This window comes from Dermacentor andersoni, chromosome 7 (genome assembly GCF_023375885.2).
Source record: "Dermacentor andersoni chromosome 7, qqDerAnde1_hic_scaffold, whole genome shotgun sequence".
Classification (NCBI taxonomy): Eukaryota; Metazoa; Arthropoda; class Arachnida; order Ixodida; family Ixodidae; genus Dermacentor; species Dermacentor andersoni.
This window is the reverse complement of record NC_092820.1, coordinates 161,969,380-162,102,452: the sequence shown is the minus strand read 5'-3', so window position 1 is coordinate 162,102,452 and position 133,073 is coordinate 161,969,380. Positions and strand designations below refer to the sequence as shown.

The 133,073-nt window shown below is 45.6% G+C and overlaps 5 protein-coding genes across 7 annotated transcripts; 3 read left to right on the top strand and 2 right to left on the bottom strand.

Moving 5' to 3' along the window:
* The first annotated feature begins 16,673 nt into the window (after positions 1-16,673).
* Positions 16,674-34,323, top strand: LOC126533139 (U5 small nuclear ribonucleoprotein 40 kDa protein-like). The gene is made up of 9 exons (XM_050180413.3): positions 16,674-16,948; positions 17,747-17,876; positions 17,950-18,043; positions 19,081-19,246; positions 21,604-21,726; positions 27,601-27,721; positions 30,566-30,648; positions 31,734-31,899; positions 34,240-34,323. The coding sequence occupies exons 1-9, from the start codon at positions 16,829-16,831 to the stop codon at positions 34,290-34,292; spliced, it is 1,056 nt and encodes a 351-aa protein (XP_050036370.1). The 5' UTR covers positions 16,674-16,828; the 3' UTR covers positions 34,293-34,323.
* On the bottom strand, positions 34,298-36,172 carry CysRS-m (cysteine--tRNA ligase-like protein, mitochondrial). The gene has a single exon (XM_050180411.3). The coding sequence runs from the start codon at positions 36,034-36,036 to the stop codon at positions 34,321-34,323; it is 1,716 nt and encodes a 571-aa protein (XP_050036368.1). The 5' UTR covers positions 36,037-36,172; the 3' UTR covers positions 34,298-34,320.
* Positions 36,173-36,621: 449 nt separating this feature from the next.
* Positions 36,622-42,525, top strand: LOC126533159 (uncharacterized). Of its 3 annotated transcripts, none has more exons than XM_055071873.2 (8): positions 36,622-36,735; positions 37,187-37,225; positions 38,531-38,650; positions 38,751-38,834; positions 39,888-39,949; positions 40,506-40,814; positions 41,328-41,418; positions 42,066-42,525. In XM_055071873.2, exons 2-7 carry the CDS (start codon positions 37,217-37,219, stop codon positions 41,392-41,394), a joined length of 651 nt encoding a protein of 216 aa, XP_054927848.1. In that variant the 5' UTR covers positions 36,622-36,735; positions 37,187-37,216; the 3' UTR covers positions 41,395-41,418; positions 42,066-42,525. The 3 variants fall into 3 exon arrangements, with proteins under 3 accessions (XP_054927848.1, XP_054927849.1, XP_054927847.1); XM_055071874.2 differs by lacking the exon at positions 42,066-42,525 and adding an exon at positions 41,565-41,916 and having other exon boundaries at positions 36,624-36,735; positions 40,506-40,748; XM_055071872.2 differs by lacking the exon at positions 42,066-42,525 and adding an exon at positions 41,565-41,916 and having other exon boundaries at positions 36,624-36,735.
* A 91-nt stretch (positions 42,526-42,616) lies between these two features.
* Positions 42,617-66,123, top strand: LOC126533160 (zinc transporter 6-like). The gene is made up of 13 exons (XM_050180430.3): positions 42,617-44,967; positions 45,241-45,327; positions 46,217-46,301; positions 46,406-46,448; positions 47,970-48,035; positions 48,827-48,907; positions 49,678-49,713; positions 50,861-51,004; positions 52,291-52,410; positions 53,551-53,653; positions 55,140-55,256; positions 59,335-59,439; positions 64,037-66,123. Exons 1-13 carry the CDS (start codon positions 44,899-44,901, stop codon positions 64,172-64,174), a joined length of 1,194 nt encoding a protein of 397 aa, XP_050036387.1. The 5' UTR covers positions 42,617-44,898; the 3' UTR covers positions 64,175-66,123.
* Positions 64,248-74,434, bottom strand: LOC126533317 (long-chain-fatty-acid--CoA ligase 4-like). The gene is made up of 2 exons (XM_050180571.3): positions 72,616-74,434; positions 64,248-72,066 (listed from the first exon to the last, which is right to left on the bottom strand). The coding sequence occupies exons 1-2, from the start codon at positions 73,417-73,419 to the stop codon at positions 70,657-70,659; spliced, it is 2,214 nt and encodes a 737-aa protein (XP_050036528.2). The 5' UTR covers positions 73,420-74,434; the 3' UTR covers positions 64,248-70,656.
* Between the last annotated feature and the right edge of the window lie 58,639 nt (positions 74,435-133,073).

Below are 133,073 nucleotides of genomic sequence, written 5' to 3'. Positions count from 1 at the left end.
TCCTGCGTGCGTCACGATGATGACGCAACCTTCGATCTCTCGCTTGCGCGCGCTCAATGTGAGAGCCCCCTCCCACGGTGTACGACGCGCCCGTGTCCTTTTCCACGTAACTCCCAGCACTTAGTTGAACGTGAGCATTTCGCGATAATCACGAATGTAAAATTCGGGTGAATCAATTTAATGTTTAAACAAGTTTCACGCCGAAATTTCAGATCTTATCATTGACACCGTGGTATGAGAACCACCCTGCGTCAAAAAAGAAAGTAATATTAAAAATTTAAAAAGAAAATGAAAGGCCTAATGGAAAGATACTGACGCTCAACTCTTAACTTGATATTCTAAAGGGCGGGGTCTATATTGATAAAGCTTCCCTTTGCTTACGAAGCGTCGCGTCGTCCACAACCGGCCCTATACACGGCGACGAATTTATTATCACGCATATCGCTATCTGCAATGGCGGGTGCCCGAATTCCCGCCTATGAAGAAACGTTGTTACGTATAAGATAATTTTTTTGAATTCGGGACTGGATTCGCCGTCATTTGACAAACAGGTTTAGGCACTTTCGCTCGCGGGTCTGTTTCGATTTTTTTTCTTTCATTCTTTTTTTTTTAACCGTAACGGACTCGACAATGATATTAGCGACTACATTCTTTTTTTCCGGAGGCACAACTTACTCTGAGCGTCGCTGAGCAAAAAAAGTAAAAAACTTGAACAGGCGAAGGAAAGCGGGTTTGCTTGCGAAGAGATCGTATTAAACAAATTTGGAGCTTGTGAAAGGACGGAGTATTTCGCTCGCCGATCTAGGTCACGGGGCAACTAACCAGGTCTCATTTTTTAATAAACGTATTGTAGCATTCTTTTTATTCAGCTTCATAAACTGCCGCCCAAAATGAATAAATAAGCCACTAAAATGCCCCAATTCACACGCGGTCTCGGAGACACATTTTTAGCCCGGGGTGAGGAGTGTGGAGGCGTTGTCTCCGATTTCATTTTTACCTCATATCATGACCGACCTCGCATTGCGCCCCCGTTGCGATGTGACCTCGGCGACCAGGATTCGCACCAGCGACATTGCGCTTAGCGCCACACCGCGATAGCCACTGGACTAGTGTAGTGGGTGACGTAAGCGTGGTAAGCTCTTACTCCTCATTAACATTGCCAGTAACGAAAGGATCCACATTTCATCGCGTCACATAAAACGAACTTTCGTCGATCGCCCCGCTGTAAACACTTTGAGTGTTGCGAAAGCTCTTTCGCAGGTGCCGTTCTTCGCGTAGTGTTACGGCGACAGCTGCTGGTGATACAGCACCCAATTTTCGAGGTTTATCATTTTCACGCTCCTAACGATAAGTTTTTCATGGCGGAAGCAGCTGGGAAAAGCCTACACTTATGAGCTTAGAGGAATCGACTCCAGCCAGTTCTGCGACGTTTGAGGCGTTGTGACATCTTTGGAATTGTCGTCGTACAGTGGTCGTCATTGACCGCCATTGTTTTTACCTTCGACGTTGTGTAACTAAAATTGATTTTTCAATTGGGAGATTTGTGGCCGCATTTTTTTTTTTCAAATACTGTCAATCCCAGTGGAATTTTTACAGGTTGGGCATATATTATATACCCACAAATAGCGATAAAAACAGGTTTACATAATTTCAACAATGATATTTGCAATCGACACGAAGCAGATATACACATATGGCAGGAAATAAAACATGAATGATACAGTGCATTTGGCAAAAAGGGGTGAGATCGCATAGGCAAATACAATGCTTATACCGATTTTATCTTGTACAACGACGGTGAGTGGCGTGTTATTTTCAGCTAACATAACCTAATTATTGCGCAACAGTTCTTCTACAAGGGTTACAAATTTTGGCAACGATGTGGTAGTCGTTATGCAGGGGTCCAGGCTATTCCATTCTCTTATTGCAAGAGGAAAGAACGAATATCTAAAACAGCCAGTGCGAAATGCATACTCTTTAAGTGTTAGTGAGTGCTTATGGCGGGAAGGTCTGGTGTCAGCTAGGCATATACACAACGAATTATTTATTCGTAATGCATTGTGTTTTAATTGGAACAATAATTTTAGTCTTGCTAGTTTGGCGCGGTTTCGCAGAGTAGGAATACAAGCTTGTTTTAGCAGTTAGGTAGGTGAATCGCTCCCTTGTATTTGTTAAAGATAAATCTAACTGCCTTTCGCTGCACTCCTTCTAGTTTGTTAATAAGCTGTTGTGTATAACGAAACCAAATTGGGCTACCATGTTCGAGAACTGGGCGAATAAATGCGTTGTATGATAGCAGTTTAATTTCCGGTGGCGCAGCTCGAAGTCTTCTTCTGAGGAAGAACAGTCGTTTTAAAGCAGATGGTATGATACTGCTAATATGCGATTCCCATCTTAGGTCATGTGAAATGATCAAGCCAAGATACTTATGCTCATGAACTCGGGTGAGTGGTATGTTATTGATAGTGTATTCTAAGTCCAACCTATGTTTTTTGCGGGTTATTGATAAAAAGGCAGTTTCTTTAATGTTCAGTTCCATCTGCCACTTTCTACACCACATCACTACATCATGATGGGCGCTGTTTAAATCAACGTGATCATTCATAGAGTTAATTTCATTATAAAGGATGCAGTCGTCGGCAAGAAGTTTCATTTTAACTCGGATGTTAGAGGGCCAATCATTAATAAAAATAAGGAATAAAGCGGGAGCAAGGACGCACCCTTGAGGCACCCCCGATGTAACTGTTGCAATGGAAGAAATTTCATTGTTAACAACATACTAAAACCGGTTGGTTAAGTAATCTTCAATCCAATCGCCAATAGAACCGTTGCAAAAAAAAAAACAAGTTCTTTTCAGTTTGCTGATTAGTTTTTGATGAGTTACTCTATCAAACGCCTTCGAAAAATCTAATGCTATTAGGTCAACTTGTTTTTGATTATCAATGCTTTCGGATAAGTCATGCGTTAATTCAAGTAATTGGGTTATGGTTGAAAGTCCCCGCCGGAAACCATGTTGGATAGGCGATAATATTTGTGCTTGCTCTAGATAGCTCGTGATATGCTTTAGTATATGCTCTAATAATTTTCCTACTGTGGACGTTAGCGATATTGGTCTGTAATTACCAACATCACTTTTGCTTCCTGCTTTATGAACGGGGATTACTTTCGCTATTTTCCATTCTTTTGCAAGGTTACATGTTGATAAGGATTTGTTAAATATTAGATGTAGATATTTCGCGTTGACTTCGGCATATCTTTGAAGAAAAGTCTTGGGAATATTGTCCGAGCCGTTTCCTTTTTTTTTGTCTCTATTGATAGTAATAAGTTTAGCACTCCTGACTCAGTTATCGTTGGCATGTCTAGCGGTCTCTGGTTGTAGTGATTCACCTCCGGAGTGCGACCATCGTCAGCAGTGAACACAGACTGGAAGTATGTAATTAAGGAATTTGCAAAATTTAAATTTTGCCACACTTCATTAAAGCGACATTCTACAATAATTTTGCTTGAAAGGGCTTGGCTACGTTACGGCAACTGATACTAGCAGAAGACACAGGTGTAGAGCTTTCCTGGTTTTCTTGGATTATTGTCTCAGCGATAGTAATATGCTTGCAGTGGGCTTTAATCCATAGGTGGTTTGTAAAAGTCGAGGAAATTTGTTGCAATAATTCATCAGTGTAGCGCTTCTACTGGTTTCTGTGGCTTAGCTCGCCTCCCTTGCCGACAAAATCAATGAGGTGCCACTGCGGGAACTATGATGACAAAAAAAAGTAGCCATGCGGAACTATTTGCCTCTTTCGCACGCACTCTCCTGAGCAAAAATATACGTGGACCAGGGATTTCGCGATAAAGTCGTTTTCCTTCTCCGCCTATGGATGCAACTTGACATAGAGGACTCCATGCAGTCCACAATTGGCACTGCAAACTTTCTATAGTGCACTCGTCAATTTATATTTGTGCTCCTGAATTATGAATAAACTCACTTTGCTCTGCGAGTCTGTGATACGTACACTTCTGCGAACGGATGTACGTGCATGTACTAATGACGCACCACATAGTCTTCTCTAGCCAGAGCCCAGCGGTAAACTAAAACATTTAGACAGATGAATTGCGCCAACCGGTTCAGCCTTACATGCGTTCGTGTCTGTCTTGCCATGTTGTCTCGGTGCAGGGTTTATCGTGTAGATCGGCGATGGCAACTCTGGGAACGAGCAGCAGCCTTAGAGACTTGTTGGGAGTTTCCCGCGGTGTCGGGGATTTTTGATGGTGGGCACTCAGGATGTAGGCTCTCTTTACCACTGCCCGCTAACACAGCTGCTGTACACGCCACCTTGCGGTCATGTGTGCACCCGAACCATGCGAAACGAATGGAAACGTAAGGCCTGGTGTTGACACGCGACTGCTTTGATGGGCGATCTCAGGCAACTGATGCAGCGCGTTGCACGGAAGGTGGATGCATTATTGATAAAGTGTGCGAGTACATTCTGCCTTATAATATTTCACGTTAGATAGTTGTTAGAATAGATCAATGTGTTACGTATATATATATATATATATATATATATATATATATATATATATATATATATATATATATATATATATATATATATAAAGAACTTGAGTGGTGCTACAAGGTAAACAGAACAAGTATTTAATTTCGACAGTTTCGATCGGTGGACCGATCTTCATCAGGGTTTTTTTTGTAAACCCTGATGAAGATCGGTCCACCGATCGAAACTGTCGAAATTAAATACTTGTTCTGTTTACCTTGTAGCACCACTCAAGTTCTTTACGTTTGAAAGGTAGCCTGAAGAATCCCTCTTTGCCTACTATATATATATATATATATATATATATATATATATATATATATATATATATATATATATATGTGTGTGTGTGTGTGTGTGTGTGTGTGTGTGTGTGTGTGTGTGTGTGTGTGTGTGTGTGTGTGTGTGTGTGTGTGTGTTGTCGTAGGTTGGCTTCGCCGCATAATGTATCTATATGAGGCAAAGCTAGATTGCCGGTTGGTGTGTCGTGGTCGCTGTTGCTAAATGGGCAGCATCGCTACTTCACTTCACTTCACTTTATTACCTTAAAGGCCCCCAGGATTGGGGGTCTTTAAGGTAATATGGCAGACGGGGAACACAGATTCACTATGGCAGTCGGTAGGTCTGCACAGCGACTACGCATGCGCAGTGGTTGACTACCAGTGGGTAGTTGCTGCTCGGCATCGGCATGCACAGTGTTCTGCAACTGTCTCCCACCTTTTACAGACGGGATAACAAGTGTAAGCTCGGATACCCCGTGTTTCATACAGCGACGAAAACACGGGCAAAAAGGAAAATGATAAATGAAGCCCCAGGAGAAACTCAGGGAATAAAAACGCAGATCAAACGAACGCTACAACAAACAAAAAAATGCACCAAAAGTGCAGCAATACCACCATACAGCTTCAGAAATTAAAACGTTCAATGATTTCTTTGAAACGCTACCAATACAGCACATGAATTATGCAGACTACTAACAAATGACCAGAATGTTGCGAAACAAAATAGTCGAATGCCAACACTAAGAAAAAAGAAAGAGAGAAAAATTGAGCAAGGCAACAAGTGCTACATCATCTAAGGTGTAGCTCGACATCGTTTTACGAAAAACCGCCCAACCCCTAACCGGCGGAATAGACTTCTGGACTCGACGCCGAGGAATATCCTTCCGAAGCAGTTTTGTTTTTATCTTCTTAAACAACTTTGCCGAGTGTTGATCGTGTTGCTCCTAAAAACAGGACTACGTGTGCGCAGATGGGGAGAGAGCCGAAGTTGCCGACGCAAGCGTTCTGGCATCCGGCTAGAGATCGCGCGCGGTTTCGCGATGCGCGATTTACAATTCGCCCGGAAATCGCCGACGTTGTAAGGGCGCTGCTACGGCAGCGTCGGTGACTGGAGTCCAACGCCGTGTTCGCGGCCGGAATGCATTGTTTATCGCTGCCTCGAAAAAGCTGCCGTGGTGCATCGCGATCGACGTGTTGCGTCTGGAAATAAGGGGAAAAAAACAGAAGAAAACGATACTATTAAAAAGAAAGACGTCGAAAGCAACACGCGAAGAAGCACGTAGCATACAAAGCAGACCTCCAGCGGAGAGCCCGAGAGAACCCGGCGTGCGCGAGGAGATGAAAGCGTCGACGCAGGCGCCCCGAGAGGTCGGCGCCGAGTTATACTCCCCCGCGGCCAAAGGAAAAAAAAAAAACACTGTGCGTTTCAGCTGTCTCCAGTTAAAGCATCGATCGCGTTCCGAGGATGAAGAGGACGAGACGGGGATACACCCTGCGGAATGGGAAAAGAAAGAGCGGGAGGGCGGAATCGGGCTCGGGCGAACAGGCTCCGCCTCCTCGGAGCCCACCCTCGTGGCGGCTCCGGCCAATGAGGCGCCGAGGTGGGGAGACCCATCTAAGCGAACGCGAGCGCGATCTCAATTTGCGCGCTCTAACGAAGCGGTAATTGAAAGAGGGGTTCGCTGAGTCACGCTTCGCAGGAGAGTCGCGGCTGCGGCTGGTTGTCAGAATGGAAGAGGGAGGAGGAAGGGGGGGGGGGGGAGTCAGAGCCTTTACTCGACTGTGTAGTCTGGCGCTTCCCCCCTCCCCTTCCTCCTCTCCTCTTTCTCTCCTCTTCGGCACTTTCGCAGCGGCAGCGGGTCCAGGAACCACCGGCGTGAGCGAGCGAGCGACCGCGCGAGCTCTCTGGCTCCGGCATCGGCTACGGCTCCGGCTCCGGCCGCTGGAAACCTCGCGGGGGCGCAAATCGCATTTGTGCGCAGCGTGCTGCCGAGGCACCCCCTCGGGCTGTGCTCCAGACCGGTGGCTCTCCCACCCACCCCTCCCCCACCTCCTCCCGCGCAGACCGTATAGTGGAGAAGGAAAGGGGGGAGGGGGGCAGGAGCCGGGGCTGATTGCGTTGGCATGCCAGGAGGAGCTGGCTGGCGCTCGCTTCTTCTTGCTTGCCTCCCCCGCAATCCGCTTAATGCCACACCGCACGCTTGCGTTTTTTCCATTAACGGAGATCGGCACGTGCCTCCATAAGAGAGCGCGTGCCGACTGGCGCGCGCGAGATATGGAAGACGGGTGTATAGCTGCCGCGGAGGCTTTGGCGTGCCGAAGGTAGTGTGCCCAGTTGCGCGAGCTCTTCAACATTTAGTTGCGATAAACGAGGCAAGGGCCAACAACTGCGTGTTTTCACGCAATTGAGATACGTGAAAGGAACGGTGCAGGATGGAGAACGCAGTGGAGTAAACTTGTTGCAATCGAGGCCCGACGGGTGCACGGGCGTATGTGCAATGAAATTGTGGAAGTAACTTGTAGACGACGTTCGCCGATTATAAATATTCGAGGTTTGCCCACCATCTCTGAATTCTTTCGTTGAATAGAAATAAGTATACGAAAAATAGGAAGAAGAAAAAGGAAGGCAGTGCATATGTGAACGACAACGTTTGTTGCGCAATCACATCCCATAATTGAGGCACGACCGAACTCGTTATTGGGAACATTGTCAAATTATGCCACATTGTCAGTGCTGGTTGGCCCACGGGACTGTTGCTGCTTTTCCGATTGGCTCAAAAAACGCCAACATGGCAGAATTTGACTGCGTATACAGAAGAGCATCTCCCGTACAAATAAATGGGAATACCTTTTTTTTTTACGCGCCATTACTTGAGGGTGCATGCTGATATCGATGTGTATATAGTTGCTGAATATTCTGCAGCCGAATTTCTGTGTGTGCAGTAGACCTCGGGGAAGCCGTTCGTCAATGCAGGAGTATGCGCAGGTGCCTTCTGCTTCGCATAAACTTTCTCTCTCTTCTGTTCGTGCCAGTGACGCTAGCATACCAGCAAGCGCAAGCGCACGCTCAAATGATGGTCGTCTGCCTGTTGACTCAATGCCACGCGGTTGCGACTCAAGAGCGCACAGCTATATAGACGACCGAGAAGCGTCTTGCAAACGAGCCCACTAAAACCGATATGCGAGCAATATCAGAGTGTTCTATTAACGCGCGGCAACGGTAATAAAGGCGGCACCCGCGAACGGGTCCTGGCCCTTCGATCACGGTCCGAGCAAGACGCCGGAGACCGCCGCGCCCAACTCTTGCTCTGGTCAATTCGTCAGAGCGGCCGCGTTGACTCCACGCCTTCATGCAGGAAAGAAGGAAGAAGAAAAGAAGTCTTCTCCCCGCAGGAACGGTGTCCAAGGAAACTCCTAATGTCGCCGAGGCGAGCAACAGAGAAAACAAACAAGCCATGCTGGCTCGCTGCAGCAAAGCGTCGCGGAAAACACGGGGATCCTCGCTAAACAGGGAGCAACGCGGTGTTCCGACGGCGAGGGGGGACTCGTGCTGATTCTCCCGAGCAATTGGTCGCTCGGAGAACACGCACGTACGCGCGCAGAACAACAACACAGCAACGAGACGCGTAAAGCATCTGGGACGAGACGCTGGAAAGGAGGAACGTACACCGCGCGAGGGAAGGTGTTGCCTTCACTACGAGGCTTCGAGGCGCGTCTTGCACCGTTGTATATTATGGATTGCGTTATGGCTACGCGGAGGTAGCGTTCGTCCGAGTATACTGTTATACGCCGGGCGAACTTCTGGTTTAGTTGATCTAAAGGGCGGAAGCTATCTCGCGTATATATATATATATATATATATATATATATATATATATAAGAGCACCCAAAGCACGGAACACGAGCTTTCTTGCATTCTGGATCCCTATCAGAATCTCGCATTCGCGAACGGGAGTCGAACGGGCGACCTCGTGTTCAGCACCGCAGTATTAACATGAAAATATTATTTAAAAAACACACACAAAAGGGAAGTGGCCTCTTAAGAGAGCTTTTCTTTTTCCTGTTTAGTGCGCTGGCGCCGCGGGCGAGGCTTATAACGCGTATTGCAGTGCTTCTCCGCTCACGAACGCAGGAGGCGCAGCTCACAATTCCTCATTTCGAAACGATAATTAAGAAGCACATTGCACCTCGCCGCCTCCTTCGCTTTCCCCAGAATATTATGACACTCTCGATAAAGAAAAAAAGCTTTTATGCACGAACGTTTCTTTAAATGAGCATGTTGTCATGTTTATTCGGCCATGATGACCAACGTTGCAGGTTGGTGACGCATGCCGCGATATGCACACCGCGGAGCATGCGGCGCTCAATTATCCGGCCTGACGAACGCCCCGACCGACCTTCCGTTTCATCGAGAAGCTAATCGGTTCTCGTGAGATGCACCTAAACAGACGCATTTTCCCGTCCGTTTCCAACGTTACTCGCTCAGGTGTACATATAGCCGTCGCAACGAGGGAATTGCCGCGTGCGCTGTTAATTTCCAGTTCATAATTACAGCGAGATTGCATCTGCATGCACGCGTATATGCAGTCGCCGCAGAATCGTTGCCACGTATTCGCGAGAGATTTCTATGCCGCGCGTTCGCCATCTGTCGACCGCGTGGCGCGATTAAGCGGAAGTCGTAACCAATTACTCGTTAGGGTGTCTTCGATTATACCGGCGGTCGAAGCTCCTGCGGTCGCCGAAATTAGTTTGCGGATTTGATCCGCGAAGAAGCCCGTTGTTCGCGGACACGGTGATTACCGCTGCTGCAAACAAAAAAGAAAAAAAAGCGAGCGTTAATGGCGCTCCAGATATTTTTTGGAAGCGAGCGATTTCCTTGGAAAATATTGAGTACTGCACATATCTATGCCGCATTCACACCAATTCACGTGACAAGACTTTAATGGATGTTTCACTTATTGATATAAGTTGACTTCTAGTTTAAGTGTGACATTGTGTGATTCTTTTCTGTCTGTGGCCTTCATTATTTGCGCATGTATACCCTGTATCTGAAAATGAGCAGCCGGCGCCTAATAAGTGCGCTAACATCTCCTAAGTTTCATATATAAAAAGAAAGAATAAAATGTGCCTGCATGTGTTTGGTGTTGAATACTTTATCTCCTGAGACCTGAAGACAGCTGAAAAGCCTAATCGGTTTTCAAGTCGTTTCTTATTACCAAGTGGTATATATAAAAACCTAAAAACAACTTTTTATTTAATTTTTCTTTCTTTAACACCATGGTTACTTGTCTGAAGCAGCATCTACATAAATTCTAGGTGATCAACACGACCTTCTCGCCATGCTTGTTATATAAAACCGGTTTGTATTAAAAAAAAAGAACATTTAGATACTTTCAGGCTGTTGCGTTTCGGCGACGTTATGTGAGCTGAACAGTCTTGGTGTTTACACATCTGTTATTTTTCTTCTTTCTTTTATTTGCCCTAAAAGCCCATCGAACATTACATAAAGAAGGGAGGCAGAGGGGACAAGGGGGACACCAGAGGAATTTTTGGCACAATGGACACCAGAAATATAATCAGTGCAACAAAGCTTACAGAGATGCTAAACAAGTTTGTGCAGTAGAAAAGATTACATCAGACAAAGTAAAAAAAAAGTTCGTGTTCCTTCATCTACATTGGTTGAAAACATCACGGAGAAATGCTTACATTGGAAAGCACAGGTACACATTTTTTTCCTCAGCCCGAAGCGTTCCTGTGCTCCAAAAAAGAAAGCGCGATCAGAGAAACCCTTGAAGCACTTTCCAAAACTTTCAAGAAGCGAGAGTGGAAATACTTGCGTGCGAAATATAAGGTGTACCCAACTGTAAGGAGCATTATTATAAGGCCACGAAAGTTATTTAAGGTAATTTAGGCATGAGCATTTCCAGGATTACGGCTGCGTACCGGTTTCTTTTTAAAAAAAGAAAATAACATTTTTAATCGGCCCCTAAGCAGAGAGGCTAATGAAATTCTCGAGGCTTATGAAATTGTCGAAAAAGATGAAAGAAAAGTGCATGAGTATGCCTTTGACGGCGTTATTGGAAAAACAGATTCGGTTTCTCGAGTTACCGAGATAGCCGTTTACCTATCAAACTGAGATTACTCGGTTTGACACGGGTCAATTTCTTGGTGTGGGACTTCAAGTGTTGACATTCTTGCTTTTGTGTTCAACTGCCCCGTTACGTATCTATCGTACGCGCGCGAAAATAAAGCTTATAGCTGGAAGTTAGCGCTGTGTGTGTGTCACGTTCTTCTCTTTCCTCGGTCAGTCGCACTGCAATGTGTTATCGTGAAAGGTGCGAGATTTTGCCTAACCGGTTTCAAACTATATATGGCAGTACCATGGTGCATGTCAGATGTAACATCGTGAGTTGCGTTGAAAGAAAGAGCTTAATGGAAACTGAAGTTGTAAGCCCTGCCACATGCAGGGCCTACTACAGCACATTAATTAAATTAAATTATGGGGTTTTACGTGCCAAAACCGCTTTCTGATTATGAGGCACGCCGTAGTGGAGGACTCCGGAAATTTTGACCATCCGGGGTTCTTTAACGTGCTCCTAAATGTAAGTACACGGGTGTTTTCGCATTTCGCCCCCATCGAAATGCGGCCGCCGTGGCCGGGATTCGATCCCGCGACCTCGTGCACAGCAGCCAAACACCATAACCACTGAGCAACCACGGCGGGTACTACTGCACGTGAGGTGTTCGAGATGACATGATGAGCAAAATAATGCAGGATTCTGATTTTTTCATCTCAACTCGCGGTATATACTCGAAACGCACTTCACGGTTTCTTCTCGTCTTTTGTGGCGAAGCAACGGTCTATACATCAAACTAACGCAAGTTTCTCTTGAAAGCTGACACGAAAAAAAAAAGGGGGGGGGGGGATTAAAGCAGCTAGATGCAGCACCGCATGCATCTGATTTCATATCAGGGACGAATTTTTTGTGCTTACTCGTTTGCAAATGATTTATCAACAGACTTCGAAGCAACGTTGAGCAAAACGAGAACAAGGTAAAAGCAGGAGCCAACGTTTCGACAAGTGAACTTGTCTTTTTCGAGTCCACTTGTCGAAACGTTGGCTCCTGCTTTTACCTTGTTCCCGTTTTGCTCATCGTCTTGAATTTCCATCTCCCACCTTCCCCGTGCTTTCCCTTCAAAGCAACGTGAAAAATAAAATTATATGATGTACCAGGCGTCTCGAGGAGGTTAACGAGAAGCGCCTACATTATTCCGCCCTGGGTGTCGCGACCCGTCAGTAAGATTCATTGCGCGTTATCGATCTGATATCGGCAAAACTATTTTGTAAATTTGAGTTGCTGTGCAAGTGATACACGATAAGGAATACGTAAACATGGCGCTTAGTAATGTGCTTCTTTTGTCCGCCATAATTATCATAATTATTAGGCAACACTTGGCGTAGCATGGAAGGCAATCATCCAGGCTAACATCGCCAGCAAATTAATAACGTTTGTGTCTGTCTCTCGTTCGTCGGCTGTCATTCGCGAATTCACTTCTGTTGCAATAGTCCCAAGTATTTTCCAAGTATCCCAACACTAATTTCGTGTCCAGAGAACTATAGTGTGCTTGAGTATGCACAAACAATAACATTGAAATAATTTTTATCTGCCTTTAACATCACCAACAAACTTAGCGATTTACTATTGCGTGAGTATAGTTTGATTTCTGTTTCGGAATAATGGACACAAGGGAGCCCCTGCTATTCGTCTCGATGCCTAATCTTAATATTCCTTCAACAAATAGCAAAATTCAAACGCTCCTCTTTGTTTTTTATGACAATATATCCGAACTTTCTCGACCGAGAAGCAACTGCAGTGATTTCATCCTAAAGCCGATACGAATGGTTGTACTGAAGTTTACCTAGTACACGCTTGTTATTATTGTCACCTAATTATTTACTTTGTATTTCAGTCCTGTCGTATTGCAATACTTAGCATGAACAGTTTGTCGTCCTGAAGATGTTTTCGTCTGGAAAAGTGTGTGCGGACGCACTACTTGGTTCACAAGACTGTGGCAGATGCTTTATCACGGCTTTAACGTCCTTTTATGAGGCGGCGTTTTCTTTGTCACCACAGCTTCTCCAAAAATAAGTATTGCATAAAAAAAGTAATGCGTTTATTTGCGAGTTTCTGCACATGTGTGTGACGTCAGGGCGCGCTAAACTCGTCACGAAGAGGGGCGTGGCTATGGTGTTTGGCTGCTGAGCACGAGGTCGCGGTATCGAATCCCGGCCACGGTGGCCGCATTTCGATGGGGGAGAAATGCGAAAACACCTGTGTATTTAGATTTAGGTGCACGTTAAAGAAACCCAGGTGGTCGAAATTTCCGGAGTCCTCCACTACGGCGTGCCTCATAATCAGAAAGTGGTTTTGGCACATAAAACCCCATAATTTAATTCAATTCAACGAAGAGGGGCGGGCACTAATGGTGATGATGTACTCACACGACAAAGAAATCCGTCTTTCATCCGGATACGATGACCTCTTGTCAAACTACGATGCTTATTCTTTTTTTTTTTGTCCTTACAGGCCAAAGTAGAGTTAGCACTGCCTATAACGTGTGGTATTAAGATACTAACTCGATTAAGATACTAACTAGAATTTTGTGACGCCGCGGTGTATCCTGCAATCTCGTCGGCTCTATTATTCGGGTGATTGGATTTGAATCCGTAGTCGCTGTTACATAACGCGCCCTGTATCTCGCTTCGTGAATCAGTTACGAGGTCGCAGCTTCCCTGCCATGATGAAAATGCCGGAAAAACTAAAGCTAGCTGAAAGATAAAGCCGTGCCGGAAACCTGTCTTGGTGCATGGACGTGCGAGCACTTGTGACGCATCTTTCTGGAGGGCTCACCATTTTCAATGTTCAACCGCCATTCCACTCACCATGAATGAAACGGGCCGTTGGTAATTGCAGAAGAAAAATCGAGAGGTTGTGGAGTCGGTATACATGTTTGGGGGGAAACAATGGTGACAGCGCACAAAAGGGCGGAATACGATGCGCTGTTAGTATAGTTTTTCGTTAGTTACATTTTCATTTAACGTTGTTTACTAGAACCCGACCACGTGCGGAATGATTTTCACTAGGCAGGAGCGTTGTGTTAACGCCGGAATAATATAGGTAAGCATAAAGGGTCGCTATGTTACCCCTTTTCCTCTTTGCGTTTCTTGCTTGTACGCTGTGGCCAATTTTTCTGTATACAGGCCTAGATGTCCGGGGGAAAACATTGTGTGGGAGTAAGATGAACCATGTACTATATCTCCTCTGGCCACGCCATGCGCGAGTGTATTCTTTTCTTTTTCTTTTTGGCAATAACGCCCCGCATTCCACGAAATAGCAGCTGTAAACATTCATTTTCCTTTCAAATTATAGTTAAATGAAGGGACCTGAGTGAAATCACCAATTACGCCTTAGCATAATGCTTGTGGTAGGTGCTTGAAGCACACCTTGTGCTGTGTTCTTGATTTTTCTGAGTGACATGTAATAACGTATTATAGCCTCGCATGCAGAGGACAATGATGTGAAATAAATGTGGAATAACAGTGTAAACCACACTTCGTGCCTCCATCAGACGCTTTGTATCATCGTTCGCCCACCACATGCTACGGCTCGCACGTTCACAGGCAAGCCAAGAGAAGTAGCAAATTGTGTATTCGCCCTAAACACCTAAGGCAAGCGTGCTATTGTCGCATCAAATGAAAATACCGGTGAGGAGATAAGTTTTCCGTGCTTGAACCTGCAGGCGACAGCGATCCTTGCCTTTCCTGTAAAGCATGCACCGCCACTAGCATTATCGTTGTGCGGAGAAGCGCACATTGCGTCGCTTATTTTTGCTCTCGTTGTTGGCCTTCGGAAAAAAAAAAATCAATAAAGAGACATTAATAAGTTACAGTTTTCGAAAGAGGGATACGATCCTACTAAAATAAACATTAATTCAGCTCTTGGTTGGGGCAGAAATTTTAGCAGACGCCCTTTAGCCCTTGCATTTTTATTTCTCGCGCTACCCTTACAGCCAATGAGACATCGCGGAGGGTCGATATGCAGATGCGCCACGTGCACGTTGCATATGGCTACTCACTTGGTGTTGCACAAGGAAGACGAACTTTGGGCAAGGTACGTACGGGGACTGCTTACGCAACATTGACTCCGGTTTCGCGCTGTTTAGTTCTCGCTGCTTGTACGTGACGCTGCCCGCATGCCACCCAGTTCCAGACAGGAAGCTTAGCGCTGCATCGCCTTCTACCGCCATTCTGGTCGGGGCCCTTTTATTCCGAATAATTTATGTGCCGTGTTTTAGCAGAGTCCCACAATGAGAGGCGGGTCCGCGCCACATGGGGGGTAAAATAACGTTAACGAGACAGACAGGAGGACAGACAGCATATTATCTTTACTCGTGCCATTCGTTTGCCCCACGCACTCGCCCGCTCTAAATTATATTGCATTTTTCAAACATTGTTCCCTGTCCTCGCTTCACGTACCTTTACTTTTTTTTTCTTCATTGGCTCTACCAGCTTTGCCTAGCGCATTAGCCAACACCGTGGCCTTAGCAACCAGCCCTGACAACAGGAACAAGCGAAACTGCTTGTAAGGAGGCCGTGAGACACAAAAAACAGCCGTAGATGGCGGCTCACAGCGGCGTCGACGCAGGCAATCGCATCGTGAACAGGTGAATCTGCACCTCTCTGAAGAGTTGGTTAATTGCGTTTTGAGCTGGCATTCGCACGCTAAAATATCTAAAATATAAATATTGCCGTGCCACCCGGACTTTTTGTAAGATATTGTGAATAACAATAATTAAAAAAGAACACTCCAATGACTTTTATTCTCTAATGACGATCACCACTTAGAAAAGCCACCGGCTCGTCGCTATGTCTCCTCCGTCGTCGATATCATTTTGTCGACATCGTGCCGCTGCTTTGTTGAAGAGCAGCATTTGTTGAAAGCATAAAATCTTGAAAACTGCCGCCCTTTTTACGGTTTGACGATGTACAGGGTCCTGCATATTTCAGGGAGGGTTGCCGCGTGCATAGAGTTTCATACGCCGCGTGTTTCTCGCTCCTCGAACACGCGGAAGACTTCTCTGAAGCGCTACTTTCTGCAGCTGCCGGCAGGCGGCGACACAAGCTTATGCTTGTGCCGTCGCGGCAGCAGCTCGTATCAGCACAACCGAAGGTACATTTGCACGTCCTTCAAAACCAAGCCATTATCTGCGACAAGTGTTACAGTGAACGACGTGGCCTCCAAAACGCGATCCTTCCACAAAGTTTCACTAAGAACAGTGCAGTGGTAAGCGCAATATCTTTTTTCCAACACGTTAAGCGAAATATGCCGGACCTTGTACATTGAAGAATAGAGCAGTAGGTGTTTGTCCAGGCAGACCGTGTCCAGTGTGTAAACACCAGTTTGGATGAATTTCAAAATTTCTTTCGAATAGTTAGCTTCTGTCACTTTAGCTAAATGAGTACACTTGCTGAGGGGGCAACCTACTTACCACCCATCATTCTGCTATGCTAGCCGTAATGGAAAACTTGAACTATGCCGGGCAGCAGACGACAAAACACCGATTCGTGACGTCATGTAAATGGCGCTCGCAGCACGACTACGGGCCGCGTTTGAAGCTCTCTCTATATTCATATGATTCCCAATATGAGGGAGTAAAATATGCGACAATGTTAATATTTAGTAAAATTACCTTTTAAATATTTGATCTAATCACTCAAACTGCAACATTATCATCATCATCATTGCAGTTAACACTAGCCACTAATAGCCTATAAGCGATCCAAAGTCGCGCGTCGTCGGCTTACTTGAAGCACAGAGCGCGATTGTAGCCGGTGTCACTGTTCTTTAATGTGATTTCGCAAATAACTGTTTTATAGAGCAGTTACGTATGGTAAAACGACTGGGTCAAGTTCGCGAGACCACCTCATAGGCAGACATGGCTTATTACTCGGCCCAGGAAAAGCGGAAGGCGACTGAAGGAGCCTTGGTTCCTGTAAAGAAGCCTCGACATGATCTCGTTTCTGCCTCTGATCACAATAAGCGACTGCAGCTGGCTGTAAGTGACAGATTTTGGGACTCCTAGCTTACTTTTCTAAAGTGTTGCACGTTGTAAAAACAAATATATTGAGATCCTGATGCAAAGAGTAAGCGCACCCGGTGTTTGTCGTTCAGTAACTAGTGCCACGACCGGCTATAGGTGCATACATACATACATTATACATACACACACATACATACATACATACATACATACATACATACACGCACGTACGCGCTCATACAGATACATTCATACCTACATACAGACATGCAACATTCTTAGACTGATATCAACAGAACCACGTTTCATTGTTGTTCTTCTGCCGTTCTCAGTAAAAGCAGTTCTTCGTTTTCTTTGGTTCTTTGGATCATATATATATATATCTATATATATATGTATATATATATATACACACACATGCATGCATGCATACATACAGCATAATTCCTATTTCTGTATTATAGAACATTAGTGTAAGAGCCCCCCAAGCCTATCTGCTTTCTTTACTGCAGGACTGGGCAGCCGAAGCTAAATACGAGCAGCACAAAAAATGAAAAGCATTATAAAAAGAAAGTTAGTACTCAACTCCATGACGTAGTAAAACATACAAAAATAGTGCGAGCATATGTTTGAACACGAATAGATAGCATGAGAGAGGAAAAGAACATATTTTATGCATGAAAATGTAACTATGCAACATAGCATTGGAGCAAAGTCAGTTGTCAAACATCATGTGGCTTCGGAGGGTGCGCTAAGGCATTTTCTAGTTTATTTTTGCTTCATGTTCTAGCGTTGACTGCTGCCTTCTTGCAGGACATCAACCGCACTTCCAGTTTGGAGGCCCCCATTATGCTTCTTACAGGACACCAGGGTGAAATCTACTGTGGCAAGTTCCATGCAGATGGAACATATGTGGCGACGTCCGGCTTTGACAGACAGATCTGTATGTATGGCAGCGCATGTGATCAGGCTGGAATCATATTTCGAAATGCCGCTTCCTTCTTGCACTGGCGCAGTTTTCTGGAACACATTAGGCGAATGCGAAAACTTTGGCGTCCTTACTGGCCACACGGGTGCTATATTGGACATGCACTTCTCCACAGACGGCAGGTGAGGAACCAGTGCTTTTTAATCTCAGTGCTAAATTGTATATGGCATTTAATCTAGATTGTTGTGCCATCACACATGATGAAAGACACTTGTGACATGCATTTCAAATACTGTGAGTTTTCATATATATCTAAGATATACTAAAAATTAAAAAAAGAGTTTTTAATACTTGTAACGTGCAGTCGGTAATGAAAACGAACTTTATATGTGATGATATGCCCGGTACATCTATGGGTTTGAGGAAGATATGTGTAGAAAACAGAATGTGGTATATATGCTATGGCACTTCGTCAAGTCTTCTATCCGCTCGGTGTTTTAATGCGATTAGCATTCTTCGAGTACCAACCCCAATTCGGTGTGCTGCCATCTAACCGCTATTGCATGACAAAATGAGCCACTTGTTGTATGCTTATTCTTGGGCAATGCCCCATAATGGGCAGGTACCCGAATAGGCAAGTAGGACAATAGGCAAGGAGGCAAGACTACAACAGAAGCAGCTGAGTGTGGAGAAAGAATTGAATTGAACAAACTTGGATTTGAGCATGCAAGGAGCAAGGTTGGTGCTTCGCGCCTCTTGTCCTGCTCGAGCGATGAGCTACAGGGAAGCGAAGAAGTCGGCAATAGAAAATTCAAGAAGGCGACTACAGAGAAGTTCATAAAAGTACATTCCATATGTGTCATTTTGTGCAAATATTCCTGTCATTAGCATTACGTTTTGCATAACATTTGCATTTAACCTTTTCGCAAACATTAACGAAAGCTTCTCTTAACATTAATAGTCATGCATAATTGTGGAATCCATGCAAGTGGTAACGAACCTGAAGCAGTGGAAATCTCAGCATGACCACTAAAGATTATAATTAAAGGTGTCTTCAGCAATACAGTGTATCACTACATTGCTTGAATGGTAATAGCATTAATGTTGACAGTCTTAGCGAGGTGAGTGCTGCCAGAATTTTCAAGGTTTCACATTGCATTGTGGTGCTCGTGTCTCTGTGTCATGATAGAATGATGTCTAACTTTCCTTGTCATTGCAGCCTGCTGTTCACAGCATCCACAGACAAGACACTTGGTGTATGGGACACACATGTTGGCGTGAGAATCAAGCGCCTCAGGGGTCACACCCTCTACGTCAATGCCTGTCACCCTGCTCGGAGGGGCCCACAGCTCATCTGCAGCGGCAGTGACGACAGCACCCTCAAGGTACAGCTAGAGTATCCATGTGCGCAAAAGGTGGAAGTCTGCCTGCCTTGGTAGCTTTCCAGCCAGGTGCGGATGGTGTCCAGTTGCTGTGTTTGGTTCCTGTGGATCCATGCAGCTCACATGCAGCAATTGGAATTAGCTTGTGGTTGCAAGTGCTAGGTGAATGACTCCAGCATATCCTGCAGTAAATTTGTGTCACTTTGGTTTCAATGCAAGCATGGCGAGGATACGAGTGTGCTGCATGGCAGAGCCCAGCAGAAAGTTACCTACTTTATATTAGCATCTGATACAGATACCCACTAACAGAGTGTGGCTTCATCAATCTTTTGTTTCAAAATTTACCTTTTCTCACCTTCATCAAGTCATTGCTGGTTGAAAACTAAGTACCTACGACTCTGCCACTTGTAGCGAGCTAGCTGGGCACCGTGTCAGCGCACATTTCAGCCTGTGTTGTCAAAGCAATACTGGTAGCCAAATGTTACCATAGAAATGGTGCGCCCCATAAAAATGGGGCGTCATGTATCAGCTACACGTCAGTTACCCTTTTTCCTTTGGAGAATCGTTTTATATTAAGAGAAGGATGTGGGTGCTGTAATGCATGTTCTTAATGCGCATTTGAAGTTAGTTTTTTTTTTTTCGAATACTACACATTCAATGTACCTGTGTGCACAATAAAAAGTCTAGAGTTAGCACTCACCTTGTCCCTTCCTCCCCTTATTTTTATGTTGATTTGTGTTAAGCGGCCATAGTTCTTGTGGTCCGTAATACTGAGAGAGGAGGGTATGGCCACATCACACAAAGTCCAGTTCTCTGCACCATGGCCGGTGATTACAGCTGATTGTGCTCACAGTATCTTGGTAGCTTCACTGCGACACGGTCATGGCTCGCCTTTCCCTTACTGAGTCGGTGGCAGCACGGGCATTTGCCGCCGCATCGCATTAACCAGACTTTACTTATGGAAGCACTGGCAATGGTGGCTTGCTTGGCTGACGCTGCGCCATTGTATGCTTAGAAAGCTGCCGAAAGTTCAAGTATCAAAGAGGAATTTAGTAGTTTAAATCAGGACGATATACAACATTTTTCATACTGAAAGCAGGACCTTCAGATCCCCAAGCAATTTGGCAAGTTCAAAGATCAGGAGTGAAAATACCTTGCCTGCGCCACAGCTAATGCTTAAACGTTTGCATCATGTTTTTTTTTCTTAGCAGTGTGTGTGGCAGATTTTGTTAGGCACAAACAACGCCATCAAAATGTGTGTAGTGTACATGGCATAGGTACAGTGCATAGCAACTGCCACCGCAAAATATGCTTGAAATCTAAAACTTGTTACGATATTTCAGAACTAAGGGATCTTTGTTTTTTTCTAGAACAAGATGAACTGCAGGCACACCTATGCAAAGAACATTTGCGTCAGCTTGACGAAGACTAGGGTCTATTAAATGGTCATGGCACTCACGGATACATAAGGTTTTCGGCATGAAACAAAGAAAAAAAATAATATTAAAAATATATCTCCAACAATAGTGTTGACTTTAGATATGTAAATTAACATCATACAATAAAGGACTAGCATACTACAATGACATACAAGGTTTCTTCGGAAAGTAATAAGACTGCTGCCTGGAAACAAATTTATGTGAACATGCCAATACGAAAACTTAAAAAACTTTAAATAGCCTCAGTGAGTGTTGATACAGCCTTGCCAGCATTTATGCCAAGATTGGTATGCCTCCTTTAGAGACTGTGTAGAGAATGCTTCGACTTTGTTTACAGCCTCAAAATCATGCCCTTTTAAGCTGTGTTTAATCAGGGGGGACAAAAAAAGAAAGGTCGGCTGGGGCCAGATCAGGACTGTAGGGGGGCTGTATCAGCATTGCCGTGTTATGCTTGGGTAAAAGCTCTCTCACTTCCCGCGATGTCTGACTTGGCACATTTAATGAGGGAGGATCCAAGTAGTGGCAGTCTCATTTCAGACGTTGAGAACCTTCTTTCTCGAGTGATTGAGAGCGCCTGTGTAAAATGTCGCGTCAACAGTTTGCTCAACTGGTAGAAATTCTATTGCTCAATGGCATGCTCCATTTCGAAATCCGGCCGAGTTACAAAAAAAAAATTACTTTGTTCAGCAATAAATTTTTCCCCTCTATTGCCTCACCAACATGTGCCGTGACGTACATGCCTGGCTTAGACTCCCCTTTACCCATTTTGCCTGCCCATGCCACCGTGCAGCTGTTCTGCTTAGCGGGGAAAACAGTCTTGTATATCCTGAAGGAAAAGAAGGGCTTGATGTACTTAGCATATATAAATAGCGATGCATATGTAGTTGTGTCTTTACGTGTGCCGTCTTTTTCTTGTTCTAGCTCTGGGACACACGGAAGCGTACTCCGGCTCATAGCTTCCAGGAGAGCTACCAGATCACAGCAGTCTCCTTTAATGACACAGCGGAGCAGATCTTCTCTGGTGGCATTGACAACCAGATCAAGGTAAAGAATGTACCGAGCTGCAGTCGTCTGTGTGGGATGTGCATGTGATTATGTGCTGTGCGCACATTACTTGGTTATTGCGCATTTGATCTCAGCATTAAGTGGCAGGGCACCCATGTGCACTGGGGCCCAAACTGCACATATCACTGCTCTCATTTTTTAAAAGTAATTTAGGGCTAGTGCTTTTATTTCTTTTCAAATTGGTTCACAGCAAGGAACTAAAATTCTTAGTGCAACAAATGATGAGGGCAAAGACAAAGTGTGCAGGGCAGGCATTATTACCTGTTCTGTACCTTGTCTTTGCCGTTTGCCATGAATACATTTTTTTTCTTGTGGTGTGATTAGGGAGGGTGTAAGACGCCAGCATGATGGACATTTATTGGTGGCATATTTACCATCAAACATGTCCAGGCTCCCAAAACCCAATAAATTGAAAGTCATGCCTTCTCAAACAAATTATGCTGTCCAGTTTTGATTTCTAACCATGTTTCACGGCTCAATTAATAGGTTTGGCGAACATTGTTATGTAACCGGGGTGGTCCAGTTATGGCAGACACTGAATAATGACTCAGACTTGTGATGATTCAGCAACTATTATGTGTGTTCCTCCCTCTCCTTTTTAAACGAAAATGAGAAAGGACAAATAACAAATTTCACATTTCTGTTTTCTTATCGAAAGACATCTGGTAACAAATGCCTTTTGAGTAAAGAAGTTGCTTCGGGTACTTTTGAAACAGCTCGTCTCCAAAGACAGGGAAGCTGCTCTTAAGAAGGAACCCGGTGTTGTATTTCTTAATGATCTATTTCTAAAGCAACAGCCATTTCATTATTCCTTCTTTTCGCCTTTCTTTATTGGCTCCGATGTTGCTTGGACGCTGTTTGCTGAGAGGCCGATTTCAGCAATGACAGCGTCCAAGCCAGTAAGAAAATGCAATAAGAATGGATAATGACCAAAAGCAAAAATGTGACAGTAAGTGCCAAAGATCCTCTTGTGGAAGAAAAGTGTTGCCCATTGACTGGATGTCTTGGTAAAAGGCATTTCTGTTTCTTCTTCCATAGCACCGAAAAGAAGGAATTTCTTTGCCTTGAAAGAAAAATGTGCACGTTTTCATCTAAAGTGCAAAGCAGTGCCAGCTTAGTGCTTGTGGTAGCAGTACAGCTAGTACTACCACATCGATGAAACAGCACGAAAGACATTCATGAAGGGAACAAATGATAAGCTGGAGTGCTGGTCTCGTGGTATCTAGCTAGTTTCCTCCCCTTTTTGTTTGTCTTTTGCGCTGTTTCATTATATCGCCACAGAAACTTTCCCAGTTGTGTTTACTAAAATAGTGCATGCAGCAAAATTTGCCGTGTTTCATGCAATATCGGTTTCAATAAGAACCCTGCAGCAGTACACATAAATATAACCTGCGCACCACTGGATTCATGTTGTCATGATAATCAGCAGCCTACTAGATACACTGGCAAACGCTACACTGGCGCTCCTTGCACCATAAGGGTGGCAGCTTGAGTGAGTTTAGCACAACTCAGAATGAGTGAAAGAAAATTGAAAAACAAAAAGAGACAGAAGTTGTCTTCTGTTTCTTCTTGTTTTTAAGTGTGGTAGCATTATAAGCAGACTGCACCCACTTTGTAGGCATCTGTCTGATGAAACGTAAGGGCCAATCCCAGAGGCAGTGCAATTTAACAGCATCTCAAAGTGCCAGCTGTCATTAGGGAAGAGTGTGAGAAATTGACTCATGACGCGTGCACCAGATGTTTCAAAGAGCGACTTTGGCACAAGAGAACCATGTGTGTGATCATCACCTAATGGTTAAAGCATTGGGCTGCCATGCTGGAAAACAGTTTCAATCCCACAGTCATTCATGCAAGCTTTATAACATTATATGTGGACTTCATATGCCTTGGAGGCATCTAACCAAAAACTGTAGGTGTGTTGAGTGTACACGATTGTGTCACAGTGTGCAAGAAATCACAAAATAGGTATGAGAGATAGAAACCACACTTTGATAAGTGGGACTGTGAAAGTTCGCCCCGGACGCATAGCGTGCACAGATATCGAGTCAACACGCAGCTATCACAGTCAACCACATTCAAAGTATTCTTTAACATATGATAGCGGTGCTAAATTCGTGTCCGTTTTTTTGTTCTTCATTCATTCTGATTTGCCCAAACGTCAAGGATATGTCATTGCACCAATCTCTGACCTATTTAGCAAAGCTTAATCTTAAGCTAGATGGTGCACATAGAAAAACAAACAATTGTAACATGAAAAGACTAGTGTGAAAAGATGGTGGACAGAACGACTGTTACTGTTTGTATATGCTCCTTTTGGAGGAGGAGAATGTGGCAAGCTGTATGTGGACCTAGCCTTGCATGTACTGCTGGCAATTGCTCTAACTCAAACCTTGATATAACGAACACATATACAATTAAATATGAGATCCAATAGACTTCCGATAATTTGATTCTGGTTAATTCAATTTTTTTGTTATTTTGATCCCGACCCAAGGTTCCAGCCGATACCCATGCAATTCTACGGGCCCAAAGTTCCTTTATTTCGATCCTAAAATTGGCCTTCGCCAGATCATTTGAACTTGTCCTATCAGCACGCACGTGCCTGACTCTATGGTGACCCCAGTAACGACCCCTTTAGTGGCAGCGTCTGTCTCGACGGAGCTTTGGGAAGAGTGAACGTGTTGAACACGCGTCAATTCCCGTCGAAAACGCCTATTTTTGGCCTGCCCTTGGAAAATTTTCAAGCAATAACTGTAGCTCATGATGTCTGATTATGGTGTTCCCCCTATTATAATGCACATCTCCTTTTGCAAGAAAATTAGGTGGAGTATTGCTAGCACAATGCAGTCAACCACCTTTGCGGGGTTTGTATGTTTTACTGCAACGAAGGTGACTTTAGCAAACTGGCTGCCGTTGTGCAAAACATATCAAACCCTTGCCCATTTTTTGTGCTAAAATATAGAGTGCGCATTAGATTTCTACATTATTTAGTAGCTTTGACACCATTTATACGTTATTTTTCCGCTTTGGACACATGGAAAGTGGGCGTGCATGGGATTCAAGGACGTGTTAGACTTGGGCAAATAATGCCAAATGAATGCGCGGTATTGCGACCCGGGGACGGGGATGAGAGACAATGTCTTGGAGCAGACGAATAGGAGACAAAAAGCTTTATACAATATGTACATATTGCAAGTAACAATATACAAGTAGCGGTAATGAGGAGCGCACTAGACTGACGGGGTGGCTGGTGGCAACTCTCTCACTAACAATGGGCCAGTTTTGCTTCAAATCCCTTTGGCAGGAACAAGTCAGGACCGGTGCTGATGTCGACCATGCCGTTTTCCTTTTCCGTCACGGCAGAAGTCCATGCTGCATACCACCAGTTTCCACGGCAAGGGGTCAGCAGTTCTGTGGAATTCTGAAGGCTGTCAGTAGATTCGTCGAGGTACTCTGTGCCTCCGAACTCATCAGTTCGACCCACAGAAAAAAGGCCGGCAGTTTCTAGGAGCTTTGCAGGTTGTGACAAGGGCAACCACTTCAGAAGAACGGGGGGTGTAGTGCCGTTGCCTCGATGATAGGCACGCAGTCTGGCACTACAGCGCCCCCCCCCCCCCCCCCCTACCGCCAGACAGTGCATCGAGAAATTAATCTCCAACACAGCTCGGACGATTGGCTGTGCTAGTTGAGCGACGTCATTGATTAATTGGAGGGATAGGCTTTGCCGCTTTTTTCTGCCGGTGGTCTTCCCTGCTGCTCAGCCCTGAGAAAGTCCTTTGGAATGACTGAGAATCAACAACGCCAGACCGCTCCGGCCAAAGCAAGCACTCTGACATCTGGCTATGCTAAATGAAAAAAAAAAAAAGAAATTCCGAACAACACGAGACGTGTATCCAAGAGAAAGGTCGAGATATGGACCTTTCCTTAATTCTCAACCACTGACAGAGTTAATCAGATAGAATTGTCTCGTAAGCGATTCTCGACTGTAATGCCGACATGTTTTTAAAGACCAAGGTTGCCGTAGATTACCTAATTTTCTCTCCAAAAGCCATGACGCAAAGGCTGAGCACTGCTAATCTGTGCCTTGGGGCTCTGCTTCGCAAAAGTACACAATGACATCCGACAACTGTAACCGCCATCCGAAATAACCCTCCGTTTAGTGCCATCTAATTGCACTCGGCAAAACGAGTACCAAATTTAAAAGCCCAGAAGTGGTCCTACCGAACTAAGAAACAGTATACTCAAACTCATGCGAACGACCAAAAAATAAAGGTCAATCAAAATTATACACCAACACGACTAAAGCATATGATACATAAATCAAGTCATAATCAAAATGAAGCATTTAGGCTCTTCCTGGCCTACATATGTGTAAGTACAACAAACAAACGGAAATACTGATGCTTTCTTTACTCGAGCGTTCAGCAATCAGGTTTTATAGTAGAAAATTAACAACAGGCAAACAAAATTTCTGTTTATTGCGAAAGGAAGAGACTAACAGCCTCCTAAAACAATGTGCTCTTTACATCTCAACCATTTCAGACGCGCTCGAGTGGGTCGACCATTCATGAGTGTGTCGACTGTCCAATAGCGAGACAAGAACAAAACTGAGTTGCCCGAAGCACCTGCGACTTTCGACTCATGGCCTTCCAACACTGCGAGAGCGGCGCATTCACGGACCCGCGTGCACGCTGTCCCTTTGTTCACTACGCAGCCACCTTTCTTTCTTGACGCGCATCACACCTATTCTAGATTTCGACAACTACCTAAGCTTCGGATTTAGCCCACTCAACTTTTTCCTAATGTCTTGGTGGTTGGTGTGCTTGACCCAGCTTGTATTGCCGCCCGAGTTTGACTTTCTCAGCTTGCGCTTTCGTTGTTTACCCTCGGTGCCGCTGGCAAAGCTTGCTGTCTCAGCACTCATACTCCCAGCTATGCTGCCTTCTCGTCTCAACGATACCACTTCAGGCCGCAAAACCAAGCTATGCTCATGGTCATCGCTAGATGTCTGTGTCTGACAGAACATGACTACATCCGACGCCATCTGAGCTAGCCGGCTCACCCTGCGGTCTTTCCTCAACAGGCTCGGCCTTGTCGCTATCATCTCAGCCTTCGCAGTCGGCCTGACTTACAGCATCAAAATGACTCTACAAAACCATTTTTGCTTCATTGTAGTCGCAATTCTCCTCATCAAGCAGGTGTTCCAAAAGACACGTGAAATTACAAGGGAGCAACAGGATCAACCGCTTGGACAAGAGGTCCCGGTTGACACCTTCTTCCTCGCAAACTTCTTTAAACTCCACAAGGAAAGTAGCCGAACTCTAGCATGCCTTGAACTTGTGGAGATGGTAGAACACTTTGCGCCATATCCATAGTTGAATTTCTAGGCTGCTCTCTCACCCTGCCTTTTGCTCAGGAATTTCGTGCTCCTTTCCCTCTAGCGCACGCCTCTTGCGCACACCCACTATGGTGTGCTTCATGTTCATATCGCAGTTTTGGTGTCCCAGGATTGTAAGGCATTTCTGTGCTGGAGGAAACTTTGTTAAACTAAGGTTCAGCTTATACTACTTGCCATGTCTGTTAGACACTGAACTCTCAAAGCACTCGGTAAATATAATGTAAGATCACAAGTGAGTGCAAACTGTACCGGTTTCATAATCACATCACAAAGCATACAGACACGACCAAAGGTTGCAGTGGTTGCTAGTATTGCTGTCATGCTGTTATTTGCAGCTACAGAGAACTGCTGCTTATTCTTGGCATTAAATGCGACAGTGGTGCCTGCATTCCCACTCACTTATTTATTCACTTATGTATTTGAGATGATAATTTCTCAATGTTCATCTTTTTCAGGTGTGGGACATGAGGAAGAATGCTGTGCTGTACAAGATGGTGGGCCACCTTGACACCATCACTGGCCTCTGCCTCAGCCCTGACGGCTCCTACCTTCTTTCCAACTCAATGGACAACACATGTTAGTATTGCACAAATTATGGCAAGTTTGCCCCTAGAATCAGTGTTGGAATGGGCAGGCGAGGCTGCGTTGAAGTTGCTTAGCTATGTGCAGCAGCATTTAAAAATGTTCAATCTGCAGGCTAAAAGCAGCTTGAATACGAAACTACAGGAATTCCTCATGACAAAAGAGTGGAGTTGTTGCTGTCTGTCTCATTTTAGTCTTGTAATATTCGCTCCCTTTTATGCTTATTCATTTTCAATATGTGTAGTTGTCATTCATGGTACTGATGAAAAAAAATTCAGTGCTGTGACTAAGTTATGGTGCTGTTTAGTACGTAAGAAGAATCTTTAGCTTGAGACCCAACTCCGATAGTGCCTATTCAAATAATGTAAAATGCAGAAATAATTTTATGAGATAACCATTGGACTGAGCTGAATGAAATTTTTTGTATTTTAAAGAAAGGTTAAATTCTGGCGACTGCAGTAGCAAAATTCTTAAATTTTCTTCATGAAAATTTCTGAAACTTGGTAAGATTTAAAAAAATTGAAGCCCGAAAGTTACAAATTCACACCTCTGCACCTAAAACAGATGTCACAGTTCGGTAAACTGCACCGAATAGTGAATTTAAAGCAGAAAAATTTGATATACATGTATTAATTTTCAGCTTCCTTGCACTTGTGACAATGTTTATGAGGGTATTGCAAAAATCCTACTAATAAATTATTGGTATATTTCAAAGCATTGTATAATACATATATTTTATTTGTTTTAGATTAATATTAGGTGCTGTTTAAAGGGACACTAAAGGCAAATACGAAGTCGACATGCACTGCTTAAATACCATTCCAGGAGTCGAGCGAAAACAAAACCTTTCTTTCGCCTGCGTCATTGTCAGGGTTATTTCAGTGAGTTCCTTTTTCTGAAAGTAAAATAGAACTGGACAAGCAGTATTTTATTTCGCCTTATAATACAATAGAAGGATGTTTTTTGTAACAAGTGGTTGAGTACTAGTGTAGTGGCCGGATTTAACTGAGGAATGCTTTCGTCATCGGGTAAGTACTTGAATGTCCCGGGGGAGTCTCTAATCATGGCCTGTATTTACCTCAATTTCTCCATTCTCGATAATATTGAGAAGGCTCTGCTCTCGATAATATTGACGCCTTAGAGATTCTCAAGTACTAATCTATCAACTTTAGCTTGACTTAATATTTGCCTTTGGTGCCTTTTTAAAGTATTGTGATATTGTCTTTTATTACTGAGTTACAGAGTTGTAAACTTTATAGTTTCGTATTTTGAAATTTTAGACATTTTCTATAAAAACATTGACAACCTATATAGAGACTGCACTTTCAACAGTCATTAGGTTTTAATTTTTTCTTTTAAATGCAACAAACCGCATGAAATTTGGTGCAGCGGTTGCTGAGAGAAACAATTTCTCCATTCCCATGTGTTTAGACAAAAGCCTCCAAGCTAAAGCTTCTTTTGAAATACAGTAGTAATAGAATGCTATGATTATATCAGTGTGTTATGGTCGCTTGATTATGTGACACTACAACTGTGAAGTGCACAGCACGCCTGAGGACAAGCGATAGACTTCAACCTCGCCATTTAAATGTTGAAAGGGCAACATGTGGCTGAACTTTGAACTATAAGCTGTATTGTTCCATGGAAATCTTGTGTGTGGCAGGATACCATGCGAATTCCACACTCATCTTGAAATGTTAATCAGTGCAACCTTCTCAAATCATTATACAGAAGCTAGCTCTGCAAAGGAAGTGATGGATTGCTGCCTCTTGAAACCGGCACATATGTGTTCATCTTCATGACTGTTGTCTGTGTGCTGAAAGACGTGACGCATCTGGCCCGCCAAAATGCCCATGTGTGTGCTTATGCCAAGCTTTAGAAAGATCACACCAGATGCATTTCTTTCTCCCAGCAGCACCCAAGTGCATTTTTTGCAGAGCTAGCACTCCCAGTTTGACACCTTTCTTGACTCGTGTATGAGATCTTTGGGTAGCTGCAAAATGGTGCAGTGAGCCCTTTTTGATGTTTATATTTAGTAATACAATACATTAATTTGTGTGTTTTAATTAGATTGTACAAGGTTTGTTCAAGGCTGGCCAGTATTTGCACCTATATATAGCTTTCGTGTGATGGTCATGCAGGCAGCTTCTCACCATGCTAGTTCGCCAGCATGGTGGCCACAGTGACATCAGGGTAGCGCATTCACTGCTGCAGGTGACATGCTTTTGTGACAGAGACGCGGCCAGAATGCTGCTGGCATCTGCCAGAACCATGGTAGAATCTCCATGAATTTTAGTTGCCTCACTAGGAATGCATGCTGTTGTGCTCTTGCATTTCTTGTTGTTTACACTGTAGTCTTTTACACTGTTGTTTCTCCCTGTCCTGGTACACCAACATGGCAACTATGATGACGTCAATGCAAACGATTTGTAGAATATGCACGAACAGGAGCTATAAACTTTTCAAACATTACTTCATTATCATTCTTTAGTATTCACCATTTGGAACCGTGCATTAGATGCACACGCAGCAGTTGCAGCTCTAGTTTGTAAAGCAGTAATGTGTCATCTGACATCTGAAGGACAAGAATGTCAATCCAGTTAGTGATTCAGATGTGGAGCAGCAAACAAGTAGTGTCACAGATGCTAGTGTGTACCTGTTCTTAGCAGTTGTTGATTGTAAAGAGGGGGTGATAGATGAAAAGGATAAAAAGATGAAAAGACTCATGCATCCACGTTCCTCTCATCTTGTGCCCTTAGTTGATTTTTGCACTGTTTACATCACGAGACCCACCAACTTGCCCCATTCACCAATCTTCCCAATATCTTTTTTTTGCAGTACGGATTTGGGATGTTCGTCCTTTTGCCCCACAAGAGCGATGTGTCAAGATCCTTCAAGGACATATGCACAACTTTGAAAAGGTAAATTTTTCTTCCTACTTATGTGTGTTCATCTGTGGCAGAGCACGCCTATATACACAAGGCAGAAACCAGGGGCTCTTTCCACAGTCAAATAGGCCAAACAGCTGTTGCTGATATGTACTGCTGATGCAGTTGAGCTCACAAGAAATGTATGACTGAAATTTTTGTGAGTGCTTCAGCTTAGTCCTTGAACTTCAGAACTTGAACAGAAGTATTTTGGATAGAAATATATTACGTGTGTCATCCGTCAAGCATCACAGTGGAAATTTCATGTTTAATTATTGCTTCTTCAAAGTACAGGCTCTCCAAGCTTTTAAATGAGAGCACTGACCAACTTGACAGTCATTGCAGTGTTACGGAATATATCTGCAAAAGTTGAGAGGATACATGCATGTGCGCAGAGCATCTCTCTATTTGAATATTGTCTGTTAGGCTATTCCTTTCAGGCCACCATAGCCCCTGCTGTTTAATAGCTCCTCTACAGCTTGCAGCTGCTTATTGTAATCATTGTGTGCACACAATAGCCACAAGAGACAATGGTCGAACACAGCAAATGGGATTTATGTGGCTTTCGCTCAAAAGCACACATGCGCGTTTCTGTGTGCTTTGGAAGTGGATAAGCAGCAGGGGCTATGTCGAGTTGAATGGAATAGCCTAGCAGATGGTGTTCATAGAGGAGGACACTTAGTGCTCCGTGATGCAGCGCTGACTGTCGTGTCCATCGATGCTCCCTTGTGATAATTAATAACTTGGACAGCTGTAACTAGATGATGCGAGGCAAATAGACGTGAATCTAATGTGATGAGAATGAGTGCAACGTTACTTCCAATATTTTCTCGCATACCTAATTACTGTGAGAAGAGTTACGGCCCTATCCCAATTGTCGGCGCGCCTCTCCACCTTTGTAGATAAGAGTTAATTGCTGCAGTAAAACCTGCATTTAGGCCACAGCTGTCTGTGGTTGCATTTTATGACAGCCGGCACAAAATATACACCCAAACTCGCAAATTGATCCAGTAAAATAGCAAGCAAGGTTATTGCATGAAGTGATTGTTGTTTCCCTAATACATAATACATTTTTGCAGAACCTGCTGCGGTGTTCCTGGTCTCCAGATGGCAGCAAAGTTACGGCTGGCTCGGCTGACCGCTACGTGCACATCTGGGACACCACGAGCCGTCGTCTGCTTTACAAGCTGCCCGGCCACAATGGCTCAGTCAATGATGTTCAATTTCATCCCAAAGAGCCAATTGGTTAGTGGCCTCTCTGAATGCTGCATTTGGCAGCACCCTGCACATTGTGAAAATCATACTTGCCTGATACAGTCAAACTTGACTTCTATAGCGAAATCGTATCAGATACCAAAATTCTTATTTTGAATATTCGTTATAAAGATGCACACTAATATCAACAGGAAAAAGATTTCATGATCAAATTTATGCAATAGAAATGCAACCATACGTAACGCCTCCAACAGGCAGGCAAAAAGTCATCTGTCAGTTTTTATGGCCCATCAGTTGGTGGCTTTATGTGTCAATGCAAGATGTGTGGACAACACTAAAGTATAAACCTACTTTTTTTTTCGTACAATCAATCCACAACTGTGAAATCATACTGGATTGGCATATTGGTATGCTGGCTGCAAGCTAGCTTAGCCAGGTCATTTGTCAGCATGTGCTGTTTCACGTTGTTCTTGTCGAGTATTTGACAATATTGCTATTAGAATGCAAATACTTTGGTCTACCGAGCAGACACAAATTCGCTTCGCTATGGTTCTGATCTTGTATTTTGGTTTCATTATTAGTAGTAGAATAATCATTCAAATAAAGCGTGACCAACAAAATTTTAGATTTACTTTGTTTTACATTTACTATATCCATGACCATTATATCAAGGTTTGACTAATCCTATGGTGAATCATAAATTTAGGTGTAGGTTCTAAGCGTGCTTAAAAATATGACAGGAAGACTGTGTCACTTCTTTCTTTTGGGGGGCAGGTAGGGGAGTAGTATTCACGTAACGCAACCAAATCAATTAATTCCTGAAGCACTGTTCAAGAGACTGGCAATCAGTTAGATAATAAATTTTAGTTGACAGTGAGCCCTTGCGTGGTGCTTCATTCTCAGTAGAGTGCAAGCTAAAGGGGAGTAGATTATCAGGGTCAATTGGCGGTGAAGAAATTTCCATTCACCAAATGCATAGGTATAAGCTAGCCATTCCGATAGCAAAGAATGATGCCACCTGTTTTACAAGATGTAATGTCTGCACAAAAGAGGTTTTGTTTATGGTGTAGTTGTCATAAGAGAAAGAGTCGCCAACATAACATGACCATCTTTAAATGTAGTAGCATGTACTGGGTTTACAAAGCATTAGGTTGATGTCCTAGGCCTTCTCCGAGCTCCTGCTGGTGGTTGCTGTTGTTGGTGCAGGAGCCATAATATCACTTCTCTGGTATCGCTGCAATGGGAAGATTTGGACCAGTGTTGGTAACCTCATTTTTGACAAGGTCGTGAGGTCACAACCTAGAACATTCCACAGCTAGCAAGAACTTGCTAAGCAGTCATGTTGAATACTTGCTTGGAAGAGTCTTTCTTGCATTTAAGTTGTTCCTTGACGTCTTCCTCATAATTATTTTTTTAACTGTCCCTTTAAACTACCTGCTGTTGCTGCAAGTCAGTAGTCGGAATGTTAAAGGGGAAAACAAACCCCAGTTTTCTAGAACGGTATCAGATCTAAAGATTGTGTCTTGCCTATAAAAGCTGCTTTGATGCCACTCACGCTGCTCACCAATAAGATCTTCAGTACGTCTGAAGTAGCAATAAATGGAAGTGAATGCATCCTGCTTGGGATGACATGAGAGCAAGGCACTTAGCCAATGCACATAATAAAATTTTACCAGGGCAATTTGCTGGCTATCGGCCAAGTTTCGTGGGTAAGTTTTTGTTAGATTGACTAAAATCTTGCTAAATTTATCCACTTTATCGCTAAGTTACCAGCAGTGATTTAGAGCATGTTTAGGCACTCGACATGTATCGAAGAGCCAGGCATGCCTACCAACAAACCATTGGCCATGTGCTGTGCTTTACGAATGGAGTGGAACACGCGATGCACACCTGGAAGTAAGAGCTTGCATTTACGAGGCAAAAGTGCTTCATATTGCCATAAAATCAATGCACCCAACAAGAAACTACTGCGACGACCACACTCGCTTCTCTTTTTCACAATACTGGCAAAATAGTCGGTGTAGATGAAAAATTGCATAAGCACACCCTCCACGTTGCGGAACATGAATACAGGAAATGCCTTCCCCTGCAGGGTTATAATGTGCCCAGGGAAGTGCAAAGGTCATTTAACTAAGCATATACTGTGATAGTGAAAGAAAAGTCAAGCATGACAAAAATTGGGAAAAGAGAAAGTTGAAATAAACTTTGCATGATATGTGTGAATTTTGAGGGAGTTTGTTTGCAGCTTGCTAGTGCAAAAACAAAATATGTTCTAAGAATGGCCTAGCTTTTAATTTGTGTTACAAAGGATTTGCGATAGCATGCTCGGTGATGGTGATTATAACATGCCTTTCATCTTTGTTCTTGCAGTGCTGTCCGTTGCAAGTGACAAGCAGGTGTACCTTGGAGAGATTGACAAGTGAACCAATTAATAAAGTTGTTCAGCCTACATCATTTGCCTCCAGTCTTTATTGTTGTCTCATTAACAAACTCCCATGTTGAATTTGTTTTCCTATCTTTAATTTTGACCCCTTCACTTTCTAGCTGACCCCTAAGCACATCACAAGCTTGCAGGAGCACCTTGTCCTTAATTTCCAAGGCATGGTTTCGTACGGATGTCCTAAACGCCACTGCATCACCCAGCACTCGAACCAAGGTTGATGAGGAACTTGCAACACTATGCGTCTGAGCAGTAGCTAACTCCAATCCTAGATTATGGAAGAAGTCAGTGATGAATTCAAGGCATGCTGCTACTGCAGCCCTTCCCACATCATTGTGACTGCAATTAGTACTTATGTCTTTTGACGGTGCCTGAAGCCTTGCATTGATGTACGAGGTTAAGTTTAACACAGATGACACCGCCGCTGGGTAGTCCAGGTCGTCGGCAAAAGCAACCCCAAGCCCAGACCTCGTTTGTTCCAAAAGACTGTACAGGTCGCTTGCCACTATGCTAGCTGTGGGAACCTGACCACGGATGTAGGCATTGGCATTGCCGCAAAAATCGTTCAACGCGTTTATAGAGCTCTCAGCACCTCGAAGCACATCTGGAGTAAGGAGTATGTCTGCTTTGTAAGCCTTCTGCAAGCAGAACATTCGAAACACATTCGCTGAGTGGGTCTTGAGGAACTCTCGAAGAGGCATGGCATTACCCAGTGACTTGGCCATCTTTGTTGGCTTGCCGTCGGGGCCACTTACATGCACTTGCCCAGTGTGAAGCCAGTGATTCACCCATTTGGACACGCCGTGATAGCAGCGGCTCTGCGCGAGTTCGTTTTCGTGGTGCGGGAACGCAAGGTCCCTGCCACCGGTATGAAGGTCGAACGAAGAGCCGAAGATGGTGCTCGCCATTGCTGAGCATTCAACGTGCCAACCGGGTCTTCCGCTGCCCCACGGCGCTTCCCAGCAGGGCTCTCCCGGTTTCGCACCCTTCCAGAGGGCAAAGTCCTTGACGTCCTTCTTCCCGCTCGCTTTCGCGGCTTCGGCGTCATCGCTAACGCTTCCCGGCGTGCGAAACACGGCGTACTCGGGGCATTTCGCCAGCTCGAAGTAAAGTGAGCCGTCTGGTGCCGCGTAGGCGAATCCTTTCTCCTTGAGGACGGAGCAGAACGCCACAACCGCTTCAATGTGCTCGCTGACACGCATGAAGAGCGTGGGAGGCAGAACGCCTAGGTTTTCCAGATCCTCACAGAACTCACGTTCGTACTTTCGCGCGTGGGCTTCGTACGTGACGCCTACGTCGCGGGCGCGATTGATGATTTTGTCGTCTACATCCGTGATCCCCATCAGCAAGACTACATCCAGATTGCAGAATCTACTCAGGATTCGTCTCACAATGTCCATGCGGACGTACGAACATGCGTGCCCTACGTGCGTCGAGTCGTACACCGTAGGACCGCACGAGTACCATTTCACCACCCGTCCAGACTCGAGCACGAACGGCTTCTTGCCCCGAGTAATGGGATCGTAAAGCAATATCCCCGTGTCGAAGACTCCAGATGCCGTCACAGCTGGATTGGTTGCATGGCAGGCCTTGAACGGTATTAAGCAAGCAAATGAACCGGGCTTGAGTGAGTGACCACAGAAAAGGCGTCTGCAAGCAACCGCCATGCCTTGTCCCAACGGTGCCACACGCTTACGAAAACGCACCGAGCTTCTAGCTGCGCTCATCGATACTGTAGAAGCAACGTAAGATTACTTAATCAACATGTGACGAAGTTATGCGATTTCACCGATTTTACTTTCACACTCTGTGCAGGGAAAGTGCACCGGCGATCCAGCAATATAAAAATAATAAAAAGAAACGTAATCGCACGCTGATGTAATGTGAACACAAAAATAAACACATAAAAAAACAATATATAAGCATACTTCATAAAATTAAATAAAAATGCGTAATATATAAGAAGTGCAATCTACAAAGTGATAAAGATATCTTTATATTTTACTACGCAGTAGTAACGTTCCTGCAGAGGGCGATAGTGAACATATCAACTTCAGCAAACCAGTTCGAAGGACCAGAACATTTTTACTAAAACCAGGTAATTGTGAATCAAAAGATAATGTAACTGCCTCAATTCAACAAGAGATTATTGTCATATTTGCAGGAGTAGGCGAAAGTATTGCTTAACGTGGGTAAATAACTGCGTAAAACAAGAAGCGTTGCAGTGAGTCACTGCCCTCGTCACTCCACTTCTCTACATAGAAAAGTTCCACGGACAGAGTGCATTGTGGGATAGAACATTTTTAGTTAGGAAGGTAGCCCGGAAAACAACGCCATTTTTCGCGCCAAGCCCGTACGTGGTTGTTGCGTCGTTGCGAGGCTCGTGCCGTTGATTTTGCCATTGACTAGAACCTTGCTTTGAGCAGGTGAGTAATGGTCTTTCAAACCTACTGACTCTTACTATGCGAAGGATTGTAGTGTTAAGCGGCAGGACATTTAGTAAACGCACGTATTCTGCACCGGCGAACTTCACTTCAACGCAATCCATTGTTGCTAAGCCTAAGCGAGGTGTGCTGACGCCGGGTGACTGACGGAAGAGGAAGAAAATAGTGATTTTAACTTTTCTTTTTGTTGAAGTCTGTGCGCCGCCCACGCTGTTGCGGACCGCGCGTTATCGTTCGGCACCACTTCTGTGCTACCGTTGGCTTCTAGCCGGCGTGGCGCTTGCGCGGTTGCTAAGCCTTGTTACTCCCGGCGTGCTCCTCACGCTCGCTCAAATTTAGTGCTACTGCTGTCTTCACCTAGGCACATCGCCTTGCCGTGTGCGGCAGCCCGTGGCATCAGTGCATATTTCATCAACTCGACTTTGTTCCGCAGGTTTTGCCGCCCTTCAGCGGTTCGTCCAGCATGGCGCCGGTAAGTGCCTTGATCGAGGCATTTTTGTTCTCCTTTGTGTTAGTTGCGCTAGCCCTGAACCAGTTCGGTTCACCCCAAGTCCGTTGGGAGTAGTTGGACTGGCGTGCTGTCGCTATTTCCGAGTGCGCCGTACACTTCAGTTTGGCACTCCGTGTGTTTTCCTTGGCTTCGCGCGCCTAGGCGCAACTGTATGCGCTGGACGCTGCCGTTGTCTCCCTTTGCCAAGATATCGTATGGACATTCATTGGCCAGTGATGACCTTGCGTGGACTTAGCACGACACGTTCGTTGTACTAGCAGTATTGCCAAACAGTCGGACGTAGTTTTTATAAAACTAGCACTAATAGCCGAGGTATCCTTCGAACAGCTTGCGCTCAGCATTAGTAGTGATCCACGCTTATTGTGCTTTCAATTGAAAGTTACTCTGGTTACGGTTGTATTTGTTGCCAAATTTTGCTAGTTTCGATCAGGTTTGGTTTAGAACTGCCGAAATTCGCGTAAGTTGTGCATGCTAGCAATACAACCCGGATTTCGGAGTACCAGTTTGAAAAGTAACACTTGATTCGTCTTCCTAACGGTTAAAATTTAAAAATGCAGCGTTTTCTAACAGGCGGGAACAGAATTTAGCGGTATCTGCGAACACGTGCCAAGCTGCTTCCCCTCCCCCTTTTTTTTTCGTGCTTCCGGAGCAAATGCTGTGTCGGCACTGCGCATGCGCGTCCCGTAAAGAACTCAATAGGTCAGTAGGCGGTACGCAGAACTCGCATAAGTTACCAGCCACCTGCACAATCCTTTCAACAACCGTGCAGTGTGCCTCATATACCATCCCGAGTGAGCAGTGCAGCAGCGACTCCATCAATGTGCCTTGTTTTGCACTGTTCATGTGATGGTGTGGTATGTTCTCACCTCCAAGGCATTTTTGTTAACATAGTCTCGAACTTGTGCCTTCCGAGTTCAGCAAACACACTTGTCTATTCCTTTAACTTCATAAACGTTTCTCCTTGTCTGCCAGAGATGTTGCTGCGTCGAAGAGCAAATCGCAAGTTTATAGCATCCCTACAGAACAGTCCATGATAATGAATGTCAGACATGGAATACATGGATAACTCGAAGTATTCACTTTTTTTTTTTTTTGCATTCCATTGTAGTGCTTAAATTCTAAGGTTGGCAGGTCTGCATGTGTTCAATATCCACGTTATAGGCAGACTTCGGAAGTAATGTCCCATTTTGGCTTTTATTACTTGCCTAATTGCAATGTGTGTGGCATCGGCAGTGTTGCTAAGGGGTTTTGCCTTTTTCTTTGCAGAGGACAAAGCTTTTTGTAGGCCACCTGCCAGACGGCCTTCGCACAGAGGAACTTTCAGAGCTCTTCGCCAAGTATGGCACAGTGACTGAGTGCGATGTCATCAATAAGTATGGCTTTGTGGTGAGTGTACTTGCATATACTAGACTTTTGGCACTCATCTCCGAGCAATTGATGCATGGGCAACATTGTGTAACACTGAGGTACCCTGTGCATTTTGCAGCACATGGCCACAGAGGAGCAGGCAGAAGAAGCTCTCAAGAATTTGAACAACTACAACTTCATGGGTTCCACACTCTCTGTTGAGGTGAGTGGTAGCTTTTGAGAAGCTATTGAAAGTAGCACGCTTGCTGCAAGCATTTGGGTTTCAGAACTAAACTGTTTCCCCAATGTTTAGAAGGGTGCCACTCTTCCTGGTGGTCTGCAGCTTTAACTGTTGGCAATGTAATGTAGCTGCCAAACAGTCGCATGGACCCTTACTTTTTGCTTTATATGGTCCTGGCCCATTAGTCTGGCTACTGCTTACTAGTTTTTTATATATGTGTATATATATATATATATATATATATATATATATATATATATATATATATATATACTTGCCAGATTTTTAGCTTGTTTAAGTTTCTTTGTTGACACCCATGTATTACTATTTTTCATTTGTGTCTACCATAGGCCAATAATGTTCATAAAGAATAGAAATGCTAATCTAGTAAGACTAACCTACGCAAGCAGTAGAAACAGCAATTTATAGCCAATGTGTAGCTGCACTCAAGATTAAGGGTGCCATGGTGAATATCTCGGGAATATACACCTGAAGACTTGTAGTGCTGGTTGTTGCTGTGACTATTAAAATAGCACAGTGCCTTCAGAACAAAGCCTGTAAATCTAAAACTAAACATTACATGTAATCATTCTTTCAGTACTACTTAAATGTTGCACAATCGAAGCCCCAATATGCTATACCAACAGGCCCAGTCTTCAACCTTGACTACTACAGTATTTTCGAAGTTAAAGTTAGCAGGCTTGCTGCTGATATGTGTGTGCACACATGGTTTTTCTTTGTTGAACCCAAAAAGACAACTGCCAAGCCAGAGGGGTTGCGTTTGTTTACATCCTGAAGACGCGGTTAAAATTTCTGGTATGTGTGCCGCATCCTGCGGATGGCTGCTGATTTGTGGCAGCCATCCTTCAATTTGTGGCTATATAATGGTGGTCTCTAAACAAGTAACGTAACCCTCTAATAGGCTTACACAATTTTTTAGAGATCCCACAGCTGTGCACTTCGATTGGCAAAAGAAAGCCTTCGTCTTTTGTTCTCGGGACTTGATGCCAAAAAAAATTTTTTTTTTTCTGCCAGCGTTCCACAAGCAAGTTTCACCAAGAGCCTGGAGCACCTGGCAGAGCCAAGGGAGGACCAAGGTGAGCAGCACTGGTTTTTCTTAATTGTGTGCTGATATGTAAAAATAACATAACTAGCTTACCAGCAGAGGAAGGAAAGATTGCTGCAGGCATTTGCGTTGACCAGTCATGTCGGCAACTCTCTATATTTGTGTGCTAGTTACTGTGCCAGTACAGTCTTCAAACGAAATGCCGTCATTCATGCTTACAGCTTGTAGTACATTATCTTGTACTGTGAGAGTGCTTAGGAAACTTTCATATAAATTATGGAGAGTGCAATTAATTGCATATGCTGCTTCTTGCCTGTAGCACATATGCATACTACGACCCGGGCTACACAGAGTGCCTGTAAGTGTACTTGTTTGTTTAGAACTGTACTTCAAATATATGCTAGCACTGCAGCATTATATAGCCTGCTTTGCAGCTTGAATTTGGTTACCGCTAACATAGACTATACAGCACCAATTTTCTTCCTAGCACATTGTTTATGCAGTAAGTATGCAAGCTATTTTCTGTTCATCAGTACTTTTCATAGCTCTTGCAAGGAGAATTAAAGCTTGCCCTTTATGGTTTTCAGTCGACCACCCTACGGCCAGGGCATGCAGAGGAACGGCTATGACGGAAGGCCTTCTGGAGGCTACTACAACGGCGGACCAGGTGGTTATGCTGACTACCGCCGGGGCGGTGACTTCTATGACCGGGCCCCATACAGGGCCATGGTAGACAGGCCACGTCCCTACCCAGCCCCGTACGAGCGCCGGGACGACCCCTACGCACCACGACGCCCACCCCCGGGACCCCCCTCCATGGGACCTGACATGTACGAGCGGAGGCCGGCTCCAGACTATGCCCTCTACAGCCGCCGGTCGCCTCCCCCTGCCTCAGGGTCAGCGGGCACTGTCGTTTAGCCTGTCTTGAGGCAGGCAGTGCCTTTGTAAAAAATAGTGGGAGGCTTAACTGAGGCATTACTTTAAAGCAACTCTGGAGGCTTGCTTATCTAAATTACAGCTGAGGCGGTGTACTCATTTGGCCCTTTTGCTGCTGGTTTCATACGATGGAACTAGCAACTCTAATGTGCTTCGAAATTGTAGTCCAGGGGGGGTATTCTGTAAAGGTCCACCTAGTGGACTGTCCATTTTGGGCGCTGCTGATTGGATGCACCTGTATGAGAGGAGGAGACGAGCGGCCCTTGCCAATCAGCAGCAGCCAAAATGGACAGTCCACTAGGTGGACTCTTACAGAATACCCTCCACCTGAGCGTGTAGCCCCAGTTTGCTAGGTGTTAATGCACATGAGGAATATTCAAAGGGACAGGTGTTGCTTTGGCTTGCATGCGCAGTTTTTGTAATGCCTGTAGTGCAATGCTGTTCCTTTGCCTACAAGTCTCGCTCTTTTACAGGTACAGTTGGGGTGCCGGCTATGGGTCATCCGACCGCATGGGCGGCTACTCCTATGGCGGCTACTAGGCGCCACTGGTCTCCCCCAAACAGGTGAGTGAAGTGCCCGCTGCACTGTGGCAGTTTGGCAGGCGCGTATAGTATGCTGCGCGCATGCTGTGTCGCGTCGACTAGCCGCAGTGGCGCGTGACTTCGCTTGCGCAGCGCGTGACTTGTCGCCTTTGCCTCCTCCCCCGCAGCGACGACCCGTGGGACGGTTACGCTAGCGCTCGGTCGGAGGTAGCGTGCGGCGGCTAGCGCCCCCTCGCCGCGTGATGACCGCCCGACCCTTTGCGAAGCCCGACCGCTGGACCGCCTGCGTGTACCGGGGCACCTGAGCCCTCCGCCTCCTCACGTCACCCATACTTAACCTGGCCACACACCGTCGCCAGCGTCTCACTCTGTTCCATTATTTTTGTTTGTTGTGTACACCACCTCCACCACCACCTCATGTCTCGTCCGAATGCAGTCGCTGCCCGAGGGGAGCGGGCCAGTTTTACTAAAGAGTCGTCGTCTCTTCTCTCAATAAATGTCCATGGTCGCCAACAGGCACCCCGTCTCGAGAGTTACTGCTGCTGAGTGCGCTCGTGTGACAGACCCGCCGAACTCCGTACGCCGCTCTCGAGGCATTTGTACGCTGTCGGTTGCTTCGGGTAGTGCCCCGGCCACTCACAGAATGTTCCCCTCCCACCTTTTTGCAGCCTGCCTTACAGGTGTCTCCTACACACACACACTACTGCCACCACTGGGTGTTTTGGTAAGTTTTTGCAAGGCCCTCTCTTGGCCCAACCCCACCTCCTGTTCCAGGATTGTTCGGTGCGGTGGCTCAACGGCTATGGCGTTCTGCTGCCAAGCTCGACACACGATTCCCGGCAGCTGCAGTTCCATCAGCTAATACAGAAAATGCCCGTGTGCTGGCATTGCAGTGCACGTCAAAACATCAGCTAGTTAATGTGGAGCCTACCGCCGAGAGTTTAAGGAAGGTTGGTAATTGGCAACTTCAAAGGAGGTGCAGTGGCAAAGGTGAATACAGTAGTGCAGGGATAAGTGACAGGAATACTGTTAATGTGTGCAGAAGTGGATGGTTGCTTTGCTAAAGAGTAAGATCTCTGTCTTTGGAGGGAATGTTTGTGAATAAAAGGTTTTTGAAGGTATTCTGTGCATGTGTGTCTGGCTGAATACTCTCCTGGGGATTAAGTACTACTTCTGAAGGCTGGCATCGTCAAGGTGGAATACTGAAATAGCCCTGCGAAATTCCAGTCGCCATACTCTACCTGAGCAGTTGCAAGTAATACTGTGTAGCGTGCTGGAGCCCAAGCTGCAGCAAGTAACGTGTGAGCTGTGGAGCATCGTGCAAGGTCGAATACTACTGTAATGCGGAGCCGTGCGAGCCTGGAGCATCGGACTGCAAATTCCGTGAGCTATCCCACCCTGCACCGAGGGATGTTACTTCAGGTAGGATGGTGGGCAAGTGCTGGAGTAAGTAACTGTTAGGTCCAGGGGAGAGCGCCAAGCAGTGTGCGATCCGACACTGAAGGCTGCAATCGGGCGGACATTACCTTCAGAAAATGCGGGTTCGCGTGGAAGACCACAAAGCATCGGACAAGCAATGTGATTCGGGTAATGCAATGGCCACGATTGTGTAGTCTGAGGTGGTCGAATCACATTTGGTATCGTACTAAAATACTGGTTCTCTATACGTGCCACTTTCGCACTGCAGGGCAGAAAGTTTCGTTGGGGGAGAGGGCAACTTAACCGAAGAGTTGCTGTTAATCGAACTAACGTTGAATTAAAAAAAAAAAAAATACAGGAGTGGACGAAAAAGGTGATTGAAACTAGTTGCGATTAACTTGCGCAACACTTAGCGACAGGTTTTCCCAAGATTCGCTGCGGTACCGTAGATTATCTATCTTTCACTTATGGTAATTAACGGTCGGTTGCTGTGAAACGCGCGGTGTTGCCGGTAGGGCTACTCGGCCGTGATTGTTTCCCTGCGCCAAGGAGCCACCAGTGTAGATATTTGGGCTTCATGTAACATTTTGCAGTTTCTCTGTAGCGCAAATAGCACAGGGACGTGCAAGAGAACAGCGGCGGTGTGTGTGTTTATTTTTGTTTTCCTCTACTACGTCCTTGTGATATTTGCGCTACAGGGGAAAATGCAAAGGGGCCAATCGCAATCTAAAGTGCGCCGTGTGACAACCATTTAATACCAGATTACTATTCGAAGCGTCGAATGAGATCGCGGTTCCTGCGAAAATGTCATGTAGCAGTCGACAGGTCGCTTAGAGGCGACCGATTTACTGCAAATTCGGCAGTACTTCGTGCGACTGCGCGGCAGTGATGTCGTTGATGGCTCATAGGCTTATTAAGGATATGGAGTTGGGGAATTGGGAGATGAGGACAGGCCCAACAATGCCTTTCTCCATGGCCCTGTTACCGAGGAATGCTTCCCCGCACGGTTATACCATGCGGAGAATGCCAGATTCCGTAGCAATCCACGAAGCTGGCTACTAGCCCCTATGCTTTCGTCGGAGCACTGCATCCTATTAGATTTGGGCAGTCCCACAGAAATTGTCGGATGGTCGGCACAGCTGCCGTTTGCATCCTGGGCAACCTGTTAGTATGGGCAATGGTATGGGCGGCAGCTCTTCCACCGTGTTGTCAGGAACACTGCTTTCCTTGAGAGCTGCAGTACGCCCCCATTTCCGTCATCTTGCAGGGGCACACAAGTTGCTACGCCGCTGCGGCGGTTAGTTACTATGTATGCTTTAGTACCATATACATTTTATGTTAAAGGTTCGTACAGCGCTCGCAGCGGCGTGAGCCGCTTCGTTCCCTGGTACGCCACAACGGCCGGGAACCTACCACACCCAAGGTTCAACCGTGCGCCGCCTCTTGCTACCTCGACGATCTTCCTTGCGATGGGGTAGGATGGGGTCACTGTGGGGGGCGCGTAATATGCGCACCTAGGCGGTAAGGTTACATCTTTACTCGGATCACACTGGTACGACAGGTGTTGCGACTCCCGAATTTCATTGTGCGACACGATCGAAGGAACGGTCCTTATTAACATGGCTACATGTGACGCGTCATGGTGGTTGCGTAGTTACCATGACGGTTAAAAGCGGTTGGGACATCCTTGTGGCTAGATGGCTCAACGATAATATTTGTTTGCGGTAACTTTGCACTCTATAGTTTGATTTTAGATTAAAATAACAAGCGCAGACTTGGAGACGCTGAGTCGTCCCAGGACGTAGAGCGCGGTGCAAGTAAATGTGCGAGGGGAGCCATGGGGAAGCGCGCTGCGAGGACTGATAGGTGCTCTGTGCTGCTCCATCCCGCCTCGACTCGCAACCTAGTGCAGTGAAATCGAAGGTGTTCTGTGCCACAACACCGCAAGGGGACCGTTACGTTCGTTTTGAGAACTACGCTGGTTTTCGTCCTCGTGCGATTGGCTTGGCAGCGCTGCAAAAATGAAAACGCCGTGAGCCGCTCGGACCTTGCCGACACCTGCGCTTGTGCATCACAGTCGCAATGCAGAACGAGCTGCCGGATCTGAGGCAACGTGTTGCGCCGATGAACTCCAAGGATGAGCACCCTACGGTAAGTTGCAACTAGATGAAACCTGCGCGTGATGATGAAGCGTGCCGGCGATTGCGCGTGCTTAGTCAAGTGTCGCGGGAATCTAGATTTGACTGCTCGAGCGTCCTAGAAATCGCGGACGCCACAAGACCAAAAATGAAAGTAGTGGATACGTGGAGACTATACTTGCGCTGCCGCCATTCACTGCTGTAGTAATAAAGATATAGATCGTGCGTGAGTGAGCATGTCTTCGGTCAGTATTTACTCAACGCGCCCACATCTTTTTTTTTTCAGGGCCTATTCCAACCCTTCAGGAAGCCCGCTCTCGGCTTGGTTGGCACCCTCCTGACTGAATTGCGGCCTGTCATGAAGGAACCTTCAGTAAGTTTTGCGGCGTGTTGTCAAACGCTCGCGTGAACGCATGACGCGATATAAGTGCTCGTCACAAATGTTGCACTTGTTCGGTCCTGGCCGCGGCGGCCGCATTTTGGTGGGGGCGAAATGCAGAAACGCTTGTGTACTTAGATTTTTAGTTGCACACGTTAAAGAACCCCAGCTGTTCAAAATTAATACGGAGTCTCCCGCTACGGCGTGCCTTTCGTGGTTTTGGGAAGGAAAACCACTCAATTTAATTAATAATTAATTTAATCAATCTTACATACCTTCTAGTTTTCAGTATATTTAATTTTATTTGTTTACTCTCGGGGCCGTACAGCTAGCTGCTAAAGAGAGGAGTGAAAATACACAAAATAAACAAGACTGACAAAGCAGCAGATAGGCACAGAAAGGCTTGAATGCGTCGTGATCGGGGAACACCAGAAGGTGATTCCAGCCTTGACTTGTCTTAGGAATGAAATCTTCAAAGTACACCTTGCTGTTATCTGTGCAACATGTTACACTGCAACTTTAACTCATAACTAATTTCTGCAGAATATAATTGCCTCAGTGACAGTACCTACCACTGATATGCCGTCAGTAGTAATGACAACTCAATGACACTACTTGCGTGGTTTCATGCATAGAAACTCATTGATGAAAATGGCATGTTAGCAGAAAGCGTGCAGAGATATGCAAGGGCTGTGGTCTAGCTGAGATTCTCTCTATGGCATCAGTGGCAGAAATATGTGTTGGTTTTCCTTTCATGTTCATTTCTGTGCTGATGGTGCATGTAATTAGTTATGTGCCTTGCTTATGTGCACGCTACCTGCACCCTAACCCAGAGCTCTGGCAAATAAAATGCACTGAAAAATTCAATGTGTCTTCTGTGTAGGCAAAGAAGGTCATGTGGCTGATGGTAGGAAACATTATGTGTAGCTCCGTTCTATCATACTGGAGCCGGTCGTCTGGGAGTCTAGGTGAGATGTATTGATCATAGCGCTTCTCCATGCTTAAAAATTTGTTTCTCTTAATTTTTCAATTTTCCTATGCATTAGAGCCTAATTCTGCGTTTTTGTTGCAGCGCTTGGTGCTTTTACCCAGCTGACACTCTTTGACCTGCTCTGGTGAGCATTACATGGTGATTTTGTCTAATAGCCTTTGCCGTCCTGAAAGGAATAAGTATGTTTGCATAAAAATTGTCAAAATAATTTTAGTAGCAGTGTAGGGTATTTCTTGCTTTACAGAACAGCATCAGTGCCTCAGCTTGGAAATCAAGCAAGGCTTAGTAGGAACAGGGTAGTTAATAATCCATGATAACCAGAGATGCAGCACGAAAGCAAGACGAAGCCAACCATTAGGACTGATGTCTTTCACACACAAATTCACAATGTGATTTCCATAAATGAGAATGTCACAGCGCAGTTTCACATGCACCGATTGTGGTGGCTGCGATTTTCACATTTGTGAGCACCTAGGGAAAAACTGAATTATTCATGGCACCCTGTGTTGGTGAAACCAAAGTAAATCAATCTAGAAACTGTTGTCATGTGTGCCATTTCTTCTCTGACCTCAATGATGCGTCTGACTGTACGCATGCTTATTGGCTCCCCGTCCATGCCGCATGTGTGATTTCACAAGGAAGCTCAGCACCTCTGAATGTCGAAAAAATTACATGAACAAAGGGGCCACCCGATTTTCCCACAATTTCAAAATTGTACCCACTAAAATGGGCTTGTTGCAGACAGGTGCTTGTCTATAGTAGAACTCTAGCTTGAGCCAGTTGGTCAGACATGCTGGAACACTGAATACGGAAAAAAAAAAATGCTAAAAATAAGCGGAGCAAGAAACACGCATTGACAGAACAAGCATTGACTACCAATTGATTTGATCACGCTAATAACCCCATTCTTCACAAGGTAGCAAGTACTGCACCAACAGGAGCAGAAGAACCTTAACAGACCAACAGCAGAAGCTTTAGCACACAAACTAAATAATGTGGACAGCAATGGCTTACTGACAGGTACAGGGCCTGACATTAAGTGGGGCCAATATTACAGGTAAAGCACAGTCAATGTTGGCCCAACGTAGCACCTGTGTGTGTGACACCCGCTGTGGTTGCTTAGTGGCTATGGTGTTGGGCTGCTAAGCATGAGGTCGTGGGATCGAATCCCGGCCATGGCAGCTGCATTTCGATGGGGGCAAAATGTGAAAACACCCATGTACTTAGATTTAAGTGCACGTTAAAGAATCCTAAGTGGTCCAAATTTCCGGAGTCCCCTGCTGCGGCATGCCTCATAATCAGATCGTGGTTTTGGCACGTAAAAGCCCATAATTTTTTTTTTAGCACCAGTGCATCCTAATGTGTGGTCAGTCTGGCCCCATATGTTGGGTTTACATTGGCTCTGCTTCTTGTGCTCGCAGGGTGTCTTCAGTTGGGTTCAACTGCCTACAGAGTTAAAACTTGAATAAACTAAAAGCAAATTGATGCAATAATTTTTGTCAGCTGCTCTCATTGAGATGCAACTTAGTGCTCACGGCAAGCGTTGAACATTTTGCCTACTGTGTTGGCTGCATATTCTGCATGTGAATGTTTGCAACAGTAGCAGTTCTCTGAAAGAATATTTCTTTTTCTCCACTCTCTATAGTTTAGGGAATTGCTTGCTGGGCATGTGGGTGTCTCAGCAAAAGCCGGGACCAACCTACAGCTTTGGGTAAGTCTTGCCATTGAAATGTGTATTTGTTTACGTGGTGTGAAGCCGATTTCCTTGTATGTGATGAGCCTTGTTCAAGAAGTCATTGCTGCTAATTAGCATCCCTGTCTTCCCATCAGCTAACTAGTTGGAAAGCAGCACAACCTTTTGACATGTGTTATAGTTATCTATCGCTTGCATAGTGTTTGATATTTTCCCTTCTTATTTATTTGTTTACCTTATTTGCATGTAAATAATGTGGCCACGAACACAATGCGAAGGTAGACTTTTGGTAGATTCTAAAAAAAAAGTATGTGCTACAGTAATAATGCGTAGGGATGCCACAAACAAACAGGAAGCGTGCATAAAGCGGATGCTTGCTGAGTGCTTTATTCATCCTTTCTGTGAACTTCTGTTGCAAAATACAGTAAAAAAAACGGGTGCATGAACATTTTACTTGTCACGACTGGCATATTTGTCGGTGAGAACGGAGTCGTTTATACCAGCAATGTTATTGGACAGGCTCGAAGTGCCCGTGGCATAATCAAAAATGTTGAAGCAGTCTTCAGTTGCTTGTGTTCGAACACACATTTAGTAATTGGTGAAGGGTCAAACAGGCAGTTGGTAGAGGTCAACATCTCGTGGTGCAAAAATTAAGGGCGAATGAACTCGTCATTGAAAATGTGACCAAGAAAAGCATTAGCAGCACTAGTCTGAAGTTATGATCTATTTTGGTTCAGTTCACATTATTTTAGGACATCTGTTGTTGGGTGTTTAGAGAATGTGTGACACACTTCCTTCTCTCAATCCAGGTACAGAAGATGGGAAGTCTTAGCCATCTTGGCCAGCACAATATTGTCGCAACTTGGCTCGTTTTTAGTGTTGAAGGAAAGGTAAGCACTGTGCAACCAAATTTTTACATAAGTTGCCACTAGCAACTGTTTGTGCTGTACATCACAATTGCTAGAATGTACAGGGGCCGACAAAAGTGGTATACTCCACGCAGCGCGTGCCCGAGCAACGGCAAACTGCATCGCAACGCCACCTACAGGCAGCATCTGGGATCGAGACAGCCAATCGGTGCCCTTTATTATCTGCAGGCATGTCGATCCCAGATGCCGCCTGTAGATGGCGTCGCGATGCAGTGTACCACTTTTGTCGGCGCCTGTACCTGCAAGTTGAGTTCCGAGCTGTGCTCATAGCTTCAATCTGTTCATAGAGTTTGCATCAGCATACAGAGCTCAGAACTGCTAATCCTGACATGAGAGCACATTAAAGGGACACTGTTTTATTCCACCAGAAACATTCTAAAAGGTGACGGTGGAGATTTCCGAGAAAAGCTGCTGATTGCAGTTTTAAGAGCCTTGGGAACCTCTTTGTGGCAGTGTGCAAATGCAAAAAAAAAAAAAGATTTTAAAAGATCAAATACACCTCGATGGAAAGAACAGCAGAATTATTGTTTTGCAGTGAACTCTTCCTAAATGACAAAAGAAAGTCATATTAGTACATGCATACACAACGCTTAACATTGGCAGTGAACAAAATGGAAATGATATAGGTGCTGTCTACTACAAAACATCCCACAATACTTAATATGAAAATATGAGTACTGTTTTGGTTTATTACATAGGTAGCTGAAATGTGACTTCCGTATGTTTTTCAGTTTGGAGAGGCTGCTGGAGCCAGTTGATGTTCACAGGTGAGGAGGGATGCTGCCCATTTTTCTTACAGACCTTTGTGCAATTACCGCAGGTTTTTATATGCACAAATATTTGTTGCCATGGCAGAAAACGTTACGATACGCTGACTGTTTATGAGTGGCATCCAGTTAACTGGTTATTACTGCATGCAACTATTTGATTGTTCTATCAATTAATGGATGGCAGTTAAATTGGGGCAGTTCCTGCTCAGCAAAACCTGCTCTCACGAGTATGTGATAGGTTGTCAATGTTATGGTCCAAACAGTGTCATTGCCTTTCCTGCCGCCACCTTTTCCTGTGTCACAGCATGCACACAGCAGGTTTACAGAGTCGTTCACTCTTAGGGGAAACACTTTATCAGCTCTCAAATACTTACGGCAGTCTATATTTGGAACCTAAGCCCACTGATTAGCCTTTCACTGAAAGATACCTAATCTAGGTGTCTTACAGGTCACATATTCCCCAATAAATTAGAATACTCATAGAGGCTTTACTGCAATAATTGCTAATGGAGCTGTTGCCCCTGAGTGGGAATGATGCGTCAGGACAAGGCTGATTTCTCCCTTCTAATGCCTTCCTTGTTAACAAGGCAACAGTGTTTATTTATTTATTTATTTATTTATTTATTTATTTATTTATTTATTTATTATACCACTCTGGGGGCTCCATGGAGGGGACAGTGAATGTATGTGTTTGTATTTCATGGCAAGGACCGGGTTGTCTGCATGATCATTTGTTCCTGTTTACTTTTCTTGTATCTTTAGTTATGTCCCCGTGTACTACCACACAAGTAACTCCTATTATTTTTTTAATGTCTGTTTTACTTTCTTCTTCGTATTCTCTTACGCTTACCCATGTCAACAGTTCAGATCTCCACTGGAAAGTGGATGACAGTTACAATGCCTGCGGCTCTTGTTCTCCTTCCTCCTTTTTTTGTCTTTCTATATACAAGAAACTACTGAGGAGGGTTTACAGTAATATTACAGTACTAGAGCATGAACACAGTGCAGTAACTCGTAAACATAGCAACAAATATGCACATTATACAATTATTATGCAGGGTTTGTAGAGACCAAATAAAGACTTTATTCCTTGGAAAATCTTTCATCATCGCAAGGATGGTCATGCACTGTCTCCTGTTGTCAGTGGTCGTCTGCTCCCAGGTATGGTGCTGGGTCTGTGCTGGCACTTGCTGGTACAGCTGAGTGTACAGCAGCCATCGCTGGCCAGCGTCCTGCAGGCGTCCAGTTCCAGTTGGCTCCAGGAGCATCTGACCGACATTAGCCATAGGTGAGGCTGCAACGACGGATGGGAAGGTCAAACTGTGTTCTGCAAAATATTGTCCACCAGAAAGCCTGGCTCAAACAAGAGCGTAAAATTCCCTGATTTTCATAGGGGCAAGCTGTTGAACTGCTGTTTATCTACCTATACGAATGCAATTCACTTAGCCTGAACTTAGCCACTGAATACATATATCCTTGTATACAGTGAAACCTCATTAAACTGCAGTTGGCCGGAGCTCGGAAAAAGTACGTCTAAACGGTAGTACTACTTAACCAAAATAGCATGAGATCGCCCACTTTCTTGTCAAAAACGGAACTCTGTGAGAGTGCGATGAAGGAGAATAAACATGCAGTATTTATTCACTTCGTGCGACAAAAGTGTTATATTCGTTTGATGCCAAGGCGGCCTAGCAGTGACGACAGCGGCCTCAAACTTACTGAAGCTGCAAGCCAGCTTTTCAGCCAGCTCCCTTTTCTTGGCAAACACTTGCATGGCAGATTCCTCGTTGATGTTGCACATTCTCCATGCACGGGCACGGCAGCGTTGCAGAAGTCTCGGGGCACCTCTTTCATTGCGGGGTGCTGTTTTCTTCGTGATTTTACCATTTGTGAGGCTGACGTAATGCGCAGCTTCTGTCACTGTCGGGCCTGAATTGCCCATCCTGTCGCTTTCTATGTCGTCCTCATCACTGTCACTAGGTGACACTTAGGCAACAACAGAGGCAACGATGGCGAAAAGTCAAACCTCGTAGCTGACATCTCTTCACGGTCGCAGCAGTGCTGTCGAGCAACTTCTTTGCATTCCAAATGCCACACCGTAGCCTTCTTGTTCTTGTTCCCGTAGTCAACAGTAGACCCATGTCGCGTGCCAGAGCCGACTTCTTCGTGTCACATTCGATAGCACAAGCGATGTCTAATTTTTCTTCTATGCTGAGCACCAGGTGTCTTTCTTATCCGAGCTTCAGCATGACGCGAGTCGTTGCTTGCACGATGCCACAACGCTCTCATAGAATAAAGAACCAACTTTAGAGAAGGGAAACTGTACCTTCCGCAGTGGTACGAAAGTAAGCAGCGCCAGTGTATGGAACTTATCAGGGTGGACGCCAGATGGCGCTGCTTAACCAGGAAGCAGAAGTGCAGTTGTTTTTTTTTTTAGAGTGAAATCTGCATCTGAGACTTGTCTGTTTGCAATGCCCAATCCTTGTGAGGGGACCATTACATTGTTGTGCTACCAGCTTCCTTCCGGAGAAAAAGTCTTGTAACTGCTACTTTGCCCCTTGTTACTGTGCGCAGCGTGTGCAGTGTGGTGCCAGGGCTCTCTGGACTGTTGCTGCCCCGTCTGAATCCCATCCTTCTCCTGGGGTGGGCCGAGGCATGCCTTCTCCTGCTCTGCCATACGCTGCTGCTTTCCTAGTAAGTAGGTAGCTTCCGTGCGTGCTAATTGGCACCTGTATGGTCTCTTAGCTAACTACTGTAATGGCATGAACTATTTCCTGCCCTCCGGACATTACCTTGCCCTTTTTTCTTTTCAAGCAAGAATGCAATGTGCAAAATAAATTACATTAAGAAAATGTGATTCTTTTTCAGACAGGGGTAGCTATGGTGTGCTGATTAATTCGGCACCTGAACTTACCCAAACTTGGTACCCAAATGGTAGCGAGAGTGGGTTCCATGTGCATGAGCATGTTGTTGCTAGTTGTGTCTGAAGAGTAAGCTTTTCTGAATCTGGTTTTTAGGATGGCTCTCTTTGTCTGCACCTCTTTGTCAGCCTTGCTCCCCACTGGTTCCGTGTGCTTCACATACGTATTTGTGCATTAGTCCTCATTTCAGCATCAATGAGGGCCTTTTACGTAAAGTCCCTCATATCTTGTTCGTGCAGGTTGTATGTTGTCTAATACCGACGTGTAGAGGTGCCCTCTCTGTGTCAGTGTGAGACATAAGGGAACTTTTTTAAATATGGTGAGACAGAGAACAGGTACAGTACTGTTTAGCACATTGCATGAAATACATATAGACTTGGAGAAGAGCAATGAACAATTGTTGGACGTGTGGCTGCGGTCCTTTGCCTGCTAGTTTCGGTCTAACGACCTTACAGTAGCTATGTGGGTGTTCAGTGCTCTGAAAAGGCCACCAAAATTCTTGGAAATCAACCTGATAATTCTATTTCCCTGCATTTGCACTTGCTCCAGCTGTAAGAGCCTTTCACTGCCTGCATTATGTTCAGAAAACACTGCTTATTTTAATGTATGTGAATGTTTTCATCTTTGTCATGTGTTCAGATGATTTCGTTTAGTACCTTCTCACACATAAAAATGTGTAGATATTATCATACAAGGAAACTATACGATTGCAGACGCTTATGCTTTTTTCACCCTTTGTTTAGAAATTGGCATGTTAGCAAATGACTTCTGTCTCGCAGTATATGCCTGGTCACGTCTCTAATATTTTCTAGGAAAATGATGACCATGCAATGAGTGCATTCTGGTTGCTTGATCAAAAGTTTTAAATGAAGCATTTCCAAAGGGCTATTGAATGTTGGTTGTTGCGGTGCAGTGGCTGGCAGCATGCTGACACCGTGACGGCGGTTCTTCTTGCCATCATGTGCTGTGCTACAATGCTACCCGTGAGCATCCACTGCGCCTGTGTTCTGCTTCAGGTAAGCAGCCGAGAGTCTCTTACTGCTTGGTCTTTTGAGTTAAATTGTGAACTAAAGGTCATGATTTAAAAACCAGAGTGTTATCTTAATGTAAAGGCAGCTGCTAGAATTTCTTTTGTTGAGATTGTTTGGCAGAATTAGCCGCTCTTAGCTCTGTGAAAAGCTTAAGGGAAATGACAAATAGTGTGCTGCATGTAAGAAAAATTTTGTGACAACTATGCTGCTGGGGATGGTGTGAAGTGTGGTCAAATGTAGTGAAATGTGAGTGCTTTCATGTGTTATCGATGGAGTTTCTGATGTGTGTTGAAGCCTAACTGTTTGCTTCATGTTTGTCTCGTCGCATTCTTTCTGTAAAGCTAAGATCTAGCCAGTAGTTGCTCTTGTCGGTGAATGTCAGGGTGTAGAGGTGGTGTGTATACAGTTAACGTCCGATTTTTCAGGCCCTCTAGAGACCGTGAGAACGTCTGGAAAATCGGATGCATGCCTTTTACGGCCCCCAACGGCTGAAATTGCCACGGGCACGTCTGAAATACCTCTGAAGGCCTGCCAGTGCGCCTATTAAGCACATTGGTTCTCGTACTGTTAGACGGCTGCTTCATGCGTGTGTTACTAAGGGATACAAACCGTATCCCGTGACAATTGCTCCTGCCCACACTTGATATGCTTCACTGCGTAGCAGTTCTGTATAGAGGCGATGTTGACCTTTGGGAATGCGTCATGCTTTTAGAGTTGTGAAGCCATTGGCGAGTATTACAAAGGCGGAGTCGGCGCCATTATTAACAGTGGTGAATTGTTTGAATGAAAAACACGGCACCGAACAGGAAGACAAGTGGTAGCAAACATCGAAGTAGCGAGGCCTAGAGTTGCTGTTTAGGGGGCTACAGCTGCCAACGGATCCGCATGCGAGAGCGCTTGTTTGAGATGGCGAGGCAATAAAACTGGCAGCGCTGGTGGCTTTGATTAATGCTGTTTCAGACCTGCTGTCGTGGCAAAAAGTCCAGAAAATCAGACGGTGAAGCTTTATTGCGTCCGAAATTTCAGGTGTTCATATACATTAACTCTGTTGGCATATGTGGTGGTGCTGCGAAGTCGACCGGAAAATTTATCGTTGACTGTAGTACTGGTTGCTATTAATTGGTAATCTACCCTGCCTTTACTGTACCATAGTGAATCATCATTTGATAATAGCTGATCAGTGCTGGAGGTCTGTGCACAGTATGCTGTGTAGATTGTCATTCTGCATGCTGCAGGTTTTTTCTAAACCGTGCAGAAATGTTCAGTGGCAGAGCATTTGCAGTGCTTTTGTACTGACTTCTTCTCTTGCCATGTTTACAACATACTGCAGTCTTTGGTTGAAGACCAAGCGTTGTGGCCCACTTAAAGTGATCGTAGCGTACTTAGAAGTTAAGGCTCTGCCAAATGGAAGCCTTGATGACAGGTTATGTTTTGCGTTATTACTGCAAACAGCGCTTCTCTGTGTGTGCAGACGACTCCACGGCACCTGTTAGGCCAGCTGGATAAATGTCTTCGGGAGGCGTCTACGTTGGATGGTGTGCTGGAGTTTCGACACGAGCTGTTCTGGACACTTGCCTTTGGCACACTGGTTAGTAGCTGAAACCTCATTTTACTAACACAATCTTCTTGCACATCGTCTTGAAGGCTTGTAAAGGTTTGTGAATATTTAAAAGGTGATATATTTTGTGACTTGGCACTTGCCCAATCACAATTCAGTTTGAGTCTGACCCTACATAGTTGTTCAAGGTATCCTTGTTTTCTAAGCATGCAAACATACTTATGATGCCTTTGGAACGTTTTAACTGATACATGATTAGAAACTATGCTGGTGGGAGCTGAACCCACAACTTTTGTGTGATTGCAAGTTGCTTTTTCTTCCACTTCCATTTTTGCTTTTCTTTATCAAAAATGTAAAGCAGGATGTCAAACTAAAAAAATGTGGTGTTTTGGTTCGGATTTAGTGCGCTCCAATTTCTTTCTGGTTCACTTATGGTTGATAAACATTTTTGACAGTTCGCGAACAGGCTCAGCACAGTAAACCTTATCCTACCCTATAACGAAATGCTGTGGATTGCTATTGACTTGTCTGCATAGTGGATGCCCAGGCTTTCTCAGGAGGGAAAAAATGACTTTTCTGAACCTGAAAGCCCTAAATCAATGTTTCTTACATGTAACAGCTATTACAGCCATACACATAAGGATGGTCATTTTAGGCAGTGTCATTGCAACAGAATGGTACAGTGCCTTGATGCGTCCTCTCTCACCCTGTGTTTGCCATTATTATCATCCGTACTGAGTACAGCCAGAGCAATGAAAATTTGTAGGGGTGTTCGAGCACAAAAATATTCCTAATTTTTTTTTTCTTTCTTTAAAAGCAATGATGCTTTTAAAAGTCAATCGCTTTTGCAATGGTTGTATGCTTTACCACATAGCACGAATGTAATGCGGTGGAGCTGACTTTAAATGATGTGGCGAAACAGACTTTACGAAACAGGCTCGTTTGTGCAACAACAGTTTTTTTTGCTAAAAATCGGCTACTCGTTAGATTTCGATTTTGTTTAGGAGCCCTAATATCATTCCTACTTTATTTTTTATACTTAGGCACATAGCAAGTGGGTGTGCATCTGATTCCGGGGTGTTAGAATAAGGCAAATATTGCCTATGAATCATGTGTATATTCTGACGTTTATTTCTGCATCTTGCTTAATTCGGCCTGCCGGATAATTCGATCAGTTTTAACGGTCCCAACATAGTCTAATTAATGGAAGTCGATTGTATTTTGTTTCGTCACAAGAACCAGTGCAGAAGGAAGGTAATGGGAAGCCTTATATATTGGTGATGAACAGGTACAGTGTGTTAGCAAGCCGTCTATTGCCCGTAGTAAGAAATAATTGCGGTTCTTAAAAGATAAGTTTCCATGTTAAATTGTATTCGGCCCTAATATAAAGATTTGTTTTGTTTTTTTACTTTCAATCTGTTTATTTTTTTTTTTACACGTATGTTTATTCTACATGAAATTACTTCTGTTGCACCTGGCTGGTTTGGGCTGCGCGTGCACAGCTTTTTGTTGTAGCCAGGTTGCTGATTGTTTATATATTTGTGTCGCTTTCGAATAAACTTTTAGTTGAGAGTCACTGCTTATGCTATGATCCTCTTTTCTTCATTCTCATCTTTTTAGCACTACTGGTTGTCAAATATATCCAAACTTGTACTGTTTAGCAAAGAAAGAAGCCAGCAAGTGACATTCTGCTCGGTTTTCTGCTCCTTGGCTTAATTAAAAGCGAATGAGGACATTGATGCTTCTGAACCATAAACAAGGACAGTTTGTGCTTAGCACTGACAATATTTGTTACGCAACTGTGTGGGGTGCAGAGTCTTGGCGCTGACTAAGTGCTGACGAAAAAGTCCAAATAATGTGTATTGTGCCAGGGAAAAGATTTCCAGCGATCAAAACGCATTGTACTCTGCTTTGAGGTGCCAAACATGCATTGAAATGTGGCAAGTAACAAATGCACATTTTCTGTGCCATTTAGAGCCGGTGTTACCGTGCACTGAGGTGACAGCATTCATTAGTGACCGCAGGGCAGGAACATGCATCTGTGCACAGGCCATGCGCCAAAGCGATCTTGGAGGTAATCTCTCTGCGGCAAGCCGAAATGGATAGTGTCTTCATGCGCACTTTGTTGTTCCCGCATGTCCTAGTGTTGGTGGTTGCATTGTTGGTCGCATTGTTGGCGGTCAATCCCGCATTGCAACTGCGAGTTTGTGGTCATCGAGTGAAATCTGTTGATGTTTGCCTAAGCACGCGTGACATCGATAAAACTAGGGACCTTACTTTGTGCAGTGTCATTGCAATCACCATCAATGCTCTGCCTTTCTGGCAAAACTGTGAATTTTCTATTTTTGTTTGTTTATTTTTGTTTTTTTTCTTAGGACCAATATTCCTGTCTTTTTGCACTTTGCTTTTCAATTTGTGGGCGTGGCTGTGGGCACTAAGCGTGGTAAGCTATGGCATCCAAGATTCATGGTGTCGTGCAGTGCAACACACACAGATCTTGGATGCCTTGATCCACGTTGATGCATTGCTTTCGGTGCGATCTGCTCCACACACACTGGCACTCATAACTGCGCTATAATGGCCTGACCTTCTTGCAATTTGTTTATAAGTGCTTACTAATAAGATAACATCCGCCAAGAATGCTCTTGAGAATTTTTGAAGCTGTTTTTAATGCTGAAACTTTAAAACCTCGAATTAACAAAACTCGCGATTCAGCAAAGTTTTTCACGGCAAGTACAACTTCATTATATTGAGGTTTGACTGTAAATGCAAGCGTCCCTGCTGAGGTAGCCATGTAGTTACCAGCATGCACCTATCGTTCATCCCCATCCTCAAACATAATTCAACTCGTGAATCATGGTGATGTTCTCGAGGGGTGCACCAAACGAAAAGTAAACACTTATGTATTAATAACCTGTTTGCACCCTATACACTTTTTCATAACCATTTCGTGTCAAACCGGTGACCATAATATTTTTTCCATTTCAGGTTTAGTTTGCATTCAGGCACATTCTAAGAATATTGGTTCGGATTTGGGTTCAATTCTGGCTAGAATTCTGGTTCAGGTATAGTTTTCGGTTCTTGTTCAGTTTGACACCCTGATATGAAGCTCCTATTGCAAAATTTAAGCATTAGTTATAATTTTTACATTTAATTAAGGCAAAACAGTCGAGTGCCCTGATTCTTTCCTTGACTTAATTGTTTTGACGTACTAGTTGTCAATAAATACCGAGCATCTCATTTTGCTGCATTCTTCTTAAAAAGCGTTGTTAAGCGCTATCACTTGATTTGTGACACGTAGAGGCTAGACATGACACGCAGAGGCTAGACATTCTTTGCATGTTCAGTGGAACCTCAATATATCGACTGAGTGAATCTAAAATATTTCTCACCAGTACCAGCATGTAATGGGCGCACGCATATAACGAATACTGGATATAACGAATGTATTTTCATGGTGAATGTGGCTTCGTTAAAATAAGGCTCAACTGGGTTAGCATACTATGCCCATATGCTGCAGTTCAGTGTGTGCTGACAGTGTATACGGAGGCCAGTGATTCCTTAAGGCTTTTGGCTGTCACATGGCAGCATGGCGAACAGCCTGGCATGTAGGACCTCGAAATCATTTCATGGCACAACACGTGCCATGAAATGCATTCGTAAACTAAGTGGTGTTTAGATGGCATGTGTGTATGGTCGCAGGTTTGTCTTTTTCGGGAATAAGTATGGTAGCTTTGCTGGTTTTCGATCAGTGACCCCGCAATGTTGTATATATCTTCTAGGGCTGTTTTCTTTTTCTTCCCTACTTATTTTCTTTTTCTGTGTCAAGCCCTCTGTAACGACTTGATTGATAATGCGTGGCTATTTATTGTCAGGCTGTGAGTCTGTGCCCATTATTGTATGCATATCTGGGGGACCTCTTGGCATATTCTTGGCACTTTGTTTAAATCCGGTGATGTTCCTTGAGGCTTGAAAGCAGGTGAACACTGTCTTGATAGCTTTCCAACGAATTGTTTGCCCTTCTATTGCAGCTTCTGCACAGTGCTCTGAGCATTGAGTTACTGCCTTGAGATTGACATTGCGGTGTGGCATCTTTCTCTGCTTGCAGGCTGGCTCGGTTCATGTTCGTGTCCGGAGGGATGCTAATGAGCAGCTGGTTTTGGCACACATTGTGGATCGCCTCTCAGGCCTGGTGCCAGACCTGACCGTCCAGGTTGGTGCTGGATGTAGTGCCGCAGTACACATGTCCCTCCTTTGTTTGCTGTCGGTCGTGGAAGCCTCTCCATGCCATGGAACTCCTTGTTCTAACAGATAGCTCCTGTATTCTGTGTGCACCCATAGAAGCGCATGCACTTGTACACTTGTTTCTGGCTACATTCCTTCAGTAGCGGACAGTGTGCTGCATGCTTTCGGCGTAGTGCAAATTAACAGGTGTGTGGCCCAATATGTTCCTCTTAACAAGAGTATGATGCCATTAAATCATGCATAAACTGGCAGAGACCAGGGGGCAAGTGTTACCTTGGTGATCAGAAATGTGCCACAAAGGGGCCCTCAAACACTTTCTGAACATATTAGGAAAATGTTGCTAATCTGTAATAGAGGCTGCTGTGAACATGCGAGTTAAAAATAACTGCACTGCATACAGCAGGGAATTTACAATCTCGTGTGAAAATAGGCGAAAAATTACTTGCTCTTGCTTCCGCAGTGCTCTCGTGTTATGTCATCAAAAGAGGCTGGCCCATCATAGCTTTTGACCAATGTCGTGATTGCAAGGGCATGCTCAGTAATACATAATTGCTTATATTTAGTTCAATGAATAAAAAGTACATATGTCTGTGATCTCAAAAAGACAGAAACATCATTTCATCTTTGCAATGTTTGTAATTGTGTCAGCTGCACCTGGACTCCGAGATGGCAGTGGCGTACTGCGCCCACCATGGGTTGCCATGATGAGCTTTTCTGCCTCCGCGACGCTAAACTTTTGGCTAGGGCTTTGCCCTCTTACCTTCTCTGCTGTGTAGCTCCAGCATGCTAGTGGAGACGAGGGAGAAAGCTGTGTATCAGTGTGATAACTCCTTATAGTTGAAGGATTTGAAAAATATTTGTGGCATGAGATTTGTGAGATGGGGTCATTTAATAGAGAGGCCATGCTATGATTAGTTGGAAAAGTGCTTCAGGGCCCCTTTAACTTGAAGTCCATGCTCGGCTTGACCTAGATGACGCTTTTCGTGAATGTGCCCAAGAGGTTCATTGCATTGCCTTTGGCGTGTTCACGTCGTGCGTCATCTAGAACAAGCCAAGCGTAGGCTTCATGTTAAGGCGCATTTCTTAATATGAGGGTTAATTGTTCGATGTCAAAATTAACCAGTGTTAAATTAACCAGATATTACTTTATTAGCTCCTTGCCTTACCGGTACGCTGCATTGTTGTGAATGCACTTCAGCAGCAGCCCAGAAGCACAAGGAGAGTGAGAGTTTATGCTGTCTTTGTGCACCTGCCACAATACAAAGAATACCTGCGGTATGTGCAGTGAAAACATAAAGAGAAAGCAGTTTGGACACAAATGTCAACACAGCACCTTCACGAGCATTGCTGGTGAAGATGAGGCCATTGTGTAAACATACCGCATTTATTCAAATCTAGATTGATAACTTTTTAAAAATAATCATATACCAAACTCTAGGGTTGGCTTAGAGTCAAGGTTTTTTAAAAATGTGCCAGCTTTCAATTGAAGTTGATAAATATGGTGCATAGCTAGCGCCATCTAGAAAAGTCAGTAGAGCTTTAGATTAGGGGGACAGAAGCATTGGGGCCCACTAGCGCTTGGCGCCATGGTTCTACCCATGTGCAGACTAAATCTAAAGCTCTCTAGTATCACAGCTGCTACTAGCTGCACCAGTAGCCAACTGAATGAAGTACACAAGCGACGCTGCCATTTTGACCTGTGTCTTATTGGAGCTAGTTGCTGCTTTATGCTATGGTATCAGCATGCAGCATGGTGTTATTGTAATGGCACCAAAGAGGCAATGCCACTCTAATGTCCCTTTCAAAGGAAAATCTGTGCTAGCCACAGAGGCATCGTCGAACATTAAAGCTGGGCGGGACTTTGGCATGGAGGAGAAAAATGTCCGTCGTTGGATGGGGCAATGGGAGATCAGGGTGTCTACCTACCAGAAAAACTAGGAAAACCGGGAATTCTCAAGGATATTGAATTTTATGGAAATACTCGGGGGAAAACTCAGAATTTGTGCTTCTATCAAGGAAAATTGGCTGTAATTTTATTGAAAGGGAACGAAAGTCGCAGTAATGCTGACTCGAGTAACAGAGAGGAATTGTAACGAATTGTCTTTGGCGCCATGTAGTCAGCTGTAGGAGTTGCTAGCATACAATCATTGACCAACTTTCTGGATGCCCGATAATTCTATATAATTATACACGCGTGGCACCCGCTATCTCCTGTCATAGTAGGAGGACCATTATGCCTAATAAGTGTACTGGAAGGCTTTCAGATTTTTTGGATGTGTCTGGGGTGATTTGAGCCCTTAGGGGTAGTAAAAAAACATGCATTCATTTTTTTCAAACTGGCCAATTTTTTGGACATCTTCGTGGCCCTTAGGAAGTCCAAAAAATCATACATTGACTGTACAACTGACCAAGAGGATGCCTCAAATGGTCTGTGGGGCGAATGTGCGGCAGAAGGAGGACGAGAACAGAAAGGACTTGCACATTCAGGAATGAACGGGAAAGGAAGCGTGCTGCCTCTTCTTTGAAGAAGCTTGAGCTCAAAAAACCAAGTGTTGGCTAACACCGAGATGCAGGTGTCCCTCATCCAAACCAAAATAAACTGTTTAATTAAATCAGTGAAACGCAGCACTGTGGCGTGGTGCACGGGCTGAGAGTATGTAAGGACAGTTGAGGTTGACTTAACCAGCTTTTGATCTCACTTGTGAGGAAGTTCGTGTCTCGTACCAATGAGCTTGCTATCAGTTGAGAGATATAGCTCATATTCGAAGGTATTTTCTTCTGAAATCATCTCATTTTTATTCATATACGAGAATGTTTGACTCAATTTGTAATAGGTTTGCTATTTTTACTTCTGGTTTCGTTTTGAATAAAATAAATACTACTCCTTACTATTCAAACTGGATTAAGTCGCTTTTTAAAAATAATTTTTAACATGCTTACTAGCATTGAGTGACATTGTGTCAAGCCCGTCTTGACATAAAACAAAGCTCTGTTTCACTTAGGGAATCTTGCAAAGGCACTCGGGGAAAACCTGGAAAGCTCTGGGAATATGAGAATGTCAAACTTGGTAGACACCTTGGGGATGCTTTTTGTGTGTTCCACATTGCGGGTGGTATTTACTGTTTGAAGATAGTGCACTGTTCGAAAATGACACCGATAAGGAATATAGCGACGAGGCTAGCAGCGATGGTGACATTGAGTGAGCTTGGCATGTTCATTATTCAATAAATGCTGTTTTCATTTTGCAAATGCTGTCCTCGCTTTTTTGTTTGGCCTGCATTAGAGGCAAGTTTTTCTCCTTTCTTTTTTTTTGCTTCAGACTTTTGAGGGTCGGCTAGAATCGGGGCCGGCCTAGATTCGAGTAAATACAGTACCACGTCTGAGAATATACCATGCTACTGATGGTTTGCAGAAATGGTCTGGTGATAAGTGTTGTCCTGGAATTTGGCAGCATTTCTATGGTGCGTTATGGTGGTCTGATTGCCGCTACCACTGCAGATGAATCCATGGTCACTATATTTGTGATCATAGATGGCAACCACGCCGCGCTGAATGCATGTATGTGGCTAATACAATGTCATGCATAGTGCTAGAACTCCACAAAGCATTCATTCCTATCCTAATACAAGTCTGCGTGTTTGTATGTGCCTTTTTGGGTCTGTGTCTAGGTTGCACTTCTTTAGTCATAAAAATTGCCTTCCCCGATGCTTTCTCTGGCTTCATTGTCTCTCTTCAAATCGAGTCCCCAGGATTGTATTGTTCTCTGTGTAGTCAAATAGCAAGTGTTCTCAGTGTTTTTCTTATAGTACATTGAAATCCCGATAATTCAAAATGTCCTAATTTGAATTGTCGAATAATTCGAACCACTCCGGTGGTCCCGACAATGTATTGTGTATTTGAATGGCGGAAAACTCCAGCGAATTTGAACTCCAAAAACTGTGCAGCAGTTATGTTAAATAAAATTTATTGTTCCCATAGAGCGCTTTTCGGACAAACCTGAGACAAAGGCTAAGGAAGATTCAATGTGTCGCTAGCTACTGTGATGTTGCGCGCCCTTGAAAATGACGAGAAAGACTCCAGGGCAGCCAGAGACCGAATCGGAGCCGCAGTGCCTGCCCCCCATTCCCATCCCCTCCTAGCATGTGCTTGATCGCGTTAGTGTACCCCCCCCCCCTTCCCGTTCTAACACCTGCTTGATCACCATTATCACTCGATCATATGCTGGAGGATGTCACACATGCTTCATGCCACCATCCTTTTTAACTCACTCTTACACATTTCACTCCCACTCGTAGCAAACGACGTATGAGGCGCGATCTTACCGTTGTTGACTGTATATGGAACCTACGCTTCCTCTCGCGCACGCCGTCATGCGCTGATGTAGGAATGACATGAGTTGTTCAATGCGAGCCCAATAACAGTTTGGTTTTGCATGCTGCATCGCACAATTATTCAGGCTTTATATTTAAGTCTATCTCCTTGTTGCAACTCCTTTTTATTCGAATAAATTTTCGGTCCCCCTGGAGTTTGAATTAACAAGGTGTTTTTTTTGTGTTTTTTTGCAGGTGTTCAAGGATGAATGGGCATGGAGCCGAGCAGCTCCATTCCATCCGTCACGAGACCAAACAGCTGGGCTTGAGAGACGGGAATCACTTGGTAGCCAGTCTGCCCTGCATGTGGCTGCTGCGCCAGTGAAAACGTGATTTTGGTTCCGTTAGGTGCGGAAAACGCGATGCAAAGTGAAGTTTCTCTGTAGGGGAAATGAGAGAACTGCGACTGTCAATGCAACTTCTGTGATATTAAGCTACCGTCCGCATATATTAAAACTTGAATGGCAGAAAGAAAAGCATCGGAGCACCTCTTAAGCATAATGGTCATTGGAACATGACATTTAAGGTCGCTGTAGCCCGTTTCTAAGCAAGGTGCATTTCTGAATGCACGTTTTGGAGCCTGCATTGCATCACTGTATATCGAGCCTCAATATAAAAACCATAAATATAATGAATTATTGGATATAATGAAGTAATTATTGTAAAATTTTTGTTGCCGTTATCAGCGTATAACATATGTGTGCTTATGACGAGTACTATATTTGCTCGCATAATGATAGCACTTTTTTTTTTTAATTGACGCGAATTTAGGGGTGCGATCAATACGCGGGGTAAATCTTCCACTAAAAAAAATTTTGAGCACTGAAAATGCAAAAAAGTTTGCAGGTCAGAATTCTTCTGATAGATATCATGACCAAACCAAATATAATGCAAAATGCAAAAACGTGGTGTCCATGGGAACGCGTCGGAATGCATTTGCTGCGCGATGACAACAGGTCAACCAACAGGTGGCTGCTGCAATAACAGTGCGGGACATCAAAACAAAAATGGTGGCTGATGTAGCAATCCGAACACATTTTTTTTCCATTGTGAGTACATTACGCACATTGAAACAGTTTCTTCTGTATCAATAATGAAGAATGTTGTTAATATCAGCAAATACTCAGCAATAACATAGCCGTGTCCACTTTGAGGGGGACAGGATCAGAAATGGGTGCGCTCAGCTGCCACTGGCAAACACATGGCGGACATGCTGCAAAAACTGTGGTATTTGTTTTCACTACAATCCTAATACGGCATGTTTCCACTAAGAGTGGGCGACTATATTAGCTGTGTTATAAGTGCCGGCATTTGAGCAGGGTACATTTCTGCCATATCGGTGTAAACGTGGCTACTGTCGTTGCCATTCGCAGTCTGTTGTGTGCTCTAGAATGCAGATGAGAGGAATTGCAAGGCACCTCCTTTTCTTTTTCATTGTTGACCACAACCAATATAAAGCCAACAAATATAGTAATACCAAGGCAAGTTTGGTTGTAGATTTATTTTTCTCGAAGTGCAAGAAGTGATTGAGGGAATGAAATGGGGTATCTCCTTAAGAATCTGTTTGGTGCGTGCAGTCCGCTTGATAAGCCTTGAAGGGTCGTTTGCATAGCATTCAACAGATGGTAAGCACGATCACCATCAGCTAGACTTGGCACACGCTGTGTCACTGCGGCAAGTTCGGGGTGTGATCATTACATGGGAAAGTAAAAAAAATCTAATTTTGACAACAAAATTCAAGGCTGCGTTCATTACGCAAGTGAATACAGCATTGGGTATAACGACGCTTTTTTCATGTGAGGTGTAACTTCTTTACAATGAGATATGTCTGTAATGCGAATGCCAGCGAACCTGGAAATGTAAGGATGCATTCCAGTCATTTCAATTTTTTTTATTCACACAGATTGTCACATGGCATATTATAGTTACATAAATGTGTGTAGGCCTTCTCTGTAAAGAAGCTGCCTAAGCGTGTGGACTTAGGCTGACAGTACATGTTTTGCAACTGAGACCTGCAAGGTTCTGCCATTTGTTTCGTGCCAGTCTTGTGTTGAACACAGTGGCCCTGTCCAGTAGGGAACAGCAGCGTAACAGCTTCAGTTCTTTTTTTTGAGCCTGTGTCATACAGTACATTACTGAAGTGTGTATTCTTTGACTTTGTGCAAGGATGTTCTTGTGCTTGTTGTCCTTTCAAATGATTGAGAAGGCTCGTAATGTTGCAGAGCCCCAGTTTATGTTATCACTGCAGATGTTACAGTATTAAATGCATTTTTTCTTTTTTACTGGATAATGTTGCGTGTCTACTAGGGCCGCCAATTTCCCTGAATTTTTCCAGACTGTCCTGGACTTCGTGAGAGAATCGCATCATGACACAAACTTATCAGGACTGTATTTACTCTTACATTAGAAGCTGGTGAGACATAGAGCCAGATATCACTTCACCGATCAAAATGGAAGCTGGAGCTGCCAAAACGTTTGCTGTGACAATAGTTAAAGGGCACCTAAACCACCTCTGACATCTTGCACACACTTTGATATATACACATGCATTGCATACAGAATGCAGTAATGATCATCTTTTGTGAAAATGGCAGCACTATGATCCATGCAGAAGGTAAAAAAATGCACGTGGGGCTTTTCCAGTCCCTGCTTCACACTTTGTGATGCCATTAGGGTCATACACGGGGCGTCACCAGGGTAAAAGCTGTCAATTGGTGCATCTACAAAGGACGTCTGTTTTGATCTGTATGCTAGCATGACATTGCCATGACTTGCTTGTCATGCACAGACTGATTTCACTTCATGTAATGTGCTTGTTGTCGTGGCTGTAACATGCTCATCCTTTATTTTGAGGGTACGATCACCCCTTGACCAAAGTCACACGGGCAAAATGGAAAGGTGGAAGAGGTGCTAGGTGAAGCCAAACAAAGTGTCTGAGGTTGCTTTCACGAATGTAAAACAAGAATGTGTATGCACCACATGTGGACAAACGAATGTGATCTGCTGAAATGTATGACAGTTAATTACATTCTAGCAAATGTCACTGGTCTGTTTTTTTTTTTCATATGATTTGACCCACAAATTCTTGCGAGGTCTCTTTCTTTTTTCAATTTTGCATTTACAATGACATCTTTTGATTAATTAAATACAGTACCTTGCTTATTCACCATGGAATTCGACCATGGCCTTCCCTGGATCATCGAGGCTGGCCAATCAGTGTGCAATAATATTTGTATCATTCCACAGTATTACGCATCGAATGTTATAAGTTCTTCCTGAGACTTGGAAAAACAAGATCCTCTGAAAGCTTGTAGCCAAATCTTTACGGTGTCCACCCGATCACTGTCTACAATATTCGTGTCGAAAAAGAGATTTACTGAGCTGCACCGGGGCGTCATGCGCATCCATTGTAAACATAGAGGCAGCTCAGGCAAGCATTGGATGTAGCACCATGAAAAGGGTCTATGCATCTCGCAACCTAGGCAAGGAGGCACTACTACACCTGTTGAAAACGCCTCCATTGTTGTTTTCTAGTCGTGTCGCAGTGCCACTGTGTGTTTTCTCTAAAGCAGCACGCACGCTCTCTCTCGTTGCTCGTGGCACTCGCAATGTGCACATTCTCACGTTTGTGGTACTGGTGCTGCATGTTGAATAGCAGCGTAGGGACTGGTTGGGAAACAGAAACACGTAAACTACAGCACTGTTTTCCACAAACTGTCCTACCACAGAATCCTACGTAGTGGGAACACCAAGATAGGCGAGAGTCTGCCGTGCCTGTCATTTTAGGGCATCAAATAAAGTTTGGACGTAAGATGAAATTGGAAAGGCCAAGTATGCTTTGTACATCAGCAACATGATCTTCTGCAACATTGAGCTTGAAGTATATGCAAATTCAGTGCAAGAAAGCCACCATCCTTGGAAATGTGTAAAACAGAAGTTTACTGTTTGTTTATTTCATTCCGGTATGAAGCAGCCAAATACAATTCCTGGGATGCTGAGTGCCATTCATATTTTTTTGATAGGGGCGTCTGTATGTGAATAAATTATTTTATGCCATAGTCTACCTCAGAAACATAGAAACAGAGGTGCAATGTTGTGTGCAACCGATTTCAATGGCATTTACATAACAGTCAAATGTTTTGCCAGGTCCAGCCAATTTAAGAAAACTGCACATCAGAAATTTTTCTTGTCGGATTATAACGCCGATACGATCTAAATATCCTGCATTGTTACAAACTATTAGCATCACTGAGTTGCTGAATGGCATATTTAAAATAATGATAAATGATTTTCGTTTTGGCGATGGCTACGAGCAATTATTAGTGCAAAGACTTGCAAAGACAAAACAAAGTGTTTTATGATAAACAATGCACAAATGCTTGTTGTGTAAATGCGCCTTGTCCTGTTTTTTTGTTCCTTCTTAGTGTGCCATTACCGTTCGCGCTTCAGTTTTTGAAAGTGTAAACTACTACAGCTGTCTTTCTGTCACATTGCCTCCTCAGACTTGTAGCCCACGGGTAGAATTCCGGAAAACACCCATGAGATTTGCCCATACCCTTGCTACCAAAATATGCTATGGCATTTAGTACTGCCTTTCTGTATTGCACACTTAAGCATGAGAATGTTTCTCATCAGCTGGTTCTGCAGCTGGTCCTGCAGCACTTCTTCCCGAATTGGACCAGCATTTCGTGAATGTGCCCGTATGCATGAAGCTTATTAAAATTTGTGGGTGTGTGTGTAACGGCCACTCAATTTATTGCGACGTGTATCAAAAGAAAGGCACGCGACAAAAAAGGTGCACGGTTTCACTCTGTGTACAGCACGGTGCTTGTCTTATCTACGAGTTTCCAAATACGCCTCGTCCATAGGTCGTCCAAATCATGCCCCCAATGCCCGTGCAACGTTTAGGAAACTAACAGGACATCCGCTGGTAGTCGATTTTCGGATATCCTACCACAGACGTCCCAAGAATGTCGCAAACAGACCGTTTTCGGATTTCCTATCATGTGTTCTCTACCACGGATGTCCCAAGGATATTGCACATGGACCTTCTTTTTGGCATCTGCTGTGATTGATTAGTTACTTTGGCGTTGCGCTGCTGAGCCTGAGGTCGTGGAGTCAAATCCTGGTCATGGCAGCCACGTTTCGATGCAGGCAAAATGCAAAAAACACCTGTGTGCCGTGCATTCGGTGCATGTTGAAGAACCCTAGGTGGTCGAAACTAATCTGGAGTCCGTAACTCTTAATCGGATTAAACGAGAAGGGGGTTAACCGAGCGGCCCGATTTTTAATAATCATATCGTAAGAAGCCAACAAATGCGGACACAGAGGACAACATAGGGAAAATTACTTGTGCTTAATAAATGAAATAAACAATAAATTGATGGAAATGAAAGTGGATGAAAGTGGAAATGGAAGTGGATTGCGGTTTTAGCACAAAAGACCCCAGGATTAAAATTTTTTGGCATACACATGAACATTTGTCCTCGGGAGGCTTTGTCAAATTTGAGTTCCCTTGTAACAGAACTATGTTTGCAAAACATTTCGAAGCTATCATGTATGCAGTCCGTGTGCACGCCATACTTCACAAATTTTATCATGCAGTTTACTTTGAAAAGCTAAGTTAGCTCTATGATTCACTTGTGCGTGGCGGAAGACTTAGAAAATAAGTGCACTTGCACTTGCACGAGTAACGTGGGCATAAAACGCCCTCTCTCTGGGCTCTTCGGAGCGCGTTCAAAAATCATGCCTTGGGGGGGAGCGAACTGTTTAGAAAAAAATAAAAAATACAGTTCTACTCCTTACTGTCCCATAGCGCAGTGTGTCCGTGAGCAGCGCGGAAGGTCTCGAAAGCGGCGTTTCAAACCATCGTTAGCGGACTAACGATACGCAATAGACGCGGTACGGAAAGAGTTAAACCACACAGCACATATAAACGAGCGCGTCAAGTTGATTATAACGCAAAAAAAAAAAAAAAAAACGAGATGCTGCTGCAAGCGGAGTCATCTTAAATGTTGGCAACAAACATACTAGGACGATTTCATTGCAATCGTGCTTCGTCTGTTGCAACGTTGTAAATGACAGCGACAAACTAAAGCTAGCGACACCATAGTATGCTCATTCCTACATTTCACTAGCCTTGAAGGCAGGTTAAACTTGTAAATGCGTGTTTGCCTTTATTTTATTGCTCTAAGATTGCTCACTTCAGAAGATGCTGTTATCGACATCATCGGGTCAGATGTCACTAAATTTGAACGTGTGGCAGCTCCGCCGAAAAAAAAATGTGCCCATTGTGCAGTCGTTTGGCATTCAACACGGATAAGTGGTGTTCGCTGGGAGGGGTCTTAGTCCTGCGGTAGGTTTCAAATAGGCTGATGCCATTTGGGGGGGGGGGGGGGGGGGGATTTCCTGAATTTATTGTCGCAGCAGCAATTGCGCATTATTAATTTGCTATGTGTTCCACAATAAAACATTTTATCCGCGTGCATACACGAGTGCTGGCTCCCGTACCCTGAAAACCGTCGCGTTTGTTTTCTACGGCGGAGCTCCTAGAAGTTACTGTTCTTGAACAGAGCGACGTCGGGGAAACAGTATGTTGCGTCGTCTCCGTCGTAAAATTCACTGCTATACGGGTGCAGATATATTCTCTGCGAGAAATTTAGTGTCTGATCAGTGATATTGATTTTATGTACCTGCGCAGCAGATTACGAATGATAGAGATCAAAATTTTACTGTTCAAGTACAGCATGTATTAAAATCTAGCCGCATCATCATCGCATGCCCTACGTCTTGCGTTACGTGCTGACCAGCGCACTCTACTCCGCAATTCCATAGAGGACTTTGATGTCGCGCTCGTAGAAATTTTGAAGGGGCTTCCTGCGGATCTTGAAGGTGGCCGACACCAGTCCCGTCTGCGGCGTCCACTCCTCGGCGCAGAGTTTGAGCTTGAGCGGCACTTCGGTCTTGTGCAGCTCGCTTTGGCGCGCGAACGCCAGGATCGCCTCGGTGGCGGCCTTCGCCACTTTGGGGTCCTCGCACAGCTCCTTCAGGGTGGCCTCTTGCGTCGCCCTGCTGAGCTCTCGAGCGAGGTGCTGCAGTTTCTGATGGTTGGGCGCCACGAGCGCCACCAGGTACGTGTGCAGAGAACTGCCGTACGCGAGCGCGTTGTCCACGAGCGGGCACGCCTTGAGCACCGACTCGACGTGGCCCAGCGAGACGTACTCGCCGTGCTGGAGTTTGACGAGCTCCTTCTTGCGATCGATTATCCGCAGCGTGCCGTCGGGGAAGATCTCGCCGACGTCGCCCGTGTAGAACCAGCGGACTCCGGATTCGTGGCGAAATGACTCGCGCGTGAGCTCGTCCCTCTTGAAGTAGCCCAGCGTGACGAACGCGCCCCCGATGACGATCTCGCCGCGCGGGTTGGGCTTGTCCGATATGCGGTAGGAGCCCTCGGACCAGTCGACCAGCCGAAGGTAGCACCCGGGAATCGGGGCACCCACGCGGCCCACGCTCGTGTCGTCGATGTCGTTGACCGTCGCCACGGCGCAAGTCTCGGTCAGGCCGTACGCCTCGATCACGTGGCAGCAGAGGCAGGCGCGAGCGAAACGGCGCGTTCGAATCGACAACGGCGCCGAGCCGCTAACCACGACCTTGAGTCTCGAGCCCAGCGCGCGGCGCACTTTGCTGAAGAGTAGCAGGTTGAGAAGAGGTGTGTTGAAACCGCAGTCGAGCCAGAAGTTTTTGTAGTCGACGGCGTGGTCGAATAACGCCTTGAGTAGGGGTCCCCTCGAGGCGACGGCGTCTGAGATGCCCTTGCAGATCTTGTCGAGGACGAGCGGGACGACGGCCATCTGAGTCGGCCGGAGCAGGCTCACATCCCCGGGGCACCCTTTGGCCAAACCCGTCGAGGTGTTGGTCAGGGTCAGCGGTGACGAGAAGCCAATGGACGTGCCTGTGCCAAAGACGAGCGCCTCCACGGCCAGTTCGAGGATGTGAGCCAATGGCAGGTAGGCGATGTACGTGTCCTGGCCGGTGCAGTATGCCTGGCGGACGGCGGCGAGACCGTTGATGGCCGCGATGATGTTTCTGTGCGTGGCCACAACTCCCTTGGGCACGCCAGAGGACCCGCTGGTGTACATGACGATGGCTACATCGTACGGCGTCGGCGCGGACTTTTGTGCCACGAAGTTCGCTCTCAGGTTTTCCAGGTTGGAAAACGGAATGACCTGCGATAAGCACACGACGCGAGTTGTACCGTGAGCGCGCCTTCTGTGTTTTAATTGTGCCCGCCAGCTGGCAAATTGATCTTCCTAGCGGTTAAATGGTTGTGCGATTACTTGCGACTTGAAGCCTCAACGGGCCCTGAATAAGGCAAGAAATGTTTTATGAGTGTACAGGCAATGGTGGGCCTGGGCAATTTTTGTTGTTGGTTTATTCAGCTTCGCTGATAATTATAATAATTCTGAGGAAGAACGAAGTGATACTAATGATAGCTAATTTAATCTCGACAAACTTGTGGACAGCGAATGCATGCAGCAGATTCTAGATTGTAGCAATCTATGCCGTCAATACACTGCAGATACATGCGCTCTGGCGCGCCGTAGCATATGGTATGCTTTACAAAAATGCGCATGTTCCCGTGTGATATAGGCGATTATTGGATATGGACAGTTAACGCTTACGGATTTTTCTAGTACGTTGATCCCCTTGCATATGTCTGTATTGCAACTTCTCGGTATCGTTTTTGTCCTGAAGTTAATGTGTACGTCACTCACCTGCAGTGGTCCTTGAGTAGTCGGCTCTAACGGCTTCGAGTTGGGGTCCTCCATGTAGACTACGTGCGTTAGCGACGGCATCTTGTCCGCGATGCTCAGCACCCGCGGCAGGAGATCCGCGGAGGTGACCAGGTGCGTCGCCTGTGTCTCGTTGATGGCGCTCGCTATCCCCTCGTCGGGGAGCGTCGCGTACAACGTCACCAGCGGGACGTTTGTGCGGAAGCAGGCCTGCGCCGTGAGCAGCCACTCGACGCGGGTCTCGGCCAAGATGGCCAAGTGCTGGTAGGGCCTCGCACCGATCGACTGAAGGCCGCGCGCGGTGAGCTCGATCTCTCGGTCGACCTCGCGGTACGTCAGCCATTCGTACTCGCCCAGGAGCAGCTTCCTGAAGACCTTGCCGCTGCTTTGTTTCTCTTCGGTCCGACCTAACGTGGTTCTCTTCCCAAGGGAGCGCCGCAGTGGCCATGTGCAGATCGCCCTTCGCGCCAGTTCGTCCAAGGTGCTGACGCCCGCCAGAGCCTCGACCTGGCGGCACTTGCTTCCAAGACGCCAGTAAGGCGTCGACGGGTCGTTCTCGACGACTGGCTTGGCGAAGCACGTGCGCGAGCGCCACCAGTAATTCCAGGGCTTCTGGAAGACGAAGTACAATGGCAGCGTGGCCACAGTGTAGAGGCCGGCCAGAATTTTGACGAGGAATAGCACGATTGCAACGATAAGGGAAAACATGGCTGTCTGGTCGAGCGGGACCCCCGCATCAACGGGCTCTGGCGCGCGCGGTATATACGGCGTAATCTGGGACGGCATAGTGTTGTGCAGGCCTTCTCCTGCCGAGACTTCTTCACCCCCAGAGACGGGACTTGATGACGATAATGGTGATGGTGATGGTGACGCCACGAGAAAGCGACAAAAAATCCACCGTTTGGAGGTAGGCGAACATTGGTTGGTTGGTTGGTTTGCCTCTGTGTATGGCAGACACCCACTGTGGATGAACACAAGCAAGCAAAAAAAAAAAAGAAAAAAAGAAAGAAGACGGTATCCGTGAGTACAGTAACTTAACGCTTTAAGAATTTAGTAAAGAAATCGTCTCGAATAAAATGAAAAAATGTTTATTGGCTGTGCAGGCATGACAATGGGTGTCCAATGAGGGAGGGAAGCTCCCACTCACAATATTGGGAATAAAAATCTTAATTCCAGTACGGCAAATTGGTTCTTTCAAAGTAATTTTACTTAAATAACTATCGATAAACGGTGGCCTATTAAGAAGAAACGATCAATCGTCTCGTCATCACATAATCTGTACAGGGCGGCAGACGACAGACCAGCTCATTGAAGATAATAGGCAGCTACTCTACAACCCGATTTAGTGAAGAAGAACCGGGTACTTTTCCTGCGTCGTTTCAGTGTCTTCTTATTTATTTTTTACTTTTAAAAGAAAAAATTGAGTAGGGTGTTGATTAGAGGAAATATCATGGAGAGAGAGAGTATCTTCTAACGCTTTCAGTCTTTGGTTTCTGCCATCGGATTTGGCGGCGTTGGACATTAATCTAGGGGGGTTAGAAGTGCAAGAAATGCCTATCCAATAGTGATGACAAATTTATTTAGCGGATATTATGTATCAAGATATGACATCTTACTGATATCGGCCCCCTGTAGTGATGTGTTGCCAAAAAGAAAAGGCATTATAATTTCCTCTGCAGGGTCTAGAAGTTCTGGCACTTCCCATTTGAAGCAGGTGGTATATACCGGTTTATCTCTTTTGTTGGAAGCATACAATAGCTATTTGTTGTGGTAGATATTACAATTCCATTGCGTCAACCGGATTGTTCGAAAAGGCGGATATTACTTTAAATAGTACAATAGAAATTGCAGAGATGTCAACTAATTAAAGAAAAAAAACATTCGCCGAATATCTTTGCAATTATTCATTTTAAGGACTACGTCACAGCTACGGAACTGAACCCGAGTATGCAATGAAGTAATGACAATTTAGCAGCATTTGCGTGCTTACCACGACTTTCGAGAAGTGTCTTCAAAATCTGTGGCGAAATGCATTGATCACTGGACGAAGTAGAGTACATGATAAGTATTAACTGAGGCATCAATGCTTCGTTGGCGTTTACTGTCTGAAACCGGTTGGTTAGTAAGTTATTGATTCACCTAGTAATATTAGTGTTAATGTTGAGACTAGCTAGCTTTTTCATCAGGCGGCCGGATGTGAGGGACCTTATCGAATGCTTTGGCGAAGACGATAGATATGGCGTCTATTTTTGAGGACGAATGTAATGAGTAATGGAGATCTGTGAATACTTCGAATAATTGCGTTTCACAGGAACGACCCTTCAGAAATCCATTCTGGTTAGAATAAAAAGAAATTTTATTTTGTTAGGTTGATTATGGCTGATGAAATCATATGTTCTAGTAGTTTTTAAATTTTACTAGTTAGCGAAAACTGTCTGTAATTAAGAAGCACAGTTGGGTCGCCCGATTATAAAATAGTAATGACACGGGCAATTTTTCAGTCAATAGCACGCATCCTGTATCTGGATTGTTGAGATACAGCGACTAAAATCGGGAAACGACATGTTTAACTATTTTAAGTAATTTTGGGCATAACCCATCAGTGCCTAGTGCAGAATTGGCTGGTAGTTTGGCAGTGGCTGCAGTAATACCTTGCTTATTACCTTCATGGGTAATAAGCACGTCAGGCGTAGTTGAGGGAACATGGAGGGAAAATCAAGAGTAGTTAGTGGTGGATCTTCATTTATGAAAACGGAACACAGTACTGAATTGAATTATTTCACAACTTCTGACGGGGGAAGAAGCTTTTCAATAGCGATGTGGACGATGATGATGAGTAGTTCGCATTAATGAAGTTCCAAAATTCTCTGGTGTTATTCTATAGCCTATATATATAGTTATTGAAAAACTCTTTGGTCGCCTCAATTTATACTTTGTACAGTTTGGATTATTTGCAATAATGCTTGCAGTCACTGTCTGAACTTGATTGCTTGGCCTTTGAATAAAGACGCTTTCTTTTGTTTATACATGGCTTAACGCGGGTCGTAAACCACGTGCCTGGCGTTGATCACGTGATAGTTATTCTTGAAAGGTACTTTAAGTTCCATGAGCCTATCGCGAACAGTTTGCCAATTATTGCTTACGTCGCGAAGGTGAAATGAAGTGAAAAATGGCGTGGAAAAGATTAACATTTCGGAGTTTTGTCATTTTATGGTTAGCGCGACTGCAATCAAAGTGTTTTCTTTGTGCTACCGGTTTTGCATAGCTTTTCAGTGACACTTCACAGTGTACGACGTTACGATCGCACGTGCTCTCTAGAACGTGTACGAGCATATCGCTTCGTTCTGTTGTCGGTAGAAGATACGAAATCGACTAGCCACGCGTAGTTAGGGAGACCACGTGATTCAAATTAATTGAATACATCAAGGGACTCTCGACATTCGTGCTTTTTTGTGCCACCTTGTGGTCTACATGAACGCCAGTCGATCGATCCCTGGATAATTAGAAAGTCCCTGGTCGATTAAGCCATTGCCTAAGATAAACGGTAGGGATGTGTATTTTCTTGAGGAAATCGAAGTTGGGTCCGATGGAGGAATTCCCATTAAGGCCAATCCTATGATTTGACATGATACGACAACCGCGAGTACGCAGTGAACTCCTTCTGTCGGCTAACCAGGCCTGTAGGTCGACATTCAATTCCTCGAGTGAGCTATCTTTGAAGCGAGTCAGAAGGGAGCATTCAAAATTCAAGCACGAACGCTGCACCTGACTTCTTATCGGCCGCTTGCCGACCGCTTCGTGCCTATTGACCACAGCTTGCACAGCTGGGCAGCGCCTCTCCAGGAGGTTGCTCTTTCTACACCGCGGCTTTCCTTTCCCTCTCGACTCCGGCGCAGTGACTAAGGAGTGGCCCGACCTTCTATAAAAGCTAGACGGACGTTCAAACAAATTGCAGTTCGTACCATGATAGTATGGGGGTTGGGCAAGTAATAGTGGTAAATCACTAAAACTGCCACAACAGCTGTAGAGGTGGCCGCGCGAGCTGTGCGATGCGTACCGCAGGGCGGGTGGGAAAGAGGGTATCGGAACGAACTTGCCACAGATCCGCCAGCGCAAGGACTAACGTCAACCATCCGTCTGTCGGCCGTCGGTGTTCACCGGTGCGGGTTCCCGCTGGCTATTCACGCCCATCTGCTCTGGGGTGCGCCTGTAAGCCTGTTCGTCTGTCCCACTGACCGACCCTTCGAGTGCTTTCGGCGCTTAACACGACAGGCGCCGAGAAGCTAGAGACGCGAGGATAAGCGGATTCAGAATGCGAAGGATGACAAAGGTGCCGGGAGGGGGCCAACAAACCGCAGGGCGCTAAGAGCTAGAGCGAACGGCCTTAGGGCGCTATAGTTAAGCAACGAAACCAAACATTCTGGCGGTAGTTCTGGGGCAGACCGAGGAGCAAGATTGACGCTGACGAATGCGACCGACAGATCCATTTTACCTGCACGTGCGAATGATGTCAACCGCTCAGCGGGGTGCAACGTACGGGAGGGTTTGGTAAAGATCGCTCCGCAGACTCGTGTGTGTGTGTGGAGATGTTGGAATGAGAGAATGAAAGTGACGTGGTGAAAAAGTGCAAACAATGACGTTCATATGTGGGTAATATCAACTTTTCTGCACGAGAGAGGGATTTTTTTTCTTGATTGCTTGGCTGTAGCCTGTGTCCTACCTGCCTTCGGCTATGTATACCAAGGGTCTTTTTAGCTGCACCAAATTAACAACAACGACAACAACAACAACAACAAAGATGCCTGTGGCATATAACACAATGATAACCATTGAGCTAATTTACTCATGAAGCGTTAATCAATTCTGCGAGGAATCAAAATACTTAATTGAATGTTTAACATAATTGCAGAAATTAACTTTTTAATAATTACTTTATGGCCCATATATAAATTTACGAATGGTAGCCGGTGAGATCGAAAGGCGTATCCACTTGGAACGATCTCTCTGAACTACGCCAGTTTCGAAATACTAATTTGCATTGGCGTTCCAGTTACTTTGGTGCTTCAATACATAAAACAGCGTTTTCTTTAAAAAGTAAGTGAAACAACAGTGCATTTTTACCGCAAGTTTCACAGCGCATATCTCGATACCGGTGCTATCCTCAGACTTCGTTACAAGCCGATATGCCATGCATACTGACTAGCTGCACTTCGTAGATTCAGATATGTGCCGTAAAGTAATTAATTCAGATATAATTAGTGTGATTCTGTTAATTAATCAATTAGGCGTTTTGATTTTTTGGAGTAATGGCCGCCTCACCGAGTAATTTAGCTCAATAACTATATTTGCGCGATATGCTACAGGCAATCGTAAAAAAAAATGATGCAGATAAAGAAAAAAAAAACTATTTAGGGCAACCACAGTGGTCACGCAATCGATATGTGTAACTTTTCCACAAGGAGACTCGTATTTGTAAGGCAAAATTAACACAAAGCACGCTATATACTAATCCAAACAAGATATAGATTCACAGGAAGATGAAGCCGGAACTGATGAACAATGGTCAAACAATCCGACGTTTCGACAAGGGAACTTGTCTTTCGGGGATTGTTCAGCACAGTAGCTGCTGTCGCATTTAACCGTACGAACGAAGTACCGCAGCATTGATCTAGTAGGGAATTGAAAAAGGCCTGAGGTTTGCTTACCTGTCATGAGCACGGAGACAATTATTACCTTCCTCGAAAGTAATAGGGAGGTCAGAACTTCAACTCTATTGTGCACCTTTTTGGTTCTTTTGCATTCTCTTTCCGTTCTGTTGTACGCCTGGCCGATAGCGTCCCCATATTTTGGATCCCCTTTTTCTAAAGTTCACGACCGCTGTAAGCTTGCAGTCCAACTTTGCAACAAACAAACGTATACGACAACTCCCTTCTGCCCCGGTGGTCTTTCATCAATTAATTTCTCGGCCCAAAAGACCGGCTTTCTCGCGAGAACTATTTATCAGAATTGGCACGTGTGTTTACACGACGAGCTTTTGCACGAGCCATACCATGACGCGTGCTGTACAATGTTCCCGCCCAATTTCACGCTTTTTTGGGGGGCACGTAAACAACGCACGCTGAGCGCATCATATCCCGGAACGCGAGAGGCGCGTGAGATAGATGGCCACGGTGACCACACACATACATACCAAAAAAAAAAAAAAGCACCCGATTTCCTGCGCGTGAGCGTACAATAAGGTACTCGTCTTGAGCGAATGGAAGGAAGAGCGATTTAGGAATTGAAAGCTACAGATGAATACGGCTCAGTGCCCGCGCACAACGTCCGAAAGATGAACCGAAACGTGTGACGAATAGAGGCGCACGTCATCGCGCTTCCTTCGCGCATGCCATCTTTGGGGCAAATACAGAAAAAGAGAGAGAGAGAGAAACAAAACGAACAGAGCTTGGCATTCCGCAAAACCTCCTGCCTCGATCGTCCCAGCAGGGTCTACAAGTGCCTTGTGTGTCTTTAGGGGAGAGCGCCAACTGCTGCTTTCATCGAAAGACGCCCAAGCCCCGCAACGTTGCGGCGTGCCGGTCCATTTGTCTCCCATTTTCACACCTCCGGGAAGGCTCTAATTCAATTTCCCCCGCTCTTTTGAACATGCCCGCGCCTGTCGTTGGGGGGGCATGCTTGCCACTTGCTCGCTGGGAGCCTATCGATCAAGTTCGCAATGCCCATCTTTTCTTATACGCTCGCTGTCGTATACATGCCTTTAGGAGTCGTGCTGCGTGCGAGGTGATAAAGACCAGGGCCGCCTGCAGCGCGGCGTGACTTTCCTTCATCCTGCACGTTTAGTTTTTTTTTTTATAGTCCTCACTCTAGGGAGCTTTACGGTTGCCCAAAAGTACTAGTACAACGTTTTAAGAGTGTGAACTCCAGTATTGGTCTATGCGCAGGGGATTTAAATGATGGCCGAAGCGTCGGTGCTTTTCCGAGTTGTCAACAGGCAGAGCACAGTGTAGTCACTGACAGTGCGTGGGACATATAAATAATCACTGCCCAGTTTAGCTCGAGGCAGCAGCATGTGTAGGACACAAAACTGCCGAATGAATTCTGGGGTCTTACGTGCCAAGACCACGATTTGATTATGAGGCACGCCGACTCCAGATTAATTTTATCACCAGGGGATCTTTAAGGTGTCCCAATGCACGGGGCACGGGCGTTTTCTTTTTCTTTCTTTTTTTTTTTTTTGCATTTCGCCCTCATCGCAATGCGGCTGCTGCGGCCGGGATTTGATCTCGCGACCTTTGCAGCGCAAACACCATAGCAGCTAATACACTGCGGTGGGTATAAAACTGGTGATGCGCATTTGTAAAAAAAAAAGTCTGGAACATTATACGAAGCCTGTACCATTAAAAAACCGTTGTCTTGACATTGGCCTAGACATACTTTAGATACATTATAATTTTTTAACCATCTTCGAGCTACGGGCAACGGACGGGCACGACGTCATCTTATTATAAGATAAAGAATTGGTTGTATAAACATGTGGTCGGCTGAATTAGTCTGTAACCACTGTAGTCGCTCTATGCAATAGCGAAATTTATCCAGGTGAACCATGGTGTGCGCCACGTTTAACCTATTCGGCAGTGGTGATCCCAGCTGCCGCCATTGCGGCAAACGTCGCACAAAATTCAAGAAACAAAATATACGAAATAAAAATTATGCTTTCGACGCAAAGTTCGCATGGCATTCACGCAGTCGCCAGAAGGTGGAGTTGAATGCAGTAGAAATGCAGTGCTGAGCCGATAAGTAAAACTGGGAAAATAAATACTAATAGGGACATTGTTGGTTCCACTTTAGAGCCTTGTCAGTGCCGAACACGTTGAGCTTAATTAATTGTGGCTTGATAACGTTACTTTACAATGAAAACGTGTTGAGCAGCCACCTAAAAAAATACCAACGTTATTTTGTGGCTTGGATGATACCTCATTTTACAGTGTGCGAATTTGAGATCACCAGGGTTCAGTGGCTGTAAAAACGACACTGCTTATAAAAGCGACGTGGTCTCTTCATTTGGTGCTAATGGCTTACTTCAGCGTTTTTCGAAACATCTTGCGCATTGCTATTGTCTTTAGCCGTAATTATTTTTTAGGGACAGTTATTCACTCGGAAAGGTGATATAGCGCCACAGGACATCTACTAGGTGCACCAATTATTCGTCGCTAACGACAAAGAAGACTCGGGAAAGACTTGAACGCAAATTACCTATTACCTTGAGGAAAAATAAATTCAATGTCACTTAAAGAAAAATTCAGTCTCTGCAAAATTAGTCTTTTTCCAATTTATTCGCAGAGTCTGCGAGTTACCTTGCCCTACTTTCTTTTTTAAGTTTTGTCTTCCCTGCGCCGTCTAACCGCCGGCTTCTCGGCCAATCGCCCGTGTTGAGTAACTGTCATGGAAGGAAGAGCGAACGAGCAAAGCAGTGCAAAGTAAAGCAAACAAAGTAAAGTGCAAAGTGCAAACAAAGTGCAAAGTAAAGCATAACAAAACAAATCAATCAATCAATCAATCAATCAATCAATCAATCAATCAATCAATCAATCAATCAATCAATCAACGCAAAACAAGCCAAATGAAAGCAAAACAAGCCAAAGCAAAGCAAAGCGCCAGGCCGCGCTACGACTCGCTGAGAAATAAGCGATCATTGATAAGTGCCTCTCTGGTGCTAAGCAAACCAGCCAGATGTACAAATCGTAGATTACTACAGTCGCCTCAAGAGTCATTAGTTATTCCCTACCATCCGCTCCGGCGAAGACGAGCAGTAACGTTTAAGTAAGAAACGCGCTGCTTGGGTCTCCGGGCGCAGTGATACGGTGCCCTCGGAAAACGGAAACCACGTTACGCAATGATGCGCAATCGACTATCAGCCGATCAGCAAGCAACTGAGCACGATTACGTCTCTAATCAAGCAGCCCTGGCATCTCGCTCAGACTGTCGGCACGCTATAACGTTCTCGCAAAGAAAAAGACATTCTGTGACAGAGGCACGCACAAATGAGCAAGCACACCAAGCTCACGCGCGATGCCTTCTTCGTTGCAGGGATCATCCGTAAACACGGCGCATGCACACGGTTTGCGTTTAACCTGCGAGAGACACCCCCTAAAGGCGGCTCCATGCAATTTGCGTCACACATCGGACGTCATCTATGCGCGAGAACGCTGCAGGGTATGGAGATTACTGCTAGAGGGATGGTCTCTGCATACGGACGTGTTGTCTCTCTCAGGTGCACGCTATAAAAGGGAACCGCCGCTTCGTAACACGCGGCTGAAGCCGGCAGCTTCCTGCGGTCACGTTTTTTCTAATGCAAACGTCGCGCGGCTTTTCGTAACCTTCTCCTGCTACCCGGCCCCTACTCCGGCCCCTCCCCGCACAAACCCTCCCGCAATCATTGTGTCACGAAAACGAAGGAACGAGCTCGTGCAGATAGCCATCACGACAACGTCATCAAGCTGTCATCGCTGCCGCTTTGCTGGCCAATTTCTGACTCAGCAGGCGCTTCGTTCGCTTCGCAGCACGTGTCGTCTTGAGTACAACGCTTTCGAACGTATCGAAGGGCCAGTTATACGGCTGTGTTAGTTGTGGGGATTTGTTGTCTGGGAACTGTTTTTCCAGAACGACCCGCTCGTGCGCTGATGGGAAAAAAAGAAAGGGGAACGCAACTACTGTTCGAATAGCGCAAATATGCTTCTAATCCTTGTGATTCATGCAATACCAATCAGTCATTACTGCACATAGCGCTCAATTCTGCGCCTGCGTGTGCCTTTAAGCGTTTTTTTTTTCTATCAACCAAAACATTTTTATTGCCTAAAAGTGCCTAAAAGAGCAGACAAAAGAAGGCAGTTAGTCGCCCGACTGGCATTGTACGCTGGATGGGGCAGAAGTTATTTTTTCATTCACAAAAATATAGAAGTAGCGAGAATGATTGCTGCTATGCAACAGGTGGAATGCAAACAACAGATAGAACGATCACAACAATTACAACATTACAGTCACTGTATGCAGTTGCATTTGCTACACAGTTAAGTATAGTTGAACGTTCCTGATTAGTTAGCTGAGTGCTTTTTAAGTAATGATCCTGAGATAGGGAAATAAATTACCTGCAATCGGTAATATTTTTTCTTCAGTATGAAAGAGAATAAGCGATGGCATATGACGCTCTATGTCTCGCAAGTATATAACCAATGCCCCTGCCGCTGCGAGGCGTGGCGCGGGAGAGGCCAAAGTTTTCAATTCATCATCATCATCATCATCATCATCATCATCATCATCATCATCATGAGCAGCAGCAGCCTATTTTATGTCCACTGCAGGACGAAGGCCTCTCATTGCGATCTCCAATTACCCCGGTCCTGCGCCAACCATTCCATTCACCAAGGCTCTGTTTCTGCCCAGGTACAGTGTTCGGATTCTTGTGAACGAGTCGAAGGATACCTAGAGAAAAGCGTTCCTGTACATCTTAGAACAAGCGACAACGCAAACGTCGTGCACTCTGGCGGTACGCCTGCAAGTTTTCTTTGTGAGAGTACCACGACAGTGCGCAAATGAGCCTATATATAGGGCACAGCGACGGCGTCCGCAAACACACACGGTGGTGTTGAGCCATTGGAACTCGACGTTCGGCAACCTTGTGTGCGTTTGCGCTTGCCCCGTTGTCGGACCGCGATATACACACCATCGTAAATCCGGGACGTGCGCGCGTGAGAGCAATGTATTCGTGCGCACAAGTTCTCTCCCGCGTGCATCGCGTGTGTGAACGAATACTGAGCGCACGTCGCCGTTTCTTCGTGACGTGCATTCGAAGTTCCTCACGCTGTGCCCGGTGCAGCTTTGTGCGCGGAAGCAGGTCTGCTTTCCATCAACAAGAGGAAGGGCGCCGTTCCACGGAAGTGTGCAAGCCTACTTGCTCCTGCGGCGCATGCGCGGACGCGTCCACGAGACAGTTTTGTTACATCACGCAAAGAAAAAAAAAAATACACGCCATTTGAAATTCCGGACAGGAACATCTGTGTATAAGACGCCTGCCACACGTGTCCATAGCCAACAAGAGCATGAATACAACGAACGACGTTTCTCTACTGACGCATCACTAGTGAAACGAGAAAATTAACGAGTCATCTTCAGACACAGACTTTATTTACCCCTCCTTCTTATCATCCCAATTATAATCACCACTGTCGTCGCCGTCATGATCAACATTGTCATCATCGTGACGAGTATCGCTGTCGGTGTTATCAGCCCAAATAAAACACCGCATGACGAAGTCCGACTTCAGATATCTGAACTTAATTTCTGTTTATTTAGTCCAACTTCAAAGATCTCAGCATCAATATCTGTCTATTTCGCGCATTAGATATAAGGGATGACGGAGAAAAAGATTCACGAAGGCATATTTGCTACATTTGCACCACTTGTTGCAAGAACAGTGAGTGACAACTAATACATCTCTGTTAAGTATAGTCAATAAAAGAAGAAAAGGAAACCAGTGGAATACGCTATAAATAAATTAATATGCACCAGGGATACATGTAATTGTTGACAAATAATAAATAAAGAATGCGAGCAAAATGCGTATCAGAGCAGACCATTTTTTACACTACAACATAGGAAGACAAGCAAAATCATGATCACATAATAGTAAATGTAGATGCAACACTGGCAGGAGGAAAAAGAGTTATTTTCAGAAGCAACCGATACACATTTATTTTTTCCGCAATCAATGAAGGCAAAGGGAGAGAAAGGCGGCAATGAGGGATGAGGACAATAGCATATTAGTACACATAGTTAAATGCCCGATGGGTCTCTCACAGCTGTCAGCCATGGTATCCACTGCTCGGAACTTGATGTCCTGCTCAGAAGTTCACTTAGACTTGGGAACCAAGATCTTCGTATGACTTCATCAGCCATGTCGGGCAACTGCCGTACCTCGCCAAGTATAAGTTGCACTGGCGGGTGTATTCGTGGCAAAGAATATGGTGCATTGTTTTAGGTACATCACATATATAACTCTCACAAAGGTATGTGCGCTTAATAAAACGCCCACATGGTTGCATCAACACTACATCTAATATATACCAAGGTTACCATATCCTGAGGAAAGACCTTGAATCGTCATTCTTGGCGGCTGACTACGCCGTCAGTGATGCTGCAACTTCGTAGTACAGAAATAAAGTTTTCAACTCATTCATTGAAAGCAAAATTCCTGACACTTCTGCTATAAGTCTACTGCAGGACAACGATAAGTTTGTTTTGACAGATGCATTAGCAATAGATGTCAATTCGATGGCTGCGTTTTACAATCCGGCATGTGAATTAAGAAGTTACCATTTGTCTCAAAAATATCAGCATCATCATGCAAAACCCACATTTACAAAAAAAGAATTTGTGTGACACCACATGTAACGCCGTCGTGAATTTCACAGAGGGTGTAGGGGGTGCATGGGAGATTTAGAAAGGGAACTTCAGTCTAACCACAAATCTGCCTTCTTCAATAACCCATGCATATTGTCGTGAGGTCGCTAGCGGTGTTTCGGTCTTTTAATCTATAACTATCTTAGCCGTTCGTACACACCTATAGTGTCCCAATCAGCAATTAAGTGCCGGTACATTTAAATCTTGCGTCATCCGTCGTGTTGAGGTGAAAATAGATGAGCTGTCGACGGGAAAAGCCACAAAGTGGGCAATTGTCGCAACCTTCCAAGGCTGCCCGCGCACGTCGTCGATCCATATACGCTCTCTTTAAATCAAGACAAGAAGCAGGCACATATATAAGAGCCAGGAATTCACAAGACAGTTTACCGGATGCCCCCTCGTTCTTGCCACAGCCGCAGCAGCAGTATACCTGCAGTCGGCTCAGGACAAAAATCGGAGTGGCGTTGGAAACGTCGTGACAATGAGATCCACTTGCTTCTCGCCCGAAGCAGCTGCGACAATTCGTTGATGCATTCTTGCATTCGGTGCCCAGATCGTCTTACGAATTATAAATCGCAGCACGACTTCAGAACACGCTTTTCTAGTCCAAACTCTCTCCGTGACACTACAGAAATAAAGCTTTTGGCCCTGTCCATGTTTTTTTTTTCCCTTGTAATATGATCAGGGCCGTGGGCGACAAGATTGCGGCTCCTTGTTACGCCGTTCGCGAAGGGGGTGTCGTTAGTCCCGAGGCAAGGTTTCGGAACGAGGAGAAAGGTCAGACGTCACGGAGGACGGCCAGCATGACAGACAAGTAATCGGGAGCGAACAACACCGGTAGGGAGTGAAATGCCCGCGGCTGTCAGGCAGATCACCGACAAGCTCGGCGTCCTCGGCTGACCGTGATTCCTCGAGGCAGTGTCACAGGCATACGACGCGAGCGACGCGTCGCCCGTTCCGTGGGCTCTCGCATTAGCCGCAGGCAGAGAGATGCCGACTTCAATGTTTTGTTGTTGTGGTCGTTGTTGTTGTCGTCGTTGTCGTTGTTGTAATGACATTCGCTCGCGGCGTAGCAAAGCAAATAAGGAAATTCATAACCAAGAAGGCGCGTCCTAATATGTACAGGGACCTGCCACGGTGGCCGCTATGGCGTTCTGCTGTTGAGCACAAGGTGGAGGGTTCGATTCCTGCCCGCGGCCGCCACGTTGTCACGTGAACACATTGAAAGGCCGCTCGCGTGCTTGTAGGTTTACGTACACGTTGAAGAATTTTAGGTAGTCAACATCAGTGGGGAGTCTTTCTCTACTGTGTCATTCCTAGCCACAGTGCTGCTTTTTCGCACGCTAAACGCCGCCGGCAAACAACCAATGACAAAAAAATAAAAATAAAATGGTGCTTGTACAACAGCTACGTTATGCGGAATCGGGTTCAATTTGGTTGGGCTGGTGTACAGCGTTTTGACGAGTGCGGAAGGGTTGCAAGCACATCGCGTGGAGTAATAGAATTATTTAGACATTTTAAGCTCGCAGTATTCTTTGGCATCGTGACTGGGTGTGAACCTTCCACTGTGCGCGAAACTGTGATCTCTCTCTCTCTCTCTTCATCCCCATGCCCCTTCCCCCAATGCAGGGTAGCGAACCGGACCTGCGTCTGGTCAACCTCCCTGCTCTTCATCATCATCATCAGCCTGGTTACGCCCACTGCAGGGCAAAGGCCTCTCCCATACTTCTCCAACTGCCCCGGTCATGTACTAATTGTGGCCATGTTGACCCTCCAAACTTCCTAATCTCATCTGCCCACCTAACTTTCTGTCGCCCCCTGCTACGCTACCCTTCCCTCGGAATCCAGTCCGTAACCCTTAATGACCATCGGTTATCTTCCCTCCTCATTACATGTCCTGCCCATGCCCATTTCTTTTTCTTGATTTCAACCAAGATGTCATTAACGCGCGTTTGTTCCCTCACCCAATCTGCTCTTTTCTTATCCCTTAATGTTACACCTATCATTCTTCTTTCCATAGCTCGTTGCGTCGTCCTCAATTTAAGTAGAACCCTTTTCGTAAGCCTCCAGGTTTCTGCCCCGTACGTGAGTACTGGTAAGACACAGCTGTTATAAACTTTTCTCTTGAGGGATAATGGCAACCTGCTGTTCATGATCTCAGAATGCCTGCCAAACGCACCCCAGCCCATTCTTATTCTTCTGATTATTTCACTCTCATGATCCGGATCAGCAGTCACTACCTGTCCTAAGTAGATGTATTCCCTTACCACTTCCAGTGCCTCGCTACCTATCGTAAACTGCTGTTCCCTTCCGAGACTGTTAAACATTACTTTAGTTTTCTGCAGATTAATTTTTAGTCCCACCCTTCTGCTCTGCCTCTCCAGGTCAGTGAGCATGCATTGCAGTTGGTCCCCAGAGTTACTAAGCAAGGCAATATCATCAGCGAAGCGCAAGTTACTAAGGTATTCTCCATTTACTCTTATCCCCAATTCTTCTAAATCCAGGTCTCTGAATACCTCCTGTAAACATGCTGTGAATAGCATTGGAGAGATCGTATCTCCCTGCCTGACGCCTTTCTTTATAGGGATTTTGTTGCTTTCTTTATGGAGGACTACAGTGGCTGTGGAGCCGCTATAGATATCTTTCAGTATTTTTACGTACGGCTCGTCTACACCCTGATTCCGCAATGCCTCCATGACTGCTGAGGTTTCGACTGAATCAAACGCTTTCTCATAATCAATGAAAGCTATATATAATGGTTGGTTATATTCCGCACATTTCTCTATCACCTGATTGATAGTCTGAATATGGTCTATTGTTGAGTAGCCTTTACGGAATCCTGCCTGGTCCTTTGGTTGACGGAAGTCTAAGGTGTTCCTGATTCTATTTGCAATAACCTTAGTAAATACTTTGTAGGCAACGGACAGTAAGCTGATCGGTCTATAATTTTTCAAGTCTTTGGCGTCCCCTTTCTTATGGATTAGGATTATGTTAGCGTTCTTCCAAGATTCCGGTACGCTCGAGGTCATGAGGCATTGTGTATACAGGGTGGCCAGTTTTTCTAGAACAATCTGCTCACCGTCCTTCAACAAATCTGCTGTTACCTGATCCTCCCCACTGCCTTCCCCCTTTGCATAGCTCCCAAGGCTTTCCTTACTTCTTCCGGCGTTACTTGTGGGATTTGGAATTCCTCTAGACTATTCTCTCTTCCATTATCATCGTGGGTTCCACTCGTACTGTATAAATCTCTATAGAACTCCTCAGCCACTTGAACTATCTCATCCATATTAGTAATGATATTGCCGGCTTTGTCTCTTAACGCATACATCTGATTCTTGCCAATTCCTAGTTTCTTCTTCTCTGCTTTTAGGCTTCCTCCGTTCCTGAGAGCTTGTTCAATTCTATCCATATTATACTTCCTTATGTCAGCTGTCTTACGCTTGTTGATTAACTTCGAAAGTTCTGCCAGTTCTATTCTAGCTGTAGGGTTAGAGGCTTTCATACATTGGCGTTTCTTGATCAGATCTTTCGTCTCCTGCGATAGCTTACTGGTATCCTGTCTAACAGAGTAACCGCCGACTTCTATTGCACACTCCTTAATGATGCCCACAATATTGTCGTTCATTGCTTCAACACTAAGGTCCTCTTCCTGAGTTAAAGCCGAATACCTGTTCTGTAGCTTGATCTGGAATTCCTCTATTTTCCCTCTTACCGCTAACTCATTGATCGGCTTCTTATGTACCAGTTTCTTCCGTTCCCTCCTCAAGTCTAGGCTAATTCGAGTTCTTACCATCCTGTGGTCACTGCAGCGCACCTTACCGAGCACGTCCACATATTGTATGATGCCAGGGTTAGCGCAGAGTATTAGGTCTATTTCATTTCTAGTCTCGCCGTTCGGGCTCCTCCACGTCCACTTTCGGCTATCCCGCTTGCGGAAGAAGGTATTCATTATCCGCATATTATTCTGTTCCGCAAACTCTACTAATAACTCTCCCCTGCTATTCCTAGTGCCTATGCCGTATTCCCCCACTGCCTTGTCTCCAGCCTGCTTCTTGCCTACCTTGGCATTGAAATCACCCATCAGTATAGTGTATTTTGTTTTCACTCTACCCATCGCCTATTCCACGTCTTCATAGAGGCTTTCGACTTCCTGGTCATCATGACTGGATGTAGGAGCGTAGACCTGTACAACCTTCATTTTGTACCTCTTATTAAGTTTCAGAACAAGACATGCCACCCTCTCGTTAATGCTATGGAATTCCTGTATGTTACCAGCTATATTCTTATTAATCAGGAATCCGACTCCTAGTTCTCGTCTCTCCGCTAAGTCCCGGTAGCACAGGACGTGCCCGCTTCTGAGCACTGTATATGCTTCTTTTGGCCTCGTAACTTCACTGAGCCCTATTATATCCCATTTACTGCCCTCTAATTCTTCCAATAGCACTGCTAGACTCGCCTCACTAGATAACGTTCTAGCGTTAAACGTTGCCAGGTTCATCCCTGCTCTTTCCTGTCTTCTATTTCTCTCTCTCTCTCTCTGGTCAGCGTGGTCATGTTGGAGCATATAGTCAAGAAAACGTGTTCGCTCGAATTAATTTCGAATGCAAATACATTATTCATAGGTCTTCATCCCTTGTATTACTAAAGCCAGGTGGACATGGATACCGTGACAAAGTGTTTGCTTTGCTGAGCAACAGGTATTCCGCAAATTTCGAAATTCATGAACAGTAGTGTCCAACGTTGCAAACTGAATTTCAGTTACGAGAACACTAGAAAAACAACCAAGCGGCAACCAACAGGATAGGGCACAACAATTTATTTACAGTGGTTGCTCTTTTTATTTCGGAGTTCTTCGAAATAGTGTGCACATATACAGGAAGAAGTTTGGCATGTTTAGGTGGATCACCAGAAAACGCAGTTATTAATTACACGCCAAATCGCGATGTCCAGCTTGATAAATTTTAACGTTCACTAATTAACTTCCTAATTAATGCCGTCAAGACACATATTTAAATAGGAAGTCTGAAGCTCTAGAGTAAAGCAGCCAATATCTGATGAGCAGAGATTTAAAGACTTAGCTGCACTTTCGAGTTGTCTTTCATTAATTTGTGCTATACCAGACACATTGGTGTTGCTGTACACGACGCAACGTTATGTTGCGTTGCTTGTGGTTGGGCATCACTTTTACGAACGCCTATACTGCTTCCGTTTATATTCATGATGCACAGTGCCTCGTGCAGCGTTTGCGACTGCGACGAAACAATACGTGTCCTGATATATGTCCCTCCTGTAACAATGAAAGCGAGACGTTGCGGGACGCTTTAAGCTGACCGGACGACACAACGTTCACAGGCGAAAAGAAATCACCCGCCGTGGTTGCTTATTGGCTATGGTGTTCGGCTGCTAAGCGCGAGGTCGCGGGATCGAATCCCGGCCACGGCGGCCGCATTTCGATGGGGGCGAAATGCGAAAACACCCGTGTACTTAGATTTAGGTGCAGGTTAAAGAACCCTTGGGTGGTCCAAGTTATTTCGGAGTCTCCCCACTATGGCGTGCCTCATAATCAGATCGTGGGTTTGGTACGTAAAACCCCATAGTTTAAGAAAGGAAATCGAGCTGGCTGTAGCAGGGACGCAGCCGCAATGGGGTACGTGAAACGTCCTGTGAGTGCTGCTGACGGTGTATATGGGTACCATAGGGTGCAGAAATGTCGTAACCAAGTACACGCAAGTTACATTTATTCGCGCATTAGAATGCTTACACCCTTAACTTATGTTAGGCAGCTAGGGCGAGTCGTACGGTCTAATTTTGCAATCGTGCTCGCTCCCTATTCGCAGTGAGCCCGTTTGTTTTCCAGTAGCTGTGCGTGCCCTATTGGGCTATATGGTTCGGCAGGATCCAGATACAGCGGTGTCCAATTTATCGCTAAATTATCGGCAAACTCATTCCGTCCTCTCATGATACTCGCAGGAATTCACAAAGGTGCTGCCCCACGTTTGGTGCTTCACAAGTCACCGAACGGTGCTGCGGTTTTGACCGGTACGCATCCGTGCTGCCACGTTTGGTATCATGGCAGCACGACGGCGGCGGCGTAAACACGCTTAGGATGTCCGTACAATATCTGTAGGCGTAAAATAATTGTAACGTTATGATGCACTCGTTCGAAGCCGTAGTTTATACCGCAACCCACCTATCAAAGTTTTTAAAACCTTCTTAACAAGTACTAAGCGCTCATCATCGCCAGTACTTTTAATCTTTTTTAAGCAGTGTGCAGCTCGATAACTGGGAAGTGATAAGCGCCGGCGTCTTTACCGTGCTTATCATACCGCCATTTCGTCTGTCCATAGCAGCTACGTGCAAGAACCTCACGATTAAAGATAGCGCAGGTCTTCGAGATTTTCTCTGAAAGCTGCAGCGTTGATTAAAAATTTCGTGGTTCCCGGGTTTTTAACTATTTAACATTCGTGTTAGTCACAGTTGTGATGGCTGAACCGCTATGAACAACTAATTTCACGAGTATTCACGAAGATGGGACGCCGACGACTTGGAAAGGATTCCCGATAATACGTGTCTCCTGTGTGTTTGCGATGCGTTTCACGTATGCCGTAGCTTGTCGGAGGCGTTGCGACGATACCTCCGCCGGAGATGCAGTGCACCCAATCTGACCGGCACGATAGTGGACCCTCGCACCACTTCGCGCATCCGAAGGAGGGCTCCATTATCATCACGACCTGTTATCACTGAAATCCTACACTGCACGCGCTGCTATAGCAGGAGCAAATGTATATCTTATAAACGCTAATAATGTCAATACTCTAGAAGACGACCGACAATTACAGATGCAGGGGCCATCTTTTTTCTTTCACATGCCGCAGCTATAGTCACGATCGGCCACAAGTTATTGGAGCCGTGACGACGTTTCGGCGATAGCCGTCCTGTTCTCGCCTGCAGCTGTAATTTTGATTCCCAATGTAGCCGCTTAGGGGTGCTATTGCATTTGTACCGCGAATGCCTGCTGCGTAAGGAGATACGCATCTCTGGAGTGCAGTTCTACACAGGCCAGAAGGGGAAAGATGTGTCACGTTGCGATGTCAGGAATCGAGCCCTCTTTAGCAACAGGCCTCGGGAATGTATTTGAAGGGGCCGAAGGGCGACGCACGGGTCATCGATACGCTCATTTCGATCGCACGTATATAGTAGTTACAGCAGCTTGAAGAGCTTTTGCGAGAGCCGTCCTCTCGGTGGGTCTGGAGCAGAAAACCAAGAGGTGGTCTGGAAAGGTGGAGTAATATAGCGTTTGGCATCCGTAAATATTTGCGCGCGTACTCGGTCTAATTGGACAAACGGCTAGACAAATGACCCTCTAGGTTTGCCACCTCTGGCTTGTATCAATGCTCTCCGTAAGTTTTCCAACCGCACACGTAGTTCCGGCATCGCCGCCAATGTGGGGTCGACCTGCATGCTGACACCCCGGTATTCGTGTTTTCTTCTTGCGGTTACAAATTGTCTCTGTGATTATAGGTGTCATTGGAAATGACGCGGTGTTAGCGCAGAGTGTTATAGCCATGTGCTGATAGCAGAGAGGGGCGTTTGTGCGAGCAACTTCTCGCTTGACCTCGTAGAATGACTGCTTGCGTAACTTCGGATGGCGGATTGCAGATTGGTTTAGGCCTACTGTATGGATGAACTTGAATGTTGGGAAATTGCAGATGAATCAAAATAAGTGCTAAATATGCGGTAGTGTTCTGTTTTGCTCATTATGCAAGTCTCGTGTACTGCGTGATTCCTGCCAGATTGTTATGAGGCTACAACTTTACTTTCATGGTGCAATGCAAACTCAAGGTGCAATACAAAAGTTCGCACGGACCAAACTTTTCCGCGATTGGTGGTGTAGCTTTGCCGTACGCAATCCATTGCTTGACCCCTGTGAATGGGACTTTGTGTCTCTTACGGTAAAGCCTCACACACCACGGTAGCTGAGTGGCCGTGACATCCTCCGGCTGGGCATGGGGTCGCAGGTTCGGTTTCCGGCCATGGTGGTTGCATTCCGAAACGGACGGAATGCAAAAAGCATTCGCGTATTTATAGATTGCTGCGGACATTTTGTTCTCGTTATTTCGTTTAGCAATGCCCCGTGGAGGGGAACTTTACTATCCGGTCTGCGCATTAAAAAAAAGAAAAAGAACATGTCGCCAATTAGCACATGTCCCTCGATAGGTGTTGCCGCCTGATATATTCGATCACGTCGTTGTCAGGCAGAACCTATAGTAACGTTAACGACCGGCGTGCTGTGGTGTGCAGCACTTGTATGCACCTCGATCGACCCGTGCGTGGAACGTAAAGCAAGGCGTGAATGAACCGACGTCGTTTATGGCGTAGATCGAAATCTTGCGCAAACGTGCCTTTTGCGGAGTGTAACTTGCGGAGAACTTGCTGCCACTTTAGACATTGAGCGTGCGTACCGGCCGTTCATCAAGCGCCCACGGAGCGGACAAGCTTTACGATTGCTAGACGCTTGTCGAATCGCGGTTCGCAGGCCATCGAACAGCCAGCAGTGCAACAATAAAAATCAGAGCGCAAACAAAACGACAAGGACAAAGTCACATTGGGAACAGGACAAGCGCTGCTTCAAACAAAGGCTTGTATTTCGAGAGTAACTCATCGCAGTTTGAGACATTTTTGTATGAGTTTATAGCCTTGTATAATTTACCTTAACTATCCTGTGAACTTTGTCCTTGTCGTATTGCGCTATGATCTTTCCCTATTCGTTATAGGCCAAACTCGTCCAAGACAACGTTTCGCCGCCAACACTAAGGAGACCCTATGCTGCCCCTCGCTATACTGAGTGTGCTGATGCCATGGCACCACGTTTTGTGAACACGCCGTCTCAATCCGGCGCAGATGTACGCGGCTTGAACTGGGACGTCACACCTGAAAGGGGGAGGGGGAATGCACTAAAACCGTTGCTCTGGAAAAAGAATTTAGGTTGCTGGAAAATTCCTAACGACACTAGGTGTCCCCAACGGTATCAATTAAAATATTTCCAAACGCGATCATTGACTGATGCAGTCGTGTTCCAGGAGATCACCAAGGTCTGCCGTGGCTTTAATGAATACCGTTGTTATCTGCAGTGAAGCACGATGCCTTCCCACTCTATCAAGGTTCTTGTCAATATTGTTGATTGATTGTGGGCTTTTCAATGACGAACAACTTTTCAATTCTTCACCGCGCTTCGGAGGTAGGTGTACCCAGTAAAAAAAAAAAAAAAAAAAAAAAAAAAAAAATAATAAAAAAAAAAAAGTGCCACCTTGTATGTGTTGAAGCCCTAGAAAAAACCAAGCACCCTTAAGTGTCTTGGGGCGTTGTAAACCCTCAAAGGTGCAATTTTTTTCATGGCTTACACCATCACCCTTGTGGACGTAATTTTTTTTTACTGTTTATGCAGTCTGCTCGTACTATCGTTTGCTGACAAACCGTACATGCCTTCTACACCTATATGTGGTTTCCGTAAAGGCGTGCATCAGGCTCGTATACACTTTCTTTTCTTGTGGTCCGTTATTATGTAAATAACTGTACCTAAGAAAAACAGGAATGACTTTTGTTCGAAGATATTTTTTTTAAGTACCGCCTGCGAAATGTCGCGGTGTTCCGCGTTTTCGGGTGCATTTCTGTACAAGGCGAAAATTATTGGCGTGAAAAGTCACACTATATATCCAAAGAGCTTATTTAGAGACGCGCCAATTACCTATCCAACGTTTTCTTTCAAAGAGAATGCTGCAATTGCTCATTTCAAGTCGAGCGGTAGTCACGTGATATTCTGATATTTCCCCGTCCCCAGAACCTTTTTAAATGAAGCACCTTCACGTGCCCGTTCCGATCCACTCGAAATGCTAGGCCTAGCTGTGTGCACTGAAATTGACATATTCAAAAAATTTAATTTCTGACTCTTTTTAATTGGCTGGTCAGACATTTTGTTACCCCCTTCGTCTGGTAAGCCACCCAAGAAAGTCGATTTAAGCTATATATCTCCACGCAATCATTGGGGAAAAAGAAGAAACAATATGAACGCATGCACACACACACGCACACACGCACGCACACACGCACAGGCACGTATAGTTACTGAAAACATTGCAGCGTCGTTGGCTGACAATTCAAACTAAATACGCCTTGCTCGAACCACCTCAAGTGCGCCCGTTGCCTGGCCCCCCTGCATCGAAGTCAACGAAAGGAAAGAGACCACGTCATCAATGCAATATCGTCCCAGTCGACGCGTCACCGAGGACGAATTGGGCGCTCGCGCATCGAGCAAACAATATCGGACGTGCGCTCGTGTCTGGTTTCGCGGTCGCCGTCAATCATCCCACGGCGCGCTGCTCACTGCGCCTCTCGCTCGGTCGTGATCGCCTCGAATAATTCGTTTGTCACTCGGCGGGATCGGGCGTCTGACGTCTCTGCCTTTCTCGTAAAGGCCGATCCACACGACGGACTAAATTGCTCTTTTGGACCGCGGTCCGCGCATCACGTGATAGGACGTCACCAGTTCGTGCGTACCGTCGTTGGCCCGCGCAAGACCGCGGCCCTCGCGGTCCAACAAATCACCAAGGCTTTTCCCGCTTCAGTTTTGGCGGCGGACCGCATGCAAACCGCAGCGATTTTGGCGTAGCCAACGAATGTTGTCCGGCAACAGAGTGTCTTCAGCCAAATCCAATCTAGTTTTCAGCTCAGCAAAAGCCAGTCAAGGCAGTCGTTTCATGTCCGCCGTTCCGCCTACACGTGCGTGCAGCAGATATATTTTTTAAACACCGTGTCCTTTAGGAGTGACGAGGAGGCTTTTTATTTTGTATCCCTCGTTGAGCGGTTCCCGGCTGTGTGGGACTCGAGCCGGCATGATAACAATGATAACACTCTGGCCGAGAGTGTAGCTGGTTGGTCTGCTCTGGCGTCTGCTATGGCGGTCCGCCGTGTGGATGTGCTCTGCGCCGGACCGGACCGCGGCGGGCCGTGACGTCGCATCACGTGACCGAGCGGCCCGCGGACTTGGTCCGTCGTGTGGATCGGCCTTAACGGGTCGATCACCGCACTGGGTATGCCACACAAAGAACGGCCTCTCTTGCCCGTCGGTAATCACCTGTGGGTCTCGTGCTACGCCGTAAAAGAATTTGCATCCCTAAATGCGAATAAGGGCATAAATCGGTCTATAACTCGCATCCGGCCACGTCAAAATGAATAACGGTGTAAATAAGGGTGTAAGGGGGCGTAAGTCACATTTGTACAGCCCAATATGAAAAAAAGGATGTAAGTCGGTCTACAACTCACACCCATACACCCTAAAATGAATTAGGGTGCAAATTGGTCTGTATCTCACACCCTTAAGCCCAAAGGCTGTACGGTTGTGAGTTACATATTGATTTGCACCATAATTCGCTTTTAAGGGTGAAACTTATTTTACAGTCTATAGCGTGTCCCCCTCCTGTCGCATCATGAATCGTGAGAGGAGGAACGGGTGCTGTGGCTCTCGAAAACCGGACGCTGACGACTTTGGCGCCGCATTGCAGACGCGTCCGACATACTCTTGCTGTCGTGGAATTCGCACAGTGCTCGGCTGATTGAGACGATCGAGTTGCGTTATTAGGTACCCCCAACTGCAGAAGTCCTTGCAGCAGGTATCCACGAAAGAAGCGGGAACAAAACAACAACAATAAAACAACAAACATTTTTCGCTAATGACGTATCCGTAGCGTAATACTTCATGGCCCAACAATCACGCTGCGTCTCTTGGGCGCTGGCACTATGATCCTCTGGTATGTGTTTACAGGGTGTCTTTTTTTTTCTAGCTGCACCAAATTTTTAAATATTGCCTGTGACAGATAGCACAATTCTAATCCTTGATCTAAATTACTGGATCAGGCGGCCATATTATTTCTACGAGAAATCAAAATACCTAATTACATAACTAACATCATTACGTTAATTAACTTTTTAATTATTAACAATACGGCCACTATTTCAATCTACGAATTATAGCCGATGAGTTCGCAAGGCGTATCCACTTGGAAAGAATTCTCCGGCCGGCACCAGTCCCGAGATATTCATTTTCAAAGTGTCCAACGAGATGCATCGACGTTCCAGTTACTTGAACGTTCCAGTTACTAAGAAAGCGTTGTTTTATTCATTGAAGCACCAAAGTAAGTAGGCACATAGAAGCACAAACGCACAAAAGTAAACGTTAATAATTAAACATATATTTACCGCAATTACGCTAATTTTATTATTTTGATTTCACGTACAAGTAATGGCCACCTGATCGAGTAATTTAGATCAAGGATTAGAATTGTGCTGTATGCTACGGGCAATTTTTATGAATGTGGTGCAGCTAAAAAAAAAGAAAACACCCTATATATATGCACCACGTTGCAATGAATTTTTGCTGAGCTAATTTCTGCGAGGCACGGAAATCGCTTGCCGTTTGTGCTGCCTACTTATGGAAGGGTGGAGCCAGTCAAGCTGCCTTAATTCAGCTTTCTTCCTACGCTCCTCATCACACCATGTACTCTTTCCATGTAGTGAGAAATAAACTCAAACTAAAAAATAAATTGAGTGGGGTAGACTTGACAAAATATCGCTCGTTCTCTCGTTCTGTGCTCTGAAAACATTTGCGGTCGGCTTACATTTGTAATATAGCCACTGCGTTAGTTCATGTACATATATGTGTATATAAGGGTGCGATGAAATTTTTCAAAGATACATCGGAAGTCCAAAAAGAGCTCGGGGTTCTGGGAACGCTCACATCATCATCATCGTAATCATGATCATTCCACCATATCTGCAGTCCCTCGGCTGCTTTTGGGTGTGTGTTTTCGAGAACCACGCACTTACATTATTTTCTTTCGAGATATATCTTTGCGTTGCGTTTTGCACATGTCCCATTTTTTGCGAGTGTGTCGAGTAATCGGTGGGCATGTGTTTACATCCAGGAATGCAGGGGAGGGGGGGGAGGGCGTAAAATGGGAACAGGCTTAATGCGGTTTTTACCATAGCGGGGTTAGTTGGTGTTTTCAGAACATTTTTGTACGACTTAAAAAATAAAATTCTGGTTTTGTACGTGACAGAACCACGATCTTACTATATGAAGCACGCCATAGTGGGGCCCTACGGATGAATTTCGCGACTGCTGCAGTGCAGCACAGTTCCAGTGTTATTACGCACGTCATGCCACAACGCTCGGCAGGGCATCTTCACGCGCAGTGCACGGCATCGGCTCTCAACAGGTCGTGGGGTTCGAATGCCGACCAAATAAAAACTAACGCGCCGACCCGCCTTTCGAAAACCGGGATGCTTTCAAGCGTAGATCGGCTTCCCGCTTCGCCGACACATTTGAACGGTGTGGCACGGACACGCGTCTGGCCCGAGTCGCATCCCCGCTGCGATGGAGATTTGCCAAGCAAGCGCTTGACGAACGGCAACGCGTAGAATCAGTTTTTTTTTTTTTTTTGCTCTTCGTGCATGTTTATGCAGGGGCATTAGAGTGCGTTTTCTTGCGAAAAGTGAACTCGCCCCCCCCCCTTCCCCCACCTCACTCCTTTTTTTTTTTTCTTCAGATTTTTGCGCGGGCCTGTGCTCTGGACGGAGCGCTCGCTGTTTGGACGAAGGAATGCCCCTGTTTGTCTACTTGCACGCCAAAGATAATGCAGTTTGCATTCGTCTGCAATAGAGACGGTCGACTCGCGTAAGCCAACTTCAATTATCCCTGTCTCTCGTTGCTGTCTCTTCTGTGTAGCCAATTTGTTCGTCTGCCACTCTTCTGGTCACTCTTGTTCGCATTTCAAAGCGTGCGCTACAACCGTCGCCCTCCACTGAGCGTTTCAATAAACCGCTTTCCTAGGCGTCCAGCAAAGTAAAAAAAAAAAAAAAAGAAAGAAAAAAAGGAAAGAAGAACTCGCAATGCGATCTTTATGTATAAGATTTCTTTTCTTTCTGTTCCTTTTTCTTTTCGTTCATATGTCCCTGCGTATCTCAACACTGTCTATCAAGTCTAACCGGTGTCTGTGTGTACGAGCAAACTATACGAGCAAACTATAACGACGGGCGAAAGGTACGAGACAGGAATGTGGGTACAAGAGGAACTGGGAAAACTTGACAGACGGACGAACAAGTAGCGGGGCGCAATTAAGCAAGAAATGCGCCTTCGCTATTGCCATGTCGTCTGCAAAATTCATCTTTTTTTTTTCGTGTACCATTCCTCAAGCTATGAACAACACAAAACATTTTTTTACGCGGCCTTTGATAGCAATTTGGGCTTACTATATAGTTTTTCTCTCTCTGAGCGCAAACCGACGGTCGTGAATTGTGACGTAACGCTGCGAGCCCGGTACTTTCCAATCACTAACGGCTTGCGCGTTATCAGTGTGACACAGCATTCTCGACGGGAAAGTAGCGAGCGCAGCGTTTTCAATAAAGGAAACGCAGCAAAGCAAATGACAGTTATTGTTGTGGGACAAATATACACCCCGAAGGGGTGGGTGGGTGTGCAACCGTTTTAAGCATAGAGTTTCTCACTACATTACATAGAGGGAAATCTGGCGCTGCTGCGCTGTGGTATGCATGGGAATGCCGGTATGTTGTGGATTCGGATTGGCATCGTTCTCGTAGAGACAGGACACCTTGAAGACGTGCTTGGCAAGTACCGTTCCGTCTGTCACAACGATTCATTTTCTACTAGAACAGCACGTGAAAAGCTGTTTTAGCTTTATTATTACGCGAAAACATGTTTTGTTTAACTATGAGAACTTGTTATTGTGTGTACGACTACATGTTACGTAAAAAGTATCAGCGGGCCGCTAAAGTTGGAGGACAGACGACAAGGTTCGCGCTCGCTTTGAAACAGTTGGTCGTCTGTTCTTGCTTTTCTTTGCTTGGTCATGCATTGTGGGTGAGTAAAGATGTAATATGCGTGAATGGAAACATTTTATGAAGATTTTACTTTCAGAACGAGTTATTTGCGTAGCCATATCCACGTTTTAGACGAAGCCTCTTACAACACCAGCCAACACGAGCCTCGCAGACACATATACCGTCATTCCCATGACGGCACGGTGCCCCCTTAAGAAACTCCCATAGACGGTGGCGCCAGATTACCCTCTAGGTGTTATAGTAAGAAACTCTATGGTTTTAAGAGTGCACGTCACAGGAAGGTCGCAGCGCGGAACACGCTTCGCAGTGCAGCGTGCGTGATCAGGTAAATTCAACGACAAATGCGAGGCATGTAGTTCGGTTTAGGTGGCCGTTTTGAAGTGTCGAAACACGGATTAGACTTTTTATGACGATTCTTTTCAACTTTTCAACATACGCGTGTACCGTAAAATTAGTTACTAAGAAGTTATTTAATCCAAATAGTTAAATTAATGAATAGATAGCGTTGGTTTTTCTTGCAAACGATGTCCGCCTGGTCAGGTAGTTAATCCACAGTGACGTAATTCGAGTAACTAGGCCTTAAAGAATGATATTTATTTTTTCGAATGAAATGTGGGTTTTATGTGAATGTTTTTCTTTTTCTTCCTATGTACGCGCACTGTTGTGTTGTTTGTTTCTATTCTCGTATTTGACTACGAATTTAGCACAACGGGATCTTCGGTAACCCTGTCTTCTCCTGCTGTCGCAGTCAATAAACAGCAACAATGTAACATCTCTATTCTATTATCCTTTACTCCCTTACACCCTTTCCCCAGCACAGGGAAGCCAGCCGGTCTGAGAACAGGCTAACCTCCTCGTCATTCCATCTATTCCTGCTTCGTTGCAACAATGCAGGTTGTACTTCGGGAGATTTGAAGTCAGTCAATATGTGATAAGAAGGTTGCTTTAGTCTCATGCAGTGCTGATGGACTGCAAAAGTAAGAAAAAAGACGAAACATTGAAAAAATCAAGGAACACGACTGCACCACCGTGGTGAGATTATTGCAAGTCACGCTTGGAGATTATTTTTGTTCTGTGTACTTTTCACCACCTCCAGTGTGACACATCCTTTCTTTTTTTTTTTCGATTCGCTTAGGTTTCCACGCGGCACAACGCCAGAATGAATTAAATGCAAGCACGTATAGACCGTTTCCGTGTGGGTACTGAAATGGTGACTTAGAAAATGTGTTGGCCATCAGGACCTTTCGGGGGTATGAGCCATGATTTGAGGCAACACCAACTGTAAACAGTAACAAGAGCAACAACTCACGCTGTTTGTAAACCACGTCGAATAACGAGGAAAGTCGGCAGTAAATGTGCCAGACACCTACGCCTGGATCACACGACAGACATATTCTGAAACATTTCTTCCAGGTTGTCACAGAATCCACTGCGGGGGGTGCTCAGCTTTAGCTGTGAAGTGTACCTCCATTACCACTACTTCCTCCGTGGCGAACAAGGATGAATGTGCGCTGCAGATATGTGCGGCTTACGCCAAAACTTGTTTCGTTTTCTTTTAATTTTTTTCCCAATGCGAAGGTGCGTTTCTCCAGCCTCGGCTGCTCCATGTTTTATTTTTCTTACGACCAAATTTAACGGGCGTATACCAAGAAAAGCAGAGGGGAATCCCCATTTCCTGTGCCGCAGGGGAGAGGGATGGCGCCACATACCTCTTCAAAGCTTTGGTGTGCAACTCGGACTTTAAGAGAAGTGAAGAAACAAACAAACAAACGTAGGAAAACAGGGATGGACGAATGCTAATTTCCAACTCTTGTACTCAACGTGCTTACACGATGTTTAATTGCCCGGCTGTCCCATTGGACACGTTGGCAAACGATACTAAACGAGTTGCTTATGGCATGCATAAGTAAGTGTCGCTGGTTTAAAACGAGCAATTACTAGTATCGCAGGTCGTCTTCATGCACATCTGGACGTCGTCCATGTATAACGACTTTCCCGCATTACCTTCGAGATTTTGCGATGGAGCTACGAAGGTTGAAAGAATGCGTCGCTTATTGCTTCGGAGCGCAGAGCACAAGGACACCTTACACAGCGCCTGCTGTAAGGAGTGCGACGACTGCCCGAGGGTACACCGAGAGTGGCCAGGCTTCTGAAATAATGCAGCCACTTTGAGCAACAGTTAGAGCCCCGATGTTTGCACACAGCGCAGCGGATGCTGTACTCTCATACACAGATCGGTAGTTCACTCTCCCTGCCACAACAAGTGTCCCAGTTTGAGAGTCAATACTTCAATCCGAACATTTAAAGGCGTTTCTTGCGGCTGCGAACGTAGATTTCGCAAAGCAACGCTCTGCTATTTTATTCGTTTTTGTTATCCGTACTTCAAGGTCTCACGCGCAAAGAACAGTTTTTCAAGCGGCCGTTTGTCACCATCAATGTGTGAAAGCCGTGATGTCGCACTTTCTCCCGGCCGTACATGAGCATCGCCCGAATGGCCCGAGACACAGTCCCGAACAGCGCTATACAAAAAGTAACGACCCGTTTGCTTGGCACATGTACGGTCTCTTGGTGAAGTGCACGCATCTGACCGGCGCTTTATAACCTTGAGTCGCAGACCACGTTTCACGTTAAAGAAAAAAGGAAAGAAAAAAGAAAACCTCTGAAGCTTTAGAATGTGGCACCACTTATTAAGAGCGCACCACGTTATACCACCTGCAGCGTGCGTTTTTCCTACTGAGTGCCAGTGATATTCGCATATATGAGAAAAGAGGCACATTTCAGTTTTGTATTGTAAATCTACAGATCTGTTACGTTTTCTATGTTGACGATGTATAACCTAGCTGTTACTGTTTTTTTTTCTCTTTGTAATTCTACCAAGTGCAGACTATTAGCGGAGACATATCTGTACAGATGGGGGCTCAAGGTTCCTGTGAAGCTGCCATTGACAACACTTTTTTCCTGCTGCCTCCTCTATCTTTATGATATAAATAAAACGTTATTGTGTTCCGCTGCGCTGTATTAGAAGAACTTAATTCTCTTACTAGAAAAATCCTTTGGTAACGCAAGAAGTCGTTCAGTTGAAAGCCAATCGAAGTACAATAATCACAGCACAAGAGTACAGGCTTGACCTTGTAGCAGTTCGCTTCTGCAGAAATGCGCAATATGGAGGAAGTTTTGTTAAAACTAAAATAAGGTCATCTACTCGAGTAGCACGTAACTATGGTGGAAATCCGTACGAGCTCCTCAGAAAAAGGGTCAAGGAAAAATTCTTTCTGGTCTCGGGTTCATCCGCAGGCTACTATTCTGGACGCAGCTAAATTCCGCAGTATCGTAAAAATAGCGACATATTTAGGCACTGATTGGTTCGCATGTCGGCTACGCCATCTCTGATTGGGTGGAAACGCGTACATACATGACAGAATTCGATAGAGTTCAGCATCGCAACCTTGAACAGCGCGAATATTTCTTTTGGCGAGCTCAGGAAGCGTCGCCCAAGTAGCAAGGAGCAGACGAAGCCTCAGGCCAACATTGTCATTTATTGAATCATCGTTGTTTTCTCTCTCCCTCTCTCAAGTACGAAACTTTATGACAAAACCCACGTGCGCTTTCATCGTAGCTTCATGCTACTCTCCGAATTTCTCCTTTTCTAGTCTGACCTTTGTTTTTTCTGTTGACCTTCGGTCCCTCACCACTCGGCACCTGCAGATTTTATTTTAGCTATTTCCGTTTCAACGTCGTAACGGCGTGCCTGGAAGGTCTCGCATTCGCGTGTATCACGCCACAATCGCCGGACGGTCGCCCACGGCTTGAAAGCGGGCCTTGGTGGGCCGCCATCAAAAAACGGCGCCCAGCCCACGCTCACCCAAGATGTACGAAATCTTGGGTGAGCTTTCGTGTACCGCTACCATGGGCGCCGCTAAGCGAGTTGTGTGTCTGGAGAGTTTCCGGTGTAGTCTTGGCCATGTTTCACAACAGATAGCCGTTTGAGACGCGTTACCTGGTATCCCCTTGAGGATCGTATGGGAACACGCCTTGCCGTTCGAAATATATAAGCCGGGCCCTGAAAATAAAAAAAAGAAAATTAGCAGACATCTAAAATTGTTTAATACGATAGCAGCAGCCTCTCGAAGGTGGGATGATGGCGCTAAACCATCAGGAAGATACAAGTCCAGCTCCGCACTATGCACATGGCCGGTCAGAGTCTTAACAAATGTCCCAAGTACATGTGCTACGCATTATAAACACTGCAAGAATACTAACAGAAAAATATATTTGTAAGTGGCAATTTGTCGTAGAGCTTTCAAATATCACATGTACTGAGTACTGTATATGTACGGTACACGTACGGTTCATGCAGAGGTACTGGGACCTTGCGCTGCCATACGTGACATTCGCATATAATTCCTCCCGCCACGACGTTGCTGGATACTCTGCCTTTTACCTATTGTTCGGACGTGAACCAACTATACCGTTGGACACATTTCTTCCTTTCCTTGCAGCTTCGACTAGTGAACATATGCACGCGACGCCACTGCTCGGGCTGATTACGCGCGGCAGATAGCCCGTAGTAGACTTGCTGCTTCCAAAGACAATCAGAAGCGCATTTACGACCACACTGTAAAAGAATTTACACCCTTAAAAGTCAAAAAGGGTGTAAATGTGTCTGTAACTCACACCCTTAGGGCGTCGGTTATATAGATCACACCCTAATGGTGGGAGGTATAGACATATTTACACCCTTTTTCCTTTTTTAAGGGTTTAAGTTATTTTTACAGTGCAGCGACACCACGACGAACGTTGGCTCCGGGTGCCCTCCTGATGCTTTGGTCCCCCCTCCAGACGTGTGGGTCTTTTCTGAAAAGCTACTTCCTTTCCACACGGGCCCGTATACCGCGTCCTTCGACAAGTGACTGACGTCACGTACGATACAGTGTCCGCCAGCCCCACTTCACCTTCCGTTCCATTGTCCGACGAAATCGTTCACGTTTCGAGACTCAAGCGTTACCATTCTTCCTCTGCTGTGGGTCCTTAGTGGCGCCGGGCCAGCGCTTTTGTCGCAGGGAGTCATGCTACGTGCTACTAGAAGATGATGGTATTGACCCTTGTATTTAGTGGGACGTACACATAAGCAACCACTGCTGATCTGATGACGGTGACGTGCCTTCCTTGATGTTAGCCGGCTTCCATGCTGGCCAGTGCTTGCTACCCTTGTAAATACACCCTGTAAATATTTTCGCTACTGTGATTTCACGTAATCATATGATAAAGAGTAAACAACAAAAGAGAAAGATATCAAGACACACGTTAGGACATGTTAGGTGCAATAAGCGTATCTATTTCTCTAACCGTGCCGCGTGCAGCACACAGTCAATTTAAACAACAGCATACGTCACTTTGCAAAGCTGCTCAGTAAATCTAAAACAATTCGGTCAGAAATGTGTTTTAATTAGCGACTAATGGCCCCGTATCACCGTCACCCCGTGGTCGCCACCACTTGCGGCATGTCCCCGAAGGAGTCGCCTTTTTTTTAATATATGTGAACGTGTACTATTTTTCAAATGACTGTAGAGCGGATCATATCGTATTTCGTGCGCTGATGCTTAGAGCAAAAATAAGTAAATGAAAGAAAGATAAAAGAAAACGGAGACCACCAGGACGTGCGCACAGCTGTAATGCTGCTGCCGCATCTTTGGCCATACTTGCCAGCGCAAAACCTTTTTCTATTGGTTGACGGGAACATCCTCGTGAACATTGACGTGAAACTACGCATCCTCTAATTTTTAATGTTCGTTTTCATTTCTCTTAAGTTTAAAGCAGTACACCGCGACGGGGCATCGAAAAGCGAGAGATAAGGTCGAGCAACAAGGAGTAGGCAAGATAAACACGAGGATTGCAGGGATAGAAAGAAAGCGAGATAACGCGAGCGAATGGAGAAGAAGGGGGGCCGGGGCGATGCCAAGCAAATATTTCCTTTCAGGAGCAGCACGGTAAATGCTCGCGGCAATGCACAAATGACGAGGGAAAGGAGCTTCCAAGGGGAGGAAGAGAGTGAGTGATACACTCTGCAGGGACAAAAACACCAAGAATAAACTGAGGATAACGCCCGTTTTTATGTGCCCTAGGTTGCGCATACGACGCCGTAGAGGCGTCGGGCTGGTTTTCTCTCCCGTGGGAGAGGACATGTTCTCGTGTAAGAAAAAGCGTTTTAACGACCGCTCAAGTGGACACGAGAAATGGTGGGCTCAGTGTACACTCGACGGCGGGTGGACGTCCTTCTTCGGACGACGCGTTACGAGACGGCACCGCATTGCTCCCCCCGCCTCCCCCATCCCCCCCCGTTACACTTTCTCTTCCTCACGCTACCTCCCAGATTTTACTGCTACCCAATTGATCTGTTGCGTTTTTCTTTTCCTTCCTTTTCCTTTTTCCATTTAATGGCTTTGACGCGCCGCTCACGACCCACCAAACTGCAGGCATCTCGCCAGTGAGCTACGTTATTTTGTGTAAGCGTGTTTCTCCTGCCGTATCATCTTTCGATCAAACATCTCTGCCTTTCCTGTAGTTTCTGGTGTTTGTTTACCTTGCTCAATGTCGAGGCTATCGTTCTGCAGAGCCTGGTAGTTCGTAGAATGCATGAGCGGGCATTCTTGCTGGCGCCGCTCGAAGCAGCACGGATGTAAGGAGATATACGCACTTTTTAAGCTTTGTGCTGTATATACGTGCAGCTTGCGTGCTGAACTTTGCGATAGGCGTCTCTTTCTCCTTCAGTCTCATGAGCTACTTTCGTAGATCCTGGATCACAAGCGCTGCCACTCGAAGTTTGTTTAATGCGTGAGCGAGTCTGTGTGTATACAGTGTGCGCGTGCGTGCGTGAGTGCGCGCAACTGTGTATGTGTGTACCTGCGTTTGTTTACGTTGTCTGTGCTTTCGTGCGCGCGGAGTGTGCGTACGACATTTCCGTACGGCAAGCGGAAGGTTGACATGCCACGGTCGTGGCATTCTAGCCAATCCCGATGCTGGACGTAATATTAGCGAAGGCGTCCAGCCAATGAGAAAGCGCATTTCAGAACGAAAAGCTTTGGGAAATCGGCGCCTAATCCACGGTGTATGGACAAAGCCAAGCTCAATCCGATCCTCCGCATGCGAGCGGTACTAGGACGATGAAGGAGATACACACTGCAGGAACGGAGTGAAAACCGAGAACTGAGTGAAAAACAAGAAATGCAATTCAGGTGGCGGATGTGTCACGCGTCGGACGTCGCCGCGAGCGACGCGTCTTTCCACAGTGCACGCGAGGCTTGGCTCTTAAATCCGGACTTGTCGCCCAGAATGGCCGATGGCTATCTGTGTTCGATGCGGGGACCACCGGACCGGCCAACAACTTTCAGAGGCTAACGTACACTCTTTCTGTAGATATACGCTTGTCTCTGCGAACTTTGTATCGGCTGCTGAGGACGAGGTCGCGGGATCGAATCCCGCGGCCACGGCGGCCGCATTTCGATGGGGGAGAAATGCGAAAACACCCGTGTACTTAGATTTAGGTGCACGTTAAAGAACCCCAGGTGGTCGAAATTTCCGGAGTCCTCCACTACGGCGTGCCTCATAATCAGAAAGTGGTTTTGGCACGTAAAACCCCATAATTTAAAATTTTGTATCAGTGACATTGGGAGGCCCTTTGGCGACTGTTTCCCTTTCATCTAGTCTCGAATGACCGTATCGGTGTTCAGTCAAAAGTCTACGAACATCGTGCTTTGACTTAACTGGGATGGAAAGTTACTTCCAGGTGTCGCAGTTATTTCCAGCTATCAAAGCTCGTCCTTGTCATCTCGTCTCCGTCCGTGTCTTTCTTTAGGTCGCCACCTTTTTCAAACGTGTTGCAGCACACGAATAAAAATGACCCCATCAGCCGTCGTCAGAAATATATTTCCAATGTAATTTGCATTATCAAAACAACTGGCTGGTAGATAAAGGAAAATAAATTGATCTGTGATACGTAAATAATTATAATTTTGCCTTTTGCTTTCTGACTCCGGGTACGCAGGGTTCCATATCACTTTTATCCTTAGAAAAAAAAAAATGTACTTTATAATCAGTGCATTCAAAGAATCAAGAAAAGACTTATACGCGTCCTCTAAAAGAATTGTACATCAACGTTCAACAAGTGTACGTTCGCAGAATTCGGAGAATATAAAAGAAGGCAAACGATTGATGCGCATTACCTGTCATCGGCCTTGGTAGAACTTGCACTTTACACTGTGTGCATGCACCTCAAGTGCACTCTGAGCATGGAGTTCCGGTGATCCTTTGGAGTAACTTACGTTGAATTGAATGACGTTTGCTTCCAACATAGAAAATATAACGACTTCGATCCTGGGCTCAACGCTTCGCTGCACTGCGATTGCTATGTTACGTTGAACGATCCGGGTTGTTGCAAATGCATCCCGCGCACTCGCACTTACGTCGTCTTTCACAGGCCAGGCGTGGCCTTGCTTCGTAAAACTATAGATTACTAAATACAAAATCACCCCCCCCCCCTTCGTATATAAGTATAGTCTTGTGGCGTCACCTTACGGTGAAAGTATGCATCACGAAAAAAAAAACAAAAAAAAAAAAAACGAACGAGAGTGCACGGCCAGCCGCGCCTGCCTGGCATGGGCGTTTGCAACGGCTTCCGGCTGAGCCAAAAAAGACGAGCGGTCTTCATCCTCAACCGGAATTTACGTCTTTGTTAACACGCCCACGCGCGCGCGTGCGCGACCATGCGCCGGAAGGTTGTCCGCTGCCCATCGCTCACAGTCTCCGTTGGCCGCTGTGTGACAGCGCATGTTTGGTGTACTCTGTTCTTTCCTGCAGCAAGTGCAAGGCTCTGTGACCACTTCCTTCACTCTTGGCAAACAATCGCTTGCTCGGCACCCTTTGACCTTGAACTCGCTAAGGCCCCTATGGCCACACCCCATAAGAAGTGTGCGCGTCCCTATACCGCGCCTTCCGAAACAATTAGCTTCACTTTGCTGAAGAATAGGCGTTTCTTAACATGGGTGGGCCAAAGCGCTGCGGGCTTTTGGGCTTGCGCGTATGTTTACTAATACGTCAGTGGGTCCTCCTCCTGCGAGCAACATCAACCTTGTAGGCTCTGTTCTGCGTGGCGCCAAACTTTGGAGAAGGAAGATTCCAGGTTCCCGGTGTTTACGTTCTGCTCTCTTTCCATCACCGTTGTTCCTCGTCGTTTAGCGTTTCTTTTTATCTTCTCCAGGAGATATTTCGGCGTCGATCGTCAAGCCATTCACTTCCCAGACAAGCCACAGTGTTCACTTGATTGCTTTTAACTTACTTTTCGTGGAAGCCAAGCAAATTACAGTCTCCCACCTAGGTGACGGGTCGGAAGATAACCGGAAGATAGATATCCAGTTTTTTACCCTACACTGGGGAAGGTGTAAGGGGAATAAAGTTGGAGAGGGGTATCTGTGAGCTGCAATGCCCCGTTCGATTGATAGCATCCTTACAGTGTTTGTCCACGTGCGCATAAGAAATGTCCACCTAGCATCACGCCAGCTGCTACGGAAATACTTATGACGTCATAGAAGCCGCTACGTTATTCGCTCCCATATGATTGAATGAGGCATAAATACTGCAAGAACTAATAATCGTGACGGTCGATGCCTCTCGCCTTTCGTTCGCTCATAGGAATTTTTCTTGTTTATCTTCAATGTTTGTTCGACGCTCCTAAAACTGCAACATAAACAGTGGTTTCGAACGGCCATTCTGCCGATAGCTCGTTTAAATCATTTCGGTATACAGTGGAGCGAGGTGTCACACCGGTAGGGCTTTATATCCGGAATGGGCCGACAAGTCCGTACACAAATTGATGTCGTTGTCTTTCATACATGAAGTAGTCGCTGAAGCACGTCGCCTGGACATCTAGAGGTTGTAAGACGTCGTGAATGTGTCATCGGGCAGAAGTTTCCTCCAATGCACATTTAAACACGCAAGGACACAACGAAAATTCATTTAGTACGTCCCCTACGATATTCTTTTACGATGCACTGCAAAGCGAAAGGATAGGAGTACGTTTCGGGAATGCGATAAGCAGAATTCCGACCCTGAAAGAATATTGTCGCTCAGACAGAGATTTGCAGCAAGGGCATTGAATACAGTATTTGTGATGCTCTACCTGCTATCGATCTATGGCACCACACCGTATATACTAAGCATTTCATTCAATACACCGCCCAGCGGAGTCCAACTAAACCCGCTTTCCGGCTCTGCGGTAGGTTAGCCGCTAACGAATGTGCCGCGACCCTTTACAAGAGCGCCATATGTCACACGAAGATGTTTATCCATGTGAGCGACTGGGCCAAGCGCGTTGTCCAGATATCGGGGAGATAACTGTGTCAGGTTGTGTTCTAGAGGAAATAACTCCTCTCGCGTATAACTCGCCGTCGTCCGTTGCATTGGCCACCGAAGTATAAGTGGCGTTCAGTGCGCCTCAAATGACGATACATTTCATATTCATTTCACAACCGGCTATTTCCCGTGGGAGTGGCCCTTCTCTCTGCGCTCCAGTTCTGGTTATTTCGGCTCTAGTGCTTTCTCCTTTCTTTTGTCTCTGTCTATATTTCATTTTGACGTCGCACAAATGCTATACTGCGATGCAGGACTTACGCTTTGCAGTGGCGAAGCGGCAATGGTGTGCTGCTTCTGTGCCTAGCTATAAGGTCTGGGGTTTTGATTGCCACCCGCAGTGACCGCATGCCAGTTGTTTCGCAATGCAGAAAAAAAAAAGCAGCAGCCCTGCAACTAGTTTTGAATGCACGTTAAAGAATCGAAGGTCGTCCAAACTAATCCGAGGAACCCTGTGCTACTGCGTCGGCGTGTTCTTGTGCGCTGCCTTCGGACGTGGAACATCATCCATCAGGCAACACCTCGAGCCCGCCTTCGGCATTTTTTTTTTTTTTTTTACCATGTGAGATTGGCATTTATTAAGCAAATGAAGACATAAGCAAAAAAAAAAAAAAAAAAGAAAGACAATAAAGGCGCGGAGAGAATGGATGCAAGGCAGAGGCTGAGCTGCCGATGAGTGTTGTTTCGAATTGCGTTGATTGTTCCGAAATAGAAATTTCGTATGTGTAAACACCGCGATTTATTTTATGCATTCACATTTGCCGCATATTTTCACATGCAACGCTCTGCACAACGTGTTTCCAACGGGTATTTCCAGCTTCTCCACGCCGATTACATTCGGGCACACTACGGATTAACTTCACTAAGGATTCATTTCACCTCGCATCGATCAGTCACACAATTTTGTTTTATTGCGGAGCGACCAGCGACACGTTTCTGTCCAGAATATTTATACCACGACAAAAAAAAAATGAAATGTACGTACAAATCATGTCTTCACGCTATGCGTTGGAATTATATCTTCGCTACTTCGTTACTTCGTAAATAAAGGAGGCGCTCTGGAGAAACTCGTGATACCCGAAGCCCTATGTGTCCACTCGTACAGTAAGCATTACTACCCAATACCATTCATTCTGCCGTCAGCGCTGGATCTCGCGGCAGTTAGCATTATTGGGGAACGTATATGCCGCACTATGCGCATAAAGAGGACTGCAGTCGGTCGGCACGCAAATTGTAAGCCCAGAACGTGGTACCCAAGGCGTGCTATAACACGAAGGTCTGTTTTTCGCCCATTAGCTGCGCATGTGTTAAAACCTACGACACAAGTGACGCAGACCCTGTATGAACATAAATTCAGACGGCACAATCTTCAGGATCAAAGCGCAAGCGGGCTCAGAAAATGGTGCTACAAGGGTTGTAACGTTAATTAAATTAAAATTAAATTATGGGGTTTTACGTGCCAAAACCACTTCCTGATTATGAGGCACGCCGTAGTGGAGGACTCCGGAAATTTCGACCACCTGGGATTCTTTAACGTGCGCCTAAATCTAAGTACACGGGTGTTTTCGCATTTCGCCCCCATCGAAATGCGGCCGCCGTGGCCGGGATTCGATCCCGCGACCTCGTGCTCAGCAGCCCAACACCATAGCCACTGAGGGTTGTAACGTGGCACTCCGTTTCTTCACACGGCCAGACGCGGCTTTGTGTTGACCTTTGGGCGATCGCTCAACGCAGCGGAGGCAAGCACCGCCTTTCGTAACAACCGCCTCTTGTCGCTATTCGCAAGGCCACGATCAAAACTAGGGCCCTATAGTGAATCCAAACGAGTCTTCCACACGTTTGGGTGCCTCCTTCCCGGGAAATCCACGGAAAACACGGGGAATGCGGGAGACGGAAATTCAAGACGATGAGCGAAATTTTCGCATTTCACGAACAAAGCTTTCATTTTGTTCTCGCTTTGCTCATCGTCCTTGCCGCTGCCGCCGAATCTTCATTCAAACCGCGTAATCTTTATTCCCACCTCCTCGTTTGCAGACAGGTATAGCGCGTCAGGTGCAATCATGTATTATGTCATTCGTGCGCGTCGGCAAGGCATGCAAGAAGCTTTCCTTTCCAAAGATTGTCGGCATCTTCACGGTGACTTCGACTCGGCAAACCGGAGGCGCCAATCGACGCGCAGTCCGCGCCCCAACGTTGTCGTGATTTGTCAGTCCCGCGCTGACTGCTTCAAGCTGCTGCGCTTACTTTGGCGACAGTAAAAGGGCATCCGCTCATCTGTCTTGTCGATTACTATAGGTCTACATACATGCCTGCTTCTTATCTGGGCCTGAAGGAGCGCGTCTGGAGAGACCACTCGTGCGGATAGTGGCTAGGGTTGCAGGGACTGTGGAGACGAAGGCTTCCTTGGTGGTCCTCTCTGTCGACGGGTCATCTGTTTTCACCGCGAGATGGAAGACGCTCAGATTATCGTGGAACGTTCACGCGGGACTGGCTTGTGCTCGGGCGCAGGCGCCATGTTTGGAAGGACTCACGATGGACACTATACTACCAAGTTACTTATACTGTTCCGAAACTCGCTCCACGGTGGTGCGGCAGCAGTTTGTGCACCTTACAAGAGAAAAAAAAATTCAGTTCGGGAGTGAAGTAACCTTTCGACAGTCAAATCGCATATTTTTTACGTTTATATTACGTGGAATGTTTTTAAACATAGAATTGACAGGTCAACAACACAGAACATTAGTCGACAGCGTCTGCATCAATCGCATGGGACATATTACAAGTCATTGTTGCCATTTGTAGAAGGGAAATAAGGAGTTGTGTTACTTTTGCAAAGATCCGTATAGATCGAGGTCGCTGTAACGTAGCGATTTCTTCCACTCCCTCCCATTACTTGGTAATCTACTATTCTATACCGGCCGATCCTAGTGATAGCATAGGGCAAAGCGGATTCCGAGCTCTGACAAAACACGGAAAGGAGAGGAAATTCGAATAATATTACTACGTTTTGTGAGCCCAGAATTTGAGCGGCCAATTATACCTGAGAAGTGGGCTTACACATCGTTACGCTTTGCTTGTGTGACGCACACTGGGTCTATTGTGTGTGTGTGTGTGTGTGTGTGTGTGTGTGTGTGTGTGTGTGTGTGTGTGTGTGTGTGTGTGTGTGTGAGAGAGAGAGAGAGAGAGAGAGAGAGAGAGAGAGAGAGAGAGAGAGAGAGAGAGAGAGAGAGAGAGAGAGAGAGAGAGAGAGAGAGAGAGAGAGGTTGTTTAATAAATCCGGGATAGGTGCGCCTGGCGGCTTGCTTAGCATACTTCTGACAGGAACGATGCGAAATTCCAAATAAGACGATAAGCACAAGGCCAGCAACAGACTTGGAAAGCATATTTAGCGCCAGCGAACTATAGGACTGAAGGGAGACGACACCACAATGCGCTAACTTATGTCGTCACCGTCCTGTCCTTGTTCGCCGGCGCTAAATATGCTTTCCAAGTCAGTTTACCGACACGCTCAACAAATGGCAATGCCAATAACAGACGAGTAATGTACACAAAACATACTGCAACATACAATATGTATAATTGAAACATCTCGTTTAGAGCAGCGTCGCGAGGAATGGTTAAGGGTGCCTTCGCAGCCCACGACACATGGGCTATAGCCTCAGTTGGTGTTACAAGAATAGCGGTCGTAGCTCAAGGCGGGATAGCTGAAGCGCACTCAGTGCAGACATTAGGGTGGTCCTTCCAAATGTGAGAAGACCGGACGAGTGTGTTACGCCTGCTCGTACGTTCCACACAGTTGACAGTGGCGACCCTAATCGGATTAATTTTATCCAAGTATATACAAGAAGGCGGTCTAATGCGGCTTTCGCAATGTTCCCGATGCTTTGAACCACACGCTATTTATTAGGCCTCGTACTGACGTTGGCTGCTTATCGTTCCTGTCTCGGCAACCAGCTGTCATCTTCGGGAGCGTTATCTTGCGAGACGTATTGTAAGTGTGCTGACATTATGCACATGATAAACAAGGACAACTTCAAAAGTACAGATACAGCACCGTCAGTTATTTGTCGCAAACAGGCTTACGTCAACGTGAACTAAATCTAGTTTCCAGTCCTTTCGGACCTTTATTTCGTCAGCTGCACGGGTTTAGGCTCGCAGCTTAGTGAGCGGACCCGTTCGTCACCTGGTTCGCTTCTGTTATCTGTGATCGGCGTTCACCTTTTTCTTTCGCTCTTTCCCCTTACACCTGCATAGAGTAGCTGACTTGAGGCATGCACCTCAGGCCGACTTCTCTGCCCTTTCTCTCTAAAAACTTTCTCTGCTGTAAGCAAAATAGCGACACGCCATAAAAGGAGTCAGCGCGAAGCAGAAGGAGGAGAGGAGATAAAGGAGAGGAAAGACAGGGAGGTTAGCCAGTGTAGGTACCGGCTGGCTACCCTGTGCTGGGGAAAGGGGTAAAGGGAATAAAAGGAGAAAGAAGAAGAAGAGGAAAAGAAAATAAAAAAAGCAGAAAGTACGGAAGGAAAGCGTTCGGGTGTCTTCGAAGCGTCGGTGTTGCCCGCTTCAGGTCGCTTTATCAGGCATATCCATCACGATAACGGAAAGGAATCCAGCGGAGGCAGGGTGAAGAAAAGTGCTAGCTCGCATGTTGTGTTGGAAAGGAATGCTGCAGTTTTTCAGCAGGTGCATTTATAATTATAAGCACACCGAGGAGAGCATAAGGTCAAATTACGCAATTTTACCGTCTCGCCTATTTTCCAGCACGAGCTACGTACGAGGCTCGCACATCTTCGTCGCAGATTGTGGCCTTGCGTGCAGGTTTTTTGCTATTTGTTGCTTTTCAAAAATGTGCAAGTGTGCACTCTTGTAGCCTATATTGGGCTTAGAGCGCTGCGGTCCGCAGTACTACGTGCGACGAACGCAGTGTACCATTCACTTAGACGGTACATTCGGCCACAATAGTTCACGGAATACAGGACCAGCGAGAAACCTAATTCCCTTGCGGTCCCGGGAACGCAGCCTCGCATTCGAATAATGCGAGGCTACGTTAATTTTACTGCCGACTGCGCATGTTCAAACGAGGAAGAAATCGAACAATTTCGTTTAACCTGGGTCTCGAAATCTTGCGACGCCGACTTTAACGTTGCTGAACATTCGCCTTGTCCCCCCCCCCCCCCCCCCCCCCCTCTATACTTTGTCATTTGCAGGAGCACGGCAGAGGAAACGATGATCCGTTCCCGCTACTACAGCAGCAGCAGCAGCTCCTCGAACAGCAGGGTGCGCAGCCCACGTGTGACGACACGGAGACCGGCCGCTCGTCGTGGTCTAGCCGAAGCATATGGGATCGGAAGGGAGGCGACGGGCGCCGGTACTCGGTTCCGCCGTCCACGCTCCCTTAGCCGGCGACCGCCAGGACGTACCAAGACCACCGAGCCACAGGACCGGCGCCAATGTGTAAAGAGCAGGGCGCAAAGTTCAGGACAGAACACAAACCACAGGACTGGCCCCGGTCCTGTCGTTTGTGTTCTTCTTCTGTCCTGAACTTTGCGCCCTGCTCTTTAGAAATTCCTGCCCTGCGTTCTCCCATGCCGGACTTCGAGGATCGCGTGACACATTCGTCACGGGCCCTGGCTTCACTTTCTTTCTCCTCACCTTTTTTTTTTTTCAGCAATGCGCATTTCCGCTGGCGGCGTTGCGCGCGAGTTGTTATTGTTTGGCGCAGCACACGATTTTGCGCGCTGTGCACAAGGACACATGACTAGCAGTTATAATTCAGTGCTACATGAATACTGAGGCAGAACAAACGAATTGTAGAGCATGATCACGCGCTGGAACACGGTAGAAAATGGCATAATTTCGGTACCTGCGCACGAGACCGCACGACCGTCGGAACAAGCAGACAAAGCGGAAGTCTCTCTTGCTTCGGTGCGAAGTAAAGCAATAAACACGCAGATATTCCGTTTGTGTGTCTTATTATTTCTCTAAACTTCAATTCGTCAATTCAAGCAACAGATCACACAAATAACAGATGGTGCCTTGTTATGCGCTGTTATGTGACGATAATATACCGATGTAATCATTCCACTGGTGGTGTTGTCGAACGAATCGTAGCAAGCCGGAGGTAAAAAAAAAGAAATGCGCGCAAATATTGCTTATAAGGGCACACAATTTTGCTTATAAGACTTGGAGATCGACCTTAGAAAACGTACTAGAGCCGTTACGTCTCCATCAGATCTTACAGAAGCCTTGAATACATGTAATATAAACTGTACAGAAAAGTCTAATTTGGAGCTTAACTTAGCGGTAGCTAGGCCAACCTGGGCCAAGCCGAGTCTGGAACGCTTGCAGCCGGATTTTGTTTCCTGGGCAGTTTCTTCATCTACGTTTTCTGCGTACCTGACTGACCCTGAACAACCGCGTGTATCAAAAGCCTCAGTTCTACCCGTAGTCACCCACGGCTTGGATGGCATCCCCTGTGGGCCGCCGTCCAAAACAACTTCCGATCCACGTTACTCAGCCTAAACGAACACTTAGTGTTGGCAATCATTCTTTTTTTTTTTGTACTTGCTCCTAGACAGATTCTGCAAACGCGTGTCGCACCTTTCCGTGTGTAGCCGGCTGTTTACCCATTGAGTTCTGCCAATGTATTCGGAGTCAGATTCTGCGGCAATTACCTGCTTATCTGCTGGTTATCCCTTCGCAAGCATAAAAAAAGGCGAGTTGCACACAGTCTTGAACGATACCCCAATTTAGCGGTGGACGCAGAAAGAAACTTAGGAAAGAGAGAGATAGAGAGAGAGGGGAGGGTCGGATGTTAACTGGTCAAGAGTCCGGTTTGCTACCCTACACTGGGGGAAGGGAGGAGGGCAAGAGAAGAAAGGGAGAGAGGGTTTATAGATACGTGCACGGACAGTACTAGAGTCAAAGGCGCTCGTACGAACGAGACGCTTTCAGAAAGCACAAAAGTGCCTTCACTGCCTTCTGAGCCGATGATCACTGGAGACGGTGTTCTAGGAATGAAAATTCACAGCAAACTACTCACCGCAACTGAGGACCTTGCAGAGCGCTTTTTTGATACCTCGGCGAGACATAGCGCTACTGAAATTGAATGGCGAGGAATGCAACGCCGTAGAGTGACTTATTATTTGCACTCTTTCTTGAAGGGAACCATCTAGCCTACAATTCAAGCGGTGAATGTACGAAGTTCAAATCAGAATGATAGAAAGGCCTGGCGCAGTAACTAGTGAGCAAATTCGAGCCTGCTCATACCAGTTCTAATCACTGTGACTGGTACCGGGCTCCAGACGCAGCAAGGAAGGCCGCACCAAGAGCGATCCTCAATTCACAATTATAAGATAGAACTGAGTAAGATTATAAAACAAACTGACAGAATCTCACTGAAGGAGGCCGGCAGCGCTTGAAGATGGGGCACACCGAATAGAAGAGTCTGATGAAAAGAATATGATAAAAAAATGCATTATGGGTTTCACGTGCCAGAACCATATCTGATTATGAAGCACGCCGTAATGGGGGACTCCGTAATAATTTGCGCCACTTGTAGTTCCTTAACGTGCACCGAAATTTAATTACACATGTGTTTTCGCATTTCGCACCCGTCGAAATGCTGCCGCCGTGGCCGGGATTCGATCCCCCGATCTCGTGCTTAGCAGCCCAACGCCATCGCCACTAAGCAACTACGGAGCGTGTAGAATATGATAGTTTGAAGCCCTTCAATTCTGTCGTATGAACTTAACCAGCGCCTAAACACCAAACACCGTATTTGATAAGAGTTTCGCGTCTTACGGGAAGAATGGGGCAAAATGAATGAAGGGAGCTCTTTTAGTGCCTTGCTCTCTTTAACCTTCTCATTTCAAGGGGCCATGGTGTAGGCGTTCAGATGAGATTGCCCTTCCATTTTTGGCTTTCAAGATAAGCGCTGAGTTTTCTTTATAATCTAAAGTGCCATCAGAGTGTTGGCTTAAAACAAAGCAGAAATACCCGGCCCACAAACGAGTCTTTCCCACGCAGCTCGCACTAAGTGGAAGCTGGTTCAGGTATGTCACGACACGAAAAGCGAAGAAAGGAAGTTACTAGGTACAGAAAAAAAAGACACCTCTTAGACTGGTCGTTTCAAGAATAATCTGCCACTCTGTGTTGCTGAAAGTTCACGAAATAGGTTTCCAATGCCAGTGACACTAATTCAGGTACCGTGCTCAGCGATTGAAGCGAGAATCTCGGACCGCATGGCAGCCCGCGCATTTTCACGTCTCCAGTATGCGCTGGGTGATTGCCGAGGGGCCTATTCAGTCACAGTGCGTCACAAAGGCACTCACCTTCATATGGCACAGAAAATGCATCAGCTCGGTGTTCCCGGCGGCCATTGGTCGCGCAAAACGTGCTATCGTTTTTCAGTTTCAGTACCTGAGCACTGTATACTCCACGCTTGTGTCTTTGGTCTCGGTTTTACCGCGGACCTGCTGTTGTGAAAAAATTTCATTCGTTCGCTCTTCGACTTCGCAGTAAATGGGAAAAGAAAATTGAGTAAGTCTAAATTCTCACTCTGTCTAACGATCCGCCGTCGAAGTTCCCATGCATGCCGGGGAGAACTGCTCTAGTACTAAAGATTTGCAGGAGAGTGCGGTCTTCAAGACATGGTCGCGGGGAAACAGAAATCATACTTGGAAAGTACGCAGCATTAAGTTGCCTGGCACTTTGTACTTGTTTTTTTGTCGGATATTTAACCTCTGCGCTACTTCATTATATTTTACGTGCAATTGCATGCAGGAAAAACGGAATTGGGCAGCTCTAGTCATGCGGTGCCACCAGTGTAATTGCATTCTTGCATAAACCTTCGAACTTCATAAATTTAGTTCTCCCTGTTTCTCTCTGCTACGTTTATCGTTTCTCCTTCTTCAACTGCCTCGCTGCACAAGTCGCAGGGAAACGCAACTCAATCTAAGTGGAATCTTCTCTGCTGAAACGAAAAGTATTTCACGGATTCCCGGCAGAAAGTACTTTTCACCCCGCAACATCCAAGCCTCAACGTGCAACGGCCTATAAGACCTATGTCATGATAAACTTGCTTTTTTTTAAGTCCACTTCGTTTCTAATTCATCGCTGATATTGCCGCGTCCGTCTCCGAAACGACGGCATTAAACAAACTCCTGTATCCGCAGGCTCACTGTAAAACAAACATTTGCCCTATAGGTGCGTGTGTCCACGAGATCCTTAAATTCACTGCCCAGAGGTGTAATATGTGGAAGCTTGTTACGTGCGCATGCGTGGAACGGAGCTGCTCTTGGATAGTTGCGTGGACATTCTTTAACGGTCCATTTTACGAGTTGATAATAATCTCACTTCTACGAAGGTAATACGTTTGAGAAGCGAGCACACCAAACGACGTCCACGTGATCCCTCTTCTCGAGGCATCCTGCTTGCGCGTGTCTCGGCTCCTCGCGAGCCAGTGGCTTGGCTACGACTTGTTTACCCACGCACCTTCCTTGTACGCGCCTTGCCGCCCTCCGAACTTCCATCAGTTTGCAGACTTTCGAAATTTACCGCTGTTTGCAGTGGGATCCACAATGACGAATGTTCGTGAAGAAAGTCTTAGACTCCCGCCGGTTGGCGCCTACGTCAATGACCTGGTTTCTTAAAAAGCCAGGCACGGTTCCGCATTCGATGGTCGCGAGCACGCCAGAGACATTAGCTTATGCGACGGAGGGCACGCAACAGGCACAAAGACGAAAATAAATCTAGAAATTTGTCACGAGTGGTCAAGGAGAAGTGGTCCTCTGAAATATTTTATTTTTAAAGGCACCCAGCCGAAGCGTCGCTTCCAAAGGCTTCGGATAGCGACGGTCACGTAGCAGGGCAGCGTGGAAGATAATAAACTACAGTGACGATAACTTCCAGTTTATTGACGTCTGAGTATTTTAAGGTGCCTCTCCGTAACGGATAAGTTTAGGTGCTATGAAAAAAAAAAAAAAGCTTGTATAAGAGAATGCGTTTTAACGACGCTCAAATCGGTTCTACAGACGCTTCTTTGGGCACCCCGCGTGGAAAGTGTGCGCGTTGATTTTACGTCGTGTTCCAACAGAGCCGTAAAATGTGGCTCTGCTCTAAGCAGGGTTGCTTTCGTTGTATTTTCCTTCTGTATATGTCTTCGTCTTGTTTTATTTTTCTTGTACGCCACATCTTTTTCTTTTAACTTCAAGTTTTATTCAGTTTGCGCTACATCGCCATAGAATACGTATCGTTCTTTTTTTTTTTTCTACCGAAATTGAGTTGTGCTTGTCGCGTCAGCGAAGTTTGCGTGCTTCTGACGGTGTATGCAGATTTTAAAAAAAATCAACAAAGAAAACCTAGCGTGACGTCCCAGCGATGTGACAAGGGTTAGGTCCTTCGCACATCAATGATGTATTAAACATCAACCATTTCAGTACGCTTACAAACCAACTTAAGTGGCAACGCAGGAAATAAATTCGAAAATGATCATTGGTTCTCGGTGAGATGCACCGGTACGGGGGGTGCACAAAAGAGGCACACACGTGAAGAGAGGAATCCACTACGAATAAGGAAGATTGGAATACATTTACTAACTGTATAATAAAAAGCGGCACAGAGAAGAAAAAGAACGTGGTAATTAGTTAAGCACACAGTTCAGGCAAGCACACAAGTCAGTCACAATAAATAAATAAATAAATAAAGCACGGGGTGAACATCTGATACACTAATCCTGCTGGTGTAAGTAAGTGCAAAATCATTTGCACCTTTTCTCTGTGCTGTGTTGGAGCTACTTCTGGAGCCATTAAAGGACCAAAAGCTCTTTCTTTCTGCTTTGCCTTTGTGGTCGTACCGTAGAAAGTATCGGTCATGCGAACTGGTTTTACTTACCTGGTATAACAGTTAGATATGTCTCTGACAACGCTGAATGCGTACGTGTACCGGCAGGCACGCAGCATTCTTATTTAAAAATAAAACTTTATTCCAGCATTCGGAATGCTCAGGGCCGCGGTCAAAAAAGCCGCTACACTGGCTTGACTAATACCGCGACCAAGTACAAATGTCCAGAGACTGGCAAGTACAGCGCAACAAGAATACTCTTAGCGCAAAGAAAATAAGAAACGGCTCGTGCTTGAGTAAAACAACAGTATCAAAGAATTCCCCACCACATTTACACGACACCTGATGACAAATCTCGCTGTTGCAGAAGTATTTTAATGATTGGAAAATGTAGAGAGGTCGGCCGGAAAATGGAGCATCTGGCCTGCTACTCTACGTAAGGGAAGGGGAAGAGGGGAAGAAAAAGGGTCACAATGGGGGATGATAATGGGAGGACCGAGGTGAAGGACACATTGCATAAGTGTTATCACAAGCGTGAGTACAGGCCCGTGTGGCCTAAGAAACTTGAAAAAGCACGCATTGTCTCTATCGTCTGCCAACTCTGTGGCCATGCGCCTAGCAAGAGGTCCTCCGACAGTGGTTGCAGATTTTGTGTCGAGTTCCTCGTTTCCATGAAAACGAGAGCCCATACTTGTTTAGCTCCTCTTAGAACACAGTGTATTTATAGGGACGACCGGCCCTCGTTTCATCGAGTAAGTGTTTTTTTGTGCTTTATTTTGCTGTATTCTACTTTGTAATGAGTGTGCTGGCAAAAAAGTAAGCTGTAGCGTATTCCCTATCCTGACTCGAGAACACATTATCGGGCAAACTCCAGCTGACGGGTGAACTTTGAATGTGTAATAGTGTGGTTTGCTGGATCAGTTGGCGCGTGGTAACAGTACAGGATGTTCCAGCAAGAACAGACGCGAGCACAAAAAAAAAAAGAGACGAAAAAAACAAAAAAACGCACAGGACAACGCTTCAGCGCTGTCCTGTGCGTTTCTTTTTTATTGGGCTCACGTCTTTTCTTGCTGGAACCCCATATACTTTTTGAATGTGTAATTATTTTTACTTAATGATTTAGAATACCTTTCAGGCCCAGTTTATAGCAGTATGTACTTATAACGTATCACAGAGACAAAATCCGAGAACGCGAAAGAACCGGGAAGCATGTCAGCACGAGTGCAGGACTGACATGTATACGCAGCGTAAGTAGTACCGAAATGATCGGCATACAACTAGAAAATAATGCAGAGAAGTAAGGCACACGAACCAGGAGAGTGGGGAATGTGAATGATCGCTATACAATGGAAGAGATATTGCATTATGCTGTAAAATAATTTGCACCCTTAAAAGTGAAAAAGGGTGTAAATGTGTCTATAACTCACACCCTTAGGGTGTGATTTACATAACTGGCGCCCTAAGGGTGTCAGTTATAGACACATTTACACCATTCTTTCACTTTTAATGGGGTAAATTCTTGTACAATGTAGATATTAAACACAACTTAAAGCAATCTTTTAACGCATTCACATTACAGATGTACATTCCACAGGCACGTGGCCCGTGTGCACGTGTACACTGGCCGAATTGAGCAAAATTAAAGCGTATCGGTAGAATTAATGCTTTATCTTACAGTTTTGTTTTCCTTCAAACGGCAGGCAATGGTGCTTTGAATGCCTCTGCAGTAACACACCTTCATATTTGCTGCTTGATGTGTGCTGTGAATGCCCAAACAATGATATAGCTTGGGGACAGCATGACTTGTCCCTCAATTCTGACATATACGCACGCCCGCTCTCCCCATATGCTTCCGACTGAGCAGGAATTGATGTGGCAAGCGCGACAGTTGGTAATGATTCAAAACAACGGTGATAGCGCAGTACAAGGCGCGAGCTATATCGCCTCATAAAAAAACAAAACAAATTAAAGGAATGTATATACACAATATTCCAAGTTCTAGTCACCTGACCATGCTTAGTCACTCCTTTTAAGAGAAAGACACTGCGCCAAAGACAGACAAGCGCTTGATGGTACCGACACGAACAAGCGCAAACTTCCAACTAAATTTTAGTTCCGTGGAAGTCGTCAATATAAGGATATTGCCACACATGCGCAGTAAAGCAGCACACATTCACTTAACAGCAAAATTACCCGTAAAATATAAGCATAATAATTACGTCACTGCAACATATATGCCGCGCATGAACTTTTCCTCGCTACTAAACAAAGAAATAGAAGATAAATTCCTGGGTTTTACGTGCCAAAACCACGATATGATTATGAGGCAGGCTGTAAGGGAGGAGGGGGAGGGGGGGGGGGGGGGGCTCCGGATTATTTTGACCACCTGGGGCTCTTTAACGTGCTCCTAACGCGTGGTGCACGGGTGTTGTTTGTATTTCGCTCCCATCGAAATGCGACCGCCGCAGCCAGGATTTGATCACGCGACCCCGTGCTTATAGCAACGCAATGACAATGCCACTAAGCAATCACGGCGGGTGAATAGAAGTTACAAACTACAAACAGAAGTGAACAAAAGAATAGATGCCAGCCAGTGTTTTGTATCACGTCTAAAGACACCCAGAGGTGACGACGCTGTTCATATCGTGCTGTCCGTACGCTTTTCCAACATGTCGTCTCGACACGTGGCGAACCGCCACAACGTCGTCGACTGCACCCCCCCCCCCCCCCCCCCTTCGCATCAAGGCTATACATATTTCACCTTGCGGGAGGCCAGCACATGACCACCGTATTACGCACGAGTGTAAAGCCGTCCACGCGCTCGGTGACTATAGGGCTGGCTTTTGTCAAGGTGTATACAAGAAAGAGAGAAAAAAAGAATATTAAAGAAATGCGAAGTGAGAAAGGCAACCTGTTTTTCGCACCTGCTGCCAAATGGTGTTATTTTTTCGCGGCGACGGGCAAGCTTCTTGGCTAACATAAGCGTGCGCTACCTTCTCTTGCTGTCGACGAGGCAATCTATTACGTTGTTATCTATCGCCTCCCTTGAACACGTCTGTGGCGCCTGTGGTCTTGGACGCACACTTTTCGTGTTGTTTTTGTCGATGGCCTGTAGCCCATTAGGAGGGCAATCTGATCGTGAGCGCGCCATACGCTGGGAACCTGTATTTCGCATTGTGTCGGTTATAAGCATCCGTTCAATTGCTCTAAGGGCCGATGTCATTAACCAGCAATCAGGTTTGATGTGCAAATGGGAGCCTATTTTGTCTTCAGGCTTGTGTCGAGTGGGTGTCCCACATGGGATGCAGGGAGCTAAAGCCGAAGCCTGCACCGTAAGGTTTCCTGCAATAATTACTATAGAGAGAACTCTATAGAGCAACCGTTCAGCCACCCGCCGTGGTTGCTCAGTGGCTATGGTGTCGGGCTGCTGAGCACGAGGTCGCGGGATCGAATCCCGGCCACGGCGGCCGCATTTCGGTGGGGGCGAAATGCGAAAACACCCGTGTACTTAGTTTAGGTGCACGTTAAAGAACCCCAGGTGGTCAAAATTTCCGGAGTCCTCCACTACGGTGTGCCTCATAATCAGAAAGTGGTTTTGGCACGTAACAACCCATAATCTAACCGTTCAGCCACCATGAGAATGATGGGAACTACATGGATTTGTCTGATCTTCGTGCTTGTGCATTCTAACGTTCTTCTGGCTTTGTTTATTACGCTTTATATGCCTTCATTGTCGTAAATTTCAGAGCAATCTATACTCTTCGAAGTGCAGAAGACGCTGCGAACACACACAATCCCTATTAACTGCAACGGTTCAGCTTGTCGAGGTGGCCGTATCAAAACCCGCCAAGCGTCTCAAGGTACTGGCTTGCCCCTCGTTAGATTCGCAAAGGCGTCTTGTGTCGCTTGTCAATGCATCCGTCCGTGGCTTCAAAAATGAAGATAAGCGTCTGTGGCCTAATGGTTTCAATATCAAGCTTCTGTACTAGAGGCTCTGTGTTCGAATCCTGCCGTCGGACAATTTTAATACAGTTTCTTTAATCATCTATTACGCATTACTTCGTTGAAAATGACGAGTTGAAATGAAGCGACATGGACGAAGTTTAGGCAATTCCATGTAATCCCCATGGATGCCATGCTGGCTGAACTACCCTCAATGTAGCCCCCGTAGACGCTAGCGCCAGTGTTTCCTCTAGTAATTATTGTATGAAACTCCATGGCTTGCACGAGTGCTCGAGCCAATGCTCGAACCGTGTTCAAGCCGACCAACCAGAGGCGCGATAATGTGACGGTTCAGAAAGCGAACCGTTCGGTTGTCATCGCGTGATTAATAAGCTTTCTGTCACATTTTGCCGACGAAAACGCCGATTCTGGCCAGTCACGTGAGGGCAGGTGAACCTCGGTTCACTTTCCGAACCGTTATTATAAGATCGTGGCCCAGTTTTGGTTGGAGATGACGTCGAACAGTACTGATATATATATATATATAATCAGTACTGTTCGGCCGGTCTCGCGCAGAGAAGGTCCAGTTCTCTTAATTTTAATCGGAATGCAACGTGTAATTTCAGGCTATGTATTTCTGTTTATGCAGCCGCCAGGTCGACTCTGGTGGCAAGCAATGTTGATGTTTTGTCCACTACAGCGTTTACAACGTATGCCGAAATTCAAAAACATCAGTTGGTGTAGATGCACAGTGCGAGGCATCGACACAGCGAGGCTACGTGGGAGAAAGCGAGGAGAGGCAAGTGTGACACATATGTAAGCACCTATGTGACTTCTACACGCCTTGTGCCCCCCCCCCCCCTCCCCCCCAAAAGAAAGAAAAAAAAAGAAACTTACTTTAGGCCTCTGATACGCCTTTTTTTCACCATAAAACATGTACCTATTTTGAGAGATGGGTCAAGACTGGACGCATACCCAGCATGGCTAAACCGACTGGGGTAGACCAAATATAAAAAAAAAAAAATATAAGAAAAATTCAAGAAAGAGTTGAAGATCATGCGCTGTTCCATTAAGAAATTTCTGCGCTTTAGAGATAGCTAACTATGAGTTGGTATTAAACTTACATATTTCATGTATTGATTTATTGTTCGACAGGGCAGAACATTGGTAATAGTGCCGTCGCTGGCCCAACATTTCTGGCCGATATTCCGCACAGCATAAGCCGGAGCATTCGGTGACACACACCGTTCTTAATAATGGGGTATCTATAGTTAAGCATATTAAATGGGACGCGTTTACTATCATGTGCATTTCCATTGAGAAATCTGAGGACATATGCCTATAGGACGATGCACTAAATGTGCAGGCATTTTGTCGTGATGCATCTTTTTTGTATTTTGCAGAGAGCACTCACTAATCGGTTAATATGTACTACTTACTATGTAGGCCGGTGCTAATATATATATATATATATATATATCCACAAATATATCCGCTGAGATATTCACAATTCGACGGACGCCACCCCGTGGTGGGCTAGGCAAAGAACGTTTCGCTTTAGCAATGATTCACACATTGAAGCTCAACCACAGCACGCCCCGTTACATAAGCGAAGGTTAATCCACCTTAGCAGTAACCAAACCGTAGAGAAGTACCGAATACGTATAAATAGGTTGTACAGAGCCGTATGAGTGTTTGCTAGAATATTGTATTTTTTTAAGCGCTATCAGCATTATTTTTCTACTTTCACGGCTCGAAAACTCATCGCATGAAAAATAGAGACGCATCGCACGCGTTGTGCCATCATCTACAAGGTTTGAACCAGTTCAGCTCTGTGGATATGCATTTAATTATGGGGATTTAAGTACCAAAACCACTTTCTGATTATGAGGCACGCCGTTAACGTGCACCTAAATCTAAGTACACGGGTGTTCTCGCATTTCGCCCCCATCGAAATGCGGCCGCCGTGGCCGGGATTCGATCCCGCGACCTCGTGCTTAGCAGCCCAACACCATACCCACTGAGCAACCACGGCGGGTTGTGAAGATACATTTAGACATCACAATAATTTTCTTATTAACGCTAGGGCTTGATGTCGCGCACACGCTAAAGTAAGTGGATAAAGGTTTGAGACTCGCTAATATACTGCTCAGTGACGGCCCGGTCATCGCATACCTACGCTATGTGACACCGGTACAGCCTCAACTTCGACATGGTCCTCCTCGAAGGTGGAAAGCACTTTGTTTGAAGACTGGTTTGGAGTACATGTGGCACCTGGGTATCTCTCTGTGCTCTTGGTCAAGAAACAGACCTTTCGCGCCTGCCGAGCGTTGTCTGCCCTTCTCTCATACGCACGTTCGTACAGACACAAGTACTTCCTACCGCCAGGACGATGGCTTCATAGCAATGGCTATAAAAACGGCCGCGCCTATCATCTACCCAATGCGGTATATCTATTCTCCTTCGGTGGTCGTGGCCTTTGGTTCGGGTGTGGCTGATGCCAAGTCCAATATTCGCGTTCATATATATGCACACGCACCAGCAGCTTATAGAAGCACTACGCAAACAGCGCTCCGACACCCGCCTTCCTTCGTCAAGTTATTCACGACTCAGAGACGTGAAGACGGTCCCGTATTCCGTCGCCCTCTCCATCGTATCGAAGGCTCGCGTGGCGCGTTTTCAACACCGCAGCGTGCGTCAAGCGATAGGCGCCCATTGAGTCTTGCGACATGGCCGCAGTCCAGAAGATTGTCTCGATATGCGTACACATTGTTATTAGCGCTCATTTGTCATCTGGTTACACGCGTGCGTCCAGCGTGGTTTCGATTAAGTGAATCGTCAAAAGCGCGGACACCCCCTCTGCACGTGTTATGCGCTGGCGCTGTGGAGATTGCAGCATTTTCGCAGCCTTATGGGTCCTCGCAGCATCATTATAGGTTTAAGAGAAAAGTGGGGAAAAAAAGGAACGTTAGGCGGGCGTGTACGTATACTAGTTGCCTAACTTAAATATGTAATCACCGTCATCATCCGCTGGTATAGTGTCCGACGAAGGCCTCTCCCTGTACGATCTACAACTAGCGCTGTCCTACGCTAGATAACTCCTTCGTATATTTGTGAATTTCCTTAATCTCACTGGATGACCCAATCCTCTGCAGTCCTCGACTATATTTTTCCTCTCACGGCACCAGTTTTGTTGGTTGAATGCAGCCCTGTTTATCTGCTCTCCGCAATGCTGACTCCAAGTCCAACTCCATTAATTTTCTTCTAAATCTCGACTATAGGATATCATCTACACTTGCTTGCTTTATTATCCATACTGCGATCCTCTTACAGTCACTTGACGTTACACGTATTATTTTCGCTCTATTACTCGCTACACCGACCCGATAGCTTTTCGTCGAGGCTGCTCTGTTATTTTCCAAAATTCAGCCATATATAGGTCAATACTGGTAGAATCTAATTATTGCATAGTTTCTTTTCAAGGATAATACTAAGCTGCCGGCAATCATTCGGTAGCGCCTGCCATATGCTTTCCAACCAAAAGGTATAAAACTTCGTTATAACGAAATTGAAGGTGGTTCCAAAATTACTTTGTTATATCCACTTCTTCGTTACATACGCTATAATATTGCATGCCCTGCACTATGAATCTGTATGAGGATTTCAAGGGGAATTCCACATACTTCGGTATATTCCATTATATTGTAACAAGGACTAATTGAAAAACTATAGAATGTGCGAACTAATGCTTTCCTTTTTCTTAATCTTCCCTTGTTTTCTTATCTTTTCTGCTCCTTACCCCATCCCCCTGTGCAGAGTAGCCAACCTGACACTTAATCTGGTTAACCTCTTTGCCTTTCACCTCTTGTTTTCCTTCCTTCCTTGACTGTAGAGGGCAAGCACTATAATACAGGTCGGCGTTTGCGACGTCCGTGATGAAGTGTCATGCAGTGCGCGCGTACGCTTTTTTTCGTGTTGTGTAGAGTCCTCGTCGGGCGCGTTTAATTCGCGTCTGTGAATCAGCGTCCCATCGTTCGTCTGCTGATGTTGGCCAATTGCTTCTTGTGCACCACTGCACCCGTGCAAATGCATAGCAGGCGAATGGTGAACAGTGAAATCGCTGCATAGCGACTTATCTACGTCCCCATTCGTCCTTGTCCTCCACTGGGTATATGTGCATTGTCTGGAACAACGATTCAGACAAAGACTTAGAGCAGGACAGCCTAACAATTGTTGGTATCGGACTTGCAACTGTGGTATCCTACTAGTAGGTAACTTCTTTTTTTTAAAGTGCTTAATTGCACATTTGTTTAGGTAAGCGACGCTCTTCAGTGTAAATTACGCTGAGATCCGCTTTGGGTGTTCTTCTTCATTTATCAAGGTAGCAGGGATATTAATATCGTGTGCCGGGGGCAATATTCACTAATTTTTCAGTGCCTGTCGTTATGTATAGCGCCGTTTGTTTCAGGTTCAGAGAAAGAAATTAAACGTTTAGAAAAAAAAAAAGGTTTGTTTACACCTCTTACACTACACAAATAAGACAGGATGCAAAAAACAGAGCGCCCTGTCATGTTTATGCATTTGCCTTCACGTGCTCGCGCTAAACAAACCTCTTTTTCTAAAAAAGTGCCATGACAACAAGCCAAAACAGTCACGATGGTAAATTAATGAAGTTGGGCAAGTCATACATTGCGTGGAGCAGGTCACCGCATGCTGTTACATGGCAGCTCCCACCGCATTTACATATAGCTTTGTTTTCTACAAGTTTTACAGCAATCTATGCAAACTTTCAGGCTGACATTACCTTTGGTTTCATATAATCACCATTTATGGTAAATTGCCAGTACTATATAAGGCAAATTGCCATTATTCAGCGAAATAGGGGCTACCTATTACACGAAAACGTTACAACGGGGATCTTTGTGAATGTCCTTGGTTTCAAATTCTAAACCTGACTTTCGGTGGCCGGTATTCAAAAAGATGGAACGAAGCACTTTGACAGCCTTCGTGATAACGGCGTTCTCTTGGTTATTTACGGTTGCGCCGCCAACTTTCATTCACCGGACTACTACTTGAAACACCAGCGCATGCTTTTCTCTGTCAGTGCATATACCCGTCCTTTCTCGTTTATTTCTAACCACGGATATTAGTACGCACGAAGCGATTTGTCTCCATGTTCGCGATAGGCATGGTTACGTTAGGCTTTTCGCTTAGCCTGTGTGCATGGGCGTTACTCGGCGTCCTTGCGTGTGGTCCAGGAGAGGTTGCCAAGCGAGACTCGCGAGCGTTGCTGTGTGTTTCGCAACACTATCTGCGCGAAGAAAGTCTTTGCTCTTCTTGTTGACGAAGCGCATTTTTCGCCCTCTCTGAATCGCGCCTCGTTATCAGCCTTTTACGTGATTTGGAATATATGAGACTTTTGATTTTGTTTTGTTTCGCCAGTCGTTTCTAATGCCTTTCTTTTGTCGTCTTAGTACTGCGTATATGCCATGTGTCTCGCGTGAATCGACACGCCAGCGATATTGAAAGCGGGTCTGGTAGTAAGGCGCCTAGACTCTATCGGAGTTGCCTCGGGAAACATGAAGACTCCAGTCAGCGGGGACTTGAGTATACATATACAGCTTCAGCTGCGAATACGACTTTGCGACTACGAAATAAGAAGCTTAGACATAGTGTTTTAACTTTCAAAAACAGCCAGAAGCTTAGAAAATGTCAATCCGCTGTGGTAAGGCATGTATAAAGAATTAGCGAAGCAGGCCGATTAAATTGAGCATAGCATAAACGATGACCGTCACTTCAATATATATATATATATATATATATATATATATATATATATATATATATATATATATATATATATATATATATATATATATATATATATATATATAGAGAGAGAGAGAGAGAGAGAGAGAGAGAGACAGTATTTCGAGTGGCACTAAGGCATGTTTAGAGAAGTCATTGCTTGACAGTGTTCCAAATGAACCCGATCGATGAATATCAAACATTATTTACGGCATTATTATCCCCAGAGAACATCGCGGCCGTGGAACATTAACCGGCCTTACTGGTTTTGACTCAGACAATACACTTATTCTTTGTGCCCCCCCGCCCCGTGCTCTAAGCTCGTTTCGCATCAAAGTCTGTGTACTTGTGCCTCCCTTCTCGTATACCACGAGCTGTTATACCACGAACTGGTATTTGCAATCGCTTATTATTGTAAGGTCTCCTTTATTCCGATGTTAACCGCTTGAAAAATGCGGGTAAAGCCTTTCGGCTTTGAATCATTCTTCCAATCCGACTTTGTAGCTTCAGTAAGCCAATGATAACGTAGTAAGGGGGGACAAAAACCTCAATTAAAACGTATAAAAAAAACAAAGTGCAGATGACAGTCACTATGTCTTTGCACTATGGACAGCGCAGAATTCCTGCCCACATACGTCTTTCTTTTTTTTTTTTCGGTTTGTGTGCGGATACCATCCTGCTGTTCGGTGAGCTTAAAACATAACGCAGCCGACTTGCTTCCGCAGAACCCAAATATAGAAACGTAGCTGAAACCACGTTCCCGTTACTGAGCTCCTGTTACTAAAAGTAAATGGAACTAAGACTGTAGGAACGTTTTGTTTTTATGTTGCGCGCCTTCAACGTCGCCCACTGAACAACCGGTCGGCGACTCAGGTACGCTGACTCAGAGCATCGTACGATGGATGCCTTCACTGGTCCAGCCCCGCCACTATTATGCGGTCCCCGACAAGGGCAAGGTTAGAGCTGAAAGTGCGCACAAAGCGACAAGAAGGACGCGGGCCTCTTCCTGAAACGCCGGTCGAATTAGTAGTCGGCTGAACTAGTCACCTCCACTCAAGTGAGTAACGCACGCGCACCTCAGGACATCCTGCGTCTGCCCTTGAATCGCGGTCGAGGTTACGCCGTTGCCAATACGAAGTTGAAGGCGGTTTCTACGGCATGTAAAGGAGCTTAGTTCGGTCGGCACTCGGACATTGGTCACGTGGATGCGTGCGACCGCTGGTCGAGACCCGAGGCGTCCGTTGTGCGTAACACGCAGTCAAGAGGTCGCGTCCGTTAGCGCTTCCTGCGGGGGCCTCTCACTGCCCTCACGCTCGTAATTGCCCCCTTCCCGTTCTGGACGCTTGTGGTCGCGTGCCGATTCATTCATAACCGTTAAAGGTGACTCACGGAGGGTGCGGCGACCGCAGGAAACGCTCAAGTGGCGTAAGCGATGGCAGGCATTGCGCGGTGCTCCGCTCGCATTATTGTCGCCGTCGTTTGCTTTCTGGTTGCTTAGCTGGCGCGGTCCTCATTTTGCCCCGAGCTACGTAGGATGGCATCTGTCAAAGTCAAATAAATTTCTACATCTTGCGACGTTTCATTTTGAAAGATGCCAGCGTGACGTCAGGTCTCATTGTCGGAACGCAGGCTCCACTATAGGAGGCTTCCCTTGTTTTGCCCGCTGTTATTAACTTGAACTCTTCATCTGTGCCCTTACAAAACTTGAAATCGAAATTCAGTAGCTTGTCTGAAGGGTGTTGATTGGAGGCTATAGAAAATACATCCGGGAATTTTACAGAATACCAGCAACGACTTTTGTAAAGGTATGCGGCCTCTTTGTTCGTTTGGACTTAAAATCAGTTCACAACCGTCATGTCCGCCTGGATTCGAGACTTATGTACGTGTGTGTACCAGGGAGGAGGGGGAAATAAGAGAACGACTGAGCGGTGGAGTTCAACGTGCACGTGGCATACGACTTCGGCCTCATCCGGGATTGTTGTATCTACCATTCTCAGTCTCTGCCAGGCCTCGTGTGTGCGGGCAGTTTTGAGATTGCCGGCAAAGCCAGACAAAAAAAAAAGAAAAGAAGAAGCGTACAG

Coding starts and splice junctions, on each gene's coding strand:
- CysRS-m (XM_050180411.3), bottom strand. CDS start 36,036: ATGAGCGCAGCTAGAAGCTCGGTGCGTTTTCGTAAGCGTGTGGCACCG.
- LOC126533159 (XM_055071873.2), top strand. Junction 38,651..38,750: donor TCAATAAGTATGGCTTTGTG/GTGAGTGTACTT, acceptor TGCATTTTGCAG/CACATGGCCACAGAGGAGCA. Junction 40,815..41,327: donor TCGCCTCCCCCTGCCTCAGG/GTCAGCGGGCAC, acceptor GCTCTTTTACAG/GTACAGTTGGGGTGCCGGCT.
- LOC126533317 (XM_050180571.3), bottom strand. CDS start 73,419: ATGCCGTCCCAGATTACGCCGTATATACCGCGCGCGCCAGAGCCCGTT. Junction 72,067..72,615: donor CTACTCAAGGACCACTGCAG/GTGAGTGACGTA, acceptor TGCTTATCGCAG/GTCATTCCGTTTTCCAACCT.
- LOC126533160 (XM_050180430.3), top strand. CDS start 44,899: ATGCAGAACGAGCTGCCGGATCTGAGGCAACGTGTTGCGCCGATGAAC. Junction 51,005..52,290: donor CTGACCGACATTAGCCATAG/GTGAGGCTGCAA, acceptor TACTGTGCGCAG/CGTGTGCAGTGTGGTGCCAG. Junction 59,440..64,036: donor TGCCAGACCTGACCGTCCAG/GTTGGTGCTGGA, acceptor GTTTTTTTGCAG/GTGTTCAAGGATGAATGGGC.
- LOC126533139 (XM_050180413.3), top strand. CDS start 16,829: ATGGCTTATTACTCGGCCCAGGAAAAGCGGAAGGCGACTGAAGGAGCC. Junction 21,727..27,600: donor GCATTGACAACCAGATCAAG/GTAAAGAATGTA, acceptor CATCTTTTTCAG/GTGTGGGACATGAGGAAGAA. Junction 30,649..31,733: donor ATATGCACAACTTTGAAAAG/GTAAATTTTTCT, acceptor ACATTTTTGCAG/AACCTGCTGCGGTGTTCCTG.